This window comes from Triturus cristatus, chromosome 2_2 (genome assembly GCF_964204655.1).
Source record: "Triturus cristatus chromosome 2_2, aTriCri1.1, whole genome shotgun sequence".
Lineage (NCBI taxonomy): Eukaryota > Metazoa > Chordata > Amphibia > Caudata > Salamandridae > Triturus > Triturus cristatus.
This window is the reverse complement of record NC_140582.1, coordinates 408,576,748-408,720,926: the sequence shown is the minus strand read 5'-3', so window position 1 is coordinate 408,720,926 and position 144,179 is coordinate 408,576,748. Positions and strand designations below refer to the sequence as shown.

Genomic DNA, 144,179 nt, shown 5'->3' with positions numbered 1-144,179 from the left:
TCCCACAGCTGATGCGATTGTATTTTTTTTTTTTTTGCACGCAGTATCCCCTCTTTTACGATTCAAATAACTGATTGTCTTTTCACTGGGAATGATTGAAAAAGCATTTATTGCCTGTAAATTAATTGATAAACAGGCAATTGCTGCCCAGATATTTCTACTTTTTCATCACTATAGTAGCAGGTGCACCTAATTTTTGAGATCTATGCTACTGCCCAGCATAGGCTCTGAGATGACATTGCCTTGAGATAAGTCTTGATTCCGGTCTGCACTACCAAAAGATGAGCCAAGATTACATCAAGGAGGTGATTGGGTTAGAAGTGGCTCTACAACAGTGATATATTGTTGATGGAGTTCAGCGAAAGAATTTAAAGCACATACCCATTCTCGCAGTTCTTTTTGCAAAACGTTATTTCCCCAAAATGCTGATTTTATTTATAGATGACACAACTCTGAAATGATAAGCTTCATCTTTTTTTTATTTTGATCTTAGTACAGCAATCTTTTATTGACTTGATTGTCTACTTTTTGCACAGCCTTGTCTATAGAAATAATTCTCAGTATAGCTCAAGCTATGGCTTTGTCTAAATGCTTCTTCAGTCTTCACCAGCAGAGAGCAAGAGAGAGGTGGGACCTTATAAATGTTTAGTTATCCAGCACAATATCCTTAATGAAACAACATCAAGTGTTGCATAGGTAAACACTTATAAGGTCCCAAAGGCGAGACCTATTGGCTATGCCAATGCTTGTCTCTTCAACAGATGAGGTGGCCAACTTCAGCTTTAGCGCCCTCGCTGCTTTTGTGCCCTTGTATATGCATTGCTCCCAGCAGGGTTGGGCTCAGCCAGAAAATAGGCCCAGGCAATATAAACAAAAGCAGCCCCTATTAGTAAAGTATAAAACTAAAGAAGTGACCCATGTTTGCAACTTGGGGCAGTTTTGAACTTGCAAAGACGATCCGTATAAGTGTTTTGCAAGGTATGTAAGACTGCGAGGATTTAAGCTTGCTGGAGGTATTGTTTGTTTTAATAACAACGAATCACCTGCAAAAACTGGCCCAGCAGACCATTAAACAGGCCCACGAACAGCTAAATAAAACGCCCCCAGCCCACGAGGCAAGTCCTGATAGCCCGATAGGCCAGTCCGACCCTGGCTCACAGCCCTGAGTGGTGAGGCTGCTGTAGCAGGTTGTCTCTCACTGCCTCTTCTTGCTCCTGCATGTGCTCTGTTTCATCATTCTTCTCTGAGGTAATCTGGGCTTGCCTGACCTCCTCCCACATGTGGAATTCTTTCTCTAGACCAGCCTTCCTAACTGTTCTGCCCACCTTGAACACCCCCACCCAATCAGCAAATTGCTTTGTTCTGCATTTTTCCAAAAGAGACTGCAGTCAAACCGACTTGGATCACTGCTGTCTCTGTGACGTGACCAGAGCAGAGCAGAGCAGTGAGAAGGATCGGATATGCAGGAAGTGGTGTAACATTCTCTTTAGTCTCTCCTTATTCTCTCTTCTCCTCTTTGTATTCTAGAATACTTCTTCGTATTCTAGAATACTTCCTCTCTGTGTATTCTGGCTTGCCTTTCTTCAGAGTAACAGCTGTTTCCCTGCGGGTCCGTTATTGAATACTTCAAATAAAGAAGAATTACTCTACTTCCGATTCAGAGGTGATTTATGCGATCCTACATATTTTGGTACCAGGAGTGAAAGGGATGAAGAAACGTCCCGATTCAGAGGTGATTTATGCGATCCTACATATTTTGGTACCAGGAGTGAAAGGGATGAAGAAACGTCCAGATTCAGAGGTGATATATGCAATCCTGCAAGTGGTCAGCTAAGGTGTGGAGGAGGGGGAGGGGAACAGCCCAAGAATTGATGTATGTGTATGAACCTGCATTCGTATGGGTGTCTGTTCTTGTTTGTACATACTGTGTAGTTTGGCACATGGTGACATTTACTGGCATAAGGGGTAATACTTGTTGTTCCTGGCACTGACTGGCAGTGGATGAGGGTACCTGAGCCCACAGTGGCATTAAGTGGCATTTGATGGGGGAGTCCTCACGCAGGGTGATGTTGAATGGCCCACAGGCGATAGTTAAGGTTATCATAACATTGACTTGTATGTGATGGGGCACCTGGGCCCATTGTGGTAAATAATGGAATATGATATAGAAATTTGGGAACATGATGGTAATGACTGACATATATTTAAATACTCCAAATCGTAAGAATTGCATTGGTGAACAAAATAAGTGTCTGTAGTGAAGCTAAGACCACCTTGTAGTGGTTCACAAGTTCTTTATTCAAGAAACATACACAAGAACAGGTGAGCGCCAGGATACACCTCCACTTCCTTTCCAAGACTAACTGCTACTCCCCAGAATCCGAATGTCACTCACCTAGTGACATTCCATGCACGCACACTCTCTCTTAAAGGTACACCCAATTAAAATGACAACTCAACATTAAAGTAGGACACAACACATCCCCCCCGCTTAATAACAAAAACAACCATCTAAACCAAAATGCAAAAAAAAAAAAAAAAACAACCAACAGCTTTCCCCCACATACATAATAAAAACACCAAACACAAAACAACAGTACTACACAATATACTCCTTGAGCCAACTTGGCAAAATCCTTTTTCTTTTGCCTACCCCCATGCAACCATCACCTGAAATGACATTTCCCTGTGGAGGTACCGTGACACTTCCCTGTGGGGGTACCGTGACTGACCGACGCATCACAGACCCTTCCCCCTCTGTAACAGAAGAAGTATCCTTGGCACCCCCATGATGTAAATCATCCTCCTGAACCACCTCACAGTCCCGCACACCTTCCGCAGCTAGCTGCGACTGTAGATTACTATTCTCAAAATAATCATCCACCCAGTCAAAATCTTCCCTTTGATCCTTCACATGATTACCTCCATCCTGACTACCAATCACAGCTATGTCTTTCAAATTCCACACTTTCCCATCATTTAATCTAACAGAATTCCTCAATACATCCATTACTTGCCTGGGTGCCTCAAATTTGCTCTCTCCTTTAACAACTTTGAACGGTTTCCTGACACGTACCCAATCACCAACCTCAATATTCACCTCCTTAGCACCATGGACCCTGTCATAATAAACCTTTGTCCTTGAATGTACTTCTTCCAATCTTCCCCGTACATCGCTAGGAGACCAATGATGCACTTCACTTTGTACTAACCAACTTGGGTTGTACTTACTCCTTGGCGTTCTACCCCTCATCATGACAAAAGGAGACAAACCAGCTTGAACTTGAGAAGTAATTCTGTATGACCACACAGCTTTTTGTACTTGTATCCTCCAATCCAGATTTTTGTTCATCGATGCCTGTATGACTCCTTTAATCACCCTATTAAAACGTTCCACCGTACCATTCCCACTTGGATTGTACAGCGCAGTGGTTTTGTGTTTAATCCCACACCTTTTAAAATACTCCTTAGCCATATTTGAAAGAAATTGCACCCCATTGTCCGTAAGAATGCAACCCGGTAAACCCTCCATCACACAGATATTATCCAAAAATTTTAAAACGGACTGAGTGTCCGCCTTCTCCACAATTTCCACAACTGGCCACTTGGTAAACAAATCTATAGCCACCAACCCATACTCTTTCAATTCACCCACCGGTCCAAAAATGTCCACCGCAATAGTATCCCATGGCAACCCAGGAATCAATCCATCACTCATTGTAGGTCTTAAAGTTTTAAGAGATTTGTCCGCCGAGCAACAAACCGGACAACTCTTCACAAAACCTTCAATCTCCTTGTCAATTCCAGGCCACCAGAACATCCCCTTCACAATCAACTTTGTCCTGACAATTCCAAAATGCCCCTCATGGCACAATTGTAAAATCCTTCCACGCAACGTTTTTGGAGGAATTATTCCATCACCTCTCAACAATAAATCCCTGTCTAGAACCAATTCCATCTGTACCTCCCAATAAGATTGCAAACTTCCCGTGATACCTGCCTTCCTCGGCCACCCATTACAAATGTACTCCAAAACTCTCTCCAACACCTCATCCTTTGACTGTTCCTCCAGCCATTCACCTTTACTAATAGCAGATGCACCAGAATCATGTACCAAGGCTACACTACAATTCCCCCACGGATCATCCAGACATTCCTCCAACGGAGTGGGCAATCTTGATAGGCAATCCGCCACTACGTTTTCCTTGCCCGGAACATGAACCATCTTATCTATGAACTCCTTCATCCTCATTGAAATTCTGGCTAATCTAGCTGAAGCAACTGCTGTACCCTCACTAGATAAGATACGAACCAAAGGTCAGTGATCCGTACGAATCACCACAGGTTTCCCCCACACAAAAGCACGAAAATGTTCAAGTGCCCATGCACACGCCAATGCCTCTCTCTCTATAATCGGATATTTACTTACCACTGGTGACAATGCTCTAGAAGCAAATAAGATTATTTCTTCTTTTCCATCTTTACCTTTTTGTGACAACACAGCACCAAGCCCCTTGTCACTAGCATCCGTGGTCAACAAACACTCTAAATTCGGATCAAAACTGGCAAGAGCATTCACTGCTCGAAGGTCCACCTTGACTTCCATAAATTCTCTTTCACACTCCTTATTCCAATCAAATTTGGCATTTTTCTTTAAAAGCGATCGAATATTGTAAACTTTCGATGCAAAATTCTATATGAACTTTGAACAATACTCTGCCATACCCAAAAATGACCTTATCTCTTCCTTAGACACAGGAGCTGGTGACTTAATAATGTTTTCGACCAATGTTGGTTTTGGCCTTACCCCTTCCTCACCTATAATGTGCCCCAAATACGAGACACTCCTCTGCCCGAACTTACATTTAGTCAACTCAACTGTCAGTCCCACTGACTGTAACGTTTCTAAAACCTGAATCAATTTGTTATCATGTTCAACTTTACCTTTTTCTGCTACCAAAATGTCATCTTGGAAAAAACGCACACCATCCACATCACCAAACAATCTGTGCATTAGTCTCTGAAAGACCGCTGCAGCAGATGCAAGCCCAAAAGGCATTCGTGTGAATTGATAGCATCCAAATGGGGTGATAAAAGCTGTGAGGCTCCTTGAATGTGGTTCCAATACTACCTGATGATAGGCCGCGGATAGGTCGATGGTAGAGAACCACGTAGCCCCTCTCAATGATGATACCATCTCATTGATTTTAGGTAAAGGGAACTTTTCAATCACAATATTATTGTTTAAATGGCGCAAGTCTATGCATAACCGGATTTTTCCGTTGGACTTGCGGGCAACTACAACCGGAGAAATCCATTCCGATGTCTCCACCTCTTCAATAACCCCCTTGCTCAACAAACTCTGTATTTCACTTTTCACCTCATCCCTAATTAATATCGGAATGGGTCTTACTTTGTGAACTTTTGGTTGTGCATCCTTTTTCAGTACTATCTTGTGCTCAAACCCTCTGAGTTCCCCTAAGTCTTTCCCAAACACCTTAGGGAATTTTTTGTTCAACACTTCACCCATTTTACTGCACTCATCCATTATCAGCACTTTTTCCACACTATTAGGGTCTAGAATTATATGCAGATCCTTTTGATCGAACCACCCCAAAACTGACGGTCCCCTCTTAGCTATGTACAATTTTCCTCTTGTGGATCTCCCTTTAAATAGGAATGTCAACCATCTGAATCCTAACATGTCAATTTTTTCTCCTCCATAGCTCACGGGATTCACATCTGATTTGTTTAAATGGTTTCCGATTTTCCCTACAAATTTTTCTTTCCAAATATCTTCATTTATAATTGTGTACGGTGATCCTGAATCCGCATACACCATTACCTTAACTCCACCTAAAGATAACTCACAAGTAGGTTTCCCATCCATAGAATTATCCTCTATGTTCAACATGAAGTTTCCTCTCACACTCTTCACACATTCTTCCTCACAATCACCATCCTCCTCATCACCGTCCCATATGTACTTTACGTTGCTGCGCCTACGACACATTTTGCTAAAATGCCCTAACAACCCACAAATACCACACTTTTTCTTCAAAGCAGGGCACATTATGCTAAAAGCTAAATGCTCTTTGCTATCGCAACGATAGCATCTTCTCTCCTCAGTCTTAAAATCTCTCCCTTGGTTCCTCGTGGATTGGTTTGTCCATCTCCCTTGCGTACGTTGAAAGGTGGGTTTCGCTTTACTTTGTATTTTAAATACTCCCTCTGTCGCCTTTTCCGGATCCTTCTCAGCTGCCTTAATCACCGTCGCACATCTCCCAGACATTTCTGATTTCCTCATTATGGCCAGCACGTCCTCCAGTGGTGCATCACCATTAACCCATAAACGGTCTTGCAGGGGCAAATTGTTATTGTGCATGACCAAATGATCTCTTATTAAGTCATCGTGTAGATCACCAAACTTGCAATCTATCGCCAATTTCTTCAAGTCATCTAACCAATCATCCACAGTCTCATTTTTAGCTTGCTTCCTTTGAAAGAATCTGTGCCTAATTACTCCTATGCAAACCTTCGGGGCAAAATATTTGTCCATATCCTTTATCGCATTCTCAAAAGTATTCAAATTTGCATCTAACACTTTAGACATTCTTGAATAAGTTTTCAGCCCCATAGGTCCTAAGGAATGTAAAAGTATTCTCTTTTTCTGTTCTGGTTTCATTTTTCCCGCTTCATCAACAGCCGAGATGTAATTTATAAAGTACTCCTTCCATTCCAACCATTTAATACTTGGCTCCGCTCCTGTTGCCCAAAAGGTGTGTGGGTTACTGATAGAATAATTCTGATGTGCCATCTCCACACTTGTGGGATTTCCTTCGTTATCCCCTTCACTCATTTTTCCACTTTAATATTAAAATGCAACTTCTGGCTTAATTTTCCTCACTTTAGGTATTCCCCCGGCAGTCTCACCTGTTCCCGCTACTATTCTCTGCTCCGAACCATCTGTGCTTCCTCTTCTTTACGAACTCCTCTTCCGCGCCCGTACCTTCGTGTTGCTTGGTTAACGACGCTGAAGAATGAATTAAAAATGGCCGCCACGCAGGGTCACGTGGCGTGACCTTGCGCGATTACGTTGCAGTTTTCCTCACCACCGCACATGCTCCTGACGCGTCCAGATGCACCTCATACGTCAGGAGCTCCTCGCGCTTACGGTTCTGGAATCTCCGCTGCAACTTGTATCACGCTACCAGCGCGGACCCTCCAACCGTCCAAAATCCTCTTGGAAGGAGACGTATGTACTAAGTCACTTTCTTTTCTTCTTCCACCTCGTCTTCCGCCCGCCGTCCAAGCAATCCGATCCGAATAGCGTAACTTTGGAACAAAGATCAAAAAAAAAAAAAAAATCCACCTTCCTCAGTTCTTTTTCTCTTTTTTTTTTTTAAAGTCCTTTGCACGCTGCCGCTTCAAATCCCAATCGTCGCCAATTGTAGTGAAGCTAAGACCGCCTTGTAGTGGTTCACAAGTTCTTTATTCAAGAAACTTACACAAGAACAGGTGAGCGCCAGGATACACCTCCACTTCCTTTCCAAGACTAACTGCTACTCCCCAGAATCCGAATGTCACTCACCTAGTGACATTCCATGCACGCACACTCTCTCTTAAAGGTACACCCAATTAAAATGACAACTCGACATTAAAGTAGGACACAACAGTGCCTTTAAGTATTGCCCAAATAACGTCAGCTATGATAATGGTCACAATTACTTATGATTATTACTCTGCTAAAATGGTTTTGGAGATGATGACGTTCACATACTACACAACGAGTATCTGAAAGAACTCAGAATGTACTGAGATTGTGTTCGGCATTTCATGAAGCAAGACCTTCTGGCTTTCCCATTTGTAGATACATAGACGGTGGATTGGTGAGAAGGTATTCAGTGGGAGGCATGGTACAGATAGAGTGAGTAGCTGAGAAGTTCCTAAAATGGGAAGCAGAGCCTTCCACAGAGGCCACAGAGCTGTTTTGGTGTACAGTATGAGTACAATAATGTAAAGTGGACTTCTGCCTGTGTAACTTTGCAATGATGTTTCTGAATAACATAAATTGTGTTGGGGCAGGAGTAACTTTGTACTAGTATTTATTTATACCATCTGACCGGTGTAAATGTCAGTTTTCATTTGTATAGTTCAGTTCAGTTCAATTCTTTATTTGGATACATTTTATCCATAAAAGCACAGATCTGTCATAATAAAAGGGGAAATAGCAATCCATTAACAAGAACCAGATCAAAACAAGATCATGCATAACAATTGATTTGGCATAAAACAAATATATACAAAAAATCCCATAAATCAATCAATATTATAAGTTCATAATCTATATAAAAGCAGATTCCATCAAATTCATGTTGGGCCTAACCACAGCATCTACAGGTTGATTCAGAAAAAACAAAACATCATAAGGTGCACATTGAATTGCGAGCGCGCACTGACCATTTAAAAAAGGTACCCACACGGGCTGTTAGCTCATCATTTTCTAACTTACGAATTGTTCAGTAGCCTTCCTCTAGATGTATAGGTTTGATATTCTTAAAGCATGGAAGCAAAAACTGATGGGGGCATAGGCTATACAATTTGCAAAAGAATAAGAAATGGGGTGTTGTCTGCCTACTCCTGTCATCACATGGACAAGGTAGTTGATCCAGATTCGCAGTATACCCCAAAGGAAAGCACAGTAGAAATGTTACTGTGCCAGTCCTTAGACGAAACAACAGTCCTCTCTTCCAACGTCAAATTGGCTTTAGGAGGTAACTAAGTGGGATATTTGATTCTTTCACAATTGGCAAATAACTTTCTACAGACTTTTTCTGGATCTCCCTTTTGAATCTTAGAGTCCTGTAATGATCATATAAAACCCCCCGAATCACTTTTTTTATTCATGTCAACAGATTCATCCGGGTTTGTAAAAATCTGTGCGTAGTTGATACTACTCAGACCATCCCTTACTGCAGCGAGCTATGATATATCTTTCCCCTTATCACACTTGAGGCAGCCTCTAGTGATCTCTCTAGTCAGAGACGCTGCAGGATTCTTCCAAATTCGCAAGCCAGAAGAGAGCGGTTCGTGCCTTTACAAAATCTTCAACATCGTGTAATATTAGTTCTGCGTGGCAAATAAACTGTGAAGTAGAAATCGGGGCTCCCAGTACTTCCCTACAAAATCTATTTTCTACAAGCTGAATACTATTGCACTTTGTGTGTCCCCATATCTCTGCGCCATAAGTCGCAGTTGGAATGCACTGTGTTTTGTAAATTTTCAAAAGTGGTAGTATTATCCCTGTCTTTTTAGGCTGCGGTAGACTAATGATTGAGTTAATAACTTTTGAGAACTTGTTCCCACTATGTGCCACATGGTCAGTCCATGAACCATTGGAGGAGAAAACAAGCCCAAGGTAAGGGAAAGTGCCAGTGCAATAAATGTTTTGGTCATCTACAGTAATAGAATTTAAAAGATGCTTTTTTGGCCCACAAGACATAATAAATGATTTTTTAAAATTAGTACACAAATCTAAACTATCCATAAAATCCTTAAAACCCAGTACTAAAATTCGTAAAGCTTGGCGGTCGTCACATTAAAACAGCATCATCAGCATACAATAAAGAGGGTACTAAGTTGACATTAATTTTGGGGACATCATCAGTAAGTACAATAAGGGATTTATGCAAATTGTTAATATATAAAATAAAAAGCAGGGGGGCCAAAACACACCCCTGCCTTACACCTCTGTCAATTCTGATGTACCCTGAAACTTCCCCACTAGTGTTTATCCTTACACGAGCACATAGGTCCCTATGCAAGTATGCTAAAAAACTTAATCTAAGCCATACTCCAAAAGGATAGACCATAAACGGGACCTATTAACAAAATCAAAGGCCGAGGTGAGATCCATAAAAGCCAAATATACAGGGGTTTGCTTGGCTACAGTATATTTCCCAATGATTAATTTGAGGTTCAAACATTGTTCAATAGTTCCCACTTTGTTCGAAATCCCAGTTGGCACAATTGTAAAATCGGCCCAAGTCCTTATTCTGTTGTACAAAATCCTCCCTAAGACTTTCATTGTATTGTCTATTAGGGAAATTGTCCTGTAACAGTTGGGTTGCGATCGATCACCCTTTTTAAAAACTGGCACAATAATGCTTGTCGACCAGGTACTTGGGAGTGGGGCATTGATTAGATTATTAAAAACATTTAGTAAAAGGGGCTCCCAGAACTCAGGTTTAAGTTTAATCAGATCAATAGGCAGCCCATCAGGACCTGGAGCTTTATTACTCTGCTTCCTGCAGAGTTATTTCAATCGCAGGTGGGTCTTCAGGCTCCAAAGATGCTTCGCTCTGTGACGGCAATTAATTAATCATCAAAAAGTGGGCTTCCCACGCCTCGTCTGTCACAGTACAGCTTATGGAAGATAGTGGTTGAGCGAGGGATCTCATACTTTGGACTGCAGCCCAGAAAGCATTCCCATTATTTACGAGGGCAGCCTCTGCCAGGTCATCCCAGCGCTCATTCAAAATCTGCTCTTTCCTCTGTAGGACTGTTACCTTATACATTTTTCTTAGGGATTTAACCAGTAAAAGGTCTCTTGAGGTTTTTGATAATTCCACACGCAGCAGCCCATTAACTAGTGAGCATTCACCGTTAAACCATCTTGACCTAGGTTCCACTCTCGACATTGGTTTCGACAATATAGCCTTAATCCCCTCACATAGTTTCCCAAAATCTCCAACTACCTCCATGTTGGGATCCTGTGATGTCAAACATGAATCGATAAGACTCGAATAGTCCCTAACCATTTTGGCGAAAAGATCAATATAGTTAACTCCACGCCAAACCAATCTTAGGTTATCGGTAGAGGGTGTCAGATTCCTTGCACCACACTCATTGTTATAGTTTGGTTTGGGGGCAATTCATAGTTCTATCGTAATTGGATTATGGTCACCATGAATTGCGGGGACAACCATAGCTTTAATTAAACAATCCTCAAGAATGGGAGAAATGAAAATATAATCAAAGGTGGTGGCACTACCCCTTCCTCTAAATGTTGGTTCTGGAGTATCCCAATTGTAATTTACTTCAGCAATTTCCATCACATTTAACAAGTTATGTTTATACAAGTGGTCGCGTAATTCAATACCCCTATTGCATTGATGTACCTTGTTGCTAGTCCCTATTGGTGACATAAGATCATTGGGTATTTTAGCATTAAAATCACCCCCCCAGACAGATACCCAGAATGTTACCGAGATGTAGGGATGCAATAAAGTTAAACAATTTGATTACATTCATATTTAGTACTGAATAAAAATCATTGTTATAAAAATTGATAAAAAATATGGATTTACCCCTTTTATATATTGACGCTTGAAATTTGTCATCTATGGTATCTAACACCTTTATAGTACCTCCAGCCGCAGTGCTCACCCAGATTGAAAGGCCTCCAGATGGGCGGCCAAGCGTTGGAGTGAGGGCAAGTGTATTATGACATTCAAGCCCATCAATAAATAGATCTTTTGTGGCTCATGTCTCCTGAAACATAAGAATGTCCTGCTCTTGTACAAAATGTATACACTCTGGTAGAAGCACTTTGGACTCTAAACCTGCGACATTCCAACTTAGTACTTTTAGGTTACAATCATTAATTAGCTTAATGGGTAACACAAGGCAATTCCCATCTGCCTCCAGAAGGGGACCAGCTACATCAGACATTCCATGATTTGTATGTTCCAAAGAGCACACCTCTGTATTTGTCTGCAGGTCAACTTTATAAGACAGGACATGGCTCGTTGGCTCAGGGGGATACATATGTGCACTCATTAAGGGGTATACTTCCGTGGTTAACAAGTGCGGCGTTAGTCAATCCTGACTATCTAGGTCGGATAAAGGTGAGAACCTGTTGTGCAGGGTTGGGAGGGAGCACTACTTATCAGAGGTCCAGGAACCGGCCTATAGAAGTATCCCAATGGCAATGTGCAGATGTGTGTGGAATTAAAAATAAAATCTTCCTGTGGTGCCCTCAGCAATGATCTAACCATGGGCGGGCTGCAAAAATTAATCACTATACAGTTTCCCTCAATATTCTTTGGTGACACCCCCACCCACCCAACTGTTCTAACCATAATGATGTTATACATATCTGACACCTTAAACCTCCTGTGTCTGGATAGCCAATCCACACATTTGTTTCGCAATTGTAGCCAGGTTTCCCCCTGTTCTTTCTTGAGAGTTGGTACCCCTGCCAACACTAAAACGTATGGGCAAGCCTCTGGCGGTAATCCCAAAACCTCCACATTAGCATCATTATTACCCTTTCTCATAATATTTGAAGAGCATTACCTGGCTTAGAGTTCTCTCTAGGCAAGCTAATAGCTGAGTCAGGCAGGCTAATAAAGGGCGAGTTCTGGTAGGGCCCGGGTATATTACATGTGTTAGTAACACAAAGCTGATTTCCCTGTGCTTCGTTAGGCTTAGGTACAAAAAGATCCTTAACTTTGCTACAGGTTCAACATGTTACACAAGAATTACCAGATGGAACACCTGTAGACATTACTGGTAATGAAATCAAAGAATCGGACCCTGTGCCAACATCTGTACCAATAGGCTGCACCCCCCTACAATAGCAACATTCTGAGAGGACTCCCTTTGACCACTCGTATTATTCATCGCAGTTTCCAAATGATCTTAGCGATCCCAGAGGGAGGTGAAGTTCCTTTCTAATAATTCCTTAAACCGTGCAAAAGCAGTGACCAGGGCAGCATCTACGGTGCTATCGAGAGTAGCATCTCCAGGGAGACTCAGTGTTAATAGTGGGGGAACAGTATCAGTCTGTGTGCTGATAGAATTAGTTTGTATCTCCGGCTGCACCGCTCGTGACCCTTTTTGATATGTTTGTTTCTGGTTACCTACGCCCCTTTTTCTCTTTTCCAAAGTCGCTCTCTTCTTTTCTCCCATGTGGGGTTTAGATGTCCTGGTCCTTGTGGCTGCACTAGGACCATCTAAAGTAGCCACAATGGGTGTGTCCGAACTAGGTACGTGAGAGTGCGGTGACGAACTTTGTTGCGTGCACTCTGGGTTCGCGGTCCAGCAGGTTTGTGAAGCACCTTCCAAGGTGGAAGTACTTAGTGATAAGCGTCTATGCAGGGTAATAGGGTTTAATGACAATCGCCGTTCCGTCAGCTCAATCTCATGACTGAGCATCGATTCAGCCCTGATAATAAAGGCATCTAAAGTCCCCACTACTCCCTTACGTGCACTCATGATGAAATCCAAACTTCAGGAGCTAAAAAACCTGCAGCAGGAGTTACAATAATCAATAGGAGCTTAGAACCATTAACACACAGTACCTGCTATCTGCTGACTGTGAGGCCTCAATCCGCTATACTGCTGATCAGATGTTAGAGAGGGGGCCCAGCCCAGTCTCCTCCGCGCTCCTCTGGGTGTGGATGGTCCTGCCCTTGGCCCGGGCTTTGCCCGGGAACGCCCCGTGCTGCAGGAGTCCTGGACTGTTATTATGCACCTCTGGGTATGTCTGCTTCCTGTCTCCCGCTGGCGCCTCCTGGCACTAGGCCTTATGGCGAATGGAGTCCCCTGGACAAAGTGCGGCATGCCTGATGGGGGGACAGAGCCCCAGGAATAAAGTGCGGCGTGTGGTCAAAACAAGCTCCAACGCTGCGGGAGCCCTGGACTGTTTCTATGCGCCTACGGGCAAGTCTGCTTGCTGTCTCCCGCTGGCGCCTCCTGGCGCACGGCCTTGTGGGGAATGGAGTCCCCTGGACAAAGTGTGGCGTGCCTGATGGGGGGACAGAGCCCCAGGAATAAAGTGCAGCGTGCAGTCAAAACAAGCTCCCGCGCTGCGGGAGCCCTGGACTGTTTATATGCGCCTCCGGGCGCGTCTGCTTCCTGTCTCCCGCTGGCGCCTCCTGGTGCAAGGCCTTGTTGGGAATGGAGTCCCCTGGATAAAGTGTGGCGTGCCTGATGGGGGGACAGAGCCCCAGGAATAAAGTGCAGCGTGCGGTCAAAACGAGCTCCCGCGCTGCGGGAGCCCTGGACTGTTTTTATGCGCCTCCGGGTGAGTCTGCTTCCTGTCTCCCACTGGCACCTCCAGACGCAAGGCCTTGTGGGGAATGGAGTCTCCTGGACAAAGTGCGGCGTGCCTGATGGGGGACAGAGCCCCAGGAATGAAGTGCAGTGTGCGGACAAGACGAGCTCCCGTGCTGCAGGAGCCCTAGACTGTTTTTATGCGCCTCCGGGCGTGTCTGATTCCTGTCTCCCGCTGGCGCCTCCTGGCTCAAGGCCTTGTGGGGAATGGAGTCCCCTGGACAACGTGCGGCGTGCCTGATGGGGGACAGAGCCCCAGGAATAAAGTGCAGCGTGCGGCGTGCAGTCAAAACTAGCTCCTGCGCTCTGGGAGCCCTGGACTCTTTTTATGCGACACCGGGCACGTCTGCTTCCTGTCTCCCACTGGCACCTCCTGGCACAAGGCCTTGTGGGGAATGGAGTCCCCTAGACAAAGTGCAGAGTGCCTGATGGGGGACAGAGCCCCAGGAATAAAGTGCAGCGTGCGGTCAAAACGAGCTCCCCTATAATGGAACAAATGCCAATCCAAAGTTGACCCACTGCTGTCTATGTTTTAAGGACATCACAGGTTGCATACAATACAGCGCACTAGGAATATAATGACGTGAGGCGCACCCACAATATACTGGATATCGCAGAATGACCACAGGCGATCACTCAGCCTTTATTTATACCTTCGGTCCGTGCCCGGCCCTCGGACTGCATGCTTGTATAAAGTGACCGCGTGGCACTCTACATCACCCCCAACTTGTACTCGTATAGAGTGATAACAGGGTCAAGCACAGAACTAGAATAAGGCATACATGGTCTCTCAGTCTTTGGATGAGAGCAGGATTGGGCCAGAATCCATACCTCTGGCTCGTGGATTGTCCCCCGCTCAAATTTAGCTGGGTTGTAGATGGCTCGTTGCATGTTTTATCGGGGCCAGTCCACCTTGCTCAGGCCTCACTGGTGTTGTATCTTGGTGGGGGCGGAGCATGGTTGCCTCTGGTTCAGGTGTCTAGGACCGTGGCTGTTGTCTTGTTCATGTTCAGCTGAGCTGGTCCTCTTGAACCAAGGGATGCTTCTGGACTCCGTGGATTCTCCTCTTTGATCAGTGACCATGGTTCCTTGGATCCATGTGACATCCCATACCTCCTTTTCGAATGAGGTGTGGAACTTCCATCCCGGGTGTCAATCCTTCATGATCACCTTATCCCCTACGATGATGTCCGTCACCACTGCCCTGCATACTCGACTGGCTCGGTTATTGGTGGCTTGGTGCTTTTCCTGTGCAACTTGGATGGTGCTGACTGTTGGCTGCCAACTAGGCCCAGCCAGAAGGATATCTCGAGTGCACCTCTTCATTGATAGGTCACTTGGGGTGCACCCTGTGGTGGTGTGTGGGGTCTGCCGATAGGCCCTCAGAAACTGATGCAGACAACACTCTGCATCTTCTTCTCTCTCCGATCCTTAAGGCCCTGTTCAGAGTGCGCATGAAGAACTCAAACTCTCCACTGGCCATGGGCTACTGCAAAGTCACTTTTAGATGTTTTATGTTGAGGCTGTGGAAATATAATAGGAACTCTTGCCCCTGAATCGGGGGCCCATTGTCAGTCTTGATTTCATCCAGAATCCCTAGCTGCATGAATATTTTCCCCAGCATGGGTCTGACGTACCCAAACACCATAGAACTCACTAGTTCCTCTATGTGGTACTTTGTGTGGCTGTCCATAACGACTGCTGTGAGTCTACCAGCAGGGAAAATGCCGAAATCCATGCTGACACTTGACCATGGAGTGAGGCTTGCCTCTTCGGTAATTACTGGTGCAGCTGGTGAGTCTCTGCTTGTGATGGCGCAGGAGTGGCAGTCTCTGACCTTCTCATCTATCCACTTGTCCATGCCAGGGAACCACAATTTATCGCAGAGACTTGCTCTTGTTTTTCGCAATACCCTGGTGCCCCTGGTGGGCTAGCTTGACAACCTTTGCTCACAGGCTCATTGGCAACATGATCGGATGTCCTCGCAACAGCAGACTTTCGTCACTCGTGCTGAGCGCACCAACAGGGCCGGAGGAGGAATCGCCATCGTCCACAAAAACACCATCAAGGTCTCAACAAACACCAATGACACCCTCAGCACCGCCGAACACATGCACTTCCAGATCCACACGGACCCCAAGACCACCCTAAGAGGCACCCTCGTCTACAGACCACCAGGACCCCGAGCACAATTCTGCGACTCCATCGCCGACCTCATCAGCACGCATGCACTGACCTCCACCAACTACATCCTCCTCGGAGACCTGAACTATCACCTGGAGAAGAACAATGACAGCAACTCCTCCACCCTGATCAACAATCTTGCCCACCTCGGACTGAAACAGCTTGTCACGACGCCGACCCACATCGCCGGCCACATGCTAGATGCCATCTTCTCCTCAAGACCCCACGTCACCTTCAGCCACGCCTCCGAACTCACATGGACATACCACCACTGCATCCACTTCTCCTTCCGGAAACCGCTCACACACCACCTCACACTACAGACCCCCCGCCGCTGCTGGGGCAAAGTCTCCCAAGAACAACTACAGACAAACCTCGCACTCAATCCTCAGACGAACCCCACCAACCCCAGTGAAGGTGCACTCACCCTCGAACGCTGGATGAATGACTGTGCCAACACCGTCGCCCCGCTGAGAAACCCCACCAGCAGAGACACCAGCAGAAGAGTCAGCTGGTTCACCCCGGAACTCCTCGACTCAAAACGCACCTGCCGGAAACTGGAAAACATATGGCACAGCGACAAGACGCCAGACTGCCGCACTGCCCACAAAGACGCCATCCACAACCACCACCACCTCATCAGGACCGCCAAAAGGACCTCCTTCACAGACTGCCTTGACAACAACGCACACAACAGCAAGGAGCTCTTCACCATCGTGAAGGAACTCTCCAACCCCAGCTCCAGCGCCAACAACATCCCACCATCGCAAGCCCTGTGAGACTCCCTCGCCACCTTCTTTCACCGTAAAATCACCGGCATCCACGACAGTTTCAGACCCCGGACGACCCCTACCGACCACACCGTACCGAACCCACTGCACCCCACCGCCCACGACACCCTGACAACCTGGGCCAGCGTGAGCATCGATGACACACTCAAGACCATGGGAACCATCCACTCCGGATCCCTGTCCGACCCACTCCCGCACCACATCTTCAACAAAGCCAGCAATTCCATCGCACCCCACCTGCACAAAATCATCAACCTCTCCTTCGAGACCGCCACCTTCCCTGAGAACTGGAAGCACGCAGAGATCAACGCCCTACTGAAGAAACCCAAGGCGGATCCAAGCGACCTGAAGAACTTCTGACCCATCTCCCTGCTTCCGTTCCCAGCAAAGGTCATCGAGAAGATAGTAAACACCCAGCTCAACCGTCACCTCGAAGACAACAACATCCTGGACCCCTCCCAATCAGGATTCCGCAGCAACCACAGCACCGAGACCGCCCTCATCGCCGCCACAGACGACATCAGGATCCTCCTAGACAACGGCGAGACGGCAGCCCTCATCCTCCTGGACCTCTCCGCCGCCTTTGACAACGTCAGCCACCGCACACTACGCACGCGCCTCCACGACGCAGGGATCTGAGACCAGTCCCTGGACTGGACCACCTCCTTCCTCTCTGGCAGAACTCAGAGAGTCCACCTCCCCCCGTTCCGATCCGATGCCTCCGAGATCATCTGCGGCGTCCCTCAAGGATCTTCCCTCAGCCCGACGCTGTTCAACGTCTACATGGCACCACTAGCACGTATCGCCCGACAGCACGACCTCAACATAATCTCCTACGCCGACAACACCCAGCTGATCCTCTCCCTCACCAAGGACCCCCTCACCACCAAATCCAACCTCCACCAGGGAATGAAGGCCATCGCAGACTGGATGGAGGACAGCCGCCTCAAACTGAACACAGACAAGACGGAAGTCCTCGTCCTCGCGTCCAACCCCTCCGCTTGGGACGACTCTTGGTGGCCCACGTCACTGGGGTCCCCCCCGGCATCACCGACCATGCACGCAACCTGGGAGTTATCCTCGACTCGAAACTCTCCATGACCAAACAAGTCAATGCAGTCTCCTCCACCTGTTTCAACACCTTCTGCATGCTCCGCAAGATCTACAGATGGATCCCGACAAACACAAGGAAAACAGTCACCCAGGCCCTAGTCAGCAACAGACTCGACTACGGAAACGCCCTCTACGCCGGAGCCTCGTCCAAGCTCATCAACAGACTACAGAGAATCCAGAACACCTCTGCACACCTGATCCTCGAAGTCCCACGCCGCGACCACATCACCCCCCACCTGAGGAACCTGCACTGGCTCCCCGTCGACAAAAGAATCTCCTTCAAGCTCCTGATCCACGCACACAAGGCACTCCACAAAACTGACCCAGCCTATCTCAACAGTCGACTCTCCTTCTACGTACCCAACCGGAAACTCCGCTCCGCTGACAACGCCCTGGCCACGGTCCCACGCATCCGGAGAACTACTTCCGGAGGCAGATCCTTCTCCCATCGTGCCGCCAAGACCTGGAACACCCTCCCCCTCTACCTGCGACAAACCGAAGACCTGCTGACCTTCAGGAGACAACTCAAGACCTGGCTCTTCGACCAATAGCAGCATCTCCCCCCCCCCCCCAGCGCCTTGAATCCCTCACGGGTATGTAGTGCGCTTTACAAATTGCATGATTGATTGATTGAATACGCCAGATTTGGCTCATCGCCGCTTGCTCCGCCGCAGTGAGTGTTCTGGCACCGTCTAGGAAGTTAGGGCATCGTCTTCTCTGAAGTGCCCCTTTGGTCTTGGATATACATACAGAGCTTTCGGATGCTTTGTGGATTTTCCATCAGAAATAGAGCCCTTGGTCAGGCATTGTGTCCGGTCATCCTTACAAACTCCTTTGCCCCTTCTTCCTCTTCAGTGTTGCTTATCCCAATGAGTGTCATGGGGTGTCAGGAGAGGTAGTCCACCGGGTTGTTCACCCCTAGGCGGTACACAATTTTGAAGGTGTACCGTTGAAGTTGGACAGCCCACTGCTTGATCTGTGGTGGTCCCTTCCTGGTGGTGTTGGCAAACTGAGGAACCAACTGCTTGTAGTCCGTCACTACATGGAATATCTTCCCACAGAGATGCAGGTGGAAATGCTGGCATGCCCATTGAATTGCCAGTGCCTCGCGCTCAAATTGGGCGTACAATGTCTCTCTCGGGGCCCTGCTGGCGTAGGCAATGGGGACCCCCAACCCTTCGTGTTTCTGCTGGAGCAGGACAGCTTTAAGGACCATGGGACGTGCATCTGCCACCAGCTTAGTCTTGTGCCTGGGGCTGAAATATGCTATTGTTGGGTTATTCAGGAGCGCTTCTTTCACTATCTTGAACACATGCTTGGTTCTTCTGTCCCACTCCCAGGGACATTTACATTTTGTTAGGGCCCGGAGGGGATCTAACAAGGTGGCCACATTGGGGATACATCAACCACAGTAGTTGGCCTTCCCCAGGAAGTTCCTAACTTCAGACACATTTTGTGGGACAGCTGCCACTGGTATGGCCGCCACCTTCTTTGGATCCATCTTCAGGCCATCACTCGAGAAGTGGTACCTCAAGAACTCAATGGCACTGGTGTAGAATGAACACTTCTGTCTGTGAAGGATCAACCCACAGTCTGCTAGTCGCTTTACAGACTAACCCCGACATGGTCTCTGAAATGATTTCAATGTACACTTCAGCAGCTGAAGAAATCCCAAAGTTGAGGTGTTGATATCTGTGAGGACCCATATGGGTGGAGAAGGCTGACATTTCACTCATACAAAACCAGAGCAATTCGGCAGTTATAGTTAGCTGAGCAATGCGCTGCTTATGACCTCACATATTACATCACTCATGACATAGTTAGTGACATCACTCATGACATCTCAAATGACATCACTGATGACATAATCCACAGAATCCTTGACACACCCACTCACTCCCCAATATAACCATTAATACACCCACTCCACGTCTACACTACCATTGTCAAAACCATTGACTAGTACTTACACACCCACTCAATTATTAATAGGTCTACACACACATCCATTCGCTCACTCGTACAGCCATGCATACACCAACTTACTCACTAATACAGACACTGACATATCCACTCTCACACCCATGCAACCACTCACACACTGTCACATACTCATAGAGCTCCTCACACATCTACTCACTCACCCATACAGTCAATCACATAGCCATTTACTCACCCTTACAGATACACACACACTCACTCACTCATACAGACACTAGCACATACTCATTCACCTATACAGTCACTAACACAAGCAGACACTCACCCAAATGGCCACTCTCGCAATCACTCATTTATACATATGGTCATTCATATACCCCAACACTCACCTATACTGCCTTCCACATATGCAGTTACTCACCCATATACCACTGGCACATCCATTCACTCACGACACAGCCATACACACGCTCACTCACCCATGCAGCCACCTCACCCAGCCACATAGACATTCAGACATTCAGACATTTAGACACCGATACACATACTCAGGCAACCAATCACTCACCCATACAGAAACTCGCGTACCCACTCACACACCTATACAACCACTTAGACACCAACTGACAGATACAGACATTCACACAAGTCACTCATCCATACATTCACTGAGACACTTAATTATTCACTTATACAGTTACTCACGCAGCCACAGAATCATCCAATCAGACACTCATTCGCCGCCGATTCACCTATACACCTTGGTATATATATTTAAAACACATAAACATTTTAAAAACACTCACAGTCACCGGATGATGTCACCAGTGATGTCATCAGTGATGTTATTTGAGATGTCATGAGTAATGTCACTGACCATGTCATGAGTGATGTAATATGTGAGGTCATAATCAGTGCATTGCGGGGGAGCGTGACATACATAGCTCAGCTAACTATAACTGCTGAATTTCTCTGTTTTTTTTATCTTGTTGCAGGGATTCTGCTCATGCATAACCTCAGAACCCCTATCCGACTAACATCAGTGTCTCATTCGCTCTTCGTATCATCTCGAAGCTACCAATGATTAGACAACCCAGAACATGCGACTTAGAGTACTCTCAGGAATGGTGCGAATCAGAAATACCTATTCGTTATTATTCTCATATCAGTCCACAACAAGAGTATTCAGAGACACCGTAAAGTTTAAAATGTTTGTTTTATAAACTACGTGTCATAAGATGCAGTACTTTGGCTAACATAAGCAGACAAATGATTAAAAATAAAACCATCAGCATTGTTACAATACCATAGAAAATGAAGGGAGAAATCATATTACAAATGATAGTGGAATACAACCACCCTCCCTTCGCTAGTAAGCTAGTATTATTAAAATAACAGAAGGTCTCTAGGTTTGAATGGGGAACCCCATACCGTAAATACCAGCTTAGGTGAATCACATCACAGGATCAGCTTTGCTCTGTGTCTGGAAAGTCTTCGCCAGAATGAATGTCTCATGCATGCAAACTGCAATATTAAAGGCGCTCGAGTTTCAGATATTTGCAGCTCTGTGCCTGTTATGGCTAGAGCGTGGGCCGATCAACCTGAATTCAAAAGCATACATCGTTTGTTGGCCCTGACTGTTTCTGCGCACAATGTTCAGACCAAGGTCGTGGTGCACGTCTAGGGATGTGAACAACAGACCATTCTCATGTGAAGCAAAAGCAAGCAAGCAGATTTCATATAATAACATCTATCTACAGAGTCGTGTGCAAAAGCAGCAAAAGTGGCAAGATGGCGTTTTAATGCCTAAGACGCTTATGCTAACATAGCAATGTGTATATCTCTAGTTCCGTCTCAACTACACCCTCCCTTGATCGGACCGCGGACAAAATGGGGACACAAATCAGGAACGCAGAGTTCAAGTTTGACAGAGACAGAACCAAGTGCATGTATTGGGCATCCATATGATTGGCAGTGAAAGTTCGAAAAACCCGCTTGAAAAAGAAAAAATACCTAACAGGGGAAAAAAGGAGAAAAGAAGGGAGAGAGAAAAAAAAAACTCCTAAACTTTTGGATTGTTCCACATTATCAGAGACAATCCATTAACGTGCAAGCACAATATGTAGCAACAGCCTCCAAAAGGAAACCATTATAATGTTTTGTAAACAATTCCACCATCCAGTCTAGCAAAGTAAAGGAACATACATGTTCTTCGATAACTGAAGCCTCTAGCACAATCAGAGGACAACTTGTGTGTTCTTCCAGATAACTTCCAGCCAAGAAGTTATACGCTGCAATATAGTGTGAATCAGAGCACCGAAATGAAGGGGGAGATCAGTATTTAAAAGCGCATGCACCTCGGTGCGGGTGTTAGCTACCTGAAGGACAAACGTTTCACGGGAGGAAGTCAGAGCGACTTCTTTTTGAGACAATAGAGCCCTTATTCTGCTCATCTTGTTGAACTCTGCTTTCAAGGTCGGAATGGAAGGCCAGATGGATACATCCAGCCTCCCATGCGGGGGTGGGAAAAGGACATTTTTACAGCGGACTACTCATTGTGAGACAGTCACAATGTAGGGAATTCCCACTAGCATCCCGCAGCAAGCCTCATTATTTAAAAGCAAATAACTACCGTTAGCTAACAATGTAAAAGAGGGCGTAATAGCTGGCACTGGAATCACTTTCAGGACGCAAGCTAAATTCGGTGCCTGAATGTTGCATGCACCATGCAATTGGATGTGCCTACAGACTACTGAGTGATCAGGTGTGGAAGTGCATACCTCACCTTTCAAATAAACCTCTTTACCTTCTCTCATGCATCTGTATGTAAATGGGAGCGACCAAACTTCATGCAGAAAAGCAGTACCCAATGGTTCAGATCTGCCTAGGGCATAATGCTTCATACAGGAACTGAATTTAAACAAAGGAAATGGCAAGGTGATTAACCCGTGGATAAGCCACACAGCGGAGTTCAATTCGGCCACAGAGAAAGGCAAAGGTTCTAACTTTTCAATATGCAGTAATGAATATGTTTCATCTTTCATGGACATGAACTGTTGTTTTGCAGTCAGATTAAATGGAAGGAATAAAGACGATGTATTCATGTAGTCTCAGGGAACCTTACCAGCCTTCAATGTTTGCAAAGTCCATGCAAACTGCATTATAGAATATTATCTAATGTGTAAATTCTGGAAGAAAGGGTGCTAATGCTATTATCGATGACAGCTAGCACTTTTTCCTAATTGGCTTGATCAATGGCTCTCAATCTGGAAGCAGCTTCAATTTGCAAAAATTTCCAAACCTCGTTATAAATAGCATACACCCACCTTTTGGACCTGCCATCCACAGGACCCTTAACAAAATCATTCAAATCTATTTTGTCATGTGATTTTGATAAATGAAGCTTAACAGATGCCAATGTGGAATGTTGCAGCCAGGTCTGGCATAACTTCCCTACAGAGTAGGTAGTAACCGAATGGGAAGATTCAAAGCGGGGGTCCACTTGAACCTGGGTATATCCAGGGTATAGACCCAGAAACCGATGTTGACAGGAATCTGAGCTCTTCTGCCATATCAACCATCCTTCACGATCTAAATCGGAAATGTTGAAGGATGTATTAGTAATGTACGACTGCAACGCTTCAAGGGACAGATCTGTATGATTATCCCAATTAGGATAAGCACCCAGACCAGGAACAGAGGGGGAATTCATCTTTTTAGTAGTAGCCAATCCAAAACAGGTGGTTTGAAAAATAGTAGAATTCAAAAATAACATGTGGTTTGGGATAAGGCATGCACGATGCAGAGCTTCAGTCCCTTGCACCTGCCATTTCTTAGAACCCCAAACAGATTTAAGATCAATAGTATCTTTCCACAGCTCATACCCCCCGATAGCGAATTCATCCATAAAGGACTTGGAATATAATAATTTAGTGTGGGTCAGCCTAACCTTTGAAGCTGATTCCGCCGCCACTTTAAAATAAAAGTCTTCAGCTTTAGAAACACTGAAATCAGTAAAATATGTAAATTTGTTCACTAATGTGCTGGAGCTGCCTTCCATTGGTGCCGGACAATGTTCCCATTGCGTATAATTTAGAAAATCTTGTAGATTCTGTAATATAGCACAGTGATCATCTACGTCAAAGGGTGCGGCTGACGCCGCCATGTCTAGACCATCAAGGTCCGGGACAAACATTTTTATGCCAAAGAGCATTTCGTATGAGGTCCGCCCACCCAGAGACCTTCTAGGGAGATTATTAAGTGCATGTTGTACGTTATACAGATGCCTAAAACTCTAGCTGTCAGGGATTGCTTTAAGTCATGGTTCATTCGCTCCACAACACTATTGCCCTCAGGCCTGTATGGAGACGAAAATTTGACTTGGACCCCTAAAGACCTCATGGCTTCTTTGTATGCCTTAAAGGCGAACGCAGGGCCTTGGTCAGAATGAAGGGTACCACATGCGAAAATTTCCACAAAGATACGCAAATCCCTGATGACAGTTCGAGCATCAGCAATCCTTTGTGGCGATACCCAAAGAAAACGTGTGCACGAATCCACTGCAATTAAGATGTACTTGTACGCAGTATCAGAGGAGAAAGGACCCCAGTGATCTAGATAAACACACCCAAGTGGTTTATTAGATATGTACAACTGAGTTTGTGGTGGGCGCGCAGCAGTCGAAGTTTAATCTGCTGGCAAATGTCACAATCAAGAACATAAGCACGAGTCTGTTTATACAACCCGCGCCACCAGTAAAGTTGTTGTAAGAGAGTAACAGTCGCTGAAACGCCGGCATGGGCAGAGGCCATACCTTCCTGAGCCGCTCTTATCAAGGAAAGTCTGCAGTCCGCGTTGGGAATCAATCTGTCACCAACATCGTTAATTCTCACATAGGGAACTTTATCAGGACTTAAATGATAAGAGTACTGAGAAGGGAAACCTCTAGGGTAATTACCTCCCTTCTCTGTTGCAGCAATAGCTGCCAAGATGTCATCATCAATCTTACTTTTGGATCTTGTAACCGCTGCTACTAGATATGTTGCCACTGCTGTTTTCGCTGCTTCATCAGCTGAGCTGTTACCGACTGCGTGGACACCAACTCGCTGATGCCCAAGAGTGTGAATTACATTCACGAGAGGCAGATTCGGTTTAAGTTCTGCCACTCGAACCCAAAGCATTTTATGCTTGATTGTGCTGCCTTTGGAATCACGATATTCATTCTGAGACCAAAAGAATACATTGTCATTAAAAGACTGTACACAGTAAAACGAGTGACTCACTATAAGAGTTGTAACCCTTGGATCAGCAAACACCAGTGCAAGCACAAGAGCACGTAGCTCCGCCAATTGTGCGCTACAATCACCAAATGACTGCGTATGCACGACATCAGACTTGAATTCACCATTCACGAAAGTACTCGCTACAATTGCGCAGGCGGCTGAATAAGCATTCTTCGATCCCGTCGCCGGTTGCGCCGAACCGTCAGTATAAATGACACAATGGTAATCTTCAAGCGGGTGCAAAGACAGAGGATTTGGATGAACGAATTCATACTGCAAGTACTCCTGAGTCTGCAATGAGGCATCAAAGATGTAGGTGACATCTGGTGATGTCAACGAAGTGGCCCATTGTATCCAATGTGGATGCAAAGCTTTAGAATTTGGTACACTGGCTTTCGTCACTGCCTCAAGAGCAGGATACGGTGTGACAACCAACATGCGATTCCCCTGCGACAGTGCTCTCTCTTTAAGAATTGCCATCTGCACCACAGTCAAAACTTTTTCGACAGTGGAAAAACACATTTCAGCCGAAGTGTACAGGTGTGATTTGTAAGCAATGGGGACTGTATCGCCCTCATTGAACGTTAAGTACTTGAAACCCACAGCGCCAGGCACTATTCTTATTACCAGGTTAGTGTGGTTATCACGTGTCAGTAAGTATTTCGAAGCAAGAAGGTCAGCCTGCAAAGATTGCAAGATAGCTGAATGTTCTGGCAGTCAGCTCGATTTGGAAAAAGTAGGTTGTACCAAGGCATATAGCCGCTTGATACGCTGTGCATAATCGGGAATGTAAGTACGCCCGAAATTGAGTAAACCCAGCAGAGATTGTAGTTTTTTCAGCATTGTCGGAGCACGCAAACATGCGCACTTCTCCAGAAAGTGAGGGGCTAATCCTAGACCTTCATTGTTGAGCTCGTAGCCCAAAAACAACACTGTATACTCTGCAATGTGAGACTTCGCAAAGTTGAATTTGTAATCGAAGTCTGCAAACATAACAATTATGCGATCAACGCGACACAGATGCGGCCATAATTCATCGTCTGTGAGATAGATATCATCAACATACGAGTACGCATCAGGGTCAGTGCTCTCTAACGGAGAGACTACACGTGCGGCAAAGACACCAGGGCTGTTTTTATAGCCCATGGCGAATCTCTTAAACTGTTTTTGTTTGCCGCCAGAAGTAAAGGATGTCCACTGACTACTAATAGAGGACAGATCATGGCTGAAAAAGCCATTAGATATGTCAAGTGTGGTCTTAAACCTTTTTCTCACGAGACTATCAACGAGGGCAGAACTGTGGGTATTCTGTACAGTACAAGTCCGACAATGAGAGTTCAAATGCCGGTAATCCAAAACTAGGCGGTACGACCCATCAGGTTTAGTTACAGTGAATAGAGGATTATTCATTGGTGACACACAGGTTTCAATAACACCTTGATATTCCAATTGTTCAAGGATTTCTGCGACGTGAGATCTAGCTTTGCGGTGCATGGGATATTGGGGTTGCGGCTGGGGCATAGACCGTAAAGGAATCTCATGGCTTGGCGACAATTTATCCCACCCAACCTGAGTACGGTCCAAAGCCGGAGCAAGCACCTGGGCCCACTCTTCTGCAAATTTTTGAGCGTGATCCTTTGGCACTGTGTGCGCGAAGGACGGGAGGATTACCTCCTTCCCTCTAGGAGCAGCCAAAATGAAAGCTGGGGGCCAGTCCGCCTCTGCTAATAGAATATCATATGTAGAGGTCAGATTATCCCAAAAAATCCCTTGTATTGTACGTTGTATGTCACCTTCAATTAAAAGGACTATGTCATATAGTCTGTCAGGGGGAGCCACTCTAGTATCTGCAGTTTCTACAGTAATGAACGTGTCAGTTGTTCTCGCCTCCAGATATGGACGTAGTGCTTGCCGCACTACTGTAACCTCCGCTGCGCTGTCGAGCAGCGTTAGTGCCCCTGTCAGGTTCAGAAGCTGCGTTCTCACTATCTGTGGCATACCTCGCCGTTAGCACAGCAACTTTCTTCTTCTGAAACGGGGGACGTTGACGTGCAAACTCATCCTGCTTGCCTTTACCGTCAGGCTGGCGGGGTTGCTCACGTCCTTGTTGGGCACCCCGACCTTTGCCACGTTCTCCGCCACCGGACTGCGAGGCCGATGTTTCCTGTGAAGAACGAGGAGAACGTTGTTCAGTAACCCGAAATCTATCAGGTGACTTAATTCTAGTGCGATTGCGCAAATCATATGTGTGTTCACTAGTCGCCTGTACCGGTGACGCGGGACGAGACCCCTGTTTCTGTTGCTGCTTTCCTTGTTTCTTAGACCTCCAACTTTGTTTAGGAAAAGCCGGACGATCATCCGTGAAAGATTAACCCATCTTAGTTTGCTGTTGCACATCTGCGTTAGGAGCAGAAGGCTTAATCCCTAAACTACTGCGGCCTATGGTTCTAAAAGCTTCCGCAATAATTTTAGGTAATTCTCGGGGCTTATCGTCTTCGTTCACGAGGGCCAGACCGTTCACCACTTGAAAGTGAACCACATCTCCCTTGAGGTTGCCAATGATGAGAGTGGCAACCACGTCGAACACACCAACAAGCCTCATACCCAACTCGACTGCTGCCTCCGGACCGTGTTGATCTTGAACACGTTTGATTACGGAAGGAAGCACAGCCATAGATGGGGTGCCGAAGCACTTTGAGTAGACCGCTGCAAAAACTTTACCCCAGTTCTCACAATCGGTCACTTCTGGGACTAAGTCTTTCTGCAAACTAATGGTGGGTATCCTGTGTTTTTCCACAGGAGTAGTGTGCAGAAATACTGCTTCCAGCTGGTCAAATTTTTCAGCAAGCCAATAAGGCATGTCGTCCTTATTCTGGGGGCGCTTGCCCATTACCGAATTAACCATGACGGGACTAATAACAATCCCGGCCAGGCCAGCTGGTTGCCCCACAACAACAGGTGCCCCTACCTGTACATTGCGTGAAACGTATTGCACTAAAGCCCGATGTACTGTAATCAGGGCTGTATGGAGTACACGTAACTCATCCACTGTAGCATTTAAATAATGAAGATGAGGTGTAAATCCGGCCAATACCGGCCAAGTGGCCCCTGGATTGGACAAAGGGCCCAAACGAACCGGTGTAACCATGTGAGGGAGGGCGCCATTAAACCAAATACGATGCAGCCAAGCCGAAATAGGAATCTCCTGCGTCCTATATGGGGTATAATTCGCTGGGACCTGCTTGAGAGTATAAGAGTGAAACGTACTATCGTCCGCATTCACCGCCGGCATTGTAACCCAAAAGTAAAACATCTCATAGGGATATAATGCAACGGCACTCACCACAAAGATAACAGCCATCCCATCGTCGGGTACCCCGAAGTGCGTCAAATGACGCCGGAGAGGTGCTCGGCTATGCGCCGCAACAGGCACAGCAGCCATAAGGACACAGTAAAGAAAAACAATCTATTATAATAGTAGCACAAGGGTTCAAAAGAGAAAAAACCTTATTAATTGACAAGCTTGATTGAACCTATAGAGTAACTATTAGGTAGGTCAAAACCGTCACTCCCGCTATCCGGAAACAAGAGTGAGGGTGTTGTGGACTAATATAAGCACTACTAAAGCGTCTCAAATCGTAAGACGAAATGTTAGGTGCGCCATGTTACAGGGATTCTGCTCATGCACAGAACTATGCGCAGGAAACCAGGACCTCAGTGAATTGCGTTGTACCAAAACTCACCTCAGTACCCAGAACCCCTATCCGACTAGCATCAATGCCTCATTCGCTCGTCGTATCATCTCGAAGCTACCAATGATTAGACAACCCAGAACATGCGACTTAGAGTACTCTCAGGAATGGTGGGAATCAGAAATACCTATTCGTTATTATTCTCATATCAGTCCACAACAAGATTATTCAGAGACACCATCAAGTTTAAAATGTTTATTTTATAAGCTACGTGTCCTAAGATGCAATACTTTGGCTAACATAAGCAGACAAATGATTAAAAATAAAACCATCAGCATTGTTACAATACCATAGAAAATGAAGGGAGAAATCATATTACAAATGATAGTGGAATACAACCACCCTCCCTTCGCTAGTAAGCTTAGTATTATTAAAATACCAGAAGGTCTCTAGGTTTGAATGGGGAACACCATACCGTAAATCACAGCTTAGGTGAATCACATCACAGGATCAGCTTTGCTCTGTGTCTGGAAAGTCTTCGCCAGAATGAATGTCTCATGCATGCAAAATGCAATATTAAAGGCGCTCGAGTTTCAGATATTTGCAGTTGTGTGCGTGTTATGGCTAGAGAGTGGGCCGATCAACCTGAATTCAAAAGCATACATTGTTTGTTGGTCCTGACTGTTTCTGCACACAATGTTCAGACCAAGGTTGTGGTGCACGTCTAGGGATGTGAACAACAGACCGTTCTCATGTGAAGAAAAAGCAAGTAAGCAGATTTTATTTAATAACATCTATCTACAGTGTCGTGTGCAAAAGTGGCAAGATGGCGTTTTAATGCCTAAGACGCTTATGCTAACATAGCAATGTGTATATCTCTAGTTCCGTCTCCACTACAATCTGAACCTAAGCATAATGTCCCTGTAACCTTTGATTTTTTCAGTGACTTTCTAAGGTTTTTTTAAAATGCTAATTCCTAACTATAACGTCCTCTAACCTTTTGTTTTTTCTGTGAATTTCAAAGGTTTTATAAATGCTAATTCCTAACTAAAACGTCCCTGTAACCTTTGGTTCTTTTCAGTGAATTTCTATGTTTTTTTAAATAGTAGTCATGTTTGCAGAGTGGTGGAGAAAGGGGGCTGGGCCTCTGACCAGCTCTCTCCGGAATCCAGCTGTGTGGGAGATTTTAACCTAAGCCTTGGTTTTTAAAGAAAGAATGAACCTGCTCAATTTAAATCTATATGTGGTGAAACCCACACATCAAGGAGGTCACACACTGGACCAAGTTTGCTCTAATGTGGTAATACAGATGAGGGGTCCGCAACCACTGCCTTGGTCGGATCACCAATCAATCCATTTTTCCTGGCAATGGCTGGTAAAACAGGATCTATCCCTGAGTGGTCTGGCCCGTAAAGGGAAAGCTTTTAATAAAATAGATCTGCTTGAATTTTCGAATGTCCTAAAACAACGCATCCCAGATTTATCAGGCATACTGAATGAGGATTCATGAAATATGATAACTGGATCCTGTTCTTCTGAGCAGAGTACAAAGAAATACACCTTCCAGTCCATGATTCTCGGCTGCCCTCAAAATAGAGAAAATATGCTGCAAGGCACTAGAACGTAAATGGAGGAAGGATTCAAACTCAGCTAACAAAGAGACTTTCAAACTAGCATAAAAGATATACTATGTGTCTGTGACCAAAGCTAAACAAGCTTACTTTGAGGAGTGCATAGGAAAGGCTATAGGTAAGAGTTTTATGATCCCCGTCGGCTCGTATTTATCCCCAGGCAGCCTTGTTCGACTGTTGTGAAAAGCTGGCAAGCTCTTTTACTAATAAAATCTCAAGTTTTTAAGCCACCCTGGTAGTAGGTGGGCTACCAGAGGTCGACTCCAAGATCATACAGCATACTAAGTAGATCCCAATGGCCAGGATAAATCTGAGCATCTTTGAAACTGTCCTGTTGAACTGCTCTTTGAGGGCTCTTAAAGCTGTAAAATCGGGCTCCCCTAAAGATCCGTGCCCCCCTAAACTTTGGAGTTGGGGCGGATACTGTCAATCCGGTGGTAAACTGGATTCTTAATACCTCAATAAGGACAGCTACAGTCCGTGGTGCATGGAAGCAGGCGATGATCCTTCCACGTATAAAAGAAACCAGCTGCAGACCCTGCTATCCTGGACAATTATAGGCCTATCCCCTTGCTACCAGCCTTATCTAAAATTCTAGAGAAACAGGTGATTAAACAACCGTGAAACTTCTTACTTCACCCAAGTCAATCAGATTTTGGAGCCTACTATGGCACAGAAACCGCACTGATTGACGTATCAGAATACATTAAAGGAACCCTAGATTGGGGGGGCGGCTGTATTGGTCATGCTGGACCTATCAGCGGCCTTTGATACGGTAACTCACACGTTGCTGCTTGACCATCTCCAGGCCATTGGAGTGACAGGGCGTGCGTTGGGATGACTAATGTCATTTTTTTGCACATAGAAGCCAGCAAGTTTTGATTTCTCCCTGCTCTGCCAGTCCACAGGAAGTGGATACAGGTGTCCCCTAGGGTTCAGCTTCGAGTCCAACACTCTTCAGTTTATATCTCACTCCCCTAGCATTTCTAGCATTAGAACTGGGAGCGAAAGTGATATCCTATGCAAATGACACAAAACTGCTTTTAATGGCGGAGTGTGACATTTGAAAGTGGTGAGGCATAAAACAATTGTCGCACTGCACTGCGCCGAGCGAGCGAGCCCGACCCACCTATGTGGGGTTCGGGGGTCCTCTCCACCCGAGAAACTTTTGTAAACAGAGTGGGCAAATTGTGCATTTTCAAGCAAATTTGAGAAAGGAGGAAGGTGTCAACCACTCTGAGGTCTGATGACCCCGTCCAGTCCCCGGCCCAGCCCCTCCACACCCCGCACCCCGTGAGTCCTACTAAGACCACCCCTGTGATCTCTATTGCATTACACAAATCAAACGCGGGGACATTAAGAGACAGGTAATAACCTCTCTGATCTTGTCCCTGCAGGGTACACGTCTGCTCAGGGCGGGCTTTCACCATAAACGGAGAACCAGAACCATTTCGGCCTCACAGTGTCCTGGTTGGTTGGTGTGTATGCTTTCTGTGCTAACGATGCTTGCATTTAGGGAACTACATTTTTTTCTTTTTTTCTTTAAGCACTCTATGAGAGGGCGCATATTTTCATGCTCTCTTCCCTGTGTGCTGCTTCCCCTTTACCTTTCCAGCCCCTTGCTCTCTGTGTCACTTCCCCTTTCTTCTCAGCTAGTCCGTAGCTTCTCCCACCTCTCCCCATAACACTTGTTTTTTTAATATTCCCCCAATCCCACTCCTCCTTTGCTTCCCTCCGAGCTATGATATTCTATTGCAATAAATGCCAAATTGGTTATAATGCCTCCAATAAACTTATGGGGCACAGTTTTTTACCATAGAGAAGCATAGTGTTGCAGCAGGTACTCCAAGTCCTTCTGCAAAGGTTGTTGGGATGAGTGCTGGATGTTTTTACCTCTAGCGCACATGTTGGAGGCCTCTGAGCCTGCACAGAGGAGGAGCAGACTGTGATACATTGCAAGGGTGGCAGGCACCACACATGTGTAGTATCTGATGGAGAGGGACACCAGATATTGGCAGAAGTGGACTATGACAACCAGCCATCTTTCGTAAGGGAAGGAGAGCTGTTCCGATTGATAGGGCACCTCTAATTTGTTTGTCATCTTTGTACGCCTTCCTTATAGTTTCTTCACGCAAGGATAGTGTATGATGTGGTATCAGAACCCCAGCTGGTTAGCCATTCTTTAATGGCGCTGTGGCATGTTTGGACTTGAGCATTTGGTGGCTGTTCATTTTTATGAGAAAAGAGCAGTAAATTGCATGCCACTCGTGTTTTAGCTTCGGAAATGGCAGTGATACATGTCTTGCGTGTGTTACGGTTAACAGTTCCGCATTAGCTTTTACTGTTTTTATGCACAGCATTTACCATCCAGACCTCAGATCAGACCAAGACTTGCAGTTCCAGTAGCGGTCCATGGAGGGAGTTCCTGCGATGCAGCGCGCGCAACGAAATTCGTTTTATTTATTTAAATGTGTACTTATCTCCGTTCATCCATATTCCGGTGTTTACATTTCCCCACTCTGCCCCTCCCCCGCCCCGCATCACTGCCCCACCGAACTCCCTCCACGGACCGCTACTGTGCACTTCACTCTTTAGCCAGTGACCAGCGCTCCAAATGAAACATTGTTGAATGTAGAAGGCAAAGAATAGTGCCATGTAGCTTCATCTCCACCCAGACAAAAAAGACAACACTCAACTTTTCCTAACTTGAAACGGTGACATTTCACAACTCACACGCAATTCTTAAGCCTCACACAAGTACCAGGCAACTTAGAATTCTCCCCCCTTTATTCTACCGGCCGCCTTCACATATCAGAAAGTTCATTATTTCATCTGTATGACATCACCCCTGAACGAATGCACACGCAGGAGACGTGCCTGCTGAACAGGAAATGCCCACCTTTTAGATTTATTACTCCAAGGATAGAGCTTGGCATAACTTCACAACCTCAAAGGAGTGATACGTCACATGGAAAGATAAATGTCTCTCAAAGATAGCCAAGAATCACAGACACTATTCGTCTAGTTTCAAAAATTTTATTTTTTACTTTATTTAATGAAAAAAGTGCGCAAGTTACACCTGTCAGTCAAAGACCGAGCGAAAGACATGTGATTTTATTCTATTACATTACAGTGCGTTTTGGTGTCTTGTAATATCGTTTATGATTTTGTTTTAAAATGTACCGTATTTTTGTTACTATATGGATGGAAATGCTTTTATATCACAGAGGTTTGTAATGCATTTTATTCTGCTGTAGTTACTTTTATTGTATAGTGCTCTGGTGCAGGAGTGGATAGCATCGAAGAGGGTCCTATTAAATTGTAGAATATTGAGATGAATTGTTTTGGGTTTTGTTATATAGTCCTGCAGTTTGTACGTCATTCTTGTAAATCTGGACTCTCCGGAAAAAAAACCTCACCTCAGCGCCCTGCCAAAGCTTGTCTTTTTACGTAAAATATCCGTGGCCAGAGATATCACTATAATTTTATTCTTAAGTTTCTCAACAACTACTGAACGGATTTGCACCAAATAACAAAAAGAACAATCTGCGTAACAACACATACCTTTCTGTCAACTTTGCTGTAATTCCATTCAGTGGTTCAAGCTGTAGTCGACTAGTCATGTTGACAGGTTCCTATAGGAATTAACATTGCAAACGCACCCTTTTTTCAACCCCATTTTTCTGAAACCCCGCTTCACGAATCCCCCCCGAATCTTTACATGTGCAGCAAAACTTATCAGAACACTATTTTGTGAAGATTTTTGCATGGAACTTTAATCAATCGATGTTAAAGGCGGGCGTCCTCTGCACACTGGCAGTACTGACCTCATCGCCAGTGTAAGGACCTCGCATCTGGGGTCAGGTCCCATACAATGCAGAGCACTGGGGATATAATGCTATAAGGCGCACACACAATATACTGGGTATCGTTGAGTGACCATGAGTGATCGCCCAGCATTAATGTATACCTTCGGCCATGCTCAGCCCTCCGGCTGCATGCTTGTTACAATGTATAGTAGAGGCCTGTAGTGATCCTCCGATCAGCAGTCTAGTGTTCCAGCATGTTGTAACACACACTGAACACCCACCCACCACAGGTGTCACCAGTCAGGTGACCCTGGCAATAAAAGGGGCCGAGCGCACGTGCTCTGGGCCAGTTATCCAACCATATAACTTGTGTCTGCGTCCATCCTTTTAGCAGCATGTGGGCCTAAGGCCCAAATACTACAATGGCGACGAGCGGGTGAATCCCGCGTGTGCAGCCGCCTTTTGGAAGGTGGTGAGGGGGAGTGATTCCGTGTGAGGGGCACCCCCTGTGAATTAGTGAGAGATGGCTAATCGCCTGCGGGGCATGTGAAGAGCCGAGGCGTGAAGACGGTGACCAGGAGCCCACCCCGCACTGACACAAAATGCCACGGGGCGTGAGAAGAGCCCCGGGGGTGCAGAAAGCCGAGCGGAGCCCACCCGCGTCGGTCGCGATGTCCCGCCAGGCAGGGGAGAAGCCCGTGCATGGAAAAGATGTCGAGGGGCTCTGAGGTGTGAGGAGTGTCCCCACACAACAGGAGGTTCGCGGGAGCCCACTCCGCGCTGAAGGATCTGCGGTGTGCCCTCCGGCGCAAACTAAGCCCGTGAGGGTCGAGGAGCGAGGCCGGACTGAGCCGATGAAGGCCGCCGCCGCAGGACTGCCACCAGGGGCGTGAGGCGCGATCAGACGTCAGGTGAAGGTGAGCCAGGGCTGCTGCGGGACATCAGGGCGCGAAGACAGCCTGGTGCGGGAGGACGGAGAGTGGAGTAGCTAACCACTCCCCCATCCCCGCAGGGAGAAATAGACTGAGCCCAATGCCCCCAAAGGAGTAAGCAGCCTCCGGGTGCAGCGTGAATCTCCCCCACCCCGCGCGGTGTGTGAGGAGCGTGCCAGCGGCGGTGGGGTTTAGGAGAGATGGTCCCGGAGGGAAACTGCCCGGAGTAAGGAATCCCCGCAATCTACAGCAACATCTCCTACCCCCGCGCTGTGTGGAAATGGTGAGAGGCTACTGCTGTGGGGGAGGAAGAGACTGATCGCGGCCCGTGGCCGATCAGAATGGCACCAGCACCCCTTCTCCTCCCCCGCGCAGCCCCTAGAGTGAAAGGGCCTGCTGCGAGGGGAGAACACAAGTAAACTGTGTGCAGCCAGCGCGGCATGTAAGCAGGATAGACTGTGGCAAAAGGGACCGACACCCAAGAGTGGGGCGAGTGAGAAGCTGTTCAGAGGCTGGAGGCAGCAACCGCCACAACCGGCCCTCCAGTTCCTCCACCCTCAAGGAGCCTGCTGAGAGGGGCAGAGGGCAACAAGGAACAGTGTGTGCCCAGAACCGCCCGAAAAGCAAAAGGAACTAAAATAGAAAGGCTTACCCGGGGGAGGCATGGCAGGAACCACAGTGTCAGACGGGAAGGACCGGGAGTGAAGGAACAAGGTCCCGGAACGGAGCCTGCAGCATGTGGGAAGCTTCTGTTTGTGAAAAGGAAATCAATAAAAATGCAACGCTGCCACCAGGTGGTCGATCAGTGGTACTACACCCACTAAATGAAATGCTGTATAGCATGCAAGGGACTCCGTAGAGAGACTTCCAAGGAGCATCGAAAATGCCTAGGGTGAAGTAGATCCAGGCAGTCAACATGGAAAAGAGACAAGAAATCACTCTGGATGCCAGGAGAACTGCACAATAGCGTTGGGGCATCCTGCTAAGTTTAGAGAAAGAGTGGCCGAGACACACAGCTGATGACCCCAGAGAGGAAGATCCAGGCTGTCTAAAGGAAAGCAAAACAAAACAGAAAGCAAAGGCGCCAGATGCAATGCACTGCAGCGTGTGGAAAATTATGACACAGAAAAGCATATACGTGAAAAGTGAAACTGCTTGAGCTGGGGTGGCAAACATCTACAAGTGAGCCTGCAAAGAATCCTCCAAAGAACCGACTGCCAAGGGTGCGCAATGTGCGTCAACGCCTACTGGCCAGGGGTGTTCACCGCAGGAGTGAAAACAGCAAGGCGCAAAGCACTTGGATGGCAAAGTGTGAATAGATAGAGCCAGGCAGCAAGTCTGTAAAAGCAAACGAAGGGCGCAGTCAGAAACACGCCGAAGCAAGGTGACTGCGGAGACAAGGAGAAGAAGTGGTTGCGCAGACCACGAGAAGCACGAAGACCCAGACGATGGTCGCCAGGAGGGAGAAGCCGACCAGCCAGTTGGTCGCAAGGGAGAAGCCGACCAACCAGATGGTCGCAAGGAAGAAGCCGACCATCCAGTTGGTTGCAAGGAGGACGCCGACCAGCCAGATGGTCGCAAGGAAGACGCTGACCAGCCAGTTGGTCGCAAGGAAGAAGCCGACCAACCAGATGGTCACAAAGAAGAAGCCGACCAACCAACTGGTCGCAAGGAAGACGCCGACCAGCCAGATGGTCGCAAGGAAGAAGCCAACCAGCCAGATGGTTGCAAGGAGGATGCCGACCTACAAGAGGTCAGAGATCACACTGACCCGTCCAGAGGTCAGAGTGGGAGTGAAGAGGAAGACCGAGGGGACGTCGATGAAGAGGACCCCAGAAGAGGTCCACGAAGAGGACCAGAAAGAGACGGACGACAGGTCCAACAACATCACTTTGAAGTCAGAAGTAATCGTGAGAAAGAAGGTTGCGACGACTGGTCTAGTCACAGAGTGAAAGGAAGACAGTGTCCTAGTGCTGGGACAAGACCAGAGGCAAACGTGTAGAGTGCACGCTACACGGAGAAGCCTGGTAAGGGCGAGCAAGAAGATGAGAAGACCGGACCGCGTCGCAAAGAAAGGAAAAGAAAGACAGATCCTGAGTGGCACGACGCCGCGACGAAGGAAGAAGAGAAGGAGAGGAGAAGAGCAAAGAGGTGTGCGTGACAGATCAACACAACACACACCAGAAGGGGAACACCCGAAGAGGAAAGGAGAAGAGTGAAGAGGTGTGCATGACACATCAACACAACACACACCAGAAAGGGAACACCTGAAGAAGAAAGGAGAGGAGCAAAGAGGTGTGCGTGATATATCAACACAACCCACACCGGAAGGGGAACACCCGAAGAGGAAAGTGAGATGGTGCATGGACATCCGAACACAGTACCTGGAAAACATCAGCACCACTGGGAGTACACGTCTATGTGCAAACCCAAAGGTCACCCGGGGACGACAGAGGCGAGCAGGCTGGTCGGTTGGTAACAACCACCTCTGGGATGGAACGGTCATAGGGCCGTGGATATCCAAGGGGCAGTGGCCTCAGGGGCACCGGTGGTAGCGGGTCCCTGGGAGAACAGAGGTAGCATGCGAAGGACCAAGTGCCAACAACACCCTTTTCAGGTGGAGCTTCGGACACGGAGAGAGGACCTGTAGTGACTCCTCCAATGCGGTTGGAGCGACAAGGCGGCAGTCCACCTGTCCAGTGGAAGCCTGGCAGCAAAGGGCCTCCGGGTCGTCCAGTGAGAGGGGACATCCACGAGAGAGGGGTATCCGTGAAAGGGATATCCTGCAACTGTGAATCCTGTGAGAAGACAACCACCAGTTGGAGAAAACACCTCTACCAGGACTGTACAGCGGAAAGTAAAACACTAATGGTCCACCATCATTCCATCTACACTTTTCACTGACGGCAGTACAGGAAGAAGGAGACTGTAAAGCACACTTCCACGGTGCAAGTCCGGACGAGCACGACCATAGAGCCCCCGGACATCGTGCCAAAGAGACAGAGTGGTCCCGGCTGCAAGAATACCATCGCCGGCAGTTGACTATCAGCGAAGAGACTACGTGGAAGTCATTATCTGTGACTTATGTTTTGTTTGTAATTTGTGTTCTCTCCCACAGGTTCGGGCTTTTGTGTTTTGACCTTTATTAAAGTTTAGGAGGGATGTAGTGATCCTCCGATCAGCAGTCTAGTGTTCCAGCCTGCTGTAACACACACTGAACACCCACCCACCACAGGTGTCACCAGTCAGGTGACCCTGGCAATAAAAGGGGCCGAGCGCACGTGCTCCTGGCCAGTTATCCAACCATATAACTTGTGTCTGCGTCCATCCTTTTAGCAGCATGTGGGCCTAAGGCCCAAATACTACAAGGCCGAGTGGCACTCTCCAAATGTAATTAGCACATGCCAGTCACATGCATAAAATCCGTCGGTAACGTGGCTTCACTTTGCACATTTCACCTCCCTCAGCCCAGGCTGAGGCTCATTCAGGTTGCATCGACATGAAGTGGTATGTTACTGCTCCGAAAAGAAATGGAGAATGAAAACAAACCGAGTTTCACAATCTGACACAAAATTAAACGTATCAGTCAATCTAAATGTTCGTTTTTAATTTCTGAGCCGTTTTCCTCCTTAACTTGTTTTTCTTTCCCTAATGATGCATACCCTACTGCCGGCATAATTGAACAAACCAGCATGTGAAATTATTATGGAGAATGCTACTGTTCTCTAAAAACGTTGTTACATATTGATTCCACTCAATTACCATGGCAATGACAATGTACTATTCCTTTGAATATTCCGGGGGGATAAAATGACAGTCCAAAAGTTGTTTGCAAATTACATATTTTTTTTTTATAATCATTAGATTTAATGAAAAATGTAGCCTGCTTCGTGCCGCCCAAAGAGTGAAATGGATTGCCACGGTTAACATGGCAGAAACGTAGTCAATTATTAAAAACCGATCAAGGACAGTAAACGTTATTTATTAATCACGCTTTAAGCAGTGGCGAGGCGAGCAGCTAGGCTGCGATACAGTCTGTGGTATAAATGTGAGCGCACGCGGGGCAAATTGGTATTGGCTTTATTCTTTCAAGATGGAGTTTCCAATCCTCCTAGGACTCCTTGGCGCCTGCGCAGTTGGTTCAGCCCACAATTCAGAAAGAAGGTACGGTACACTAGAATTCTTAATATCGATTTTAATTCGCACTAGGTGAAAAAACTTCTAATTTGTCACCTTTACTCCAAAGAACAAACATTGCTCCTATATGACAGGTATAGGAGGCTTTTTTTGTAAACATGGCTGGCATGCTGCTGTTTTGCTCCAGTTTATCTCACTTTTCCTTGCCCATGAATTATTAAAAGACAACGAAAATATACACCCGTGACACCTCTCTTCACGTGGCTGTTAAAGAATTACAAAAGTTTGATCCTGAAATTGTCATGCAACGAAATCAAGCAGCAAGAAGTGAGCTCTGATATATTTAGTTCCCAAAACAAAGTATTTCTGCAAAATCAAGTAGTGATAATGCCTTTTTCGACTTGGGACTGTGAGATAACACTCATTAGAAATATGATGCATGCCTGACAGTGTTTCTGTGTCACAGTACATACATGCCCACAGACCTGATTAAGACTTCCAATTTTGTAAGCCAAAATGGCTTTATTTTAGCTGTCTCCGACCTAATATTGCTTCTGCGTCCATGCAAGTCAATGAGGAGAATCCATTCCCCAGATTTTATTTTCAAAATCTCCCACTTTCCCCTTTTAAAATGTCGCCTTCTACGGGGTGCCAAACAATGATTATTTGAGAAACTATTTCGGTGTGTGCTCTTTTCCCTTTTGTGTGGAAATCCTCGTGATTACTTAATGCAGCATCCTCCTCGTTTGTACGAAAGTAAGTCCTCCGCGATAGATAACTTTACCACACAGAATTTCTTTAGAGGCGCGGATTTAGGCCTCCTCAATACATTTTTCTGATGGTTTCTCAAAGTAAGGTCAAGTTGTGTTATGAATGTGCCACACATTGTGGTAATGGAGGAGTTCTGATACCAATGCCTCCTTTGTATAGCGCATCGATCGCATCACGTTGGTTTTCAGTAGAGTGAGCTATTTGTTTATTTATAAAACATCATTTTCTATGCTGCAAAGAGCGGTAAAATTCTTTAGGGAAAATTGTCCCCTTCAGAAGAATACGTTTAATAATTTACTGAGTGAGAAACATCTGTTTTTCTTAATTCACACACCCTCTAAAATTATGAGTCATCTATCCAACCTTGAGTTCTGAGGTCAGACTAGCAGGAGTAGAGTGAATCAGTGCTTTATTTGTAAAAAAAATATATATATATAAGAGCAGGTGACCTAAATGTTTCTTAGGAGGCTGCTGCCCACTTCCATCCCTGGCACCACCCACTCCTCATAGAGAACGTCGAAGCTAGAATGCAGTGAGCAAGAGAAGACAGCAAGACAGTCTCCCTAAAGGAGCGTTCACTGGGGGTTTCTCCCCCCCACCAGAAGTTTTTTTTTTCCTAAGCACTTTTATGTATCAAAAGCTCTGTAATTATTTTCTCACGCATTCCCAGAGACACAAAATGAAAACATTTAAATTGGCAGATATTTGCCCATCACTGTGTGCTCTGCAGAAAGGCCACGGATTGGATGAGCAGGTAGAACCTTTATGGCACAGAGACTGGCACTACCAGAAAGCCTCACAGCCTTCAGACTCTAAATTCAAGAATTCAAGGAAGAGACCTGGATTGGCGCAGCCAGGAAGGTGTGGACCTGGGAGACTTGGCAGGGCTGTGGGGAATGCAGGCAGATGCCAATGGCTGCTCTTCCTGATGTCTCCTGCCTGCATAAGCAGGGAATAAGTTCATAACTTTTGATAGCTTACACCTCGAGAAAGGTTAGTGTGGACCCTTGGTAGGTGCTAGACATTCCACGTACTGTGACTGCAAACAACGGTCACAAAGCATTGGTGGATTCCCTTGTGAACATCTAAGGGGAGCAGTGCAATTTGGCCCTGTGCTTTCCCTTGCAGTTTCCAAGTTATCGCAATGCTTGCATCGTGGTTTATGATGGCTATAGTGAATTGCAGTACACTGATGAAAAGCCCAAATTCAGTTCCAACTGTATATTTGCAAAGTAAGCCGTCTGTGCATCACGCACAACATTTCGAAGTGGCAGTGCGAGTCGCAAATGCGTTTGCGACTCAAAATATCAACATTGTGATTCATTGTGAATCACAAGAATAAGGAGGAGACAAAGAGCTGTTGCTCCTTAGCTTGCGATTTGCTGAGAGGCTTTTTGCGACTACTGTACATCTAAAAAGTACACTTAATGATGTCACATTTAGTTCTTTATGAGGATTGCAGTAGTAGTTACTGCTAATACATGCAATTACACGCATGTACAAATGTGCCCTTCTCCACGCCTGTGTTTGCTCGTGATACAACATTAAAGCTAGACGTGCTGGCTTTGTCAGCTCTTATTTTGTCTTGCAACGTTATTCCCTTTATAGTGCAGAGATCGAGGTCTCCATCTCTGCAATACCCGTCATCATTGAGATCTGTGTTGATAGTCTCAGCGGAGAGGCTGCCGATTGAATGGACACAGATCTGACCTAGGCCTTCGATACCAGTTGTGTGTAAATCCTGATTTGGACTCTAATTGGAGTTACTGAACAAATCAGGATTACAACTTGCAAAAAGGCCAGCACGTCCTGGATCTTTCCTAGAAATAGTTTGCCAGTGAAAAGCAGGCAGAATGGATCCAGTGAAAAATGCTTAAAATGAGAGAAAAATCTGCAAAAAAGTGGTGCACCAACGTTGATTTTTGTGCTTATTCTGTATTCGAAGGGTGGGAATTTGAAATGGGATGGCAATAATGCGCCAATAACGACCAAGCTGAACAGTCAGGGCAATTCCAGGTGCAATAAGATCACACCAGCTTAACACAGGCCTGGCCATTATCCTCTTTGCTTTATCACCTGAGCAGACATAAAGTAGGTTGGCTGAGGTGTAATTTGGGAATGTTTACAGGAAAGTTCTCCAACCATCAACATATCATGTTAAGGAGGCTTTCTAATTAACTTCACAGAGGAGGACGGTGAGGATCTATGCCTATGATTAAATCTATAACTTCCAGGTGGGAAACTGCCCTTTATTGACACCTGCTTCTTCTACAAATGTACTGTACATTTACCTTCCTCATGAGCAGCCCCTTATATGCTGATTGTTAGACCTGGCATCATTGGCATGGGTTTCCCCTGTATTTTTGCCTTTACCCCTTGTATTTTTGCTGTGTGTTGGACTCCGTTTTGCTGGTCTAGATGCTTTGGGCACTTTGCCACTGCTGTTCAGTGCCAAAGTGCAAGTGCTCCCTTTGTAAATTATCATTAGGGATTGGTGTTTCCATGATTGGCTGATTTGATTTACTAGTCAGTCCCTAGTACAGTTCACTGTGTGTGCCCGGGGCCTGTAAATCAAATGCTGCTAGTGGGTTTGCAGCACTGATTGTGCCACCCACAGAAGCAGCCTGTAAATGTAACTCTGGCCTGCCATTGCAGAGCCTGTGTGCAGTCTGGTACTACCATGCCAACCTGGCAATTGCACCAACTTGCCAGGCCCTAACCTTCCCTTTTCTTACATGTCAGTCACCCCTAAGGTAAGCTCAAGGCACCCCTGTGGGCAGGGTGCAGTGTATGTGAAAGATAGGACACGCCCTGGTGTGTGTGGCATGTCCTGATAGTGAATTACTGCCAATTTAGTTTTTCACTATTGCAAGGCTACCTGTTCCCATAGGATAGAATGGGGAGTTTGTTTATAACATCTTATACACATAACTGCCCCTGGGAACAAGGTAGGAAAATAAAGTTTAGTATGCCTGAACTCAGAATGTTGAAATGCATCTTTTAGTGAGGGTGATTTTTACATTCTGTGTTTGAAAATACCACTTTTAGAAAGTAGGTATTTTCTTGCTTAGCCATCTAGTGTGCCTCTGCCAGGTTTTTGTATTGCATGTCTGGCTTTTGGATGACAGGGACTGGGGAGGAACAGCAGCTCCAGAGAGCCTGATGAGTCAGTGCTGGGCTGAATAGACCTGGGTTGTTTTTAGAGTAGGGGGCGGAGATTTCCTTTCACCTGAATGGGCTTGGTCTGCCAAGGACAATGAGGTCTCCACCTCCTGCCAGGAAGCTGCACCAGAGAGGACAGGACCGGTTTGGACTGAGCACAGGGCTTCTCTGCCACCAGAGAACAAAGGATTTTGTGATATAAATATTGGGGCCCAGACCCCAGAACTTAAGATCATTTCTGGGAATCAAGAGGAACCTTTCCAAGGAGAAGAGCTGGAGAAGCTGTGGAGGAATACTGCCCCTGTGCTGTTTGCTGTCTGGGGTTGGCCTGCAGTGGCTACTTGCTGCCAAGGAAAGGAGAAAAGGACTTTGCTGTTTGCTGTGTCCCCTGCTTGAAGAAGATCTCTAAAGGCTTGAAACTGAGCTTGCCTCCTGTCCTGAAGTCTCAGGGACACAAAGACTTCACCATCAGCTCCCCTGAACTGCCTTGCTGGGAGTTCTGACCTGCATAGAGGTGCGTGCTGTTGTTTTGGACCTCTAGAGACTGTTTTCTGCTGGGAGCTGGAAAATCAACGCAACACCGAGAAGCGTGACGCATCCGTACCTAATTCCGATGCATCGCCGAAGACACCATCGCAGCGCCTGCCGTGGCTCGAGAAATCACCACATCTAGTGCAACGATATGCAAGATCACCGCACCGATTCCGACGCAAGCCCTGCTGTGCGGCTGCAAGAATCCACGCATCGTCCCGAATTGTCGCATCGCATGGAGGCGCCAAGTCTGTTGCATCGTTGGGGGACGCAGTAAGAAAGCAATGCATCACCTCTCCACGCTGTAAGAAACCGACGCATCACCTCCTCTCCAGGAAAGAACCGATGCATCATCTCCCCAGCGCTGCAGTAAGGAACCGAAGCATCACGTCCCCCGGAGCAAAGAACCGACACATCACCTTCCCTGAGTGTAAGGAACTGATGCATCATCTTCCCAGTGGCCCGTTTTGTTTGTTTGTGTGACGCATCCCAGGTACTTTGAGAGAAAAGTGTTGCATCTGCAATTTGCTTTGAACCAAACAATTTCTACCATCTGAAAGTCATATTTGTATTACTGTATTGTGGATTTTTGTCGTTTGGACTTGTTTTGGTTTAGATAAAGATCACTTATTTTTCTAAAATGGTCTGGTGTCCATTTGTAGGGTTTTCACTGTATTACTGTATGTGTTCACAAATGCTTTACACACTGCCTCTGAGATAAGCCTGTCTGCTTGTGCCAAGCCACCAAGGGGGTGAGCAGGGGTTATTTTAGAAGTGTATCCTCCTTACCCTGACTAGAAGCAAGGGTCCCTTTTTGGACAAAGGTACCTACCTCTGCCAACTAGAGACCCCCATTTCTAACACTGATCATATGGATCATCTGAGTAGAGTGATTGGATTATTGGGAGCTATGCACAACACGTACTTTCTCACATTCTTCCACCTTTTTCAGCCACCTTTCCCAATTATTTTTTTTTTTAAACCAGATAGTAGGTGTTGTGTCACCTTGCTGCACCTCCCTCGAACATGCCTGCTTCTGGTAATAATTTTCAGTTTGAGCCTACCAGACAGCACAACCTGTTTAGATGCAAAAAACCTTTTGCGGGCTTATCTAGGGCCTCATTACGATGTCGGTCGGAAAGCAATCCGACCGACTCCTTGTCGTAATCGGTTCCGACCGACTCGCAGTCCACGAGTCTGACCGACTGGTTACGATACTTCCTAACACCATTCAGAAAGTTTTCCACTGACTTCAATGGGAGTTTGTATTACGACCAACAACACAGGCTCGCATTGAAAAAAGGGGTGGTTGCAGAAAACCTTGCACCCTATCGCAGGCACCCCATGGTGCCTGCCACAATGTGCATGGTTTTAAAGGGGGGTCCCATGGGTACCCACACGGGCCCCAACCGGAGGCCTCAGGGTGAAGGGGGGGCCTGCTATGGGCCCCCAAAGTCAGTTTCCGACAGCAGTCCTGTGTCGTACAGACTGATTCGGAAAGGCTGTCCGAATACAACATCGTAATACGGCGGTCGGAAATGCGGTCCGTAGAGCTGTACGATACGACTCCAACTGACTCGGAGTCTCCAAATGTCGTTTGGAACTGATTCGAAATGACTGAACGGTTACCTTTCCATCATAATCACTCGGTCGGAAATGATTCTGAGTCAGTCGGAAGCATAGGTTTCGACACGGTTTAGGAGATTTCAACTGCTGTTCGGAGCCTTCCCGACTGACATTGTAATGAGGCCCCTAGAACGCACAGGGGCTTCCAGTTCCACCTTTTGTGTACCATTCATGGGATTTATTGCCACTCTCATTTGTTTACTTATTTGATGACTTTCCTTTTCCATCTTAAGTTTGTCCCTCCCCTGGAGCAAAGCATCTTTACCATCTCTCTGATTGTCTTGCTTCTATCCTTCCACTGTTCACTTTTAGGGAACTACCGTTTTCTTTCTGCTTAAGTACTTCATGAAAGTGGAAGTGCTTTTCATCTCTTTCCCTCATGTGGTTCTCCCCCACCAAATGCCCAGTCCCGCGCTCTATGCTTCTGCCTCCCCTGTGTTGTGAGCTCTTTCGTGAGTTTCTCACACTGCAAAACTCCCTTCCACCGCTCTTCATGTTGGGTTCTCGTTGATTTGCTTACTTCCTTGTGTTGTTCTCCCTTGAGTGCTGATTTTCACCTCCACCTGCCCGCTCCCTGTTGCTTCCCTCACCAGCTCCTCCACTAATCCCCATGTCTACATTTTGCACATTGTTTTTTTTTGTAGATGACCAGGTAGCAAATTTCTGCCGACCCCTCTGCTTTACAAGAAGCACATTCATACTGATTTTGAAAAAATATATATACCAATCCATCTTGAACTAGTCAATAAGTTAAAAAAATGGCGCCCACGTCATTTAGTAGGAGCGATGCGAAATAACGAACTCACGTACCTGCAAAAATGATATGCCTGCTGCAGTCACATCCTTCCGCCTTTTTTCTATGTACTTTTGGCCATGCTGTACAGCATGGCCAAAAGTCATCGGCAAAAAGCAATGGGTTCCTGTCACAATCACGGGACCTAGTTGCTTCACCAATGGTGTTTTAAAAGCTGAATACGTGATATCTTCCAATGCGAGATTGTGTTTCATGAACCGAAAGAAAACAGCAGCTTAGTGATGCCATCTAGTTGTGCCACTTAATTACTAGAAATGGCCCAATAAATGGCTTTTTTTCACTGATTAAACAACGAACACTTCAGCAGACAAAATCATATCTTGCATGGAATACTGACGCTCCTTGCTTGCACCATTCCTGCCTGCCATAGTATCCCACCAACCTCAGCAGGCCTCATTTCCAAAAAAGAGAAACAACTGACATCCTATCACCCGTCGCAACTTCCTTTGGGCCTCTGCCTCTCTATCCAAGGGAAATGATTTCCAATAAGAGGGTGGAGAGAAGGGGACATACTAGTTGCATTTCTGTCAGAACCTCTGCTACCATGGCATTTTCTTTCTTCGTCTGCCTGGTTCTGCTCTGACCAATAGGAGGCAAGGGAGATGGTGGTTGGCAGCAATAGAGATGGGTGCCTGCCACACGGTACAGGGATCAACAAGGGGGAACACCTTGGCCCCCAAATGGAAGCCGCAAACAGAAGGGGCCCCTGCAAGGGGCCCCCAAACTCGCTTTCTGACAGGCTTTCCATGTCGTAAAGCATGGCATTGAAAGCCTACCAGAAACCAAGCATCGTAATCCGGACGGTGTAAAGCGCCGTCCATATGGAATATGGGCAGGTCTCCGACTGGCCGACGGGCTCCTTGAGCCCGTCGGGATCCAGCCGGAATGACCGGCCAGTTTCACTTCCAACCGCCTAATTGTAATTAGGTGGTCGGAAGTGAAACCGACAATCTCGGTCGGAAAGTCTCCGTCCTAAGGTTTGAGGCTTTCCGACTGAAATCGTAATCGGCCCCTTAGTGTTGTTTGGGTAGGAAGGGCCTGTAGAACCTTAAGGAGAGTGTAATATTTAATGGTGGGGGATGAGTTAGAGTTTATTGTTAGAATATCGCTTAAGGATACCTAGCATGTGTGGCTAAGCCAAGAGATTCTTACCAATTGGGAGGCCTTTTTCATAAACGTGTGCTTCAGGAGAGGCCCATCTCTCCAGGAAGGGCATGTGAGAACCGCAATGCTGCATCTGCACTGTGGCGCATATTCAGGCTTAAGTTCTAGCACAATGTAGACTAGTGGGGATAGTGACTGTTTTCAGTACACACCGCCGGTTGTTCCTTGGCTATTCACACTCGTCTTCTACAGAAAGAAAGGAGAAGAGGTATGTAATGCTGTTTGCATTAAATTGCTTATATAGAGCTCAGTGATGCAAGAAAGGGCAATGGCACAACGCAAAATGATGGGGCCCCCTGCAGAATGTAAGGAGGGGCCCCTGAGTCTCTCCGACGTTCATTCGCCTTTGGATAAATAGGGGCCCCTGAAGATTTGGGCCCCCTAAAGGGCTTGGGCCTCCTGCACAGCAGGGGGGGATGTTTTTTTAGACCCCTGTGGGAATCTACTGTCGAAATACCCATAATTTTAAATAGGCAATTTAAATGCAACTAGCAATGAAAGCAAGCTGTCCCTGTTGTGTGTTGTAAATGTACAGGAGCGATTAAAGCCTTGTTTTACATAGGGTCAAATGACTGCACTAAAATATTGCACAGTTGTTAGTTTAGTACCGGACCATAACTCACTAATTGCCAGGCCATGTTGGGAGGGCAAATGAGAGCACTTCCTTGTCGGAACATTGAACACATGGTAATAACAACACGACTACTAGTCATCACACTCCTACAAGTGTGACAATTCGGACTATTTCAGGCCTCCAAAGCTATAAGAATGACTTAATAATTACCTGTTGTTGTGGTCATCTCTAAATTAGTCCGACGTCGCCACCTTGTTGCAGACTGTCACATGCATTGGTGTTGACAATTAAGTGCTGGTGCCGAGCACCAGAAGCCGTCTGCTCAAATGAAGCACTTTACCTGCACTTTATTCTGTCTGATTAGGCTTAAATGGCTTGGTTTCTTTGTTGGACTAACACTCACTCGAAGGATTAGATGAGCAGAAACATGGCTTCAGAGGGCACATTTTTAAAATATGAAATGTTAAAAGATATTTGTACAGTACTTTATAGTCATGCGTGTAGCCTGGCAGTGTTTTGAGGTTTGGATACCTTCAGACCCATGTATTTAAGATGTGTGTACATTGACAAGAGCCCATTTTCTATTTGAGTAGGATTACCAGTAGTATTAGCACAATTAATATTTCATGCATATGTCTGCATTCAAGCGAGTGAATGCTTTTTGATGTGTGTAGTTGCCGATCTTGTCAATTTGAATATTTGGTAGCTGAAGGACAGGTATGTGCATTGCTCTGCTTGAGGTACGTGCTTGAGGTCATTGAGATTATGGTGTTCATCTTTTGTCCGCATTATCTCTTTAAATCCGTCTTATTGTGTGTTGCTGGTGAGTGTTGGTTTGCTGTGTTATGTCTTCCCTTGTATATTTATGATGGTATGCGAAGGGTGGAGTGATGTTGTGAGCATTGTCAGGTCCAAGTACATTGTACCTCTGACCTGAGTTAGATGTGTGTACATTTTTCTAGCTATTGTATTCTGGTGGAAGTTGTAAGCCTTGTTATATTATGGTTGGGATTGGTATAGGGTCAGTGGTGCCCAGGTATACGGAGTATCTGGTCTGTGTTGAGCATGTGTGCTCAGTGTTGTGCCGCGTGTGCCATGTTGGATGTTATCACTTACCTAGTGAAACAGATTGTTGTGCAACTTCGGTATTTGCATTTTTTCAACTTTGCAATTCAAGTGAAGCTCTGGGAATTTGTGCAAATGTGTGAGTGTTAGTCATTATTAAGTAAGCTATCGTGACCTTCATCACACCCTTCTATATGTAACACCAGAGCTGAGCGGAGACTGTTTCGAATGCCTAATGTGTTATGCTGAGTTTTGATTTTTGGGGGCTGGAAGTTGTGTTGCTGTGAACGTGCTGATACACACCTGTACGTCGTATATGCAGTGTGTTAGATGTGTGGTAGGTGTCCTGTCGAAGGTTTCAGGTTAGATGCAGCTAGATGTGTAAAGATACACTTCTTACTGGGAAGAACTCATTTCAGACCTGCTACTCTCCCACTAAGTGGCTGTTGCAGAATCCACGGGCAGTTCATGTTCCTTTAGTGAAATTATTATTTCTAGATAGCCTTTCTTTGCTTTTCGCATTATTCTATTTAAAACCAGATTACACACTAGCTGGTGGGCCTTCCAGGAAGGGTGAAATGTAAATCCTAATTCTGACAGTGCTGCTAAACGGTTAAGTAGCAGTAAGGTATGCAGGAGAAGGATAACCTAATGGTACAAAATACATAAACATACATGTATACATGTTCAAACAGGCCCTGGGCCCTGATGTTGACATTTTCGCGATCCTGCAGTTCCTTGGAACAGATTGCATGGGCGAAAATGAGCTTTTATCCTTAATTTGTCAGGACTGACTTCTTTCACGCGTGAGGGCGCTTATGAAAAATGGATTCCTCTCTTTCATACCCTTCACGAATGAAATATGGTACTGCCGGCTCACCTGCGTGCAATGACAGTAGAAGTGCTGGAGATATATTCGATGAAACAGTAACATATGATAGACCTTGCTTATTTCTACTATTTGCCGCTAGATGGCGCAAGGAGATCTTGAAAAGCATAGAATTGTTTCCATTTCATGTGCTCTCACACCCCAACCGCTTGAAGTATATTTCATTTCCCGATTCTGTTTAACTGTACTTTCAAGTGGATTTTCTGTATGGACAATTCTTTTTTTGAAATTAATGGAGATGTTTTTATTTCTTTTATCCCAATGCCGATGTAAAGTTTTAAATATGACGTCTCTGATACCAATACTGACAGACGAGAAGATGGAGCCGCAGAGGTACGTGATCATAAAAGAAATATCACAAAACTGTCACAGTCATCATAGTTTGGTTGCCATATTTCTGCGCCTGTTTTTCATGGAAGCATGTTTTGCTGTGTCTCAATAAATGCAGCCATTGATCCAGTAGTTGTGCTTTTGTGCTAGAAAAGACAAAAAAACACAATTAATAGAACCAAACGTATGGCTTTTGTAAACTGGAACCACACTGGTCATGAAACATACGCATACACAACAGAACATAGACAAAGTATAACACATTTAAAGACAACCATTTTTATCGAAATCCAACAAGCAACCAAGCACCAATACACACACACCAATAACCATGATGTCATCAATGCACAAAGTTCAACATTCATGCAAAACACCGTGCAGTAGAGCAGTGAATGATGTGGAATGGAGGCACATATATGATATATCGGGGGATCTAGTGAAGCCTAAGGCGCTGCACACTTGGGGCTGTATTAGATACAGCGCCCCGGGACGCAACAAACATGTGTGCCCATTTTCTGTACCCCTGACAGTATGTAGTATTCAGCCGTGGCCCATGCAGGTAAGAGCGGTGGTGCCGGGTGGGGGTGGATTTCGACAGAAGTCCACATAGAAAAATTAAATAAATAATTAATTTTCTCTCATCGTCGTCTGGTAGTATTACAGACATGGCTGCAGACGCTTGTGCAGCCCCTTCTGTAGTACAGATAGTGTGGATGCAGAATGCTAGTGTTTGGGTTGGTGTAATTGCAAGTGACATGGGAGAGATCCCTACACAAACACTGTGGCAGTTTTTGAATGGACTCCATTTGACCAGACAGTTTGTTAACAGTGAATAGGTGAGGCAGCAACCGACATAGACAGAGGGTACATAGAAGTGCAATAATACATAACTTATTATTGAACATTTCAGGTCTTGGATACGGATCCCGGGAGGTGTCTGTGGTCCTCTGGTGATTCGGGGTTTCATGCTTCACAGTTCACTCAAAAAAGTTTGCAGTGCAGTTTGTAATTTGGATTCGCACACTTTAGATCCGCGTTGAGGTGTTGACGTGGCAGCTGAAAGGTGGTGCACTTGGAGGTTCGATTGTAGACCTGTTAGATAAGAGCCTGTTCATTTGGTTACTTCAGAAAACACTGCATGTTCCTTCGTCAATGATTTTCTTCAGGGTTCCTGTGCTTCTCTTTGGAGGTGTGTTCCCCACACTCCCTTTTACCCAATTAATTGTGGGGCACTGGAAAGTGGCTCCGGTCGCGGTATCTTCTTGGTAGTTAAAACTAAACTTACAGGTAGCTTATTGATAGTTTAATTTCTCTGTTTTAGGACCTAACTGGGTTAAGAGTTTGTGGAGTTGTCTTGTGATCATAGGTATGGATCGTATCAGTTTTTATCTAGGGTTTTATGGAAGCCGCCAGATTTCCTGAGACCCTGTCTCGCCTCTGTTGTATGCATGGGAGCGCCATTGGTGCATGCTGCTTTCAACCTACATGTGCATGGGACTGTGCACAGAGGGGGTGTGTCACTAGTGAGTGCTGTTGGTGGCTGCAAGGTGCTCTGAGATCATGTGTGTGTATTCTTCCCCGTTCTCAGCATGGGAAGTGCAATGTTCCCCTCCCCTGTGGTGCGAGATATCTTGAATCCAACCTTTCTCTAGAGAATCCTTTTTGGGCTAACGTTGGCTCCTTTTGTTGGGATTTGGGCACTTCCCTAGATCTCGTGTAATCTGCTTATCTCACTGATCATGAGAAAGAGGGGGTCAGAAAGTTATTCCATGGCCCCCTTTATTACTTGATCATGTCATCTTGTGGTATTCAAGGTCGGGGCTTACTGCTTATTCTGGATGGTGGATGTAAGGCCTGGTGAGGGCCATTAATTGTTAGGCCTGATACGGAGGTAAGTGCATTCAGCGTTCTTCTCTCGCCTGGAGCTGTGATGGACTTTGTGGACTCTCCTCTCCCAGGCATCCCCCTCTACCTCTGACCATGTCTTTTCAGTGCATACGGATCTGTGGTTCCCTGGCATGTGGATAGGGACTTCTAACTAGCAGATATGCTCATGTTGCTATTTTGGAGAGGCATGGCATAGCGACCAGACTTTGGAGATGTAATAAACCTGAAGGAAAGAAAAAGGAAACACCGCAGAGACAATAAGAACGTGGGGAGCCCAGGACCAAGTCCAAGAGAACTCCCCAAACTTTGCCTAGGGATGATGACTGGACCAGGACTACCTCACGATTCTGGGATGTCTGGTAACCCTGTCAAAACTCCGACTGACTTGACGCCATGCGGGTGTTTCTCAACTTATTGGTTCATGAGCGTGTGCAGTGGAGGTTTTGGGATCTTCACTATCCCAACCTGGTTCCCGACACTTGAGGACAGCATAATTTTTTAACTGGAAGGAGGCCTCCATTTGGCCGGAGGCTGCTAGTTTTTGGGGGCACTGTTAGAACTTCACGCAATGAGGGAAACATGGGTCCCAGGCCAGATGCCCAAGAATTGGGACCTTTTGATCTGGTCATTGGAACCTGTCCCATTTGACATTGGACACTGGGTCCTGTGTTCCTGTTTTTTAGTACTTGGCCTGGGAGCTGCCCTGCCCCCTCGTCAGACTGCCCTCCCCCTGGGGTGTGGTCAGCCAACCCCGTCCTGGGGATCAGCAGCCAAGTAGGGCCTGGTCTCCCGCAGGGGCTCTTCATGGCGAATTTTGGTGAGGATACCCAGTTGACAGAACATATACAGCAGTTCTGAATCCCCTACTGCAAGTAAAAGCTTGTATTCCCAACATTGTCTCGTGGCTCCTTCTGTCGGTTTTGGTGAAGTTAATTTTTGGGATATGGGTGGTATTCAATCTGGGGGGGTATCTTACTGTACATTTGGACTCTGTGTTTGTGTGAAGGCATTACCTCCCCAGACAGTTGCCCCTCCCTGCTGAGGCTGGAGGCTGTGGCCCTGGTCCCTTTGGGGCTGAGTTCTCTGTCTATGGTTGCTGTTGCCGTGTGTTTGTCCAACTACCCAATCTCTGTTGTGGTGGTTCATTGGCTGACTGACCTTCCTGCGGGTGAGTGTAGAGTGCATTCTCGTTTCCCAGGGCTAGGTTTTGTGGATGAGGGTATGGTGGTGCCTGTCCCAGGCCCATCGATCTCTGTTCGTGGTATGCTTTTAACCTGCATCTGTCTGCCAGGTGGTCCATTCTGTGACAATAGTAACATTCTCTAGGGTCTGTTGGCTGCCAACCTCCCAGGATTCTGCCTCAATAGCTAGGTTTAAACCATCTGCGTCTTTGCGGTGGAGCTCCTTTTAAGATTGGTGTCATTTGCATGCTCACGGCCAATGCGGCCCCCTCAAGGGCGGTTTTTTCAATTTGTGTTAGACAAATTTAGCAGTGTCTCTCTGGGCTTGCCCGCATTGGGGGATTGTTCTTGTGGGTCGCAGAGTGGGATATGTGTGTCTGCCTACTCATCCCATGGTCAGCCTTTCTTTCCCTGCAGTCAGTGGGGACATTTCCTTGTGGTGTGTTTCTGTCTCTCTTACATGCAGAATTATTTAAAATAGCTAAGTGTTCAGGTATCGTATTTGACAGCAGGAAGGGGGCCTTAGGCAGGGCGGACACAACCCATCGTGCCAAGCAGCCTCGTCTATGTCCCTCCCAGACGCACGGTGGTGTTGGCACGAAGGCATTGCCTGAGCCTGGTGATTCAAAAGGTGCATGGGCTCTAGCCGTTAAGGCCATTGCTTCCACATGCCTTGCCCCTGTTACTTGCCTTGTCCCAGGGAACCCAATGGATATGTGTGTTGCGTAATTGCAACTCTATATCTATTAGCTATAAAAGGTTTTGTCCTTTTAGCTGTCTCCACTAGGACGAGGTGCATGCGACGTGCCCCCATGCTGGACAAGATCTCTGATACCCCAGAGTCCTCCCATGTATGTCAAGACCGCCTCAGTGAAGGTGGTCTGGTTGGTAGGTGTTGCCTTTGCTGGTACATTTGTGATGAGGGTGCGTTTCAAGGTTATGGATCCTACGGTGGGAGCTCCTGGGAAGGAGCAAGCCATGGTCCCATCGTCGGTCAACTGCATGGTAATTTTTAGTTTGGCTAGAGAATTTTGTCCTAATAAATTAGTCAGGAAGGGGTGGGAATATAATAACTGTCCTCTCATGTGGTTTCCTCCTACCTTTAGTTTGAGGGGTTGCATGATGGGGTCCTTGATACCGTACTCGAGAACTCTTGTATAAATGTAGTGTCTTTAGATAATTTGACTATCCCTTCCCTTAGGAATTACCTCAACACCCCTGTGTCTATTACACACTTTTATGGTGTATTGTTCAAGAGCAGCATGACTACTGGTTCTTTCACTGGTTGTGTCATCATTGACAGCACTAGGTGTGTGTGATTGTGAGCCTCTTCTGCCTCAACCATCGGCTCCTGTCTTTCTCCCTTGCTTGAGTGGGCAAGCCCTGTAGTTTCACCCTCACCAATGGTTCCCTGGGGACAGGGGTCCCTTCCTCACTCCCACTAACAGTATCACTGTCTCCCTGACACTTGTGTGTGTTCGCCTGAACCTGTGGGAGTGCATGTTCTCCTCTATGTGTCGTGCGTGATAGATGGGGGGTCGAAATTATGGGAGCCCTTGCATCGAACTGGGGTTGCACTGTGACTGTTTGGGCCTGCTGGCCTGTTAGTCGCTCATGCCGGGCCTAACCGCTCGTTGCTCAGTGGAGGACTGAATTCTTCAACTGGCCTAATGGAATATCCTAATGCGGGGAGAGCGGACAAGGGCACCTCCATACCTTCATGTGGTGGGGGAGATGCTAATGCCTTGCTTGTTATCTGTGATGGAGGGCTGTAGATCTGGCCTTCCTCAGAGATGGCCCATAGTTCTAATAATGTCTCTCTCCTGTCTTTCTTTTGACCTTTGTATTTGGTTTGTACGTATAATATCATGTATTCAAGTATGTTAGTGTCAAAAGTTCCTTCCTGTGGCCAGGGAAATGCGTGTGCCTTTGTGAGTTCGTGCCATTCTTGGCAAACCTTATGAAGTTTTTTAGCCTGTAAACGGAACCTGGTTTGCATATTCGTTAATGGTGACTCCATGATAAGGTTGGTAGTTTTAATGGAAAAGATACACTTTAGCTTCTTTGGTTTAGGAGATCTTTGTTTTACCTAATTGCTTGGTGGATATGCACAGGGGTTACTGCTTATAAATATGTTACTACAAGCTCAGCTCAATTTACAGATGAATCAGCAATTCAACATAAACATTTCATAAACACAAAAAACAATCCATATGAAGAGTTGCAACATAGAAAAAGTGCAATTGTCAATAAAAACAGTTTCTGAACCATATTGACTTTTGGCATTATATATCATTTATGGGAAATAGTAGCACCCTCATATGAAACATTAGGTCATTGACAAAAACACAATACTTAAGACAAAAAACAGTTTGCAGTAATTAACAGCACCACAACATTGCATACATCTTACATCAATTTCAACAAAAAAACTGACAGAGAAAAAATTATGGCTTTGTGAAGAATCCCTTAACCCGCTCCTAGCGTGTGCTATCATGTGACCAGGGGAAGCTCTGCGCGGTACACAGGACTGAGTGAGCCTGATATTCTGTCAATTTCAGCTCCGGGACAAAGATAATAACAATAGTTTGGCGAATAACTCAAGAATCACAGGCCCCTCTTGGCCAAAACAAAAGTTACACCTAATCTCACAGGTCCAAATCTTTTTCCCTAAATGTCAGAATCACATTCAGAGGCCAATCGTACTATCTGTATGACACCCAGCAGTCCAAGTGACCAACACCTCTCACTTCTTTCAGATACTACTGGTGTTAAGAAACCAGTGGCACTAAGAAGACCCTTTTAGACTTAAAAATAAGATTGAGATGCCAACTCTGCCCAATCAGGAGAGCTTTACCACAAAAATAGCGTCCTGGAAGCCATAAAGGTCTATATAAATAAACAAATATTCACCTTTCCTAATGTGCTGACTATCGAAAAAAGGTGACTTCCACTGGATCGCCTCTGAGGCCACATGCTACTACTTAGCTAGGACATATAAATTAGATAATATGCCAGATCTCTGTCAGTGGCGGGCGCTCAGGTAATCTTTGTACACTTCTCCCTAGTTTGCCATACGCCAAATGCTTTACTAAGGTTCTGAGGTAGTCTCTTACCCTCTGTGATGAATGCTTCAGAATGCGCCTCTGCCCGCAGATTCAGCAGAACTTCCAATCAATTGCAGTGTCTGCTCACCTTCTTTTTTTTTTTTTTTTTGAAACCGTTTATTGCAATCTCAAGAATATACAAGTATGGGCCTACAACCTTCCGGCCGGCCGCTAGAATGACAGGAGCATATGACATACGTTCAAAAACACTTGGCGTTGCAGAGAAGCAAAATCAGGAGGTATCAACGTCGTGGGCCACATCACTCTGACCCCACAATACGGTTTCATTTTATACAAACAACACGAAAACCACACCCGCAAGGCAACCCGCAATCGAAAGTAACAGCACGTGCTCCCCGAATGGGGGACCCCAGCCATCCACAGGAGTCTAAAGAGGGGAAGGGGAACAGATCGAGGACTGGGGGACCTCTGTGCCCGGGGCTAAGGAGAGGAGTCAACTAAGGGGACGGGGCTGGTGAGGAAGCAGGCAGCAGTGGTGGCGCGCAGATACCCCCGCGGTAGGCGTTCCAGGGGCCCCATACTTTCACCCATGCCCCAGGCTTACCCCTCGCCACATACACCACCTTTTCTCGGAACATGCACCAATCCATGTGTTCTTTCCAAGCCGACACCGCCGGGGGCCTCTGGGATCCCCACAGTTCGGCAATGTCACGCTTAGCTATCATATATCCCAGAGTCACCCATCGCGTCTGCGGAACCGAGTAGTCAGTTGGTTCCCACACATTCAGCAGGCATCTCCTCGCTTCAGGCAGCAGCGCGACATGTGTAACCACTCGCAGGACCTCATGCACACCACGCCAGAATCGCTCCACCTTCGGGCATTCCCACAAAATATGCAAAAAAGTCGCCAAGGCACCACATCCACGCTTACACAACCCATCCTCAGCATAGCCCATACGCAGAAGCCTTGGCCCCGTCAGGTAAACCCGGTGGAGTATCTTAAGCTGGACGAAGCGAAGGCGAGCCGGTATGGCCACCTCCTTCGGAGAGGCCACCGCGGAAATCCAGTCCTCGTCGTCCAACTCCAGCCCATCGGCAACCCAAGCCTCGCGGAGGCCAGTCAGCAAGCCCAAGCAGTCATTAATCAATTTTTTGTAAATAAGGGAGATCGTGCTGTCCGGAACGTGGCCATCCAGCACTCTATCCTCCAGGGGGGAAGACTCCGGGATGGAGGCGACGTCTGGGAAGACGGAGCCCAGTGCGTGACGGACCTGCAAGTACCGAAAGTATTCACTGCCCTGCAGCTGAAACTCCGTCTGCAGCGTCTCGAATGTTTTAAAGCCCCCCCTCGTCCAGAGATCCCCCACTTTACTGATGCCTATCGTGTCCCACTTCTCGAAGCCCTTCGAGGTCCACAGGGAGCCCAATCTCTCTGACGCGTACAACGGTGATGCCCGGGTCAAACGGTCCTTCCACCCCATAGCTGCATTAGCCGCGTGCCATACTCGCACCATGACACGCGTAGGTCCCGTCAGGCGGGGGTCGGGCGCGCCAGAGTAGAGCGCTCGATTATAGTCGCCACCAGGCAGGAGCATCTTGTCCATTTCAAATGCCGGGTTTAAGGCGGGCCCGTAAAGGCCATGATTAATTGCAGCTAGCTGGGAGGCCCAGTAATACCGTTTAATATCCGGGAGGGCAATCCCCCCGTCGTACCATGGGAGCGTCAACTTCGCCAGGGCAATACGCGGCCTCCCGTCCCAGAACAGGCGGCGCTGTAGACTCTCCACCTCACGGAAGTAGCGCGCCGGGACTAAATCCATAGTGTTCTGGAGAGCGTACAGGAAGTGTGGCAACGACATCATCTTAAACAATGCCGCCCGGCCGAGCGGCGAAAGCGGCAGGCGCCGCCAGCGCGCGACGTCCTCCTTCAAGCGCTGGAGGGGGGGAAGCAAATTCCGCTCGTAGCGGGCCTCCGGGTCCAGAGTAATATAAACACCCAGGTACCGAAACCCCTGAGAGGCAATCTGGATCGGGCAGTCCCGCGGGAGGACGGGAGCCTCCCCGGAAAGCACATACACACATGATTTAGCCCAATTGATGACAAGGCCTGAGTTGCGGCCGAATGAGCGCAAAACATCAACCAGGACAATCAGTGATTTACGCGGGGAGGCTAGGTACAAAAGGATATCGTCAGCGTATAGGGACACGCGGTCCTCATACTCGGGGGTCCAACGGAGACCACGGATGGAAGGGTGCCACCGCAGCCACTCCGCCAGGGGTTCCAAGGCCAGCGCGAACAGGAGCGGCGACAAGGGGCAGCCCTGTCGCGTGCCCCGTCCCAGCTCGAATGGGACCGATACTCTTCCATTCACCACCACCTGCGCCAATGGGCCCGAATACAACAATTTGACCCAGCTGATGAACCCCGGGCCAAATCCAAACTTCGCCAGCATCGCCCAGATGTATGGCCACTCGAGCGTGTCAAACGCCATGGTGGCGTCTAAGGACGCCAATATGGCCGGCTCCCGCACAAACGGGACACGCGCGAGCACCCCGTGCAAGCGCCGCAGATTAAGGGCCGTGTTGCGATGGGGAATAAAGCCGGACTGGTCTTGGTGGACCAGATCGCCCACCACGCCGACCAGCCGGTTGGCCAGCACCTTGGCGAGGATTTTGGGCTCCGCATTCAAGAGCGAGATAGGCCGATAGGATGTAACCCGGTCTCGGGGTCTCCCTTCCTTGTGGATCACCACGATTGTAGCCAGACGCTGGTCCTGCGGGAGGGAGCCCAGCGAGTGGGCCGCCAGAAACATCGCGCGAAGGTGGGGTGCCAGTACGTCCGGTCGCAGCTTACACAACTCGATAGGGATGCCGTTCGGGCCCATGGCCTTGCCGGATGCGACCGAGCGTATGGCGAGGGCAATTTCGTCGGAGGTAGGAGCGGCATCTAACGACACCCTGTCCTCCACCGAAAGGGAAGGCAGCGCGATATCCCTAAGCAGGGCATGGGAATCCTCCTCCGAGCAAGGAGAAACCGGGGAATACACCTCGCGGAAATAATCCGCGAAACAAGAGACAATGTCTTCTGGCTCGGTGACACGCACACCATCCATCCTCTCAATCAGCGGGACCACACGACTCGCTCTCTCCTTTTTATCCAACCACGCAAGCAGTTTACCAGCCTTGTCACCCACATCATACAGTCGCCCCTGTTGCTCTCTACAGAGGCCCCTGGCCGCCTCCGTGACGAGGGCCCTATAGGCCGCCTGCTTAAGTTGTAGGACATGTAGTGCAGCATCCGTCACCCCACCCTCTAGATCACCCTCCAATTCAGCAATTTCGGCCTCCACCCGGGTCACCTCCTCCTGCTCGCGCCTCCGGGCATGGGAGATAAAGGAGAGGGCCACCCCTCTAAGAACTGTCTTGAAGGCTTCCCACAGGGAGATAGCTGAAGGGACGGACCCCACATTCTCATCGAAATACCGCTGCAAGGATTTAATCAAATCAGCGCGAATGGTGGGGTCACGCAGGTACCAGGCATTGATTGGAGCTACCCTGCCCTCCCCCCTCGGGAAGACATCAACGTGCAACAGGAGCGGGGAGTGATCTGAAATACCCCGCGCCAGATGGCGCACCTCTCCTACCCTCCCAACATAGGCCGCAGGGACAAGGACATAATCAAGCCGTGAGAGGCTACCATGGGCACCCGAGTGGAAAGTGTACTGCAGCTGCGTGGGATGTTTTAAGCGCCAGCAGTCCACCAATCCCAGTGTATCTAAGAAGCCGGACAGCCACGCCTGCGCCCGGGGGAGGTCCCTAGGGGGGTGACGATCCACGGTCCCAGAAACCACCGCATTGAAGTCCCCCCCAACCACCAGAAGCCCCCCCGGGAGGTCAAGGAGGAGGCGCCCCAGGTCTGCAAAAGTGGTAGACTGTAACCCCGGTGGGACGTACACTGATACAAAGACCACTACTTTGCCCTCTATTCTCCCCACTAAGACAGTGTAGCGTCCCCTCTCATCATGGCGCACCTCGTCTATTTCCAACGGGAGCGAGTTCTTCACCATGATGCCCACCCCCCGTGAGCCAGACGTGAAGCCCGAGTGGGCCACCAAGCGATAGCCACGCCGATTCATGGCACAAAAGGAATTACCAATAAGGTGTGTCTCCTGCAGAAAAACCACATCTGGCGAAAGTCGTTTCAAATACTGCAGGACCACACCTCGCTTGATCCTATCCCCCAGTCCATTAACGTTCCAGGACAATAAAGTCAGGTCCCTACCCCCCATCACATCCAGAAGCCATCATTCGTCCCCCCGAGAGCACCTTAAAAACACCAATACAATAAAGGGTTTGCCTTGCGGTAAAAACGAACAACACCCCACCCCAACCCACCCATCCCAACAGAACTCCCCCCTCCCTGCACCCCTGCATGAGCCCAAACAGCCCCCCCAAAGTGCAGTGTGCCTGTCGCCCCATGAATGATGAAACTAACTAGTCCCCCAGAGGAGGAGGGAGAGCCCCCAAGAGACCCCGTATTACCTCCACAGGAGGGGAACTTACACGAACAGTCAAAAAGTGACGATAATGTTGCCCAGAGCGAGGCCTACTATTAGTCCCTCAGTCCTGATCCGGCGAGCCCTCCCCTCCAACCGCGCCCCCCCCACCCCCCCGGCCCCGATCCCCGGGCAAAGAGTCCAACCAGTCCCCGGCCGCTTCGGGACGATCAAAAAAGTGCGTGCGGCCATCCACCTCCACTCGCAACTTAGCTGGAAAAAGCATCGCATACTTGAGGTTCAGGTCCCGTAGACGACGTTTGACTCCGAGAAAGCTCAGTCTCTGCTTCTGGACCGCTGGGGTGAAGTCAGGATAGAAGTTTACGTCCATATTGTCAAGTCTGACCGGTCCTTGTAGCCTAGAAGTCTGCAGGATAGCGTCTCTGTCCCGAAAGTTGAAAATCCGGGCAATGAGAGGCCTCGGAGGGGCTCCGGCCTTAGGTCTTCCTCCGGGAACCCTGTGGGCACGTTCCACCGCAAAGAATTTACTCAGCCCCCGGGGCTGGAGATGGGTGAGAATCAGGTCCTCCACAAACAGGTCCGCCGCCGCCTCCTCACGTCCCTCCGGCACCCCGACAATGCGGACATTGTTCCTCCGGGCCCGACCCTCGGAATCCTCAAGTCGACGATCCATCAGGGCGCTCGCCTGGCCAAGCCGGCGCACCTCCTTTTGGAGGGCCGCCACGTCCGTTGCGAGGCCCGAGGTGGTGTGGGCCAAAGAATCGACCCGGTCATTGGTCTTGGATAAGTCGGCCCTCACCAGGCCAACATCCACGTGGACCGAGTCAATCTTCTGCGCCAGTGTGTCAAAGCGCTGGTCCACCGAGGCCTTCATCTCGGCGATAGCGCCCATGACATCCTGCAGGGTCAGATCCGCGGGCAGAGCAGGAGCATCAGTCGGGCCCTCAGGGGACCTACGCGGCACCTCGGGAGACCCCTTCTGGAGGGTGTAGCGGTCCATGCTGTTGGACTGATGGGCTGCGCCACGGCGGGTCGATTTCACCTTTGCCCGGTCGCCATCTTGCTTTGTGGACATGGTTTCAGTCCCCAAATCGTGCCAATCACCTCGGAAAAGGCCAACAAACCAGTTCACGGGCTCCGGGGGGGGGGCAACCACAGGTCCGCAGGACGGATCACAGCCGGCGGGCCAGCAGGGCACCCCAACGAGGCCCCACCACCGCACACCGCCCCGCAACCCAACCTCGCCTACGCAGCAAGGAGGGTGCAAAAGCGAAAGTGAAAGTGCGGGGTACGCGAGTCGCCCAGCCCCGCCCGCCGCTGTTGATCACTTTGTCTCCGGATCGCCCCGCAACTCCAATCCGGGGGGCCGGCGTGGAGAAGGCCGCAAACCTCAATCGGTGCTCCCGCCGGTGTCCGAGGTCCAATTTGGAAGCGGAAAACGGGTGACACCTCAGCTCGGGCTCACCAACACAGTCCCCTCATCTAGGACAGGATATTGTCAGGATTTATGTAGGAGGTCACGGAGGTCCTCGGGAGCCTCGCACCTACGCGGCCATCTTGGTTGCGCGCTAGGCTCCTCCTCTGCTCACCTTCTTTGTTACACAAATGTGATAATTTGTCTGGGCAGGGTCCCCCTCCTAAGGCTACAGTCAGACTTGAGGTACCAATCACATCCAATGGTGGCTTGGGCAAAACAGGAACAGTTTGTTTAATTAAACAGTGTAGCCTGGAGAACAGTTACAGACATAGGGTCTGAGGACTGTCCCAATTTACAATCAATCGGCCATGGATTTTATACAGTTTGTTGCATGCCATAAAACAGTTCAGGTGATCTTTTTTTGGTAAGGAATGTGAGCCGTTTTCTGTGGAGCCATAAATGAAGGTGTTTGATGAGGAATCCAGGTGGGCCTCGACCCTATGTGGACGCAATGAGGCCAGTGAGTAATGTGTCCAGATGTCCGGCATGGGGAGCGTGTGATCACTGCGTGTACTGTGTATGCTGTGTCCTGATTAGATAAGTGTTCCTAACTTCAAGGTGTTTTGAGAATGCGTATACCCCTCCGGCCATGTGTGCTTTATTGAGGTCAATTTCCCTGGATCATTGTGGTGTCGCTACACCTATCTGTGGGGTAGATCTGCGATTTACTGCGTACATGTTTGCCGGCTACGTGCTGCCCCACATGTGATCTGCAAATCAGTGACCTCAGGCCTGTACCTCTGAGCCTGCCTGATCACGTATTTCTGAGTCGGGTTTAACATGTAGTTCATAACAGGCGAATTCGTCAAAAGAAATGCGATTTCATTTTTATACATGATTTTCTCATTATTCATACTGACATCAACTTTCTAAATATTAACAATCCTTTTGTTAATATTGAAGTGCCTTTTACTTACATTGAACACTTAACATTGTTTCAGAGGAAATGCCACATGTATTGCTAAAAGTACATTTAAGTCCTCTCACAATGCCCGGACAGACTTGGGAGGTTCTAGTTATGTACACACCACATCCAGAAAGAGATTACCTTCTCATAGCAGAAACCAGGGAAACACTCACTGAAGTTAGAAATATATATATAGACAATAAAAACACAGGTAAGGCCAATTATTCTAGAGACAATAAATACTATAATGAGGCATTGCCCAGCTAAGCAAAATGAAATACTGTTTTGGTTAGCTAGGAAAACCTATCTATTAGAAGTGATGTTACCTGATTCTACCCCTTGGGATAAACACAGAGTTTTAATATGTGCCTAGCAATGAAGATGGTACCAAATATACCACAGTGTTAGTAATTGGGAAGAGTATTCAGTACCATGTATATGAGTACACACAGCATAATATCAATTATGGTGTTGACGGAAGCATTGAAACAGATACAGGAAGAACACGGAGCTTCACCTGTAATAGATTTAGAAATACATGCAAAAGATACAAACCCATATTATATCTAGCAAATGGGATTTTTACACAAAGACTAGCACCAGAATCATATTATTTTTCACCCTTCTGACTAGGTTGAATCCAATTTGGATTTACACAATACCCAAGGCAATTCTCTGCAAGAATAATTTAACTGGTACAGTGCCTTTTGAGTGTAGTTTCATATGTTGATCAAATATACGTAACAGATGATGACTTAAATTAACATTTAAAAATTATGGACAGAATAATCACAGTGCTTTCGGCAGCAGGCGACAAGCTCAATTTAAAAAAATCTAAAATGCGCTTTTGTCTAAAGTACTGTTTTTGAGATATGAATGGGATTCCTGAATTTTAGCAAGATATATTTAGCACAATATGCTAAAATGGTGAATCTCCATTATCAATTGGTATTTACCAGAAAAGGATTAAAAAATGAAGATACAAAGACCATTGGAGGGTTAAAAAGAGATACACACTCACAATGGCACATTTACAAACACGAGACAATGCACTTGATTTAATATCACAATAGGGACCAATCAGTTGGGGTACACTTATATCTTATTCAACGAAGGACAGTCTGTGCTGATTTCCTGGAAATCACATGTGTATACATTCAACTATAACTAGAGCACCCAGGTACCTTTTCAGACTTTCCCTGCCCATTCATATTACTTTCATAACCTGTTGCATCATCTACCAGACAGCAGCCGCGGTCGGTAGTAGGAGTAACTGCAGGGCGGTGACGTGGGGAGGGGAAGGGAGAGGGTGGGGGGTAGTAAACTATGGATCACGGAGGTTTACAGGTAAGTTAACATATAAATTAATAAAACGAATTTTGTTGCGTGCACTGCATCCCCAAATGCGATGCTGTGCACGCAACAAAATTCATTTTATTAATGTATATGTTAACTTATCTGTAAACCTCCGTAATCCATAGTTTACTACCCCCCACCCTGCCCCTCCCCATGTCACCGCCCTGCAGTTACTCCTACTACCGACCGCGGCTGCCAGACAGTGAATGATGGAACCTCACAATAACTGTGCCTTTGTTCTGTTCAAGATGTGGCATTGGCCTTGGCAATTGTAATGAATTGTGTTCATATTCAAGTAATGCCAATTTTTTTTAGATTTTGGTTGTTCACTTACCCTTAAAGATGTTAATTACGTGGCCTGCATAGCCAGATCTTCATTTTGATTATTAGGAATATTACTAATTAAGTACCGATATTTGTTTCTTCCCTTTAGCTTGTGTACAGGATAACTACCACCTGGAACAGCTTGCCAGTATTGCATTCACCAGTCACCATCACATTTAAGCCAGGTGACAATGGTTTGCTGATGGAAGTGAGTGCTCCCTTTTTTGATGATCCCCAAGCTCCCCCCGGAGAATCCGGAAAGCCTTTCAATGGGCTCTGGGACTATGAGGGTGAGTTCACGTTCATCGTACCCTAGACTGTACGTTGTCAGTCAGTGGAGAACCCTTCCCTGTTGTGCCTTACTTTAACCTCAGCTAGCAATATGACCTATTTAATCGTGTTAGAGCTTTACACCTGAATTATTACTGATAGGCTAACAATAGTATTGAGAAATGCATGTTTTACCATGCTGGGTTGCAAAAGTTTGTTGAGTTTAAAATGTTACGTTGTTACGGAACACTTCACCCACTTCACCTAAAACTTAGTGGCAGTCACTACTAGGTAGTTATAGTTAGGTCTGCTTTTCCATTGACGGAGCATTTTTTGGTTTGCTAATAACTTTGGCCCAGTTTGACAAATCATTACACAACTTTCCCCAAAACTTTTCATCCACCTCAGCTTCTTCCTGAAAAAAGTTATTGAGGCGATCTGTCAAGTAGGGGCTGAGAAAAATAGAGGATCCCAAAACGTAAAATCCCCATGCATTTTTCATTGAGGCAAAAACTGTTGAACGGAATTACATCATGTTCGGCAAGAAGCTAGATGTTGGCCCAGAGATTGTGCATTTTGCGCTTTGGTGTAACTCCGTTCAGTAGTTTTAGAAAAATGAAGGGTAAAAAATAATTGTATATTTTGGCAGTTGGGCTCGCAAGAGTCTCCATGACTCTTGTGGGAGCTCCAATTTAAAAAATAGAGCATTCTAATTGCCCCGGGGAGCTTTATTTCCCTTGGGCCATCTTGCTCCTGCCAGAGTCAGAGCACTCTGATTGGCTGCCAGCAACATGAGAAAAATGTTGCTGGCAGCCATTACGGGATGTGGGGACTTAGTCCCCTGTCCTGACTTTGTAAAAAAAGAGAAAGGATACATGGAGCATGGTAAGGATATCCTGGCCCCCTAGGCCCTGGGGCCAAAAAGAAAATCAAAACATCAAAAGATACCGCAGGATTGGGAAGAAAATGGCAGCCGGGCTGCATATAATTATATTATGGCCCTGGGGAGCCTACCACTTGTCCAAACAACACTTTTATGGGGATGGATGATGAGCGCCCCCCTCCTCAAGCCATTAGAGGCCCCAGGGAGCCTACTCCTGGGCCGGATATTAATATTTAAGGGGAGGGGGGGCATGAGGCTCCCCACCCGTGTCTTGAGAGGCCCTGGGGAGCCCACCCCAGGGCTGTCTTTCATTTTTATGGGGAGGAGGAGCCGCGTGGCCTCCCCTTACTCGAGAGGCCACGGGGAACCCACCCAGGGAGCTCACATAGATTTCCATGGGAAGGGGGGATGTTCAGCCCCCCTCCCAGAGCCTGAAGAGGCCCCAGGGAGCCCACCCTGAGGCCAAAAATGCAGAAAATGGGAAGAGGGCTGCGCGGTCCCTCTACCTAAGCCATCATTTGCCCCGGGGTTGACTCAGCAGCTATGTCCTGGCTGTGGTGACCACCCCGAGATATAGCAGTTTCCCTGCCCACAATGATGCAAGGAGGGAAACCATTGTTGACTCTCACTTGGCGGGAGCATTTTTTAATCTCCCGCCAAGCGGGAGCAAACATCATGTCCACTCTCAGCTGGCGCAAAGGCAAACAGATCCAAATATTACTCTCACCTACAGGGAGCAGCATTATTAGCTGCTCCCTGTAGGTGAGAGCAATGCCAGCTCCTTGTGGATGTGGAGAGCCGGCTGGATCTGCAGAAGAAATGGTGGATGCGCAGGGTGGGCACCATGGCACCCACCTTCAAGGTGCCGGGCCCTGGGGTATGGGGTCTCTGGGGCCGAAATTGAACTGGAGAGGCGTGCTCGTGCCATTTTGCCCTTTAAGTTGGTGCCGGGCCATGGGAGATGGTGTTCCCGGGGAAGAAATCGGGCCGGGTAGAGCAGCCACATGTCCCCTCCCCATTTAAGTTGGTGGGAGCCCCCAGAGGATGGGGTCCTCAGAGCATAAATCGGCCTGGGTAGGAGGGCCACATGCCCCCTCCCCTAATAATAACACCAAGCCGCAGGGGATGGGGTCACCATGGCCAAAACTGGCCCAGGAATGGCGGCCATGTGCCCCCCTGTTGTAAGGTTCATTAGGGCCCGCGCACAGTCTCCATTTTTAGCTTCACATTTTAACTTTTTCTAATGGTGACGTTTTACATGCTTTGCACTTACACAACATTGTACTTAGAAATTATTTTGCCTGCAGCACATTTATTAGTAAGCATATTATCATGTTGCCAGAACACTCTGTCCAAGGCTAAGAACATTGAACGCTATACCTTTGCATTTAGTTGTCCAGTTGGAGATAGATCTAAGACTCCAGACCAGCATCAGCTCAGCACCTTTGACACAGTAAGATTAGAACAGTGCTTTTATTATATAAACTGCATTTGAGCCAAATTTGGCAGTGGTGTACTTCTGCTGGGATTATCCTGGAATACTGTACACTATGATGGAAATGCAGCTCTGCTGACGCAAACCTTCATCCTGCAAAGGATGATTGCCTGCTTTACACCAGATCGGCTTTCGGACTCATCATAAACAGGTATGGGGGGCTGGGCTGTTCCAAGATATCTGGCAGTCGGTAATCCTACTATGCTCTCAAATTCAAGTTTCAAGTTTACTTTTTATTTGCATAGTTACTTAAAACCCTTGCAACAACAGCAATAAAACATTAAGAACATACAAAATACTATGTTACACTTTTGGTAAGATTAAATCAATCTCATGTATTAGAATAAAACTTTTCTCATTTACTGTGTCCAATAGGAGTTACTTAAAAAGAAATTATTGTTATTATGCTGAGATAAACCATAAATGGCAGTGTTTTACAGAGGAAAGTGCTGTGTACAAAGGCCAATACTGAAAGTCAGGGTGGATCTGGTTATCCCCTTCGCTGCCATGCCTCGCCCTGCCCCGTGTCACTGCCTTTTTTAGCTTCTTGGGGTACTTTGCACTTATGCCCCCATAACATTTTATCCACATAAGGCATCCACACCAAATTTGCGTAATTTTCTTCCAACATTCTGCAAATTCATTCTAAAGGGACACTGGGTTTGCAGATTCCCCTGGAGAGGACCGAGAAATTAGGAAAAATACAGCAATATTTAGGGTTTTTGGGGAAAAATGGGAAAAAAGTGCTGCAGAAGAAAATGTCTGTTTTTTCCCCTGCAAACAGTATCAATTAAAGTTTTATGGTGCTAAAATCACCATCCCCCAGCTTTCAGAAACAGGAAAACCTTTGTAGAAATCCACAATTTCTACACGGTTTTGGCATTTTACTGGGGCATAGCGATTTTTCCTATTTTTGTGCTTTAAACCTCCTTCCAGTTAGTGGTTGAAATGGGTGTGAAACCAATAATGGATCCTTGAAAGCTATACATTTCTGAAGAGTAGACAATTGTATGAATTCAGCAAGAGGTCATTTGTGTAGATCCTTCAAGCTTTTCTTATAGAAAGGAACAGTTAAAATAAAAGAAAATTGAAATTTAGTTGAAAAAACAGCCATTTGTGCATTCACTTGTAACTTCTAACTATGGCAGATTTTTTAAAGCTATATATCGTTACGTCTGTGGGACCCTTCTGGTTGCAGGGAAGTATGAGGCTTGTAGGTTCACCAAGTACCCGAGGTACCAAGAGCCAATAACTGAATTGCACCTTGCAATGGTTTTCATTGTGTACCGGGTATACAGTAATTAATTTGGAAGGCAGAAATGCATAGAAAGAAAAGGTTAATAACACTTGTTTGTCTATTCTGCGTACCCCTAAATCTCCCAATAAAAATTGTACCTCACTTGTGTGGATAAACCTAGTGTCTGTGGCATGAAATGGCCCAAAATGCAACGTGGACACATCACATTTTTCCTCTGAAAACTGGCCATTTTTCACAATGTGCCTAGCTGTTGATTTTGAGCCCTAGCTCGGCCAGTACATAGGGAAACATAGCAAGCCTGTACATTTTTAAAATTAGATACCCAGGGGAACTTAGGATGGGGTGACTTGCGTTGTTCTCACCATGTTCTGTTACCGAGAGTCCCTTGCAAACCTCAAACTTTGTAAAAAACCTACTCAACATTCCCCAAGCCTGCCGATAGAAATGGTACCAAACTTGTGTGGGTAGGCCTAGGGCCTGCAACAGGAAATTGCCTAAAACACAACGTGGACACATCACATTTTTCCAGCGAAAACTGACCCTTTTTTGCAAAGTGCCTAGCTGAGGATTTTGGGCCCCAGCTCAGCCGGCACCTAGGGAAACAAGACACCCAGAGGAATCTAGAATGGGGTAACTTGTGTGGCTCTTACCAGGTTATGTTACCCAGAATCTCTTGCAAATCTCAAACTTTCTCAAACAAAACAAATTTTTCTCATATTTCTGTGATGGAAAGTTCTGGAATCTACGGGGAGCCACAAACTTCCACCTACCAAGCAATCCCACAAGTCTGCCGATAAAAATGATACCTCACTTGTGTGTGTAGGCCTAGTGCCTGCATCAGGAAATGACCCAAAACGCAACATGGACACATCCCATTTTTCCAGTGAAAACTGGCCCTTTTTTTGCAATGTGCCTAGCTGTGGATTTTGGGCCTAGCTCAGCCAGCACCTAGGGAAACCTAGCAAACCTGTACATTTTTGAAAACTAGACACCAAGGGAAATCCAGGATGGGGTGACTTGTGTGGCTTTCACCAGGTTCTGTTACCCAGAATCCCTTGCAAATCTCAAACTTTGTCATAAAAACCCACATTTTCCTTACATTTCTGTAATGGAAAGTTCTAGAATCTGTGGGGCGCCACAAACTTCCACACACCAAGCATTTCCCCAAGTCTGCCTATAAAAGTGGTAACTCACTAGTGTGGGTAGGCCTTTTGCCTGCAACAGGAAATGGCCCAAAACCTATTGTGGAGACAAAAATATTTTTCATGAAACAACCTGGTTTTGCAATCGAGTCACCTGCGTTTTTGGTCCCAGGCTCGACGGCGATCTAGGTCAACCTACCAAATCCAGACATTTCTGAAAACTAGAGACCTGGGGAGTCCATGGCGGTGTAGCTTGCACGGATCTGCCAAGGTTTTCTTACCCAGAATCCCCTGCAAACCTCAAATTCGCTTAAAAAATCACATTTCCCTCGTATTTCTGCGTGGGAAAGTTGTGGGATCACCAGTTCATCACAACTTTCCTACCACCCACCATTTCCACAGGTCTCCTGTTAAAATGGTACCTCCTTTGTGTGGGTGGGCAAAGTACCAGTGACCGCAAAGGGCCAAAAACAAATTTCCTACCACCCAGCGTTCCCCTTGGACTCCCGATAAAAATGACACCTAACTTGTTTGAGTGTCCAATGCAGAATCACCTAAAAATGTATATAAAAAATATATATATCGCTTAGAGCTCGCTGTGCTATCCCTTCAAACTCTATGTCTTTGGCCTTTCCCAGTCACAGGCCCTGGGCTCACATGCACAAGTGAGGTATCATTTTACTTTGGAGACTGAGGGGAACGCTGGGTGGTAGGAAACTTGTGCTGACGCGGTGATCCCTCTTTTATTTAAAAACCCTTTCCCGTCTTGGGTCCAGGACCCATGTGCAAGAAGTACGGGAGGTTATAGAAGAGATATGTGCAAAAAACCAAAAATTGGGAATTGGGTAGGTCTTAGTCGGGGGCTGCTTTGCCTGGGGAGGGCTTGAGTTGAATACCCATGCGCAAGCGGTACGGGGATCAAGAGGTGCAAAAAAACTGGTCTTAGACTTAGTAAGGCTGCTTTATCTGGAGTGAAGGCTGGCGACCCTCGCCTAATGTCCCAGGTCCAAGCAGAAGAGCTCTCGATAGTGTAGTAGTATTAGACAGGAGTACAAGTATCATCATAATAACACAGTAATGTTAAAACGGTTGAACTGTTTATCTTTTTCACTATTCTTGTAATGCTGGTTACAATGCTTTGTTTCATCCCCCTAATATTTGCAGTTCACGCTTTCTATACAAGAATATGATTGCCTCATAAATGTTTGAAAACCAATTTGCATCTTTCTTGTGTTTACCTTGGGCATACGAAAGTAAACAACGAAAGGGTAGATCTTTTTCCCAATTTCCTTGGGGAATTAGAGTGGTCATGTTCTGAGTTTGCAGATACCATCTGGTACACTGGTAAGGTTAGGGGTTCAGATGGGGCACTGTTAGCTAGCTAGGAATTGGGCCAACATACTCTGATATGTGTAGACTGAGTTCCCATATTCTGACAGTTATGTTTTCCGGTTATGCAGTCCTACTTAATTTGTACGAACCGTATGACACCACTCCAACTTTAAAATGGTTCCGGGCCCTGGGGGATGGGGTTGCTAGGGCCGAAATTGGCCTGGGGTTGTAGACCGCGTGTCCCCTCTCTGTCTAAATGGTGCAGGGCCATGGGGTCCCCGGAGCCACAATTGGCCCAATGAGGGAGGCCATACACAACCCCCATAAAAATGCTGCCAGGCCTTGCGGACAGGTCCCTGTGGGCAACATTGGCTGGGGAGGGGAGCTGCGTGTCCCCCTCCCTCTGAAAAGCGTGCAAGGCCCCAGGACATGGCCTCCTCAGGGCTAAAATCAGCCCGGCAATGGGGGCAGCTTGATGCCCTCCCCATAAAAATTACGTTAAACCTTGGGAGATGGGGTCCTCAGGACCAAAATTGTCCCAGTGAGGGAGCCACAAGCACCCCCTCCCCTTTATTTAAAAAGAGTGGCCCTGATGGATGGGGTCCCCAGGGCCTAACAATGCTTTGGGAGGGAGGCCACATGTCCCCCTCCACTTTATTTAAAGAAGTGGCTCAGGGGATGAGGTCCCGCGGCCGATAATGGCTCAAGAAAGAGGGCACATGGCCCACCTTGACTTAAAATTAAAATTAAAATGGCTCTGGCGGAAGGAGTTCCCAGGGCTAGGCCCTATGGCCAACCTCCTACTGCACACAGCCAATGGCTGTGTGAAGCATGGTGTTGGCTGTATGGGGCTGTTGACTGGCCCTGTAGCCAACACTCCACCATGCATGGCCGAAGGACGTGTGCGCCAGGAGGTTGCTTTTACGTATGGTAATTAAGTATTACTTTACATTTAAAAAAACTTGAAATTCACTGGAAAAAACAAATATTAAAGTACCGTTATAGGTAGGTGTGATAAAAGGATCTGTTTTTCGTTTTAGTTATGTGAATTTGTCTGTGACAACATTAACGTTTTAAACACAAAAAACACAGAAATTCAGGATTACTTCAGTAGTGATAGTTAGCAGTGCTAACTATAACTTGCGCCGCCACCATGCACTGCTTGATGCATGGCAGGGGTGCTTGATGTAATCAATGATGTCATTTGAGATGTCATCAGTGATGTCATAAACAATGTCATAGAACATGTCATGAGTGATATCATATGTGAGGTCATTGGCAGTGCATGGCAGGGGTGCAAGTTATAGTTAGCGTTCCATTAATTGGTGAATTTCTGTGTTTTTTTTGTTAAAAACGTTAATGTTGTTAGTGACAAATTCACCTAACTCTAACGTTTCTTTAACTCTTTATTTTTTAGTGAATATTATCAACTGGCGGTCGCCAGTAGATAGTTATAGTTAGGACCGAGTTCCCATAGGAAATCTGAAAATTCTATTTTGAATAACTTTGGCGCCGGTTGACTTATGTTCGTGAAATTTTCAAAACTAATGGGGCGCTCCGCTCAGCTCCTACCCTGAAAGTCTCGGGGTGATGCGTCAGGCGGGGGCTGAGAAAAAAGGGGGGTCCCAAAACACGTTTTCCCCATGCATTTTTCCATAGGACCTTTAGACACAGCTACAGCCAGAACGGCTGAACAGAATTACTTGAAATTTGGCAAAGAGGTATTCCTCAGGTCAGGCATGTGCCTTTTGCATATATGGTGTAAATCCGTTCAGTAGTTCCTGAGAAAATCAAAAGTAAAATCATATACATATCTGGGCGGAGCCTAACCACACATCTCATTGTGAGATTTGATTGGCTGTCAACACTTCATCCAAGAAGTGTTGGCAGCCATCTTGGGACCAATATACATGATAGCACCTCATTAAAAAGCATTGCAGTTAATAGAAGGTTTCAAGACTTTAGTTACATTATAAATCATTTGTTGATGGTACCATACTCATTTTAGGAATTGTAGTATGTTCTAAGGTGATTTTACCATGTGAAAAAGCCTTCTGCTGGGATATCATGAATCATCTTTGAGAGAAAACTTTTTTCACATGCTTTTCCCACAGAGGTTTGGAAGGTGATCTATAAGCTAAACTGAGAGCATATTTTCTGTAAATTCACATTTTCTTTCTCAGTCATGTGATAATGAAGTCTGACATTCTCAGTAAAACATGTACATCCAACAAGGGCAGAGACTGTCAGTTGATTCCTTTGTGTTCTACTGCAGCTTCCCAGAGTGTTCCAAAGAACAGCTAGTGCGCTAACAGTCTTACTTATGACAAAGGTATGGCACACCTGAAGCCATCTTGATTGGAATAAAGTGGTAACATTTAAAACATTTAATTTAAAAAGGAACAAAATGAGAGGGTTTATTTTGCCATAGAATGTATGATTAGTGCTGCAGAAAGAAAAATTAGGGCACATTTTGAGTGACTTCTCAAATCCTCTTCTATTTCATTAAAGAATTCTGACATGCAGACTGAAACATGCACTTTCAATACCAGCAGCAGACTTCCCTGGTGAGCAGTAGCTTTACTACAGTGATCTAATGAGCAACTAGAGTGCTAACATTCTGAATTTATGGCAAATGTGTGACACACATGAATGCCTTCTTCATTTAATCAAAGTAAAAAATTGACAGTATGCCTACTGAGGAGACTGCAGTAAATGAGGAAATTAGGAAACTTCATAACAAGTCTCCCAAGATGGCCACCAGAGACAAAAGAGCCCAAATGTAGCACAAATATCACCGAGATGTAGCCCAAGTATAGCCCAATGACAGAAATCCCAGAGTGTTTTAAAGAACAACTAGAGCGCTAACAGTCTTACTTATGACAAAGATATGGCACACCTGAAGCCATCTTGATTGGAATAAAGTGGTAACATTTAAAACATTTAATTTGCAAAGGAACAAAATGAGGGGGTTCATTTTGCCATAGAAATTATGATTAGTGCTGCAGAAAGAAAACTTAGGGCACATTTTGACTTCTCAAATCCTCTTCTATTTCATTAAAAAGTTCTGACATGCAGACTGAAACATGCACTTTGAATACCAGCAGCAGACTTCCCTGGTGAGCAGTAGCTTTGCTACAGTGATCTAATGAGGAACTAGAGTGCTACCATTCAGAATTTATGGCAAATGTGTCTCATCTGAATGCCTTCTTGATGGAACCAAAGTAAACAAGCATTGAAAATGCAATAGGTCTCGCCCTCGTTTAAGTTAAAGCAATTCTGTTTGTAATTAGGTGGCTTTTTAGCTTTGCTTTTATTAGTGTTTTTCAAAATTTCATGTACATAACATGCATATATGTATATGTATGCATGCATTTATATTTGTATTTATATAGATTTGCAGATTATATATATGTTTATATATGTATGTGTATATATATATACACATTCATATATATAAATGCATATGCATATATGTGCATATGTGTGCGTGTAGAGAGAGGTAGAGAGAGGTAGAGAGGTAGAGGTGTAGAGGTAGAGACGTAGAGGTAGAGAGGTAGAGGTAGAGAGGTAGAGAGTAGTAGAGAGAGAGGTAGAGAAAGGTAGAGAGGTGGAGAGTAGAGGATGAGTAATAGAGAGTAGAGAGAGAGTAGTAGAGAGTAGTAGAGAGAGTAGCAGAGAGTGAGTAGGAGAGAGTAGTAGAGTGAGTAGTAGAGAGTGAGTAGTAGAGAGTAGTAGAGAGTGAGAAGTAGAGAGTAGTAGAGAGTGAGTAGTAGAGGGAGTAGTAGAGAGTAGTAGAGAGTGAGTAGTAGAGAGTAGTAGAGAGTGAGTTTTAGAGAGTGAGTAGTAGAGAGTAGTAGAGAGTGAGTAGTGGAGACTGAGTAGCAGAGAGAGAGTAGTAGAGAATGTGTAGTAGAGAATGAGTAGTAGAGTGAGTAGTAGAGAGTAGTAGGGAGAGTAGTAGAGAGTGAGTAATAGAGAGTAGTAGAGAGAGAGTAGTAGAGAGTGAGTAGTAGAGAGTGAGTAGTAGAGAGTGAGTAGTAGAGAGTAGTGGAGTAGTAGAGAGTGAGTAGTAGAGAGTAGTAGAGAGTGAGTAGTAGAGAGTAGTAGAGAGTGAGTAGTAGAGAGTAGTACAGAGTGAGTAGTAGAGAGTGATTAGTAGAGAGTAGTGGAGTAGTAGAGAGTGAGTAGTAGAGAGTAGTAGAGAGTGAGTATTAGAGTGAGTAGTAGGGAGTAGTAGAGAGTGAGTAGTAGAGTGAGTAGTATAGTGAGTAGTAGAGAGCAAGTAGTAGAGAGTGTGTAGTAGAGAGAGTAGTAGAGAGTGAGTAGTAGAGAGTGAGTAGTAGAGAGAGTAGTAGAGAGTAGTAGAGAGTGAGTAGTAGAGAGTAGTAGAGAGTGAGTAGCAGAGAGAGTAGTAGAGAGTAGTAGAGAGTAGTAGAGAGTGAGTAGTAGAGAGAGAGAGAGTAGTAGAGAGTGAGTGGTAGAGAGTAGTAGAGTGAGTAGTGGAGAGTAGTAGAGAGTGAGTAGTAGAGAGAGTATTAGAGAGTGAGTAGTTGAGAGTGAGTAGTAGAGAGTGAGTAGTAGAGAGTAGTAGAGAGTAGTAGAGAGTGAGTAGTAGAGAGTGAGTAGTAGAGAGTAGTAGAGTGAGTAGTAGAGAGGGAGTAGTAGAGAGAGAGTGGTAGAGAGTAGTAGAGAGTGAGTAGTAGAGTAGTAGAGAGTGAGTGGTAGAGAGTAGTAGAGAGTAGTAGAGAGTAAGTAGTAGAGAGTGAGTAGTAGAGAGTAGTAGTAGAGAGTAGTAGAGTACTAGAGAGTAGTAGAAAGTGAGTAGTAGAGAGTGAGTAGTAGAAAGTAGTAGCGAGTGAGTAGTAGAGAGTGAGTAGTTTAATTTAAAAGGAACACAATGAGGAGGTTCATTTTGCCATAGAAATTATGATTAGTGGGGAAAAAGGAAAAATTAGGGAACATTTTGAGTGACTTCTCAAATTCTCTTCTATTTCATTAAAAAATTCTGCCATGCAGAGTGGAACATGCACTTTCAATACCAGCAGCAGACTTCCCTGGTTAGCAGTAGCTTTACTACAGTGATCTAATGAGCAACTAGAGTGCTACCATTCAGAATTTATGGAAAATGTGTGACACATCTGAATGCCTTCTTGATGGAATCAAAGTAAACAAGCATTGAAAATGCAATAGGTCTCGCCCTCGTTTAAGTTAAAGCAATTCTGTTTGTAATTAGGTGGCTTTTTAGCTTTGCTTGTATTAGAGTTTTTCAAACTTTCATATACATACCATGCATATGTATGCATATATGTATATGTTTGCATGAATTTATATTTATATAGATATGCAGATTATATTTATATGTTTATATATGTGTATATATATATATACACATACATATATATAAATGCATACGCATATATATGCATATATATATGTGCATATGTGTGCATGTACAGAGAGGTAGAGAGGTAGAGGTGTATAGGTAGAGGTGTAGAGGTAGAGAGGTAGAGGTAGAGAGTAGTAGAGAGAGAGGTAGAGAGGTAGAGAGTAGAGAGCGAGTAATAGAGAGTAGAGAGTGAGTAGTAGAGAGTAGTAGAGAGTAGTAGAGAACGTATTAGAGAGTGAGTAGTAGAGAGTAGTAGAGAGTGAGTAGTAGGGAGTGAGTAGTAGAGAGTGAGTAGTTGAGAGTAGTAGAGAGTGAGTAGTAGAGTGAGTAGTAGAAAGTAGTAGAGAGTAGTAGAGTGAGTAGTAGAGAGTAGTAGAGAGTGAGTAGTAGAGAGTGAGTAGTAGAGAGTAGTAGAGAGTGAGTAATAGAGAGTGGTAGAGAGAGTATTAGAGAGTGAGTAGTAGAGAGTGAGTAGTAGAGAGTGAGTAGTAGAGAGTAGTGGAGTAGTAGAGAGTGAGTAGTAGAGAGTAGTAGAGAGTGAGTATTAGAGTGAGTACTAGAGAGTAGTAGAGAGCGAGTAGCAGAGAGCAAGTAGTAGAGAGTGTGTAGTAGGGAGTGAGTAGTAGAGAGAGTAGTAGAGAGTGAGAAGTAGAGAGAGTAGTAGAGTAGTAGAGAGTGAGTAGTAGAGTGAGTAGTAGAGAGCAGTTGAGAGCGAGTAGTAGAGAATCAGTAGTGGAGAGTGAGCAGTAGAGAGTAGTAGAGAGTGAGTAGTAGAGAGTGAGTAGTAGAGAGTGAGTAGTAGAGAGTAGTACAGAGTGAGTAGTATAGAGTAGTAGCATGAGTAGTAGAGAGAGAGTAGTAGAGAGTGAGTAGTAGAGTAGTAGAGAGTGAGTGGTAGAGAGTAGGAGAGAGTAGTAGAGTGAGTAGTAGGGAATAGTAGAGAGTGAGTAGTAGAGCGAGTAGTAGAAAGTAGTAGAGTAGTAGAGAGTGAGTAGTAGAGAGTGAGTAGCAGAGAGAGTAGTAGAGAGTAGTAGAGAGTGAGTAGTGGAGAGTGAGTAGTAGAGAGTAGTAGAGAGCGAGTAGTAGAGAGTGAGTAGTGGAGAGTAAGTAGTAGAGAGTGAGTAGTAGAGAGTGAATAGTAGAGAGTGAGTAGTAGAGAGAGAGTAGTAGAGAGTGAGTAGTAGAGAGTAGTAGAGTGAGTAGTAGAGAGTGAGTATTAGGGAGTAGTAGAGAGAGAGTAGTAGAGAGTGAGTAGTAGAGAGAGAGTAGTAGAGAGTGAGTGCTAGAGAGCAGCAGAGAGTAGTAGAGTGAGTAGAAGAGAGTAGTAGAGAGTGAGTAGTAGAGAGTGAATAGTAGAGAGTGAGTAGTAGAGAGAGAGTAGTAGAGAGTGTAGTAGAGAGTGAGTAGTAGAGAGTAGTAGCGAGTGAGTAGTAGAGAGTAGTAGAGAGTGAGTAGTAGAGTAGTAGAGAGTGAGTGGTAGAGAGTAGTAGAAAGTAGTAGAGTGAGTAGTAGAGTGAGTAGTAGAGAGTGAGTAGTAGAGAGTAGTAGAGCGTGAGTAGTAGAGAGTGAGTAGTAGAGAGTTAATAGTAGAGAGTAGTAGCGAGTGAGTAGTAGAGAGTGAGTAGTAGAGTAGTAGAGAGTGAGTAGTTTAGAGTGAGTAGTAGAGAGTGCGAAGTAGAAAGTAGTAGAGTAGTAGAGAGTGAGTAGTAGAGAGTAGTAGAGAGTGAGTAGTAGAGAGTGAGTATTAGAGAGAGAGTAGTAGAGTAGTAGAGAGTCAGTAGTAGAGTAGTAGAGAGTAGTCAGTCAGTGTCAGTCAATGTCAGTCAGTCAGTGCCAGTCAGTCTGTCAGTGTCAGTCAATCAGTGTCAGTCAGTGTCAGTCAATCAGTGTCAGTCAGTCAGTGTCAGTCAATCAGTGTCAGTCAGTCAGTGTCAGTCAATCAGTGTCAGTCAGTCAGTGTTAGTCAGTGTCAATCAGTGTCAGTCAGTGTCAGTCAATCAGTGTCAGTCAGTCAGTGTCAGTCAGTCAGTGTGAGTCAGTCAGTGTCAGCTAGAGCAGCTCTGCTGACCTGGTTCTCTGGCTCTAAAGCAGCTCTGCTGACCTGGTTCTCTCTCTCTAAAGCAGCTCTGCTGACCTGGTTTCTCTGGCTCTACAGCAGGTCTGCTGACCTGGTTCTCTGGCTCTAGAGCAGCTCTGCTGACCTTGTTCTTATGCTACAGAGCAGCTCTGCTGATCTAGTTCTCTGGCTCTACAACAGCTCTGCAGACCTGGTTCTCTGGCTCTAAAGCAGCGCAGTTGACCCAGTTCTATGGCTCTGAAGCAGTTCTGCTGACATGGTTCACTGGCTCTATAGAAGCTCTGCTGACCTGGTTCTCTCCCTCTAAAGCAGCTCTACTGACCTGGTTTCTCTGGCTCTGCAGCAGCTCTGCTGACCTGGTTCTCTGGCTCTAGAGCAGCACTGTTGACCTGGTTCTTAGGCTCTAGACCAGCTCTACTGACCTGGTTCTCTGGCTCTAAAGCAGCTCTGCTGACCTGGTTCTATGGCTCTAAAGCAGCTCTGCTGATTTAGTTCTCTGGCTCTAAAGCAGCTCTGCTGGCCTGGTTCTCTGGCTCTAAAGCAGCTCTGCTGACCTGGTTCTCTCCCTCTAAAGCAGCTCTGCTGACCTGGTTTCTCTGGCTCTACAGCAGCTCTGCTGACCTGGTTCTCTGACTCTAGAGCAGCTCTGCTGACCTAGTTCTTAGGCTCTAGAGCAGCTCTGCTGACCTGGTTCTCTGGCTCTACAGCAGCTCTGCTGACCTGGTTTTCTGCACTCACGACGCACGCACCCGACTTCGCGAAAATATATTTAAAAATAATATAAGTACAAATATATTATTTTGATGAATATCTTACATAATCTCTTGCCTTAATATGTATATTAAAGACACATACATATCATTTTGGAACATAATTTTTTTTTGCGGGAGTCGCGCACCCAGCGCGCCCCAGCACGTATATGATGTCACGCGGGACCCGCAAGCGTGGAAACATCTCGTACCGTAATGCGCGTGTGTCGCGAATGCGCGGGAGCAGGAGTCGCAGACTGGTCGCATACCAATCGCGCATATCACGTGATATTAAATGTATATGATGTAACTGAAAAACACGCAGCCATCGCACACCATACACGGATCCTTCATGACTTTTCTAAAATGGCGGCTAGAATGCGCGCACCCACCGTGATGTTTACACTGATTGCGCGACTGCGAAAAAAATTAAAAATTTTTTTTTAAAGAAAATGATATAAATATATTAAAATAAAAAATGAAAACAAGAAAATTAATCAATATTTCAGTTTTAATTAAAAAATGTTTTTTGCAATTTTCAGAAAAATATATAATGTTATTTAATGAATAAAATATTTATAAATAAACAGTTAAAAAACTGTAGAAAATCAGTACAAAAAATAGATATAACTACTATCACACTTAAAAGTTAGCATTTAAAAAACCTTAGAAATTCACAGAAAAAACCATAGGTTTCAGGGGTGTTATAGTTAGCTGCCCATTTCACTCTTACAAAACCATAGAAATTCCTCCGTTGTGACATCATCAGCAGTGCATTGCGGGCGCGTGAGTTATAGTTAGCAGAACTAGCTATAACGGAGGAATTTCTATGGTTTTGTAAGAGTGAAATGGGCAGCTAACTATAATACCCCTGAAACCTATGGTTTTTTCTGTGAATTTCTAAGGTTTTTTAAATGCTAATTTCTAACTATAACGTCTCTGAAACCTATGTTTATTTTCAGTGAATATATATTATCTACTGGCGGTCGCCAGTAGATAGTTATAGTTAGGACCGTGTTTCCATAGGAAATCCGCAACATTCTATTTGGAATAACTTTGGCGCCGATTGACAAATCCTCGCGAAATTCTCAAAATAGGTGGGGCGCTCCGCTCCGCTCCTACCCTGAAAGTCTCGGGGGGATTCGTCAAGCGGGGGCTGAGAAAAAGGGGGGTCCCAAAACGCGTTTTCCCCATGCATTTTTCCATAGGACCTTTAGTCCGAGCTACAGCCCGAACGGCTGAACAGAATTACTTGAAATTTGGCAGAGAGGTAGCCCTCAGGTCAGGGATGTGCCTTTTGAAGGTCTCGTGTAAATCTGTTCAGAAAATAGCATTTGAATCAATATATATATCTATGGGCGCGCTCGGAGCGCGTACCGTAAGCTTACCGTACGCGCACGCCGCTGTGCACGAGCGTGATTCTGATTGGTTGTTAGATCTCAGTAAACATTGGAATCGGACGAAACCAGGAAGTGTCGGCCGCCATTTTGTCTCTCGCAGTCTGAGGGGGTGAAAAACAAATGTGGAGAACGTGAAAAGGGGGCAGGGTGGACAGTTCCTGACCCCCTAGCCTTGGTCAGGGGGTCCCAGAAGGACCCCCAAGGGCAAAAATTAATTTTAATTTTTTTTCGAAAAATCGCCGAATGCGCGTAGCGTACGCGCACGGCGTAAACGGAGAAATTCCACGAGGGAAAATTCCGCGAACTTCGCGTAACTATTACGCGTACCGTAAGCGCACGGCAAAAAATTTTTTTCAAAAAGGAAAGCTTAAAAAAAAATTAAAAAAATTGTGAGGTAAGGTTGGCTCTTAAAAGAGCCGTTGGGTTAATACAGGGATGGAGGAAAGAAAGAATGGGAATATTATGAGTGTCTACAAACGTGCTGGTCTATCTTATTGTTAATAAGGGAAACACTGGTCTCCCCAAAAACAATAAGACCACAACACGTTGTACACCTCATTGAAACCCTCCGAAATCGAGGGTTAATGTCCAGAGGAGCAGAAGAAGGTGATGCTCCCACCTCAGAGGAAGGGCTCAGCTGAGCTGCCGATGATGTACTCGGCTGAGCTTCTGAGGTTGGGCTCCGGTGACTTACTGAAGAGTTTTCTCCAGTATGTCGAACAAAGGTCCTGGGATGTTTATCCCTAAGGTGTCTCATCATAGAGTGATTTCCAAAGGAATACATCTTCCTTGGATCTCCTCTAGATAAAACACGGTCACAAAGTGTGCAAGTGACCAATGGAGCATTGACCTTTTTCTGCCCCTCTGGAAAAGTAAAATACTCCCACACAAAAGAATCCTTTTGTTTCCTCCTTCTCTGTCTGATGATGGTGCTGCTAGGCTCACTCTCAGAAGAGGTCTGCTGCTCTGCCATTGTATCTCAATGTCAATTCAGCTCCTTCTCCTAGGGGATCTCAAGCAGTAATGAGGGGAATGGGTGTGGTGTGGGAAGTTTCTGGAGCTGAAAGTAGTTTCAACCAATGAAAAGTGTTCTTTGTGGATCACATGACCTACCGTGCGCGCTCAGTAAGCTTACGGTACGCGCTCGTAAACAAGTACGCATGCGCAAAGGTGACGCTTACGGAGCGCTTAGACGCACTCGGGCATGCGCATTACACGCCCCTGCGTAACCGCGACGTTGCTTCCGCGCAACGCGCATGCGTGTACGCGTACGTCACGTATTACGTAAGCGCACCGTACTTATGACGTACGGAGCGCGTAGCGTCAGCTTACCGTATGCGCACGGAAAAAAATGCACAAAAAAAAATTAACCATTCCATAATGCAGGATATAGTACATATATTATTTTATACATAGGTTTACCAAAAATCTCCAAAAAAAAATTCTACTACTCTCTACCACTCACTCTCTACTACTCTCTCTCTCTACTACTCACTCTACTACTCTCTACTACTCACTCTACTACTCTCTACTACTCTCTACTACTCTCTCTGCTACTCACTTTCTACTACTCTCTACTACTCACTCTCTACTACTCACTCTCTACTACTCTACTACTCTCTACTACTCTCTCTACTACTCACTCTCTACTACTCACCCTCTACTACTCTCTACTACTCTCTCTCTACTACACACTCTCTACTACTTGCTCTCTACTACTCACTCTACTACTCACTCTACTACTCACTCTCTACTGCTCCCTACTACTCCCTAGTACTCACTCTACTACTCACTCTCTACTACTCTCTACTACTCACTCTCTACTTCTCCACTACTCTCTACTAATCACTCTCTACTACTCAGTCAGTACTACTCTCTACTACTCTCTCTACTACTCTCTACTACTCACTCTCTCTACTACTCTCTCTCTCTACTACTCACTCTCTACTGCTCACTCTCTACTACTCACTCTCTACTACTCTCTCTCTACTACTCTCTACTACTCTCTACTACTCACTCTCTACTACTCTCTACTACTCACTCTCTACTACTTTCTACTACTCACTCTACTACTCATTCTCTACTACTCATTCTCTACTACTCTGTCTCTGCTACTCAGTCTCCACTACTCACTCTCTACTACTCTCTACTACTCACTCTCTAATACTCACTCTCTAATACTCCCTCTACTACTCACTCTCTACTACTCTCTACTACACCCTCTACTACTCACTCTCTACTACTCTCTACTTTTCACTCGCTACTACTCTCTACTACTCACTCTCTACTACTCACTACTACTCTTTCCTACTTACTCTCTGCTACTCTCTCTACTACTCTCTACTACTCTCTCTACTACTCTCTCTCTACTCTCTACTCTCTATTACTCATCCTCTACTCTCTACCTCTCTACCTTTCTACCTCTCTCTCTACTACTCTCTACCTCTCTACCTCTACCTACCTCTACCTCTCTACCTCTACCTCTCTACCTCTACCTCTACGTCTCTACCTCTACATCTCTACCTCTCTACCTCTCTCTACCTCTCTCTACACGCACACATATGCACATATATGCATTTACAGATATGTATGTGTATATATATGTATATACATACATATATAAACATATATAATCTGCGTATCTATATAAATACAAATATAAATGCATGCATACATATACAGATATGCATGTTATTTACATGAAATTTTGAAAAACACTAATAAAAGCAAAGCTAAAAAGCCACCTAATTACAAACAGAATTGCTTTAACTTAAACGAGGGCGAGACCTATTGCATTTTCAATGCTTGTTTACTTTGGTTCCATCAAGAAGGCATTCAGATGTGACACATTTGCCATAAATTCTGAATGGTAGCACTCTAGTTCCTCATTAGATCACTGTAGTAAAGCTACTGCTCACCAGGGAAGTCTGCTGCTGGTATTCAAAGTGCATGTTTCAGTCTGCATGTCAGAACTTTTTAATGAAATAGAAGAGGATTTGAGAAGTCAAAATGTGCCCTAAGTTTGCTTTCTGCAGCACTAGTCATAATTTCTATGGCAAAATGAACCCCCTCATTTTGTTCCTTTGCAAATTAAATGTTTTAAATGTTACCACTTTATTCCAATCAAGATGGCTTCAGGTGTGCCATACCTTTGTCATAAGTAAGACTGTTAGCGCTCTAGTTGTTCTTTGGAACACTCTGGGAAGCTGCAGTAGAACACAAAGGAATCAACTGACAGTCTCTGCCCTTGTTGGATGTACATGTTTTACTGAGAATGTCAGACTTCATTCTCACATGACTGAGGAAGATAATGTGAATTTACAGAAAATATGCTCTCAGTTTAGCTTATAGATCACCTTCCAAACCTCTGTGGGAAAAGCATGTGAAAATAGTTTTCTCTCAAACATGATTCATGATATCCCAGCAGAAGGCTTTTTCACATGGTAAAATCACCTTAGAACATACTACAATTCCTAAAATGAGTATGGTACCATCAACAAATGATTTATAATGTAACTAAAGTCTTGAAACCTTCTATTAACTGCAATGCTTTTTAATGAGGTGCTATCATGTATATTGGTCCCAAGATGGCTGCCAACACTTCTTGGATGAAGTGTTGACAGCCAATCAAATCTCACAATGAGATGTGTGGTTAGGCTCCGCCCAGATATGTATATGATTTTACTTTTGATTTTCTCAGGAACTACTGAACGGATTTACACCATATATGCAAAAGGCACATGCCTGACCTGAGGAATACCTCTTTGCCAAATTTCAAGTAATTCTGTTCAGCCGTTCTGGCTGTAGCTGTGTCTAAAGGTCCTATGGAAAAATGCATGGGGAAAATGCGTTTTGGGACCCCCCTTTTTCTCGGCCCCCGCTTGACGAATCACCCCGAGACTTTCAGGGTAGGAGCTGAACGGAGCGCCCCATTAGTTTTGAAAATTTCGCGAGGATTTGTCAACCGGCGCCAAAGTTATTCAAAATAGAATTTTGAGATTTCCTATGGAAACTAGGTTGTAACTATAACTATCTACTGGCGACCGCCAGTAGATAATATATAATATATATATATATACATTATGTAGAACAGTCAGTGTACTATCAAATGTTATTTTACTTTATATTCTTTGCTGTTCATTTAAAAGAATTTAAAAAATATTTCGGTAGGTGACTCTCAATTTCAGCAGTGGTCATGTTAACTTTGCAATCAATTAATGAGCATCGATTCACATTTATACTTTTCATGTGCCCTTGCCATTTGATGTTTGATGTGTGCCCCTTGTCCACGTGACTCGCACAAAATGCCACCATTTTTAAAGGAATTTCCTTCTAAACATTGTGTTCAACAATTTACTAGTCCTATTCCCTGGGACTTCTTCCTCTTCATAAAACCTACCATGCCCCTTTCTCTTCATTTCCTGCATCTATTATTACACTTGAGATTTGTAGTTTATTCTGTGCAGTCTTTCTTGTAACTAGAATTAATGATTTAGAAGCAATACCTATAATTACAATTTATGTGCCCATAATTACACTCTTTCAGCATTTTGATGTCATTTATCAGTGCCCCATTGCAACTATTCTAATGTAGGTTTATTTTTGTTTTCAGTTGTGGAATCATTTTTTCTCAATAGTAAGACCACCGAGTACCTGGAAGTAGAACTTTGCCCGTAAGTATTCTCCATGTATTCGCATTGATTGCTGAGCTCTCCACTTCGTGGAAATAGCTAATGCAGGGATGGAGCGATACGCCTGTGACAATATTCTGTTTTTGCACCAGAGAGAAGCAATTTTGCATCACTGCATGAACTGATTATTGCACCAATCAACAAGGTTAAAAACAACATATTTCCAAAACTGACCACGTGAAAAATACACGTTGCACGCTGTAATCATTGGTAAATTGGTAAATGTTATTGTATGCTTACTTAATAAAAACGATTGCATAAAATACACCGAAAAAATATGAGAATGTGGATGATTCAATTTTATCGTTTCTCGAATTTTAATACTTTTTTCAGTGTATTTTATGCAATGGTTTTTATTAACTAAGCATACAATAACATTTACCAGGTGTAATCAGTGTAAATGTAAACACAAACAAGAAATGTAGCGGCCATTTCAGTTTTTAGAAACGACCTAATTACTTGGAAAATGAAGGCTAGGCGCCAGAAGTTTTCGAGTTACTAAATTAAGAAAGGTTGGAGTGCAGAAATCTAGAAAGATTAGGTTGCCAACACCACATGGGAGCATCATGTGGGATAGCGGTATAGCAATTTACTAGTCTCACCAATTTTTCATTGGTGTACTTTGCAGGCAGTATGCAAGGGGACCGGGATTACAGACATAGAAATATATATGGAGGGACCCTTCTTATATAGTGTCATTTAGCCCTCTTGCTTGATCCTATTGCTGTCTCTTCCCCACAAGTGATTGGCGGTGTTGCAGCCTTATACTCAATCCTTATTTCAGGGGACCCTGAAACATTAACAAATATACATCACTTCAATTATTTAGCTGATGTTCAGTGTTTTCCTTTCAATTTGAATAGGGTGGCTGGCAGAGCCACTCACTAGGTGCACACTGTATTTTATGAACTTTGCATACCTTGTTGATTATGTTTATTTGAGTTTAACTGAGTGCATTCGAGCTGAATTCATATCATTGTACTTTTAGAAAGTAGACATTTTCTTATTTAACCATTCTGTGTGCCTCTGCCTGATTGTGGATCGACTGTCTGGTTTTGAGGTGACAGGGGTTGGGGTGTGTATTCACTGTAGACAGCCACTAAGGGGGGGGGGGGTTGAGGTGTGCCTGGCCCTTCCTGGATGCCTCAGATCTGAGCTGAATAGACCTTGGCTACAGTTAGAGTAGTGGGAGGAGTTTTTCTTGCGCCTGAATAGGGCCGGTCTCTCTTGCACAGTGCTGTCTCTACCCCCTTTGGTCATATTGCACTAGTGAGGACAGAACTGGTTTGAACTGGGATCAGAGACCCTTGCACAAAGAAGAAGAAAGACAAAATGGGGTATAAGTAGTGGCCCTTAAACCCCAGAACTTTAGATCACTTCTGGACTCAAGAGCAACCTTTGTCACGGAGAAGAGTAGGAGAGCCTTGAGGAGGAGTACTGCCCCTTTGCTGTGTGTTGTGTGGGGGTGGTGTGCGGTTGCTGCTTCTGCCAAGGAAAGGACAAAAACTGTAACTTTGCTGAGAAACCTACTTGAACAAGTATCTCCAAGGGCCTTGTGTGCTTACCTCCTTTTCTAAAGTCTCAGGGACACAAAGACTTCACCCCCTGCTTCTCTGAACTCTATTGTTGAGAGTTCTGACTTGCTAGAAGGTGCCTATTTCAGTTTTGGGCCTCTAGAGGTTGTTCCTGCTTTTGGGAGCTGGAAGAAACTTAAAATAAGCAGGAAAACCTGTCTCCAACACAGTCAGCGATGCCGCTGCAACCTGCACCGAGGCCAGGGGCACCACCCGTGAAGTGCACAATGCACTGCTCAGCCTACACAGCAGCTCCAACGCCTATCGACGCCTGCAGTTATCGGCAATGCCCGACACCAGCACTCACACTGTCTCTGCCAGCGCCTTCATCCTGTTATTGTGGCGTCGATAACTGCCGAGGGTGACTCCAAGAACTGACCGAATTCACACCGTCACCGGAACCGATGCCCCAACGCAACCGACTTCCCCTGTCCTGGATTCGACACATCGCATCCTCCCGGACACGATGCCTCGCCTCCCCCATGGCAGCCAGGGAGCAGGCACCGACACCTGACCTCCATGACGCCGTGCATCGTTATAGACTTTGTTTCCAAAGGTACTGTTTGTTTGGGGGTCCGTGTGACTCTGTGCCCGACGCTGCGCACCTCGCGGTTGGTGCCATACTTTGGATTTATTGCTGACACAACATTGCCATAGCCCCTGGTGGAGCTAATTGTTTTCTACAAGCTTTATTTTGGAAGTAACTGTTTTTAAGTGCTATTTTACTACCTGTATGTTGGATTTTTGTTGTTTTTGTCTTGTTGAGTTTAGATAAAGATACTTTATATTTCTAAACTGGTGTGGTGTCCATTTGTGGTGTTATCACTGTATTACTGTTCTGCTTGTGCCAAGCTACCAAGAGGTGAGCAGGGGTTATCTAAAGTGTGTATCCCCCTTACCCTGACTAGACAAAGGTACCTACCTCTGCCAATTAGAGACCCCCCATTTCTAACATGCCATTTTTAGAAAGTTGAACGTTTCTTGTCGTAACCATATGATTCCTGCAGCCTGATCCTGGGTCACATGACTAGGTGTAGCTGGCAGTTGGTTTTGTGTTTTGTTTCCAGACAGTCAGACAAAGAGAAGATAGCTGTTGGCAGGATGAGTTAACGAGGTAGGCGATCTGTCATCTACCACACTTGCACATCACAAAGGCTCTGCCTGAGCACTCTCAAAAAGGGTTTTACACTGTTCTACTGTGAAACCAGACATGCTAGGACCAGGACAGGGAGGAAAGGGATGCTTGACACCTCAGTGGGGTGGAAACCACTGGAAGCTTGGCCAACTTCAAAGTGGGCACCAGGAATAAATATTGGACCTCATACGCTTTAGTACATTAAGTATAGTACTAAGTAGGACCTCAGACTCCAACTCCTCAGTACATTTCAGGGCCTGTGGATACTCTGCCAGGAAGAAGGGCTGCTGTGCTGCTGAAAGGACTGCCACTCTGCTGGACGGCTGCCCTGAAGGACTACTGCCCTTCTATGCTTACCTGCTTCTCTGGTACTCTTCTGCCTGGGTGAAAAGGACTGGACCTACATATCTAAACCCAGGGCCCCAGAGTGATTCCAAGGACTAGTGGGCTGGCATTCTGATCAGATGCCTTAGGGAGAGAACATGCTTCCAACCACCTTGAACCCAGCACCATGACTCTGCCATCTCTGAGCCCTGCCCTCTCAAGTGGTCTCACCCCAGTCCTGGACCCTTGGAGCTGGGCCTGAAGGTTCTCTGCCAGCCCATCTGTGGACTCTGCAGAACTGACGCATCTCCTCCGTGGCACGATGCATCTCCCACAAAACCGGGACATTGCATCTGCTGCTCGACACATCACCCTCGAACCGATGCATTGCCTCTGCTGCGTTGACTTCCCTGATGCAAGGACTCACATCGCCCATCGCAGCCCATTGAAACTGCCACAGTGCAACACATCTTCACGCAAGGAGTTCACATCGCACTTTGCACATTCCTACGTGACCTATCCTCCATGTGGGATTCCGCATCTCTCCGCAACTGGGATTAAGGTACTGTGCACAGCAGGCCTAAGTGTGTTACTGTAGCAGGCCTGCGCTTCTGACTTTGTCCTGGTGCAGCACGACCAGATAACCACAGCTGGCACTTGGTGCTTTTTGGCACTATTTTCACTGAAATCTTTAAATTTACATGTCTCAGATTCTACTAATTGGATTTTTGTTGTTTTGCTCTTGATTGTTTTCATTATTTACATTTACTCTGTTTTTCTAATTTGGTGTGGGATTCTTCTTGTGTTGTGTTTTTACGTTATTAGTGTTTGAAGTGCTACAGCAATACTTTACACATTATCTCTAAGTTCAGCCTGAGTGCTCTGTGCCAAGTTACTAGAGGGCTGACCACAGGTTAATTTGGGGTTTGCTTGTGGCTTCACCTTGACAAGGATTATGGTTGCTGCTTGAGTAGCCTTTCATCCCCTTCCACCAGTTACCACATTTCTTTCACTCTGTCTTTCCAACCCTGTCCTTCATCCTTACCTATTTTACTAACTCACTCATTTCCCACTACCTCTCTTTCTCTACCTCTACCCCTTTTCAATTTATCATTGCCCATTTTACTTCTCTTTCTCTACCTGTCTCTCTCTGTACCTCCTCTTTTTCAACTCCCCCTTTCAACCTCACCCCTATCTTTAGCTCTCTGTTTACAGATCTATCTCATCTCGCTGTCTCTACCTCACACTTTCTACCCATCAAACTTTTTTCTTTCTCATTTCTGTACTTCACCTCTTTTCTCTCCGCAGCTCATTTCTGCTACTTTATCCCCCTCACTTGGTCTTTCTCTATGCCTCACTAATCTCTTTAGCAAGCCTATTTCTCTATACCTCACATCTCATGCTGCCCCTCTCCATTTCACCGCACTATCTTGCCTCCCTCTGGGCTTCTCTGACTAGCTCACATCTGCACATGTTTACCTCGACTACCTCTAGCCTTCTCTAATTAAGCTCTCTTTACCCAACCCCTGTCTCTACATTTCCTTTTTCATATATCTTGCTATATCTCTACCTCCCCATCTCGCCCCAAAACATTACCTATCTTGCCCCCTCTCTCTCCTTTTCTCTCTCTCTACCTACTTCTTCCTCTTTCTATGTTTCTATTTAATTCTATATGGCTAGCTCATCTTTCTTTCTTTATCTTATATCTCTTCCTGCCTTAACTGTCTTTCTACATGACCTTTAGCTCCTCCTTCCTTCTTCAACTTCACCTCTCACATTGTGACGTTTTCATTACCTCTGGCCCCCTGTTTCGCTTACTTGGCAGACATAGAGGTCACTGTGTATCCAGTGACGTATACACAGAGAAAGAGGAGAGGAAGGAGAAGGCAAGAGAAAAGAAAGAATTAAGGAGAAAATTAACAGATTTCGCCTGATGGTATGGTAAAAATCCTCAGAGCAGGGATTTAATTTTCACTGTTGCATTAAAACAATACCAGTTGTGAAGGAAGATGTGTTTTTGATGAAGAATATTCAGCAATTAGTTGCAATTTCAAGTGCTATATGCTTATATTCTGCTCTAATGTACTATTTACTTAAACATCTACCAAGTCTCCCTTATTGTGTTTTTCCGACAGTGGGAGGAGCGGCTTATTAGATGCAGAATTCTACATAAAAAGTTGATGCAAGAGAAGAAAATTTTGATTTAAGCACAAAAAGAAATTACTTTATAAAAGTTTGTTCAAGCTTTCTTTTGACAGTATTTGGCTGTCAGACACTGGACACCTTGAGCTCTCTGCTGTTCTGGCATGCCCACATTCGTGAAAGGTTAACTTACAAATCAGCATCATAAGAGCTTGAATTAGCTAAAATGCATTATAAATTCAAACAGGTGGTTCCAAAATATATCTTGTTCCAAAATCCTGAAGTCAGCACTGCCTTTAGGTGACAATCAGTTGCCCCACCGTATTTCAGACTTTCTCATATTCAGGAAAGCTTCAAAACACATTTATTTTGCTCAATTTTCATCTAGGGCGGCTGCTTTATAATATGGACCTAAACTAAAAGAAAACTTTAGAACTGTGCGTTGCATAAGAATTAAAGTCACATCAAATCAAAACAAGATTGCCTGAAATGCATTCTTTAATTATAGACATTGACTTGGTTACCTACCAGTAATGTTCATTACTCTAAGTCATAGTCTTCCACGACACATTCCTTACCAAATGAGCTAATGTGGCTTGTGTCCATTTTTCACCCATCTTAAAGAAATAATAAAAAAACATATGCCCCACCATCAGGGCTGCACAGGAAGTGGATAGGGATAACATCATAGAGGTGGGGCCTTAGCAGGTATGCTTCCTGAAACTACAGAGCAAAAACAAAATCTTATTTACAAATTTCTCCCTCCTTCCTTGAATTAGTAGGGGTTGGGAGGGAATGCAAGACTTTGAAAGGAAAGACTTTGACTAACTTGTCCCTGTTACCAAATGAGCATACACCAAAGTTAATTGAGAAAAGGAAATTGATCCATATTCAAAAATTGATTGCAACCCCTAGTGAATTTATTACCAACAGATATGGAAGAAATAATTCAGCATATGCATTACTGTACTATAGAGGAACATCAGAACCCAAAGAAGTAGAAAATATTTCCCCCATTCTCTGTGTATAATGAGTAACAAAAGTGTGTAGGTTAGACCATGTTGCTGCATCACAAATGTCTGAGTGAAACTCTTTGAAAGCTGCCCAAGTAGAGGAGACTTCCCTCATTGAGCGACCCTGCTTTACCCGAAGGAGTAAAATGCTCTGATATGCTACAGAAATCATAGTCCTAATTCAACAACTTGGTGTGAAAACTGATGAGCATTGGCCCCTTTTGCCCATGCCAAAAGAAACAAATAAAAAGTCTATCTTCCTAAAAGAAGCAGTTCTTTCCAGTTATATGGTCCTGATTAAATCAAAGGGATGCCACAAAATGTTCCGCTCTGAGGAAGAGGAGGGAAAGAAGTAAGAAAGGATCAAATCATGGGAAACAATAAAGGAAGAGGAGCCTTTGGGAAAGAATTCCGTGTCCTGATGTAGATCCACTGTGTCTTTGAACAAGTTGAGATATGGGTCATTAAAAAGGAGTGCCCCAATCGCTCCAAACCTCAGTTCTGAAAAGATGTGTACTAGGAAAAAACCTTCAGGGCTAGATACTTAAAGGAAACAGAGAACAGAGGCTAACAAGGAGAATCCTGAAGGTACAATATAACCAGAGGAAGGTGCCAAACAGGGACAAGGGAATGGACCACTGGTCATTTTAGTGAAAGCTTCATAATAGACAAGAAGCCAACAGGTCAAATTGTGCCAGTAAAGTACGTCTAATAGCCTTAATTGCAATCCATTAGCTATTGAGGGTTGCAGCTGAAAGGGCCAAGAGAAACACATCTCTAAGGAATTCTAGTAAACTGCCCCATTCACAGGAAACTGGATGAAGACCTCTGGAGGTACACCATCAAGAAAAATTCCCCCAGTGTCTCTTGCAGACCTTAAGGGTGATGCCTTTCCTAGAGTTATTGAATAGACACTGAAAATTCAGAAGTACAACGTAAGGATTGCAGCCTCTGACTTTCAGTCTCCAAACCCCCAGGTAGAGATGATGAAGAGTGCTCTCCGGCAACCTAGGGGACTGGAGAGGAGATGGAACTAGGGGAAAGATCCGAGGGGGTTGGACCAAGGGAACCAAGGTTGTCTCTTTCAATATCGGACTACTAAGAGAACCTCAGCACCATCTCTCAGAATGTTTATTAGAACTCTGCTGATCAATGGAAATGGAGGAAATGTGTATAAAAGGCTGTGGGGGGGGGCAGGAAAAACTCATTGTATTTACTCCCTATGCCACCTGACTTAGAGGAAGATAGCAAAAACTGGGGAGGAGATCATTCCTGGAAGACACAAACAGGTCGAGCCACGGGGTGCCAAAATGGTCCAATATCTCCTGAAATGTCTGGGAAGAAAGAAACAGGGAGTCCAAGGAAGAGAACGTCCGACTCAAGAGGTCTGCATGCCCATTCTACCACCCTGAAAGATAAATAGCTGTCAGAGAAAGCTAGTTCTCCTCTACCAAAATCCCTAACCGCTCTGCAAGGAATACTAAGAGAGGAGAACAAATGTTTCCTCCCAAATGTTTCACATAAGCTCTTGTAAGCTGACTGTCCATTCTAATCTGTACAGGGCTGTTAAGTATTTGAGGAGCCAAGGGTAGTAGAGCCTTGTGAACTGCTGATATTTCGTTCCAATGTTATGAAATATTGGATTCTGATATGGTACATAGCCCCTGGGGTGAGAAAGTAGTCCCCCAGCCCAGACTGTTGGCATCCGCCGTGATTGTTAATGGTGGGGGGGGGGGGGGGGAGAGGAGGGGAGAACACCCTTGTTTATTTTTTGACAGTCAGCCACAATTATCATTTCTGCACTTTTGGCCGAGTCACTGGGACCTGGGTATCATAGGATGGAGAGGTGGGATCCCAGAGAGACAGGTGATGAGCCACTAGATGAAATAGGTGGAGGCGAGCCCTCGGAACCAGAGATGTAGCAGCTGCCATGTACCCTCGAAATCTCATCCATTCCCTTAATAGGGCTTGTGGAAGACCTAATACATTCCTGAGTTGAGAGGTGTGCTTTTGTTGGGGGGCTGGTGGCAAGGAGACTTTCCCCAGGCAGAGGCGTAGCTAGAGCTTGTGGCGCCCGGGGCTATCCTTCAGATTGCCGCCTCCCCTGGGGGGGGTGCTGGGGAAAAAGGACGACGAGCACCTGAAAGAGGTCCGAGAGACATGTAGTATCGCCGCTAATAGCTACCTCGATCATGCAAGTTACATGCACATACATGACACGGTCCGGGGCTAGGCAGCCCCCGTCACCAAAATAGTGCCGCCTGGGGCGGACCGCCCCCACTTAGCTGCGCCGCTAAAGGAAAAGCAGAAGGAAACCCAAAACATACATCAGTTCTGCCTACTCTGTTTGTGACATCTTACTCATAACATCACAGCTTGTGCAGGACCCTTGTCCCCTATCTGCCCCGTCCACGACGTCAGCAATGTCTGCAGACCGGTCCACCACACTGGGTTTGACCACGATTCCCCTGGCAGCACCTTCAGGATATTACAGATGAGTCCAATGCACCTGATCACTAGACTAACTTGAGTTCTGCAGTTGGGGCAGTACCAGGCCAGGTGAGGGGGGAAGAGGGTTGGGAGGGGCAGTAAGTTAAAAACAAAGCTGGAAGGACAAAATATGTTTATTCTTCCCAAGTTTCGATTGTCTTCACCTCCAGGTAACATCATATAAAATAAAGGCACACTGTATGTTTAAAGATAAATCCAAGTTAAAGTACTCGGTAGGAAATGCATTTGTTTGCATTATGATATTTTATTGATTAATTCAGTCACTACAGATGAGTGTAACAAGACAGTAAAGGAATAGATTCCTGGTGGAGGTGGGTAAGGAGTGGTGGTTAACGGCTTCTGTATTTAAAGTGCTACGATGTCTCAGCTATGACTTAAAGCACAATGAATATGCAACTCAATATTTTAACACACTGTATAAAATGTTTTTGATGTGTCACATTTCGCTGTGGAATGTCTTTCATAAGTCCCTGCATCGATGGAAATGTCACATTAGCAATGCGAATACTTGGCAGCTATGATATTAACCACCTGCGTTACCTCACACAAATGAAACCTGCCACTAGATGAAACTCCCGTCTCTCTCCAGCAGGTAAATTAATCACCAGAGTTTACTTGACACTGTGTGTTGCCCGAAAACTGCTCAATATACAAGGAACATTGTAGTACTTTCAGTTTTAACACCTCTGTACTGCTACAAAACTGCGAAACAAAAGTTCCATTACTGAAGAGAAGAGTATTTTGAAGTGCAGGCCCATTTAAAACACTGACCCTGTTACTGTGCTGGTTTGTCCCTGTGTCCAAGGCCAAGGCAAGAGCCTGCAACCCACTCCCTCTACACATAACAGAGAAAGCACCATAGCTGCCAAGGTTACAGACTGCTATGTGTGACCTTTCATAATTTCAGTGAAATTATGAGTGACATTTCAATGACAACGAGTGACACCTTCACGAGAGTAACATCTAAGCAATGAAGACGAGTGAAACACACTGGGGTTGAATAAAAAAATGCAACATAAATGAGTAGAAATGTTTTTTTCCAAAAGCTAACTAGATTCCAACCGTAATAAAAATCATTAACCCTGAGAGGTCCACGCCCACCCCTCCCCCGGTTGGGGAACCTCTATCTGCCCAAGGCACAGATCACACCATGACTCCCACATGCTGTCAGAGCTACACTAGGCTCTATTGACTTAAGTGACACAGTGTGGCTCAGAAACGTCGAGCGGCCTAACACGATTTTAGTGCGGCTGTATGTGGAGTGGCGCGTCTCGTGAAAGCGAGTGATTCAACATGCACAGGCTGTGAGTGACTGCAAAACTACATCTTGTAACAGAGCAGGCAGCTGAAGATAATCATGACTGGGCACTAGGCGCTACTAGTTTAAAAGGCAGCAAGCACATCTTTAATTTTATGAGAAACTAGTAGAGTGAGAGATACCATTACATCACTCTATTTTTTTTTTGGTTTGGAAAGGGTAAGGTTTACTGTGAGTTCAACAAATGACAGAAGAGAAGACTTGAACTGCAAGAGCTCTCTGTTTTAAAGATGATTAATGAACATATGCTTCTTCTGAAATAGTATAAATAGAATATATTTGAAATGTAATCGATGTGCTGAACAAAAAAATAACAATTTCAAGCATGCATAGGCCGTACAATTGGACACAACAATGAAAAATAATATAATGCTTCATAAGGTTAGTAGAAGAGCAGAGCTAGATTACGCGAAGAGCAAGATGCGTGTACTTGCGAGATCCAGCAATGGACCACACAAACCCAAACTAATGGTACAAAGTGGATTCATTTTAACATATATAACTGATAAATAATTTAATGGGTCCAATTATAAAGTGCATTGACGACATTTCGACCCGTGTTTATTTAAGACATCATCATCACCAGGGCATTAGGTTATTTAGCTTAAACAGAGCTCTGTGAAAAACGTAAGAGTAAAAATTTATTTCAGTTTTTTTTCGAAACTCAGTTAGCAGGCTGGAATCTATGGCAGTGTAAAAAGATTATTATTTACTTACTTCAAGGGACAGAAAGGCCCTGTCAGTTGGAAAAATCCAAAAGTATAAACTATGAAAGGATTTGGCAAAGAAAGGAAAGAGTGTGCCAAGGATCGAAAAAATGAACTCAGAAGGGTCATAAAGTCTCGGTGTAATGAACTGGCAGAATCCATCACCTGGCTGTGAATCTAAAGTATGAGTAATAGGTCAGTGTGAGGCACTCTCTCAAAAGCTTTATGATGAAACTAAGGGACCAAGAATGGGTACTTTTCTATGGAACCATTACTTCACTCTATGCACTGTCTGACTCAAGACCTGTGGCAATTTGATACGGCACGGCTGCCTCGTAGTAGCCGCAATGACTCTCAGGCAAACCATGCCGCCCGGGCATTATTCAAACATAGCTAAGCAGCAAAGCTGCACAACCGAGAGCTCTGGGCTCCACAGCCGCTGCAGTCCAAAGGGCGGGATCGGGAGGGTCATAGGTGGCAGGGCTCACTTGATGTTTTAAATAATTTAAAGGCACATTCTTAATTTTATTAAAAACTAGCAGAGTGAGAGCTATAATTACCTCACTCCAGGCGAGCTGCAATTCGGTACGGCCCGGCCTCCTCGTGGCCCCACTGACTCCTGGGGCAAACCATGATTCAGGTTCAGAAGCAAAAGCTGCACAAGAGCGTGCCCTGCGCTGCGGAGGCCGCGGTGATCCTTCAGGTTGGGTCGGGTGGGTCCGGTCGCAGCCTCGCAGGGACACATTTTTGAAAATAATTCCTGCATGTGAGGCGCGCTCATTGCCCCTGGAGCCTCCCACAACTTCATTCGCAGGCACATAGGCCCTGCAGACACCCACTGACGCCGCATCGAGCAGGAAGGAAGTCACGTGCAGTGCTGCTGCGCAGCTCTTGCACTTCAAACGGCGGCCACGCAGCACTGGCCCGTTGTGGCGGCCTTTATAATTTATTTGGGTCCCCAAATAAACTATAAATGTCGCCGCAACGTGCCAGTGCTGCGCGGCCACCGCCCCCTAAATAGTGCCGCCTGGGGCGGTCCGCCCCCACCGCCCCCCCCTAGCTACGCCACTGTCCCCAGAACCATGTCAAACAAAGCTCCGATCAATAGAATCTTCAGAGAAGGAAGCAGCTTTGACTTCTTGGAGTTTAGCAGAAATCCATATTTCTTTTGGACCCTCGAGGACAGTATAGTCAGCAAGCAAACCCTTAGAAAAAGAATGAGCACAGATTAGACTGCCACCAAAAGCCTGTGGCAGCACTTTGAAAACCCTTACACTAAATGTCTCGGCCAGACCAGCGCATGCGCTATATCAGGCGAGACCTAAAAAACAGTAAGCATACCCGTTAAAGCCCTGCCTTTATGGTCATATCCCTATCCACTTCCTGGGCAGCCATGTTGGTGGGGGCATACGTTTTTTCTTTTGTCTTTAGGATAGGTGGATAATGTGGTCATTTGGGAAGGACTCTGGCGAGAAAGACGGACGAGATAGGTAATGACTGGGGTCAATAAATGTTGGAGCTTTCCGACATACTGTATTGTGAGGAAATATGGAAGAGCCCTGCTCTGAGATTGGATCAGAATGTCTGAAACACATTCGAGCATCCTCTGGAACGGTTATACTGCATCATCCAACTTTTTTTTTAATACAATGCTTAAATGTGTGCATGTTGTTGCAGGTTTAGGGCACAATCACTCATTTATTGGGACTGGGATTTTGTTTCACCACAGCAAGAGAGAAAAAAGGCAGAGCGGGTTAAAAAGAGGAAGAAGAAAAATGTAGGAAGCAAAAAGAGAGAAGGCAGAAACGAAAAACATATCTGCAAAAGGAGCGATAGAGATAAAGGAAGTGTAGGTTGGTGGAAGAAGGTGACAGGGGATGCAATTAACACTAGGACGCCTTGGTGTTCAGATAAACCGGCATTTGGCAGAGGCAGGCTCCTAGGAAAAACTGTGTTCCCTGACACTTTTCAAAACAATTTAAGCACTGAGTAAATCACATGTAAAACCTATATCATACACGTAACAACTCAGAGTTGGTATGAAAGGAAATCACATCATTTGATAGGGCCCATGAACTGTATCTTTTCGTTTTACTTAATTTATGGAAGGTACGTTTTATGTGAGAAAACGCACTTACATTTAAACGTAAATTAGCTTACTCGACTAGTAGATTGACACCTTTTATCATAGCATGTCTAAATCTGCGAATTTCACCCACCAGATTTCGATTCGGTAGAGGTTATACATATTCTGAAAGCAGGTGAGATGTTCCCACGTAATAATGCCTGCTGCCTTTTTTGAGTGTGGAGTTGCACAGGCTTCCTTTTTTCATTATAAAATGGATTTAGGGGGATTAGTCGAGATGTCTGGAATTCAAAGGAAGCCTCTTCTCCCAGGGCCAGGTGCGGATTAAATGGGAAATCCATTTCTTAGACAGTTTAAAAACGTGACAGGTTGGGAAAATGACCCTGGATTTTAAGCATTCTAATTCTGCAATTCTGCTTTGTCGCTTTTTACTTTTGCAGGCATGGACAACACTTGGTTTTGCTGCTGTCTGGAGTGGGGAATGCCTTTAAAGTGAGTATTGTTCTTTTGGGTGAGCTTTTACAAATCTGCACCTCAATTGTAGAGAATGCAAACCTGGCAGGCAAATTAATGTTCTTCATGCCAACACAATCAGCAAATAATCACAAAAAAACATACCCAAACAAAAGGTTGCTGATGAGCCCTTTCAAAGGATTTCGTTGGAGGAAGGCTGGCTGAAATTTGACACACATGTAGTGTCCTGCTGGACACGTTCTAGTATTCCGCCTGTGTTTGCACCCACACTATACACCCACCCATCACAGGCGTCACCAGTCAGGTGACCCTGCAAATATAAGGGGCCGGGCGCACGTGCCCTGGGCCAGTTCCAGTCCTCAACTACTGCGTGTCAGCGTGGTCATTGGTACAGCATGTGGGCCTAGGGCCCAAGACACTACAACACACTCTCTCACGAAGACCTTCATTTAACATAGACAGAATCTTCTGGGCTTTGAGCAACAAGCAAGGTGTTATTTTATGTTGGTATTTTAGCTTCGTAGCAGAAGCAGAACCAAGATGTTGACTATGGATTTGGTTCTGAGAGGTATTTGTCTGAGGAGTTGAACAAGTTTTAAACATTTCTGGAAACTCGAGCTTTTTATGGGGGTAAGGGAAATCGCCAGCTTTTATCCAAGGTTAGTTTATCTTCTCCCAGCCGTCGTTGCCTCTATGAAGTAGGGGTGGGGCTTGTAGCTGTAAGTTTTACCTGCTGCCAACAGGGCCGGACTGGCTGTAGCGGGCACCGGGCATTTCCCCAGTCGGCTGCCAGGGTGGGGACTGGTTTTGGGCCCCTGGTGGCCACTTTTGTTACAGGGGGTCAGCAATATCGGCCCCCTGTAACAACATTGTCCAAAATCGGCCCAAGCAAACAGCTCAGCCGCACCCCCGGGGCCAGCCGAGGGGTTTGCCAGGGCCGGTTTCGGTTCCCAGTCGGGCCATGGCTGCCACACAGGAATGACCTTAACGCCGAGAGACCTTGAGCAAACAGGCCCGACCCCCTGGGGTCTAACCACTCAAGACCCTGAAGGCCAGGAGGAGTGTTTACTTTTCATGGAGTTTCTTTTTCTAACTTGTTTTGATTCACACTAAGCCAACTTGTTTTTTCTCAAAGCTGGCGAAGTCTGAAATAAAATGGTAGAAACAGGAATGCTGTGAATGGGTACTGATAAACGAAATTTGCCAGAAAAACATTTCCACCTGAGGGTTTCTATTCTTTCCAAAAACGTATTAAAACCACCCATTCGAAACACAATTGCACAACAGTTATTATTATGGTTAATTCCTTGGGAGGAGTGCTGGACGGTCCAACCTCCCTTTCCCCGGCCCTCTTTGAATATAATTGAAATTTCGATGTGGTCATATCTGCTGTGAGGGGCAGGTTTGTGGGTGTTTTTGGGTGGCTCTGCCTGTAAAAAATGGTAGTTACTCAGAATCTTGCCAACGTGTGAAAATGTCCCAATATTTTATCAGTCTTTCCAGTCCCTGAAAACCGACAGAGATTTACTCGCATCAGGAACATAAGTAAAGTAATTTGCAGCGTGGAAATGGAAAGTGAACACCTCTTTAGTTATTGGCAGTGTAAAGGAAAGGGTTTATCCATGAAATAATTTTTTTATGGTTAGGCAACAGCGTATTTTTCACTTTGGAGATGGCATGCCACATATTGTGGCCATTTTGAGACATTGCGTAGCCGCAGCCCTTTTGCTTTGCCAACTGTGCTGACATTTGCACTGGCTGAGCACAGTACTGGTAATCTTTAATCCATTACCAGCCTCCCTACTCCTTTTTCCAGGGTTGGATTGGGATCAAAATTAGGCCCGGACAAGCTAAAAAAAAAGTGGCCCATATTTGCGGGTTGCTCCTTTACGCAAAACACTGCTTCAGTCTTTTAAGTATTATGGAAAAAAAGAAGGGGGTGTTCTCTAAATGTTTTCTCAATTTCACTGAAATGAAACAAATGCGAATGTTGCCAGGACTCTTTGTGCACGGATTAGTTCACACTGTTGAACCACACTGGAATATGAGTGAGACCACTTCAGCTCAGGCCCCCTGCCCCTGCTGAATCTGCATACATTAATGGTCCGGCCAAGCAAGAGACTCAGAATGACACGTCACCCGTTGGTAAAAGGGAGGTAATAGAGGCCCATCTGCCTCCAGAAAGTCCACTCAGGCCCCACTGGGCCGCTTGCGGTATCTGAACAGCACTGACACAGCCCAAATTGGCGCTCACGCTGCCCAAAAAAGCGACCCACAGATGCACCTCAGATATTGGCACATCGCCCATTGCCTGAGTGCCCGCCTTACAAATCTGACCCTGACAGGGAGACTACTGGTTTTTATGTAGTGGATCTCAGGGTATTGGCAGCATTCTGAGAATTGAAAGCTGTACTGCATAGTTCATAAATGAGATCAGGGGTGTAACCAATCGTGGCTGCTCTGGCGAAGCAGCAGTGGGGCGGAGAGGGGGCAAGGGGGAAAGTTGGAGAGAAAGAATAAATAAAAAAAGGATTACTTACCTGCCGGCCGGCTGTCTGGCTGGCAGCCTCCGTCCTCTCAGTCCTCTTCCCGGATTCTTCACTGCAAGCAGGAAGCACCTGGGCTCTGAGGCTCCCCATAGCCAATCACAACGCTACAATGAAGCGGTGTGATTGGTCTGAGCGCCGTGGTTCGCGCTCAGCCAGGGAATGGGAGCCTGGGATGTTCTCCACCCAGGCTGTAATGCAGCCTGGGTGGAGAACATGCAAAGTGTGCATGAATGTTTGGCCGGCCCCAGAGGGCTGGTCAAACATTTGTGCGCACTTAGGAGGGTGCTACCACTCCTCGCCAATGCGCTGCCAAGCCCCGCCCCACAAAACTGCTGCAGCTTGGAAAAACAAAAGGATAATAACCGCGTTAATATCATTTTATTTTTCCTTTTTTGCTGTGCTGAAAGGCAGTGGGGTGACACTCCTCCGCCTTAGGGGAGGAGCCGCTCCTGGGTGTAACTGATGCCACTGTAGTTTGGGGGGGGGGCTGCACCTTAGAGGCCCAGGGGGGCCCCCACATCTCCAGCAGTCCAGCTGCCGAGAATGTATATAATTTAAAACAATCCATTCCTGCTTAAAAAAAATGGCATCGACAGCAGCAGGTAGAGGCCGATCATCAGTGAAAGAGGAGAGTGAAAAAAAATCACGATTTGGAAAGCGAGGGCCTCTTTTAGGTTTAAAAATGGTTTCACTTTTTTCCAGCTGCACTTCCTGTTTGCATATACAGGGCATCACACCCCAACACTGGAGAGGAAACTGGAAAGCAATTTCCAGTGCCGTCTTTAAGACAGGTCGGACAACAGGGGAGACACAAGCAGCCTGCAGAAATCTGTGTGCTCCGAATTTTTCAGGGCACAATAATTAACAACCGGGATATAACTCATGTACCTCAGCAGCCACACTTTCTTATTTAAGTATTTGAGGTCAATTGAGAGGGGACCAAATTGTGATCCAGGTCGCGCCACCTGTAGGCGCCTACAATTCTGAACTACCATAAAAGCTAATTTACTACCAACACGTCCTATGGTGGACTCGTCCTCTATAGAACATATATTCTCAAGGACATAACTTTTGATACTTTGTAACACATCAGCCGCTGTATAGCGCCGCGAGTCCCGGAGCGCTGTGCGCAGACCGTACGATGCTAATAACAGTTTTCTAAAACGATTCCCACGCGCAAGGCATTTGCTGGGCTTCGATGGATGATACTAGGGCCGTATTTATTCCATAAAAGATCGCCTGAAAACGCGTGCCCTAAAAGACTTTCAAACGTCAACTGAATGGTTAAGCATTAACTGATACAAAATAAAGGTGGCGTAGGAATAAAATTAATTTTTTCAACATTTGATAACAAGGAATAATGAATTTATTCTATTAGTTTGCTTTCACTTATTGCCACATCTTTCACGGTTGCTAAATGGCAAAGTGTGGCTTCGTTCTTGATTATTCATGGCGGTAATTAAGGACTGCAAACTTCACTTCATCATTTATGTTAGTGCCGGTAACATAAATCATTCTAATAGCACACGCTTTATTTGAGTAACGCCAGCATGCCTGCAAATCACTTATAAATTGGTTCCATGGATTCAGCTCCGTGAAATTAATCAAAAGGCCACCTGCACTGGAAGCCTGTTTTTTTCTTTGTCTTATTTTTTTTTTCAATTAGATTCCATTCCATTGTGGGCAGCCATTTTGGAAGTGAAATGTTTAAATTCGCAGAAACATGTCCATCGATCGTCTACGTTCGAGGTTCCATTTGTGAGACACTTTGGCAGTCAAAGTAGACAATAACTATCAACTATTATACAGTGTTCTATTTCAAAGTTTTCCTAGAATCCACCCAGCCTACTGTAGTGATCTTTTCTTTTGTTGAATCTGTTTAAACAGTGTGTGGGATGTTTTCGACTGTGACCACGATTTTCTACACAATAATGAATAGCTTCATTGATAACCTCAGTTTCCCGAGTGATTGTGAGTCACTTAGAAGAACCTTAACACTTTGATGCGATCCTGGAATGGTTGGTTGGTCACATCTTTTTTTGGGCCATTCATATAAACTTGTACTGTGGACGCCTAAACTTGGTAACTGTAGTGTCAAATCCTTCCCAGAAATGAGGTGCTGACACTCGGGGTTGGGGATACGTATTTCTTTATTGTGGAGAGGGAGCGCGTGAGCTCCGAAGCTAACAGTCCCCGATCGTAATGCCGCGCGCCTATCCCACAAGGCGTAGCAGTATCACGTGGTGATCAGAAGACTAGAATACAACACCACCCATCTTCCCCCTTAACAACAACCAAAGGAATAAACTAAACAGTACATGTACACATTGCATACACAATGGGTTGACTGAACAATGCCTCCACAAATTGCATAGGCGAGAAGGCGGCTCAATGGTGGAGCCATGGACGAACAACACTGTAATGGCTACTTGTCACAGAGTATGAAGAAGGACGGGAGAGATGAGAGAGAGAGAGAGAGAGAGAGAGAGAGAGAGAGAGAGAGCGTCACTGTGCAGTGATTTCCAGGTGGTAAAGAGGGATAGAGGAAGGAGGGAGTGGTTACATATCAAACTCGCTGTACCTCTTGGGTAACACCACTGCCCTGCCCATGCGGGTGCGCGTGAGGGGAACCCGTGGCTTGTGTATTTCCCCTGTGTGGGAACTGGCCTCCCTGGTACTCCCCTCCGGGCCGCTGTCGTTTGAGGTGGAAGTCCCTTGCGTAATGTCTGGGTTGTGAGGGTTGTTGGTTTCTTGGGGTGGAGTGTGCTGTGTGGAATCGGAATTATTATTCTCTCCTGTGGTACCAGCATCACCCACTGTCTCCCACATCGCGCCATTCCTCTGTGTGCCTGTGACCAACCCATCTACAACATTGGCAGGCTCCCACCCAGTATATCCGGTGCTTGTGGCTGGAAAAGTCCTTGTTCATTCCGATGACTTTGTTGCACTTGGCCATTCTACTTTGCGACCACATCTTGACGTCGCTCAACAAGGCAGAGCGGGAATAAAGTTCTCTGACTTGTAGAGGCTTGCTGAACTTGCTGCAAAATTCATCCTGACCCAATCCCCCGTTGCTTGGGAAACCTCTCGCACTCCGTGCCTCCTATCATAGTTGTCTTTGTAAATTTTCTGTGCCTTCTCCAAGTTGCTTCTGACTACTGCTGGGGACCATTTGCTCTGCAGTTTCAGGTTCATCCAAACGTTGTTGTCTCGTGTGAACGGTTCCCTTCCTCATAGGATCTTGAACGGGCTGTATCCAGTTAGGGTGGGTGTGATGCGGTATGCCCATACCGTGTTTCTGATTTCTGTTTCCCAGCTCTTACCCACACTGATGGCTGCTTAGACGGAACCCATGATCACCCGGTTGAACCGTTCAGCGAAGCTATTACCTGCGGGGTGATACACTGGAGTGTGTTTAGCCGTGACTCCATTCCTCCTGATGAATGCATTCCACTTCTCCGAAGTAAATTGGGGACCACTGTCACACGTAATGATTTTCGGAATTCCTTCCCTCAGGAATGCATTGGTGAGAAAGGAAATGACCGCATCCGTGTCCACATTCTCGCACACTTCTACCTCCGGCCACTTGGTGTACCTGTCGACAAGGAAAATCACATATTTGGGTATCCCCCAAGAGTCTAGAATAGGGCCCAAAATGTCAATCGACAATTCCTCCCAGGGTTTGTTGGGAGTGGTGAACTCTCCCATAGGAGGCCTTAGCAAGGTCACTGACTTGTCTGCATTGGCTCAGTGCTCGCATGCTCTTACGTACTTCTCCACATGGTTGTCAATGGCTGGCCACCAGTACAACTGTATTATTTTCCTCTTTCACTTCACAATTCCCAGGTGTCCTTCATGCATGATGCTGAGGATGCGATCCCTCAACTGTCTAGGGGGGATGACTTTGTCTCCTCCTTAGTAAAAATATGGTGTAGTCGCTGATGGACAATTCATCACGCACCTTCCAATATTTCGTGAGGTCGTCTCTCATGTGCCTCTTCTCAGGCCATCCCTGGGTAACAAACGTCTTTAATAGTGGGAGTTGAGGATCCTCGTCGTAGGCTGTCTCCCAATCCTGTGCACTGATAATGTTCTCTTGGTCCGTCGTAAATGCTACAGTGTACTCTTCCTGTTCAGTGTGTGTTAGTGCCCTTTCCATGGCAGCAGAATTTCTGAGGTAATCCGCCACCTTGTTCTTTGTCCCTGGTAGGTACTCAACGTCATAGACAAAATCCAATAGTCTGAGGGTCATCTTGGCGATGCGAGGCGTAGCACTGGCATGGCCACTGGACGTGAGGACTTTAATCAACGGTTTATGGTCCCTTCTGAGGATAAACCGGGAGCCCCAGAAGTACTGGCGAAATTTCTCTATGGCACAAATGGACGCCAGCATTTCCTTCTCGATGACGCTGAACTTCTCCTTGTAGGGGCGAGGGAACGGGATGCAAAGCTTATGGTGGTTTCTTTGCCATCAGTGGACAATTGGTACAGGACAGCCCCTAATCCCTTCTCACTGGCGTCCGTTGTCAATATGCTGGGAGCAGAGCTGTCGAATCCGTGCAGGGGAATAGCATCGCAAATGTCCTTCTTGATGTTCTCGAATTCCTCGTTTGACTCCGGCGTCCAGCTGAAGGTGTTCTTCTCCTTTAAGATTTGGCGCAAATGGTGTGTTTTAGCAGCAAAATTCCTGATGAATTTGATGTAGAGTTCTGCTAATCCCAGAAATGAGCGGACCTCGTCCTTGCTTCGTGGCCTGGGTGCAGACAAGATGGCCTCCACGTTGGCTTTCTTCGGAGAAATCCGTCTGTCACTAATCTCGTGCCTCAAATATGTGATGGTGCGTAAACCAAATCTGCATTTCTCTAGTTCTGCCGTGAGGCCGTTCACAGACAGTTTCCGTAACACTCCTTTCAGTTTCTCGTCGTGCTCCGCTTAGTGTTTCCCCATGACGAGTATGTCGTCTTGGAAATATAAAACGCCGCTGATATCCTTGAATAACTTGTGCATTCGTTTTTGGAAAACCGCGGCTGCTGAGGCCAGCCAAATGGCATTCGACGAAATCTGTAGCAGCTGAAGGGAGTGATGAAGGACGCCAACTTCCTGCATGAGGGATGGAGCGATTTTTGATGATACACCGCTGTGAGGTCTATCGAGGAGAACCAATTGATTACTTTGGTTTGAGCCAACAATTTATTGATTCAGGGCAACGGAAATTTGTCCACGATTATGTTCTTATACAGTTCTCTAAGGTATATGCAGAGACGCACCTTCCCGCTTGGTTTCCGTGCCACGACCAAGGGCCCCAACCATTCAGCGCTTTTGATAGGTACTATTATGCCGTTTTCCTCCAAAAGTTTCAATTCAAGTTGCACAGCTTCTCTGCAGTTAAAGAGAATATTCCGGACTTTATGGCTGACTGGTACAGCGCCTTCCTTGAGTAGTATCTTGTGCGTGAACTTGGAAAACTTCCCAATGGTCCCGCCAAATACTAAGGGAAACTCTTCCTTCAGTTTTTCCTCTTCAGACACAGGTGGGTTATCAGTCATGAGTACTTGCGTTTCTCCGCTGGGGTTGAGCTGGATGCCTAACGCACCTTGGTCAGCCCACCCCAGGACAGAAGGCCCCTTTTCTGCAACATACAGTTTGCCTAAGGAGTCCCTCCCTTTCAACTCAAATTTAGGCTGCCGTAACCCAACCATGGGGATTTTCTCTCCTGTGAAGGTGACAGGATGTACATCGGTGGGATGTAGATGTCTCCCTATAGTGTCAAGTCCCTTTCCCATACATTTCTTTGGATTATAGTGTATGGAGAACCAGAGTCCGCTACCATGGATACCTGCACACCCCCAATGGTCAACATACAGGAGGGCTTTTTACTGCTGTTGCAATCAATACGCATGACATGGTCATCAATGCATAAAATACCATCATCATCAACATCTCCCACCCTCAGCATCTGATTCATACATGACGCATTTGACCGTGGAATTGCTGGGATTCCTTCTGCAGACTTTACCAAAGTGTCCCACAACACCACAAAAGGAGCATTTTACATGGAATGCAGGGCATCTTCATTGGCCATGTGAGACTGACTCCAACATCTGTAGCAACTACCTCGTTGCTCACTAGGGCTTTTGTTGGGTCCTGCAAATTTCTTCATAGGCCTCCTACTATTTCTGTTCCCCGCACTGGGACCAGGTTTGTCATTTGAAACTTTTTTGTCGCTCACTTTGCACACGTTGGGTTTAGTCTCACTTTCCCTCTTAGCCGCTACCGCACATCTTTTAGACAGTTCTGCCTTCTTCACAATCGCAATGATTTCATTGAGGGGGGCCTCCCCACTAACCCACAATTTCTCCTGTACATTAGTGTTGACTGTGTGCATTATGATTTGATCGTCATGAAGGTGGCCAAATTTGCAATTCACTGCCAGTTTTTTAAGCGCCGCCACATAGTCGTCTACTGTTTCCGTGTCATTTTGTTTCCTCTGAAATTTTTTTTACCTGTCTATGGCAATGCACACGACTGATTGGTAATGACTGTCCAAGTCTTTCAATGCGTGCTGGAATACATCTGTATCATCCGGGCCTCTAGGTTTTTTACCATGCCCTTGTACACCCTCAAGCCTTCCGGCCCCAGATTGAGCAGCAGAATTTTCTTCCTGCGTTTACTTGAGAACTCCTCCTCCCCCTTCGTCCTCCAGGGCAGACAGGTAATTGAGGAAGTACCCCTTCCAATCAGCCCATTTCATGGCAGGCTCTCCTGGCTTCGGCAGGAACGGAACTGGGTTTGTCAGGGAGAAGGTTTGTGTGCACATCATGGCTGACTGGTAGGCGCAGGAGTGGAAGACTCCAGAAGTGAGGAGGCACGGTGATCCACCGTCCGCAACTGTAGGAGGTGGTGGTGCTCAATTAATGGAGAAAGTCCCAGTACCCCCAGGAAGGCTTGTCACAGGGGGTGGGCACACATGCATGCCACGAAAGTCACTCAAAACCCTGACGGGCCGACATGGCCTCTTATGGTATCCTGATTGAAGGCAGTGTGCGTGTCACTTGGAGAACATTCGTGCAAGACACGCTGCAGGCTGGCCAGCGCGGGGTCAGCAGCTTGAAGCAGCAAAGCGTGAGCGCCTGCAGGCGTTAAATGCCAGTGCTGTGCTGTGGCGGGGACGGCAAGTAGCCTGGGTACTCAGAAGGCAAAATGCGTGTAGCGGCACAACATATGCATCAAAGAGGGCCGCCGACACGTTGCGTGCCGCCGTGGGACTGGAGAATTGGGTGCACACAGTCAATTAAGCCGTAAGCGGTCCTCGAGAGCTGAGGACAGTTGAAGCTGGTGTATGCTCGCTGAAGGGAACAAGGAGAATTTCCACGCAGCCGGTTGCTTCGCTGCCGCGCTCCCTGTCCTACTGACCTGGGTAGTGGCTTGTGACGTACTTCGGCGCTCTGCTCGGTATGGCAAGCGGTGCTCAGGCAGCTGCAAGTCGAGGTTCTTCTGCCTCATCGCCAGTTTGTAGTGTCAAATCCTTCCCAAGAAATGAGGCGCTGACACTCGGGGTTGGTGATACGTATTTCTTTATTGCGGAGAGGGAGCACGTGAGCTCCGAAGCTAACAGTACCCGATTGCAATGCCGTGCGCCTCTCCCACAAGGCGTAGCGGTATCATGTGTTGATCAGAAGACTAGAATGCGACACCACGGTAACCTCATCGAGCAAGTTAACCTCGTACTCTCTGGCTGCTTTACGCGATGGCGGCAGTGTAGTTAAAGTTAGGTCTGAGTTTCAATTGAAACGTATTTTTATTCTGGTTATAACTTTATTGCCTTCTACACAAAATGTTCCAATCAAAGAGTGAGAGTGATGGGGGCTGTATTTCTGTATTGAACAGAATTACTCCAAACTCCATATGACACTAGAACTTTACTCAAAAGTGCGCTTTTGCTAGGTTTGGTGTAAATATGATAAGTAGCTTTTAAAAAATGAGCTTTTGGGAGAAGATGTTGTCTAACGGCTAGAGCGGCCAACCTCAAAGCTGGGGAACCGGGTTCGAGTCTCGGAAGGAATGCTCAACATCCTTCGATGCTAGGCAAATCACTTAATCTCCTTGTGCCTAACAAAATTAATGTGTCTGTCTGTAACGCAACCGGTGCTCATGTAAAGCGCTCTGAAACCTTCGGGTCGAGTTCGTACTATATAAAAATAAAAAGCGATTTAGGGGGCCTCTAAAGAGTTAAATCATAGAGATCTCTTGACTGTTATTTTGTGGATTCGCCACAGATTTGCACATCCTTGTAATATCCATAAATTCATATAAGAACGATAAAGAAACACATTTTGGTGTTATGTTTCTTGTAAATTTGCAGACCCGGCTGCGGAACAGCTAATTGGGGTGTTCTGATTGGTAGGCCATCAGTGGGATTTTTTTGTCATGGCCACCAATATCCTCAAGGTGCAGCAAGTCGCCCATTGAAAAATATATGAACAAATAAGGCATAATGGGGCTGAGTGAGCATGCACTGAACTCCAGGCATATGATGGGAGGGCCTAAAGGGACCCCCAGTTTTACACCCAGCTGTTTCTGGCTGGCTGTGATGCATCATAGCCAGTCAGAAACTACTATTCCAAATAGGATGAGTACGATACACTTGTCCGATAACTTGTGCTCCCCATCTGGTAGCTTGGTATCGAGCAGTCAGATTTATCCTCAGGGATTGAGTGTAAAGTATTGGCACAGCACCCACCTCACAACACACTATGCTCGCCCCAAAAAGACTCCACAGTATGTATAAAAACACTTGTCTTTATATCACACACACACCTGAAATCAAAACGAGATTCACATTGTATATACACTCTACAGTTATATGCAATTGTCAAACTTCTCTATTGAAATCAAAATGAAACACACATTCTATATACACTTTACAGTTAAATGCAATTGTCGGACTTTCCCATTGCAGAAAGGTCAAACAGCCACCAGTCTCTGACTATGGCTCGTGACCAAGCCCCTCAGTCCCTCAACTCCATCAACCAATGAGACATGCTGACTCGGCTGGGCTCTATTGACCAGACAGTCGGAACCACCTGACACGGAATGAAACAGTTACTTAGTTTTGTTCATCCGGATTACACTATCAGGCGCCCAACGGCACCCACATGAGTGCGGGATCGCTATCCATCCATAGACAAAAGGTTATGATAGAGGAAGCTGGTGCATTTCCACATCTGGAAAATGTTTTCCTCTCAAGAGGGGTGTTACCTGTCATAGACCCCCGACAGTCAGCTGCAGAGGCCCACAAGGCATATGAAACCCCTTGAGCCTCATCACGGTGTTTACCGCAACAAAGCACCCAGTGGTGTGGCTTCAGGGAGAGGGAGACAATGATCTCGGACAGAAGCTGTAATGTCTGTCACTGGAGGCCGAAGACAGTCTCAGCTCCTGGTTCAGGTTCCCCTAACTCCCCTTGGACACCACTCGCTCTGAAGCGCAAGTGAGCACAGTTCCCCTGGGTGCAAGCATAGGTCCCTCAGACTATGCAAGCTTCCTCTGCACTTTCCTGCACTCCTCACTTCCCAGCAACTCAAATGGCTGCTAATCTTTGCACACACACTCCTCTTGCACAGCTAGATGATGGTGTATGTCAGGACGGTCCTTGTCCCAACCACGATCACTTCCACCCAGCCGCGACCTGTGTAGGTAAGAGCGTGGGGCGGGGTAGCAGGGGATTTCGACAGATGACTACAAGAGAAAGTGAATTATTTATTTGATTTTCCCTCGTGGTTGTCTGTCGAATCCCCCCAACCTGGCCCCACCACTCTTACCTGCACGGGCCGCTATTGCTTCCACCTGTATCCGCCACAACCAGTGCGGTCCTTATGATCTTGTGGAGAGAGATACTTTGTATCCCTTGGATCATGTGGACAGGAGGCCAGCTCACTAGCCCTTGGAGAGTACTTTGGGACCCAGGCCACAGCAGATGGCATTTAGCCACAGGCTAGCAACGTTCAGGAAAAATCCACCAAATGATAGTATCCTTCCTAGAGAACAACAACCTCCAAGCCACTGCAAGTCTGCGGCTAGTAGAGTTGCAGTCCCTCCTGCCCTAATGAGTCCTCTCGTCAATGTCCAAGTATCAGACCAGCATAGTATAGTCCTGTTACAAATGGGGGTCTCTAGTTGGCGGAGTTAGGTACCTTTATCCAAGTAGGGACCCTTCATCCTAGTTAGGGTAAGGGAGTTACACTCCTAACATAACCCCTGCCCACCCGCTTGGTAGCTTGGCATGAGCTGTCAGGCTTATCTCAGAGGCAGCGTGTAAAGTATTTGCACATAACCAACAGTAATACAGTGAAAACACTACAAAAGGACACCACACCAGTTTAGAAAAATATCCAATATTTTTATATATCCAAAACAAGACCAATATGATAAGAATCCAACATACAGTACTTAAAAATATATACTTTGCAAGATGTTTTTTAAAATTTCAGAAATATCTCAAAAACACAGTTCTTCCGAGTCGGTAGCTCTGTCCGGAGCTACCGCAAAACTGAAAATAGCAGAATCCAACAGTTCCGTCTGACCGCGTCGGTCAGGGGTGTCGACCGACTCATAAACAGTACCTTGTTCGTTGCAGCCGACACGTTGGTGCGAGCCGGTTGTGGCAACCGTCACGGTTGCGATGTGAAGTGAAGGGGTGCTGCGTGCGGTGCCCTCAAGGCGCGGTGCAGGCAGCGACTCGGTGATGGTTGTTGAGCGGCATCAGTGAGACCCGGGCTATGATGCTGAGTGATACAACAAACAAATGATGGACGGAATGCTGACAATGCAGACATTCTCCCCCAGTCAAGAGATCTGGGTTAAATCCATCGTTCTTTTGCCCACTACGCCACCCCAGTTCAGACATGGCCATATGCAAATCAGCATTGACCCCGTGCCTCATGGGAACAGTCCAGCCCGAACTGCCAAGCCATGTCTTCCCTGTACCGGAATCAAGCATCCTAGGACCGGTTTCTGGCTATCAGCCGTCATCAGCCAGGATAGCTTGACTCCAGTGGCGTAGTGAGCACGGGTCCCACGTCTGGGAATACCCATCCCACTTAGGGCGAAAAGCGTTACAACAAACAAATGATGGACGGAATGATGCTGAGTGAGGCGGTGCTCGTTGCGGTGCTGGCAGGTCATGGTGCAAGCGACAGAGCCGGTTAGCAGGAGCTAGCGTCAGTCAGCCCAGACTGCTGTGTGGGACAAGGCGGTGCATCATGAAACTTACCAGTGGTGCCCCCAGCCAAGATGTGGTCACAGATGTCGAAGTCAGCAGGTAGCAACCGAGTCGGTGAGACCAGGGTAGTGAAGTGAATTGAGGCGGTGCGGAGTGGGGTGCCCACAGGTCACGGGGCAAGCAGCGGCTCGGTGGTGGTGGTGGCGGTCGTCATCGTTGATGAGACCTGGGTTACGGTGTGAGATACGATGGTGCCTTCTGCAGTGCCTTGATGACACAGAGCCAGCGACGGAATTGGTGATGGAGGCGGTTGCTTTTCCCCTTCTCTATGGCAACTGACACAATGGTTCCAGAAGCGGTACCCAGTGGTTGGTGAAGTCTTTGCAGTCCCTGAGACTTCAGAACAGGAGGCAAGCTGTATTTCAAGGCCTTGGAGATACTCAGCACAAGTAAAGAAAGTTCAGTCCAGTCCTTTCACTGCCCAAGTCAGAAGCAGCAACTGCAGGCCAATCAAACAAAGCAACAACACAGCAAAGGGGAAGTACTCCTCCTGGCAGCTCTTACAGCTCTTCTTTTTGGCAGGTTCCTTGATCCCAGCGAGTTCTAAAATTCTGGGGTCTGTGCCCCTATATTTATACTCAAAATTACTCCTTTGTTCTTTCAGGCATAGAGTGTCTGTGCTTGGTCCAAACCAGTCCTCTCTGGCCCAGCTTCCTAGCAGTAGGTGGAGACAGCATCGTCTAAAGTAGATCAGGCCCATTCAGGTGCAACCAAAACTTGTCCCACTACTCTCAATGGAGCCCAGGTCTATTCAGCCCAGCACTGACTCATCCAGGAAAGGCAGGACACACCTCGAACCCCCTGGTGGCTGTCCGAAGAGAATGCACATCCCCAGCCCCTGTCACTCCAAAGCCAGACAGTCAATCCACAAACCCAGGAGAGGAACACAGGATGGCTAGGCAAGAAAATACCTACTTTCTAAAAGGGGTATTTTCAAATACAAAACATAAAAATCATCTTTACTAAAAGATGCATTTTTACATTCTGAGTCCAGGCATACTAAACTCCATTTTCCCATCTCGTCCCAATGGGAAGTTATGCTTTTAAGATGTTATATGTAAACCTCCGATTTTATCCTATGGGACAGATAGCCTTTCCATAGTGAAAAACGAAATGCACTGTTATTCACTACCAGGACATGCCACACACACCAGTACTTGTCTTACCTTTAAAATACACAGCACTCTGCCCACAGGTGTACCCCGGGCCTACTTTAGGGGTGACTTATGTGTAAGAAAAGGGAAGACTAGGGCCTGGCAAGTGGGTGCACTTGCCAGGTCGACATGGCAATTTCAAACTGCGCACAGACCCTGCAGTGTCAGGTCTGACATACCTTTTCAGGGCTACGCATGTAGGTGGCACACTCAGTGCTGCAAGCCCACTAGTAGCATTTGATTTACAGACCCTGGTACAATCCGTACACTTTACTAGGGGCTTACCAGTAAATCAAATATGCCAATCAAGGAAACACCAATCCATGATCACAATTTACAACAGAAGCACTTGCACTTTAACATTGAACAGCAGTGAAAAGTGCGCAGAGACACTAAACCAGCAAAAACAGAGTCAAAACCGGGAGGTCAGAAAGCAAAAAGACAGTGGAAACAAGCCAATAGATGCCAAGTCTAACAGGTTCTCTACTTTCAGAGGCTTGAGCTCCATTAGTTATACCTACCATAGCCTTTGAAGCTAGGGTCAGTTCAAAAGGCCACCTTTGAAATGCACAGGCCCTCTCAAAATTTTGTTCTGCCTTCCATCCTACCCCGGGAGTTTTGATCACAATCTTTTTTTTTTTTTTAAAACCTTTCTTTACACATCAAATATTCACAGTCATGGGCCTACAACCGCCCGGGCCGGCCGCTAACGTAGAAAAAGGAGGACAACAATAATACAGCAATCATGAGAGCAGGAGCGAACCGCACACGTAGCGGCTGCAGCCGCCCACAACTGAACCCAGCACTACAGAAAGGTTTCTTATTAACTGTTTTGTAAATGAAAACAACAAAAGGAAACTTAGACCAGGCAGAAGAACTCCATTAGCAGGGACTTGCTCTCTCATGAGCGGGGGACAACAGCGACAATGCAGCCCATTACACAGTAACTCGCATTAAGAAGGGCGGGGGGGGGCAGGGAAAGGATCAGTCATCAATCCTGCAAGGCGAAGGGGAAAAAGACCAGGAACATCAAAGTCAAGGGGACATCGTTGCGTCTGGTGTGACCACCAAGGGGGGGGGGTGCATATATCCCCACGGTAGGAATTCCAGGGACCCCACATCTTACTCCATTTCTTAGGTTTGCCTCTGGCCACGTAAACAGTTTTCCCTCGGAACATGCACCAATCCATATTCTCTTTCCACTTCGTAACTGTGGGAGGCCTACCGGAGCCCCAGAGCTGTGCAATGTCTCTTTTAGCGATCATGTTGCCCAAAGTCACCCAGCGTTCTTGTGCCACATCGCAGTCAGTCGGTTCCCACACATTCAACACACATCGCCGAGCCTCAGGGAGCAGAGCCACACCCGTAACCTCCTCCATCACTGCATGCACACCAGTCCAGAAACGTAGCACCTTCGGACACTCCCACAGAATATGAAGAAAAGTACCAAGCAGGCCACAAGCACGCCGACATAAACCATCACTTGTGTAACCCATGTGAAGCAAGCGGGGACCGGTGACATAGACCCTATGTAATATCTTTAACTGCACAAATCGAAGGCGAGCCGGTATGGCAACCTCCCTCGGTGAGGCTACTGCCGCGACCCAGTCCTCATCATCCAATTCTAGGCCATCGGTGACCCAGACCTCTCGCAAATGTGTGAGGAGGTCCGCTCGAGTATTGATCAGTTTTTTGTAGATCAGGGAAATAGTACTATCCGGCAGGTAACCATCAAGTAAACGATCTTCCAGCGGGGAGGCTTCAGGGATATCTGCAGGATTCGGGAAATCGGAAAGTAGCGCATGGTGCATCTGCGCATAGCGAAAGAACTCCCTATCGATCCAGAGATCCCCCACACGACTAATTCCAATCAAATCCCATTTTTCAAAGCCCTTAGTACGCCATAAACCACCCAACGCATCAGACGCATACAGTGGAGTCGCACGAGACAGACGACCCGTCCATCCCGTAGCAGCGGTGGCGCAGTGCCAGGCATGTACTGCATTTTTCGTAGGACCTGTCAATGTAGTGCTTCCCTTCGTAGAATAAAGCGCTCTATTGAAATCTCTGCCCGGCAACAGTAGCTTATCCATCTCGTACGCGGGGTTCACCGCCAGGCCATATGTCCCATGGTTCACCGCCACCAACTGGGACGCCCAATAATACCTTCTAATATCAGGAAGAGCTATGCCACCGTCATACCACGGAAGGGCCAATTTAGCGAGAGCAATTTGCGGTCTCCCATCCCAAACTAGTTGCCTCTGTAGGCTCTCTACCTCACTAAAATATCGGGCGGGCACCACGTCCAATGTATTCTGCAATGCATACAAAAAGCGTGGAAGAGACATCATTTTGAATAAGGCTGCCCGGCCAAGCGGCGATAGCGGGAGCTTCCGCCAACGAGCAATATCGGCCCGCAGCCGCTGGAGCGGGGGCAGCAGATTCAGAGCATAGCGGACCGCCGGATCCAGGGACACGTGGATACCTAAATATTTAAAGCCAGAATGTGAAATTGGAATCGGACAGCCGCGAGGGAGAAGGGGGGGGGGTCGCCAACCAGCACATAAACACAGGATTTCACCCAATTAATGACAAGCCCTGAATTGCGACCGAAGGAGTTTAATACATCAAATAACACTATCAACGATTTCCGCGGGGAGGTGAGATAGAGCAAAATATCATCTGCGTAGAGTGACACGCGATCCTCAAACGTCGGTGTCCACCGAATACCCGTCATGGAGGGTTCCCACCGGAGCCACGCCGCCAGGGGCTCCAACGCAAGAGCAAAAAGAAGCAGGGACAGGGGGCAACCCTGCCGTGTGCCCCTCCCAAGCCCGAAGGGGGTAGAAACTCTACCATTCACCACCACCTGCACCAGCGGTTCCACGTATAACAACTTCACCCATCCAATGAATCCAGGTCCAAAACCAAACTTAGCCAGCGCCGCCCAGAGATACGACCACTCCAACGTGTCAAACGCCATCGTGGCGTCTAAGGACGCCAAAATGGTGGGCTCCTGAATAGAGTCAACTCTCGCGAGGACTCCGTGGAGGCGCCGCAGGTTCAGCGCGGTGTTGCGGTGCGGCATAAAACCAGACTGGTCCGGATGTACCAGGTCACCAATGACTTTGATCAGACGATTAGCGAGCACTTTAGCGAGAATCTTAGGTTCAGCATTTAGGAGTGAGATAGGCCTATAAGACGCACAGCAATCACGCGGCTTGCCCTCTTTATGGATCACCACAATCGTTGCTAGACGTTGATCACGCGGAAGGGAGCCGGCCTCTCGGGATGCAATAAACATCTCACGGAGATAAGGTGCCAACCTATCTGGACGAAGCTTGTAAAGCTCGATCGGAAGGCCGTTAGGGCCGAGAGCCTTTCCTGAACGGACCAAGCGAATCGCCGATGCTATCTCATCGTTCGTCAACGCCTCATCCAGCAATTCTTTATCATCGACAGAGAGGCACGGCAATGCAATATCTCGTAGCAGTTGACGAGAGTCGTCTTCTGGCCTCTCCGAGACCGGAGAGTAGACGTCACGCAAATGGTCCGCAAAACAGCTCACAATCTCCCCCGGGTCCGTAACACTCACACCATCAGCACGCACAATCACCGGGACCACACGACTCGCTCGCTCTCTCCTCTCCAGCCATGCAATCAACTTTCCAGCCTTGTCACCAACATCATACAAGCTCCCCTGTTGTTCCCGACTAGCGAGCTTGGCCGCACCCGTAACCAACGCCCTATAATCCGACTGTTTAAGGCAAAGGGCATGGAGTTTATCCCGTGTGACCTCCCGCCCGATATCCTCTTCCAAGTCAGTTATGTCAGACTCCAGGCGTACCACCTCCTCATTTTTACGTCTCTTAGCTAGGGAGATCAAGGATAGGGCCTGCCCACGGATGACCACCTTGAAAGCCTCCCACAATGTTACGGCCGATGAGACTGAACCCTGATTTTCTACAAAATAACGGTCAAGAGACTTAACCAAACGGGCACGAGTTGTGGGTTCATGTAAATACCAGGGATTAATCGGTGCCACCCTCCCCCCCGCCCCCAAGACCACATCCAAGTGTAGCAGCACCGGGGAATGATCAGAGATGCCACGTGCCAGATGCCTGACCTCCCCGATCATTTGAGCTTGGGCGGCCGGCATCAGCACATAGTCCAATCTAGATAAGGAGCCGTGGGCGCCAGAGTGAAATGTAAATTGGGCGAGCCCCGGATGCTTCGATCTCCAACAGTCCACAAGCCCCATAGTGTCGATAAAGCCACCCAGCCAAGAGTGCGCCCCGGGGAGGTCTCTGGGAGGGTGCCGATCCTTTCTACCCGATACCACAGAATTGAAGTCGCCACCTACCAGCAGGAGGCCCTCCGGGAGCCTAAGCAGCAACCCTCCCAAATCCGCAAAGGTGGTGGTTTGCAACCGAGGGGGAACATAAACTGAAACCAAACACAAAGTCTGTCCTTCCCACCGGCCAACCAACACCACGTAACGCCCCCGAATCACAATCTTTAGTGTGGCCAAGAACCTGCCCCTTAGAATGCAGGTGGCAATTCCACCTCCATGTAACCATCCCAGAAAGGCCACTCAAAGTCAGAGGTCCACAGTTCCCCATTAACCCCTAGTTTATGGCAGTCTCTCAGGAATGCACAGATGTGGTTTTCCCCCAGTACCTAGTTGTGAATTAGGAGACAGGCTGCCAGGCACACAAAACCACACACCTCGAAAGGGCCACTTTCCTAAAGTGACATTCACATCACCATAAAATCCAACCCCCTCCCACTACCGCAGAGGGTTCACCATTACAAACTCATTGATACCAAACACTATACTGTTACTAATCTGCCAGTAGGAAATAATGTTCAACAGCCTTTCCCATTACCCCTTCATGCTAATCCAATATGAGAAGCAGGCCCCATTGTACAGAAGATACCATTCGGTGTCATTCATGACTCTTGCAGGTAATGCATCCATGCACCTGCCCAACCTCTTCCCAGTACGGCACCCTATCACCAGGTACAACTGGGTTATAGCAGGAGACATGCAGAACCTTGGCACGTAGCTTTCTAAATTCCAATCTGAGTAACAGTAACCTGTGCACACAGACCCCACAAGGGAACACCTGTGACGCAATCATTGAGTTACCTCCGTGGATGGCACAACCAGTGCAGCAGGCCCACAGAGGCGCATTTGAGATATATGCCCCTTGTATGGGTCTTACCCCATGACAAAGGACTTAAACCTAACTCCAATCAGCCAATCATATATACACCGCACCACGGTATGCATATGATGAGCAGTACCAAATGCACTCCAGTACTAAGGCTAGCATCCAGATCAGTGGAAAACTAGAAAGGAGAAAAGCAAAAAGACGAGGGAAAGCACCCTAGAAAGGGACATTTTCAACTTCTAGCATCAAAATTAATTTACAAAAAGTGGGTTTTGCCATTAGACTTGCAGATTATGTGTTGTATTTATAGATCTTGGAACCTCCTCGTCCTCAGCAGACCCTTCTGAAGTCTGACGCTCTGTGAAAACAGTTCAGGATCTGCTAATCCTGATCGAAATTAAAAACAATTGTGACAACTCAACTGTGCATGACCAACAGTCATGCACAGTGTGTTGAGGACAGTGAGTGGGGGTTGGCTGCATGTGGTAGTTGGTCATTTTGTCTTGCTAGGCTGTGTGGCCAACCATTACTGCACATGGCCGAAAGCAGCCTGTTATGAGGGTGGGCTGTCCTTGGAAGGCTGGTTGCAGGGCCTAGCAAAAGGCCAGACCCTGCTGTCAACCCCACAGTGCATGACCTTCTGGCATGTGCAGCAATGGCTGTTGGGCAAAGAGCATGGCCAAAGGTCAGTTCATGTACGAAATACTCCTGTGCATGGTCTTTGCTTGTGCACATGAGGGATTGGCTATAGTACACATTTAAAAATCCCAGATATTCACTGGGAAAAAAACAGAATTTTTGGCTTGGTTTAATCATACAGTAATGTAGATTAACTTAATAAAATCACAGATAAAATGCAGTTCTGGTTACGAAATAGGAACAAATAAAAACCTGAAATTCCCCAGTTATGGTTAGCTCAGCAAGTCATAGCTTGCACACTTGCCATGTAAAACATAACCTGCATGTATTGTGTGTGCACCAGTTACCATGCTGAAAAATTGATGCAAAATGTTTATGCCTCCTTTTTTATCATAGCCAAACATGTACTTAATATGGCTGCGTGCTGACCTAAATTTAAACTCGTAGGGGCATATTTACAAGGGGATTGCGCCACCGGAACATCACTTTTACCAACGTGCCGGTGGTGCAATGCCCTGCATCATATTTACAAAGTGGCATTAAGCCACCTTTTGTGGCTAAACGCCTCTTTGTATATGAGGTACCCTTTTACGCAGGTATCTGCTTGAAAGGAACATGCAATGGGTGTTGCTGTGGGCGTTCTACCACAACACCCATTGCTTTTTGACACTACCCCAGATTTATAAGGATCTGTAAATCTGAGGCAGCGCCAAAAACTAAAGCCATACAACAGCAGGCGTTAGAATGGCGCAATGTGGAGAAATAGCTTTATTTCTCTTCATTTTTGCTTTTTCTATGTGTATTGCATTCTGTAGCATGCAAAGCAAGAGCAAAATGCCATTAATGATTGTTTATGTGCAGGAAGATGTCTCTTCCTTCACATAAACAATCATTAAATAATGACGATTTGCTACTTCTATGGGTGCTACAGAATACAGCACCCATAGAAGTAGAAAATTGCCATTATTGATTGTTTATGTGCAGGAAGGTACAATCATTCTCTTTAACACTTTGGTGCAAGGGTGTCTTTGTTGGCGCTAGGCAGCTATTTCTGGCGCCAGCGCTAGGGAAATCACAGGGGGGCCCCATTTGGTTGTAAATATGGCATATCCCTGCGGTTTTTAAATGGCAGAGTGTAAATATTGTAAATATGCTCCATAGCTGAGCCGGCATAAAACTGTACATATGCCCTATCTACTCGATAGAAAAAGCATCAAATCTTTCTTGATTTTGGTCTTTATTGGAAGATTAGCCAAACATTCCTACCATCCAAGATTTCACTTCGATATAGAAGAAAAAACAGATATACTTTGAAAGTAAATTGGCTTCACCCTTCCAGAGGAAAGGTGCATAGTGCAGCGGGAATTGATTGCAGAGCTATAGAATTTCATAAGGGGGATTTGATTTTCCTACTGGCAATTACACAATGCCCAATGACCATTTGTTCTTACTGCTTGAAAAGAAATAGTCAGTGCTTTGCAAAAGATTCATCAGTGCACTGGCAGAAGCCTGGAAGTCTTGTCAAAGAACTTGTGAGATTAAAACCTGCAGCCTATCAAACACCATGTGTGTAATGTAACTGGTGCTCATGTAAAGCGCTCCATGCAATACCTTCGGGTCGAGTTGGAGCTATATAAAACTGAAAAAAGAAAAAAAAATTAGACGTTTATGAAATTGTGTTTAACGGTAATGCACAAGAAACCCATACCGAACCGCTAATTGGGGTGCAAATACATAGGCTACATCTATGCACAGTAAGGCTGTTAATTGGAATCTGCTATGTACAGCTGACAGCAGCTTTGCATAAATACATATTTTGTAGATGCCAGGGGCTCTGTTAGCCTATTAGCTGTTTGCACGTTTTAATTCCCGTTTGTGTTTGTGCTTCCCGGCAGCTTGGAGTCGTAAAAAAGAGGAGTTGTGTTAAATTGCATAGATATAAAGGCGACATACTCATTTTGAAATCAGAGCTAAAACGTATTTTGATATTCATGGAAAGTTGAGGTAAGCTGCCTTGATTGGAACTCGTGTTTTGGAATTCAGAACAGTTTGCTTGCCTCAGAAATCGAAAGGCACAAGGGGCGCGTGGAACATTCTGACCAACCAGCGGAGGGCAGCATTGCTCAACAGATGTCGCCCTCCTAAGATTGTTAATATTTTCCTCAGGGACCAGTTTATTCATCCGAACCTTCTTGTCTCACAGAGAGTTGAATAAGAAGCCACTCAATGCTAATCATTTTTCTCCACTGAGTGCATTTGGATTTTCCCCTCTGAGTGCATTCGGACAAGAGTGAATTTATTGCGAGTCACTTCCTATGATTTTCTAAGTGCACGAAACGTTATAATCAGACATATGTTCAGCGATTTTGAACTGCACCGCCGAGTTCATGCTCGTGTTTGCAGAATATTTTTTTGTAATCTGAAACTGACTTTTAAGACCGTAATATTAGCATGGATGACTGGCTGGTTCGACAGTTTATCGCCAGGTAGCGAACACCGGGACGTGTGTTACTGTAATGTTCACTCACCTCTTCTGCAGGTTGATGTTTAGCCAATCGTAGCTTGGAATGTTGTATCACAAAGAGAAAGGGGTCCCCTGGTGACCCCTTCCTGTTTGCGACTGCCTTACCACCAATTTGAAATTGTTGGTAAATGCGATTGGTTTACAGCCGAAAATGTTCGCAAAACAATCTTACATCCCCATGTGAGACACTCTTGGCATGCCCCTCCCTAATAGCGACTTGTAAGCCTGTTTTGCGTGTCGGTAACAGGTTACCGACTAGCAAAATAGGTTTGGTATATGCTACAACCTTTTTAGCCGTAGCAAAAGGGCCGATTTTCCGCTTGCGACCGCTTAAAACGGGCGTACATTGGGCTCCTAGTGTCTGTGCTTAGAGGCGCCCCTCACACCTTAGGCGCACAATTGAAATTCTTTATCTTTGGACTCTGACCTGCATTGTATTTGTCGGAGTGCGTTTACAGTGAGGGTTAGGCCAAGTGCTTTAACCCCTCGAGTGCCCCGCCCTTTCCCCCTCCTGTGCCGGCCCTTTCATTAGCGGGCGGGGTCCATGACGAGATAGTCTCGTCATGGGCACAGCGCAACCGCGCTCCATGACGAGACTATCTCGTCATGGGCACAGAAGGGATTAAAACAGCAGCCCATCCATGATTGTAAAACTCAGGTCCCGCAGCCCCATTCGTCAGCGACCCCTACGCCTTTGTATATGAGGAGATAAGAGACATTTTAGGTGCCCTCTAACTACAATTTGCTTGGTCAGACGGGATGAGGTATGGTAATTTCCTTTATTAAGTCATTACAATAGACTGCAGCTGGGTGTGTTTTTCTTCCAAACGCTCGGTCCATCTGTGATAGCTGTTTGCGACCAGTAAAATGCATTTTGGCTTGTACAGAAGGCAAAATGCGACTCAGTAGCTTGTTACCAAATCACATTTTGCTTTTGCAATTTGGTATTAAGAAGGGGCATGTTTAGGGCGGCCCTTCCTAATACTGAATAGCACAACTATGTATGAATGTTTTGCGACCGGGGATGCAGTCACAAAACATTTGCAGTTTCCACCAGAAGTTGGTGGTAACCCATTTGCAAACGGAAAGGGGTCCCCAAGGGACTCCTTCCCCTTTGTGAATGTGGGCACCTACATTTTTTAAGAGCAGGCAATGGTCCCACAGACCACTGCTTACTCTTAAAAAATGAAAATGTGGCTTTTGATTTTTCCTTTAAGGAAAACGGGCAGCAATACAAAAAAATATTGCTTTATTTAAAAAGCAATCACAGACATGGTGGTCTGCTGACCCCAGCAGGCCACCATCCCTGTGACTGTAGCCATTCACAATGGTTCGCAAATTGCGACCTGCCTCATGACTATTGATGAGGCAGGTCCTTTTGTGACCCACTGCGAATCGCTAACAGTGTCAAACAGAGGCGTGGCCTGTGCAGGTAAGAGTGGTGGGCGGGAGTCGACAATCAACAACGAGTTTCCCTCCTCGCTGTATGTCGACTCCCCCCACCCCACCGCTCTTACCTGCATAGGCGCACCTGGTCAAACACCCTGTTGTACATCACAGTTGTCGATTTCTAAAATTCGCTATTAGGAAATTGTAAGCGCGTGATTACGTACATCTGGTCCAATGAGAGATCGTTAATGAGCATCTGCAGGGCCCATTGGAAGCTTCTCTGTATAACCAGTGCTTTAATTGGGCTGGGTGTGTGACCTGGTAGCATTTTAGAACGGACATTGAAACGGGTCCCTATTGGGCCCTATATTCATGACCTTAACTTTACTGGGAAAACACTGACGATTTCTAAACAATGAATGGGTACAATTAAGAAGGAGAGATGGGGTCAGTGTGCCTACTATGCAAAATGTGGAAATAACATACACCACTATAGTTCCAATGGCGATTGCTGTATAAGTGGCTAGAGCATTCTATTAGCTAGGATTGAATGAATGACTGAATGAACATTGGTTCTGCACTGTGTTGGATTCAATCTTTCTTAAAGATTTGTGTTGAAGGTGAAAATTGTGGTGTTGGCGTCAAGGAGGATCTTGACCCGTATATTTCACATCACTGCAGAAGAAACAGATTTTATGTGACCCATGTTGCTTATTTATTGTTCAAGAATTTCTTGTTTGAGCCTGGAAATGGCGGCGGTGAGTAATATGAGAAAGGAAGACATGTAACACCCAATTCTGTTAAAAAATGCTAACTGTGCTGCATTACCTTTTCCTGGACACGGTTATGATAATTCTGTTCTGGTTCCTGTTTGTACAAGAAAGAGCTTGACTTGAGTTTTGAAGCAGACACTACCTCTGACTGGGGCAACTGGATTGGCCGGGCGCTGATTCCTTGGAGCTACTTCCCTCCTGATGTAGACATGATGAACTCCTACGCAATTCATGGATCCGGGATAGGAAGAACATACGAGTCGCTTTATCCCATTCCCTCAGATGAGATCCAGGAAGGGCAAGGCCCAAACTTGTAAGTACTCAGACATCCCAGGACAACTTTCCGCCACTACACACAAGCTAGGATGCTGATAAATGAATGTAATAAATGTTCAGGTGACCCATGTCAGTGATTTAGGTCCAGTTAAAATGCCACACTTTTTAGTGACTCTTGCACTCCATTAGAGTGTTTGTTAACTATTCCCACGATGTTGTGGTGGTGTATTTTGTTTTTGTTCAGCATATTACTCTAGCCTTAAATGTTTCCTTCCGGTCAGATATGTGTTCGTTTTAAACACTTTCCACCTTGACGCAAACATTTGGAATTGGAGAAAGACCCTCAAACCCTGATTGACAATATCAGGATTTGAGTTATTTGCTGAAAACTGAATCCCACCAAATGACTGTGGGTAGTTCTCTCCCAATGCATGTTTTCTCACATTAAGGGTTAGTTGTGGACCACAGCTATTCTTGGTGGAGACAGAGAGGGGCAGGGAAAGGCCTGGCCATTGTGAATATGTTGAACAATACATTACCAACCAACATTAATCCAGGCTGATTCCTGGAAAAGTACTATGACGTGTAATCCTCAAAAAATGCCGTGGCGTTGAAATGTGCTTTCTGAGTGTCATTTAATTCCTCTGTTTTTCAGAGGGTACACATTACTACAGCTTTTTGGGGATATATATATATGATGCCACCCTTCTCTAAATATGTGTCAACTGTGCAAACTGGGAGTGGAAAAACCTCAAACACTATTGAATTCTTTAGAAAGAAGTAAAGAAAAAAAAGGAAAGGTGCATTTACAACTTAACCCTTAACTCAATGTAGTGTATTGTTATCCTTATATATTCCTACTCTCTGGGATTAGCAAACATGCAGAAAGTTATGAGTTAATAAATCAACGATAATGGTTTCCATAGACCTCTTTGCTTATCATAAGGTAGCATGCCAAAAAAAGGGAGTAATGCTCCATCTAGATAAAAAATGGTGGCAGATTTATATCTAAGCATAATCAAGAATATTGCCAAAAAAACGCAGGCTCCAACGCCTGCACACAAAAGGTGCATTTGAGTCCAAACTGCTAAAAAAATTGGTGGGGATAGATATTTTACGAAAGAAGGCTCTTCGAAGTCCGTTAGAGGATTCAAGTAACTTGTAAAAGCTCCTCTGAAAACATACGCCTCCCCAGGGGAGGCGTATGGGAGGCACAACGAGGAGAAATATCTTTATTTCTCCTCGTTTTTCATTTTTCTATGTGTGCTGCATTCTGCAGCTCACATAGAAAAAGGAAAACGCCTCTTGTGATTGTTTTTGTACAGGAAGGTTTCCCTTCCCTCACAAAAACAATCATCCCCCAATGCAGGCACCCTTGCAACATGGTGCAAAGGTGCCTGCGTCTGGCGCACAACAGCCTATAGCGCGCCGGCGCAGGGGAAAGAACAGGAATGCGCCATATCTCATAGATATGGCGCATTCCTGCCCTTTTCTTTTGCCGTAGGGCAGCACAGCAGAGAGGCCTGTGGTGCTGCCATGCAGCAAACCTCATAAATGAGACCCCCTTTACATCCACCAATCTTGCAAATTGTTCCAGTTCTATGTGCCATTGCAGTCAGAAAAATGCACATTCTGATTTTGTAAATGAAGGTTTGGTATTTGGGCAAGTATGAAACAATTAGGTGTGCACACATTTTGGTGACTCAAGCCCATTCACTCTATCTGTAAATCAAGCCATTGAGACAGAAAATCAGTTAACTTCACTTGCTCCAACTACCGTTGACTCTTAAGTCGTTCATTCTGCATCAAACACGTTTTTTTGTTAAAAAAAAAACAATTGAAAAAATGTGAGTTATACAATTTCTATACATTTATGGAGGAGAGCTAAAGTCTAAATCTCTGTAGAAAGTCACATGAAGAATGCAGAAAGAAAGGAAAAGCAACTTATTCTATACCATTTAAAAAAAATAATTGTCTAGGGTTCTGTTGGAAAACAGACTTATGCGCGAACAAAGTCTGTGCCTGAAATGTGATTCGAAGATGTATGGCAATTACAGCAAGGGGATAGACCACAACATGCTGAATGTTTTCACATTGGAACAGAGGAAACACATGGAGACAGATTTATCATGGTATTGAGTTGCCCTTGCGTCACGCATGGTGTCACAAGCACAACACAATACTGAAGTCAGATTTACCAAGCAACGCAAGGGCATTGCGTGGCCCAACCTTACTTGGTAAACCTAAAGTAACGCATGACAGTGCAAGTCGCTGCCTTGCGTTACTCTGCCATGGGAAGGCATTCCATGGGTGGAGCGTGGGTGTTCCCACACATCCACCTGTGGTTTTTTGACACATTCCCAGATTTACCAAGACTGGTAAACCTGTGAATGTCTCAAAATGCAATGCCTTCCCAGGGGAGGCCCAACGAGGAGAAAGTCATTTCCACTTTTTTAGTGCGCCACATTCTGCAGCACACTTAGAAAGAGGAACAAGCCTCTAAGGATTGTTTTTGTGCAGGAAGCTGTCCCTTCTCACAAAAAAAATTCCTGTCTGCGATGCAGGGTGCCTGCATTGGCACTAGGCAGCATATAGTGCACCAGCGTAGGCAGAGAAGAGGAATGCACCATAGATTGGTAAATATGGAGCATTCCTGCCCTCTTGTTTTCGGGCAGCGCAGTGCAGCAAGTTGTCTCGTGGCGTTGCGTGAAAGATTGATAAATCTGGCCCATGGTATTTTTATGTCACCTCCCCCACCCCCCATTGTGAGGTGTAGAATTAATTCAGATGTGTTAAATAATGAACTATAAAACACCACACCCGCTGATCCGGGTGTAGTATTACAGCACCAAAAACACACCATACTCGTAGTGAGTGAATGTATTGGAAAAGAGAAGTCACGCTCAGACAAAATGGCCACATCATCTTTCTATTTTATTAACGCCATTACTTAAATTTTAGCAGCCAGGTTTGCAGATGAACAGAAGTAGCTGCTATTCTAACAGATTTTTTTTTATATATGAATATGCATGTTATTGCTTATATTATTATCGGTGCTTCAGTGTCGTTTTAACTATTTGCATAGCTTCCTCTTCGACTGTATCCTTGTACAGGCTAGTTTTTGAACCAATTTCAAACAAATTGTCATTGTGTTACTTCGTTTTACTTTATTTATAGGTTTTATATAGCATGAACCTCACTAGAAGGTACTGTAATGCTGAACAGTAATTACAAAACAATTTGTGTGATTAAAGGCACACACAGGATTGTCACATTGTGTAAATATTCCCAAGAGTGAATGCTATACAAGTGCAACACACGGTTCAACCCTGATGAAGGCAACGGAGGGGGTTCGAAAACAGACTGGATGAGAGGGAGCAGAGGTGTCGAGAAGGATGACTTTATTTTTTAGATGTCCAATATTTATCAGTCGGTCAGGTGAATGGCATTTAGCAGAGGACGCCATCCTCACATTTCCTGAAGAGAGCTGTATGACCCAAGGAAATATAAATGTTAATTACTAAACTGTTTCTTTTTCTATCCAACAGTCATCGTCTGGATTATTTTAAAGAATTCAGCCTGAAGTGGGTTATGGGAGAAGATTGGACTCAACCAGCATCAGACTTATGGAGACCAACTCCTTAAACATATTACCCAATTCACCTATTGTATGTGGAATAAAAAGCACCACCCAAAAGCAGCTACCTTGAATTTTGCTTCTTTGTTTCCCTTCCATATTCTTTTCCTATCTTTTACATATTATTGATAGGAAAATCATATGTTGTGATGACAGTAATAAAGCAACCTCTTCCCAATGTTTGCGAAGAACATTCCCTAATCATTTTAGAAAAATAGTGAGTTAATTGCCTAAATAACTTTGCTGCCCCATACTTATTTGGATAACCATATTCAGGACAACAATTAATTTAGATACAGAATGGGGATAACATCTGGAGTTGCTGCTCGGTGGTTCTAATTATCAGTTTTGTTCTAATTTTTTTTGTTTGAATTTTTTTATTAGGGTTTTGCATACAACATTCAGTAATGTACATCAGATATATCATTGACGAACCACTTTTTACATCATTGTGAAGTATCATTTCTGTTTACAAAGGGTGATTGTATTAGTTGCCTAGTCCCTGGAACCTCTTGACACTGCTACAATCGTACGTCTACTACTGGTTTGTTCCACTAGGCTGTAGTGTGCCCTATTGCGACTGTACCGGTGTGTCACGTATTAGCTGGGGTTAGCTCGTTCTCCCCGTTTCTATCTGTGTAGCTCTTCCCTTATGACATATGTAATCATCTATTCCGTTTAACCAGTGCATCGGTTTTTGAACTGCCGATGTAATTAACTATGAACTGTGGGGAGGAGAGGAAAAGCAGTGAAAAAGGAAGGAAAAACTAAAAAGGGGGGAGAGAAATTAATAAGCGAAACATGAGGGGCGGAGAAGATGTAGGGTGGGCAAGGTTAAGCTGTCCTGGTGGGCGGTGTATCGACTGATCAGTATTGTTCTAAATGGTCAACAGGTATTACATTAATTTTTAGCATTGGAAAATATGAAACGTCAAATGAGGGAAGTCACTTAAATATTGTTGACCCGTTGTGAGGATGGAAATTGTTTCTCAGCAATATGGCCTATGACTATGCAAATAAAATAACGTGAAGGTTCTCATTATGAGGTTCCAGAAGTGATGTCTGTAGGGGGTATACTCCTCAGTTGTGCCCTCCCTCATACTTAAGCTGGGAGAACAGCTACAGTAATCTTTCAGACCACCTCCCACAGATAAAAAAAAGCCACTGCAACATTTAGCACCTGCTCCAAATTGTCAAATACCGACTTTTTCATGTGTCCACTATTGTGTTTAATCTGTTTGCACCACATGAAAATGGTATGCTTGGCTACCACATTGATACTCATAGCACATGTATAAAATTGGGCAGCTATTGTTCATGAATCACTCATAGCTCTGACACCTTACCAACTCTGATCTTCTATGAAAAAAAGTACAAAGTGGCGCTTGCTACTGTGTAGTTATAGTTAGGACTTAGTTGCCATGGAAAGAGTGTTTTTTGGTTGGCTAAGTTGGCCTTTTGGCATTGTTTAAGTTATATTCACCAAACCTTTTTAAAAAAACAGTTCATCCTCCTCAATTCCATTCTAGGACGTTTCAGGGTGATCCATCAACCAGCGACTGAGAAAAAAGGGTGGGGGGGAGTCTCAAAATGCAATGAAAATTGAACAGCGATACCGAAAATGGTTGAACGGAACTACACCAACTATGGCAGAAAGATACGTGTTTTTAAACCTTTGTATATTTTGATAGTTGGGTTCATGGGAGGCTTGTGAGATCCCTGCGATAACGCAACTTTGATCTGTTTGCCTACGGGGCTTTTTTCCCTGTCGGCTGCCTCACTCCAGCGGGAGTGAAAGTCTACCATGAACTCCTGCTGGAGCTCATGCTGTGATTGACTGGCAGCAAAATGAAGAGAAATGGGGAGGGGGCTTTTCAGGATACAGGTACTTTGACAGGTACCCTGACCCCCTGGACCTTGTGGGGGAGTCCCAGATAGACTACTCTGGGTTTGTGCAATCCAGAAGATGTCTGCGGAACCCAGCAAGTCTCCTTGGACTCCCACAAATTTCCATAGGGGAGCAGGGAGGTGCACTGGCTTCTGCAAGAGATTTGGAGAATTGGAAAAAATAAAATAAAAAGGGGGGTGGGGCCAGAGTGTCTCTGGTGGGTTGCTGCAAACAGACACGCAAAGCAGGGGGGGAGGGTTGGTTGCCCGTGATGGTTAGGGATTTGGCCTTATGCATGGTAATAAAATATTACTTTACATTAAAAACTCCTTGGAATCCATTGAAAAAAACAAAGGTTACAGTGAGGTTAAAGTTAGGTATGGTGATAATATCTTACTTTGCACTAAAGAAATTAACTAAAAAAACAAATGTTAAAGTGACGTTATAGTTAGATGAAAATGTCAGTTCAATTGTAACGTTTTAAATTGAAAAAAAGACCACTGAAATTCAACAGTTATAGGTATTTCAGGTAACTATAACTCGCACCATTACCATGCACTGCTTATGATCTCACATATTACAACACTCATAGGGGGATATTCTCAAGACTGTGTGATAATCATCGCAAAATTAGCTGAACACAACTTTGCACATCGCAGTCTATCGCGGGAAAATAACACTGTTAATGTGGTATTCTCAACCTGGCGGTACCATGCGATAGGCTCACGATAACACGTCAAATGTCTGCAATAAAGTCAATGCTACTCCGCAAAAATGCGAAAAACGAACTAAAAAAAAGCTGCGATGAGGCCAATCGTGATACAAAAATCAGCGCAAACCAGCGACAGGCCTGCAATTCCCACGCGTCTTGTGGGATAATGCACTCAGAAAGCAACAAAAAAAGGGAGAAAAAAAGAAACTGCGTAGCACCATGGATGCACCCGGACCGAGTGCAGAGGCCAACACGGACCCCACAAGCTCCACAGACCACCAGCAAGGAACCTCGTGATCGGGGAAGGCCAAGGAGAAGAGGAAGAGGCAGACGGGGTGCAGTCCGCAGGAAAACCAGATCAGCGTCACGGAGGTGACAGAACTGCCATCCACTGAACGTCAATATTACAAAAGTGAATGCAGTCGGAATGTCGAGGAGGTCTATGGAGGAGGACAAGAGGCGCTGGCAAGATGTGAAAAGCAAAACCAAGCACAAACCCACTGCCAACAGGAAGGCCGCAACGGCGACTGGAGGTGGGAGTCGTGCCCCACAGGAGGAGCAGGAGCAAATGGAGGCCACATTCACCAGGGAGGAGACGGCGCAAGGAGTTGGGAGTCCGGACACAGCTCAATAGGGCCTGACACAACATCAACAGGGTGAGTAACGACCCGGGACTGGGGGGACGGGGGCGACGGGCACAATGGCACGCATGCCCAACAACGTGTAGCACACCGCACACCCACAATGACCCTGGATCATGTCCCTGATACCCGTGGCACACTGCAGCACACACACAGCAATCACAGCACATCTCACGACAATATGGTACAAAGTGCAACACCGACACTGCAGAACAGAGGACACAACTGGGTCCGCCCATGCGCAGAAACAGGCCAATCACATCTAACATAGCAGGAAAATGTGAGATTGAAATGTATGTGTACAAGCTCACATCCGTCATGTAGTCCAAATGTCCACTGTCCCGCCTCAAATTTCAGCACCATTCAAACAGTCACAATGTACATTGTCATACAGTCTGCATGTAAACAAGAACAATGCGCCAACATAAATGTCAAACACAATGTCAACATTCATCTCCCCTTCACATTGCAGAGGGACAAACAACACCTCCAGCAGAGCAGACCAGACAACTCATCAATGATGCTGGAGAGGACCACCACACCTCCGACACCGACGCTCTACAACAGCTCATGGACATCTTAGGTAAACCCCCCCCCCAGGAGCAGGGCATTCAATCTACATAGAGGAGACCCCAGCCCCTGCACAGACCACACGGCAGGAAGCACCCGCCACCACGGCTGGCTCCCAACACTCCACCGAGGCACACATTGCATTCCAATGCCAGGTGTCAGAATGCCAAAAGGAGGTGGCCGAACGGGTGCGGGTGGGGTCAGAGGTCATGGATGCCGAACTGGACCACATACGTAGGTGTCTAAGTCCCATCAGGGACCACCTACACCCCACAATGGAGACCCACACTGCGACAGAGACACATGCATTTGCACATCCTGAAATGAACCACGCCCAGAGCCCCGGAATTATCATTCACACACCCACACCAGACCTCCGTACGATGGCCCAGTCCACTCCTCTTACATATTGAGTGGGTGATGACAAAGTTACATGTCCAAGGTCTTACCCGCTGCCACCGGGGACATGGTTGCGTTCGCTGTACACAGCACAATGTAATGTTGTAGGGCCCGGGGCCCTCATGCATACATCATGACCACACGGACACACGCAGATAGTTTGTGGGACTGGCTACGTTCACGTGCGCCCGGCCCCTTTATTGCCAGGGTCACATCTACAGTGACGCCTATGCTGTATGTGTGTGGGGTGAGTGTAAGCCAACCCGCAAGGAGTGGTTGGTGCTGGCAACAACTACAACAGTGAACACCATTAAAACTGAAACAGAAAACACCAGCATTACAGAGACAACTGCCGAGCATCATGGTGGTAGCCGGAACAAGTACAGAGGTCACCCAATGAGCAAACAGAAGTGTCCATGAGCTGTGGTGCACTGAGTGAGTGGCACCTGTAGTGCTGAGCAGGGTATCAGGCAGATGATGGCATCCATGACAGGTGTGAGCAACTCTGATAGTCTGGCAGTAAGACACTTTCGACTCTGGCAGTTGGTGTTTGGAGGTGGTGCTGGCGGTGGTGGCGTGTGCCTCCTGCAGTGATGCGACGGCTGGGCCGCTGAGGACTCGATTTGATGTGTGAGCCCTGGTGAACCGCAGTTGAGGCTGGAGGCAGCAGACAGCAAGGGGCCACATACACATGGCATTGATGACCCAAGGCCATCGTCTCAGAGGCCATTCAAGATCTGAGCAGACAGGGTCCCTGACTTGAGCTGCACAGAGTCAGTAACCCCGGATGCACTGCAGCTGGCACAGGCACACCACCACGGGATGGTGACTTGCGGTGCAGTGAGATAGGGCCATGTGAGCTGAGCGGGTCCTCATTGATGTCCAAGGTGAATGTGGCGGAGGGTTGCGGGGGACTGTTGAAGGTGTCCTCCAGGGCATGATGCAGAGGGTAGAAGCAGTCCGGAAGCGGCAAATGGAGGAGTGGAATGCTGCTGCGTCGTTTTTGCCACCAAGTCAGTATCACCGACATGATGAAGACGACAACCCCCAGTCCATAGACTCAGCTGCCACCAAAGTTCAACCAGAAAGTGTCCATGGATGTCGGGGAATAGAATTAGTGGCATCGGAGCTGAAAGGGAATGCCGTCTGCGATGAGGCCTGTACAATGATATCAAATCTGCCATTAATGAATCAAAACTGAGTTCTGAAAGTGTGACCTAGTCCATCAAGGGGGGGGGGGTCTGTCGAAGAGCCAGGTTTTGAGGTTTCTTGCGAAGATTGGGAGCGATGTTGTCTGTCTGAGGTTGATCGGTAGGGCATTCCAGGCTCGGGACGCGAGGAAGGAGAAGGAGCAGCCTCCCGATCTGGTTTTTCTGGTGCAGGGGACCACAGCTTCGGAGAGCTGGGCAGATTGTAGCGTCCTCTGGGGTGCGTGGAATTTGAGTCGGCTGTTCAGGTATGCTAGTCCAGTGTCGTGGAGGTCCTTGTGGGCGTGGGTGAGCATCTTGAAGGTGACTCTAGCTTTGATGGGGAGCCAGTGGAGTGTGCACAGGTTCTGGGAGATGTGTAAGTGTCTTGGCAGGTCGAGGACCAGTCTTGCGGCGGCGTTCTGATGTTCTGTAGCTTGCGGGTCACGTTTTTGTTTATTATGGCATAGAGTGCGTTGCCGTAGTCGAGTCTGCTGGTGACCAGGGCGTGAGGGACAGTCTTTCTGTGTTCGAGGGGGATCCATTTGAAGGTCTTACGTAGGAGGCAGAGGGTGTGGAAGCAGGAGGACGAGACAGAGTTGATCTGGCAGTCCATTTTGAGCTCGGAGTCCAGGATAATTCCCAGGTTGCATGCATGGTCGGTGGGGGTGGGTGGGCTTTCGAGGGCGGGGGGCCACCAGGTGGTGTTCAATGCATCGGGGTTTGGGCCAATGATGAGTACTTATGTTTTGTTGGTGTTTAGTTGTGGGCAGCTATTTTTCACCCATTTGGCGACGGCTTCTATGCCTTTCCGAAAATTGTGTCTGGCGGTATTGGGTTCGTTGGATAGGGAGAGGATGAGTTTGGTGTCGTCTGCGTATGACACAATGTTGAGTCCGTAGGTTGTGACGATGGGGGTGAGCGGAGCCATGTAGACTTTGAAGAGTGTAGGGCTGAGGGAGGACCCCTGGGGGACTCCGCAGGTGCTGGGTGTAGGGTCGGAAAGGAAAGGGGGGAGTCTGACCTGCTGCGTTCTGCCGGAGAGGAAGGAGCAGATCCAGTTGAGGGCTTTGTCTTGGATCCCTGCATCGTGGAGTCTGCATATTAGGGTGTGGTGAGAGATTGTGTTGAACGCTGCTGAGAGGTCGAGGAGGATGAGGACTGCTGTTTCTCCTTTGTCCAGTAGGGTGCGGATTTCGTCTGTTGCAGCAAGGAGGGCAGTTTCCGTACTGTGGTTTTTCTGAAGACGGATTGGGAGGAGTCGAGGATGTTGTGCTCTTCGATGAATGTGGCGAGTTGGCTGTTGATGGCTTTCTTGATTACTTTTGCTGTGAACGGGAGCAGGGAGATGGGTCTGTAGTTTTTGAGGTCAGTGGGGTCCGCCGAGGGTTTCTTCAGGAGGGGGTTGACCTCGGCGTGTTTGCAGTTGTCGGGGAACGTGGAGGTTGCCAGGAAGCGGTTAATGGTGTGGCAGAGCATGGGTGCGATGGTGTTGGCGGCTCTGTTGAAAATGTGGTGGGGGCAGGGGTCCGTGGGGGCCCGGAGTGGATTGACTTCATCGTCTTCAGTGTGTCTTCGGAGGTGAGGGCTGTCCAGTTGTCGATCGCTGGCTTCAGGGTGTCGGGGTTGGTTGGTGAGGGTTCAGTGTGTTGGTTGTCTTTGTCGAAGTTGTCGTAGATGCTCTTGATTTTGTGGTGGAAAAAGGTGCTGAGTGTGTCGCAGAGGTCTTGTGAGGGAGGAATGTTGAAGAGTTCTTTGCTGTTGTGTGCGTGAGTGGAGATTCTGTCTTCAATCGCTTTTTTCCTCGTTTTTCTGATGAGGTGGTGGTTGAAGTTGAAGTTGTTGTAGGCTTCTGTGGATTTGGTGTTCCTCCAGGCCTTTTCGAGGTGGCAGCAAGTGCGTCTGGACTCTCGAAGTTTGGTGTTAAACCATCTGGCTTTCTTGGCGTGGATGTTGTTGTTTTTCTTGAGGGGGGCTATGGTGTTGGCGCTGTCGGAGATCCATCTGTGCAGGGTTCGGGCTGCGGTGTTGGGGTCGTCGTTTTCTGCAATGGTTGGGGTGGAGTTGCTGAGTGATGAGGTTAGCTGGTCGTCGGTGATTCTGGTCCAGTTTCTTCGTGGGAGCAGGTGCAGGTGTCTGTGAATGGTGGGTGTTCTGAGGGTGAAGTGGACGCATCGATGGTCAGTCCATGGGAGTTCGGTGTTGTGGCTGAAGGTGATGGAGTTACCTGTTGTGAAGAGGGGGTCGAGGGTGTGTCCTGCTGAGTGTGTGGGTTCGGTCACGATCTTAGTCAAATGTTGTGGAGGTTGTCCAGGAGGGATGTGGTGCTGGGGTCCAGTTGGTTGTTGAGGTGGAAGTTGAGGTCTCCCAGTAGGGTGTAGTTGGTGGACGCGATGGCATGCAGGGAGATGATGTCCGTGATGGAGTTGGCAAAAAGTCCGCAGGGTCCAGGGGGTCGGTAGCTGAGGGTTCCTCAGAGGGTGGTGCTAGGGCTGGCCAGTATCTTGAAGTGAAGGTGTTCCATCAGGTCTGTGGGCTCGTCAGGGAGTGTGCTCAGGCGGAGGTTGGATTTGTGGATGATGGTGATTCCTCCTCCCGGGCGGGTGGGGCGGTCCGTCCTGGAGATCTTGTATCCTTGGGGAATGGCGATCGCGATGTCCAGTCCCGAGGTGGTGTTGGTCCATGTTTCAGTGAAGAAAGCTACATCCGGGGTGGTGCTGTCGAGGTGGTCCCAGATTTCGGTAGCGTGTTTGTGGAGGGATTGGACGTTGAGGAGGATGCATTGCAGGAACTTCGGTTGGGTTGTGGTCTTGTGGGCGGGTTGCGCCGGGTCCATGGTCTAGGCGGTGCTGCAGGTGTGCCGGCAGCGGTGACAGCTGAAGGGTCAGTGGGGGTCGGCTGGTGATGCTAGCTTGCAGTTGTTGTTGTGTCTTGGGTTGAGAGCGTGGAGTGCAGCTGGGTTGTAGCGTTGGCATTGAGGAGGTCCAGGGTTCCTGGCGCTGGTCGGGTCTCGGACAGGCGCAGACGGGCTTGCATTTGGCATGCCTTCGGCACGCCAGCAGTGCACCCACTGCCCCGACTCCTATTAAGTAGGGGTCGGGGAGGGCTGGACATCTGGGAGGCGGGAGCGGGGAGGGGAACTGAATTGGGCCAGTCGCGTTGGTCATGCTGGGGGGGAGGGGCCGCGGGGGCAGCAGCGGCAGAGAAAAATGGTCAGAAAAGGCAAAAAGAGAGGAAAGAGTGGAATTGAGGCAGTGAAAGGTGCAAGAAAAGTGGGGGAAAGACACAGAAGGAGAGTTAGAGGGGAAGATTGAATCAGTGAAAAACTAGTGAACATGGAGGAAAGACACAGAGGGGGAGTGAAAGGGGGAGATTGAAATCAGTAAAAAACAAGTAAAAACGGAGGAAAGACAGAGAGGGGGAGTGAAAGGGGGAGATTCAAATCAGTGAAAAACAAGTGAAAATGTAGGAGAGACACAGAAGGAGAGTAAAAGGGGGAGATTGAAATCAGTGAAAAACAAGTGAAAATGGAGAGAAAGACTGGAGCGAGAGAAAGGAGACAGAGGTCCACTGGACCACCAGGGATGAGGCGCAGGTAAAACCTTCAGGTGGAGGAGGGCCTTGAAAACAGCACTCGAGAGTGCAGGGGCTCGGGGGAAGGCCTCACTTGATGGTCGAGCTGCGAGGGGGGAGAGCAATTTCACTGACAATGAGTCAGTGGTCTTGCATGAGGCAGCAGTCAGCGCGTGCCAACATTGTCCAGTGAGCTCCACCTGGAACTCTAACACACAACGTTGAAATGGCATGTGGGGGTGATTTATGGTTGATGGAGGTAGAAGCACCAGAACTGAGAGGGTGTTCAGTCAGCGACAATGCCATGTCCTGCCTGATACGGACTGGATTGGATTGGTGTGAGGCCTGCTGGACCGCAGTGTAGGCCGAAGGCATAGTCATCAAGGGCCCACAGACACGTGTGGTTGGGATGCTATGCACAGACTTGGTGGCACCACATCAAAGGGAGTATAGGGATTTAAATTCTGCATTAATGTGTGAACTCGGACATTGTATAATCAAGACTCAGTCCCAAATGTGTGACCTACTTGACCGCAGTGTAGGCCGGAGGCAGTGGTCAGCAGGGGCCCACAAGCATGTGTCGTCGGCTTGCAATGCACAGAGTTAGTGACACCAGGGCAGTTGTTAGAGCTCGGTCACCTCCGTTGAGATGATCCTTTTTTCCCCCAGACTGAAATGTGTCTTCCTCTTACACCTCTCCTGGCATGCAATGATATGAACTCTGCCATGATGAAATCAAGACTCAGTTCCAAATGTGTGACCTACTCGAGCGCAGTGTGGGCCGAGGGCAGTAGTCTGCGAGGGCCCACAGACACTTGTGGTTGGAATGCTATACACAGACTTGGTGGCACCACATCGAAGGGAGCATAGTGACATAAAATCAGCCATAAATATGTACTCTGCCACTGTGTAATCAAGACTCAGTTCCAAATGTGTGACCTACTTGTCTGCTGTGTCTGACAGTGGAGTACATCAATGAGAAAGGAAGACTGACGGCCTTGCGCGTGGAGGCCGTGATGGTCTGAGCAGGCTGCCAAGGACCCAGGCCTCGGGCTTGGACGTTGCATCGGCACGTGGTGGGCCCTCCTTGACACACGCAGTGAGGCCTGGCTGTGTGGGGGCGGGCAAGATGGGTTCAGGGACCAGTGACCCGGGGTACAGCAGGCACACAGGATCACAGGCAACACCGCTCACGACGATGGCGTCGGCCTCGTGGCGGGATGAGAGGCGCCGCCCTGGCAGAGACGTTGGGCATTCCGGAAGAGAACTACGCCGAGGGTTACGTACTTTTTATTCACACCCCTACGCTGGCCTGGAATACGCTGGGCCAGCCCACTCCGCTCACGCTTACAGGGGGGACGCAACAAGCTACTTTCCTGCGATCTTCCCCACTGGCTGGGGTGACATGGTTGCGTCCACTGCCCACTACACTCCATACACCAGCGGTGTATGTCAACATGGATATGGGTGTGGTCTGCATATTGCAGTCTGGCCATCATATCCATGCCACACTTGGCATTGTGTACATTCTTATTCAAGGGTCACTTGCCTCCTTCGCACATGCCTGGTTCCCACCTCTCCCCACAATCTGCTATTGTGTGGCTGATGTGCCATGCCGTTGAAGGCTCATGTACATGGCTAGCACAGGTTGCCACAGTGAGTTGTGCTGTCGTGTCTGGTGGGTGGGCATGTTGTTGGACATGTTGTATGTGAGTTTATAACGTGTGCATTCCCAGTGTTGTGAGCTGCATGGTTGTGGAGTTGAGGTGTGTGGTGTGTTCATTTGGTACATTCCAATGAGCAGTGCATTTCCATGGGTGCCATCCTGGTAGCGCTGGTTGATGATGGACTGTCGGTAGAAGTGGAATCATGAACACTGCCTGGGTAGTTGGCAACGACGGTGGCGATTCCCCCGTGGTCAACTGTTGCCTGCACATTGATAGAATGTGGGGGCTTTCCGTTGAGGTGATTGTGTGCAGTGTCACCAGGGGGCACAAGTAGGACATGTGTGCTGTCGATTGCCCTCAAAACGTGCATGAATCCAGCTCTGGCATATAGTCCTTGCTTGGTCTCCAGCTGTTCCTGCGCATTGTGGGGGGCGTATAAGTACTAGGGCACTAGGCTGATGATGGCATCCAGGACAGGTGTGAGGGACTTGGATGGGGCTGGCTGTGAGACTCATCCGACTCTGGCGGTTGTTGGTTGGGAGGTACCTGGGGCCAACAGGTGCAGCACAGCCAGCAGCTTTGTCTGAGGTGGGATGTTGGTTGTCCGCTGTGTTGGTGCTGTCAGCCTGTTGGGATTCGTAGGATGGTTGTCCTTTTGAGCCTGTAGTAGGCAATGACATTGTCTGGTGTTAGGTCTGTGAGGCTGGTGCGTTTCCTAAGGGTCTGCTGTCTTTGTCCGCGCTGCCTCTGTGGTGGTCTGGGGGAGTCCGGGGGGGGGGGGTTGTCCTGGGGTGGTGGTAGTGGGTGTTGTGGCCCTGTTGGGGCTCCGAGCTGCATGATCAGTGGCTCCATGGCATCTGTTTGTCTTAGGTGTGGCCGTGGTCTGGTCTCCCTTGTCTGGTGCCGTTTGTCGTCCGACTTTGCGCCAGGTCAGAGCAGGTGTTAATTTCCTGCTACTAACGAGCCTTATCGCATGTTTTGTGATCCTATCACCGATTTCGCTGGTCGTTGAGAAAGTTGCGGAGTGGTGGTGTTGCGGCTTTTTCCTCGGGAATGCCTACTCTGCATCTCATTAGCGATAGTTGCCAGGGTCCTCTGTGGCGATGTTTTTTGAGGATGCTATCGCTGGAAAACTGGTAATATTGGCTGTTTGCACCAGCTTGTGAATGGTACGATAAATATATTGCGACTTTGGCTGCGACAAAGTGTTGATAACTTGGCGATAGGTCCTTGAGAATATGCCCCAGGATGTTCTGTGACAGCATTGATAACATCTATATATATATATATATATATTACCACGTGATTCCATCGATATATTCAATGAAGCGGTCTTAAATGAAATAAAAAAATTCAATCACAAAACCCGGGTTACTTCCAAACACCAAAAAGCACGCCAGCATCAGTACCACCAACTGATCAAAAAATTACAAAAAGATGATTCCCTCATTATAAGAAACTCGGATAAAGGGGGAAATGTAGGGCTTTGGCCTAAAAACTTGTATTTGGAAGAGGCATTCCTACAAATAAAAAACCGGTCGTGCTACAAACTAAGCAACAATTTAACAATACTAGCGGCACAGAATGAGCTATTCGAACGACTATTAGCTTGGAAAAGTGCAGGACTTATAAACATGGAAGAATATAAGTTCTTAAAAAAAGAATACCCTGTCACGCCCGTGATCTATTTCATCCCTAAGATTCACAAAGACATTAACAAACCTCTGGGAAGACCCATCATTTCGGCAAAGCAAAGTCTGTTGGGGAACATATCTATCTACATTGACTCATTCTTACAGGAGCACGTTAGAGCCCTACCATCTTTTATACAAGACACTACAGATTTTTTAAGGAAAATCCATGAATGTATTGGTGTAATAATTATCTACTAATAACTATAGATGTTTCAAATGTATATACAAGTATACACCACAAAGACGGTATACGAGCTCTAAAACATTTCTTGGATAGGCGACCGATTCAGTTTTTCAATCATAACAAAATGTAAATCACCTTAACTGAATTTTGCCTGAAAACTAACTATTTCCTCTTCCAGAACCAAATCTACCACCAAGTACGAGGTGTGGCTATGGGGGGGCAAGCTTTCCGCCTAGTTACGCTTGCCTCCATATGGGGTGGTGGGAGGAGGAAATAGTAAATGCCCTGTATGATGATATTCTTAAAAAGCATGTAATCAAATGGGTCAGATACATAGATGACCTATTTTTGATTTGGCAAGGTAACATTGAAAGTGCAGAAGCCTTTATTACCAATCTTAATAACAATGACATACATTTACATCTCACATATACCATTAGTAAGCAATCAATTTGCTTTTTAGATGTTGAGGTTTTTGTGAATAACAACAAACTGGAAACAAGATTATATCGAAAGCCAACAGCGGGTAACACCATCCTACACGCATCTAGCTTTCATCCAAAGAATACCATACACAGCATTCCATATGGGGAAATGCTGCGGATACGCAGAATATGTAGCAGAGACCAAGATCTTGTCCTCGCCCAAGATGAGTGCAGGAATCGTTTCTTAGCGAGGGGCTATTCCAACCACTCAATTTCTGTGGCAATAAGGAAAACCAATCAACTGTGTAGAGATGACTTGTTGTTGCCAAAACCCATAAATGAACTCTCTCTCAACCCTAGTATACAAGGTATGGAGTTCTCTAATCTAAGATTAATCATGACATACAACAAACAAAGAGATTAAATCAGTCGGGTCATAAGAAAAACTGGCATATTGTGCGAAATGACCCGATAATTGGAGAACAGTTGTCGACTAATCCTGTTATTACATACAGAAGAGCCCCGTCCTCTAGTGATTTTCTAGTAAAAAGTAGTCCAGAAATCTCTTTGAACAAAAATTGGCCAACTGGCTCTAGAGGTTTTAAGAATTGTTCCACATGCAAAGCGTGTAAATTGGGTTTAAATAAAAGCACTTTCACAACTCCTTTCAAAACAGCACCTACCACAATATCCAAATCTTTGACATGCAAATCAGAATATGCAATTTACGTGTTAGAATGTACTTGTGGACTAAAATACATTGGTAGCACGAAGCTGCAAGTCCACAAGCGAATTCTCCAACATACACGAGCTATCGCCAACTCAGATCCAAGCTATCCGGTGGCCCGCCATATCAAAGAAGTCCACACTAGCCATTTGCAGGATCTTAAATATTATGTGGTGGACTCTATACCACCATCGAGGAGAGGGGGAAATAGAGAGGCTCACCTGAGAAAATTGGAGACCAAATACATTTTAGAGTTCGATAGCAAAAATCCGAATGGTCTAAATACAACGGAAGACTTGCACACCTGGCTCTAAATATGTAATCAACAAAAATAGGGGACTACCAACTATAAGTTCTCATTAGCGACAAACATAGAGGGTCTCAAAACTCTAATCTAATCTCCAATTATGTGAATTCTGCATCCTAGCTGACTCCTTGCAATCTATTTTTCCTTTCCTTTTTTAAAAAAGGGAATATGTTTTAATCATCACACTAATTTTTAACTGTTTTTAAAATTTTAAAAACAGTTCCAAGCACTTATGCACTTTATTGATTCAGGTGATGCATTTTTTTTAACACTTCATAAAATAGAATGACCTACAAATAATACCATTGTCTTATTTGTATGGGGTTATTATAATATACTAGAGAAGAGAGGGAAATCAAAAACTAGGGTATACATAACTGGCTCAAAACCAGTGTGTTTTATTTATAATACCTTTTACATATCCACCTCTCTTTCTCTCTCTCTTTTTTCGTCCTAAAATGAGAAATTATAACCCATCTAATGCATTATGCGTTCACATCTTATCAATGTACAATAAGGTTTTACTAACTATTGTTATATTTGATTTTAAAATGAAATTTACACGGTGACAAAATAATCTCATTCTATTTTTATATCTGCCTTATGTGATTAAATGGTATATAAGAAGACAGGCGGATAGTCTGTCTTCATGGTCGTTTACTTGCACTGGCACTTTAAAAAGGGAAAAATGGAGAATGGCATGTCATGTGATCAAGGGTGATTGAGCCCGAAACGCGTCATGGCGACATTTTGCACTAAATAAACAGCAACAGCACTAATGAATGGGTGTCCGTTTCCTGCTTGAAAGCTTCATTTTACTTCGAGACTTTCACAAGTTGGAGATTGCTTTTCTATATATATATATTCACAGAAAAAACCATAGGTTTCAGGCACGTTATAGTTAGGAATTAGCATTTAAAAAACCTCAGAAATTCACTGAAAAAACCATAGGTTTCAGGGGTGTTATAGTTAGCTGGACTTTTCACTTGTACAAAACCATTGAAATTCCCCCGTTATAGTTAGTTCAGCTAACTATAACTCTGATGACGTCACATATTACATCACTCATGACATGGTCAGTGACATCACTCATGACATGATCCATGCCCTTTATGGTCTGTTATGCTGCAGCTTTCTCTCCTGTCTGTCCATTATGGTCCTGCCTCTTGCCCCTCTGTTCTCTGTTGTCCATGTGCATGGTCCTGTCCCCTCCCTCTTGCTTTCTATGGATTGTTGTGCTGCACTCCCGTCCCGCATGCCCTGTGTGGTGTATTGTGCTGCTGCAAACCCTGATGCCTGCCCTGCAGGGTCAGTTTGGTGCACCTCTCCATGTCCCTCCTGTCCTCTGTTATCCAAGTCCATGTTCCTACCCCATTTCCTTCCATGATCCAATGTACCATACTTGCGAACATTTTGAACTTGGTAAGAGGGAGATTTTGAAAAAAAACTGGGGTATTGATTTTCCCCTTTGAGTTACATTGAAAAAGAGGAGATTGTAGACAGGAGACAGATCAAATAAAGCCCATTTGAGCTTAAAAACATTGGACGTTTCCTGGCTGA

At 46.3% G+C, this 144,179-nt stretch overlaps 1 protein-coding gene across 1 annotated transcript; it reads left to right on the top strand.

The window, feature by feature from the left end:
• The first annotated feature begins 39,526 nt into the window (after window positions 1-39,526).
• Window positions 39,527-128,708, top strand: LOC146862300 (UPF0462 protein C4orf33 homolog). Its single transcript, XM_085641487.1, has 7 exons — window positions 39,527-39,660; window positions 50,505-50,562; window positions 65,386-65,566; window positions 85,884-85,944; window positions 99,213-99,264; window positions 124,840-125,045; window positions 128,557-128,708. The coding sequence occupies exons 1-7, from the start codon at window positions 39,590-39,592 to the stop codon at window positions 128,651-128,653; spliced, it is 726 nt and encodes a 241-aa protein (XP_085497613.1). The 5' UTR covers window positions 39,527-39,589; the 3' UTR covers window positions 128,654-128,708.
• The last annotated feature ends 15,471 nt before the right edge of the window (window positions 128,709-144,179 follow it).

Bases quoted from the DNA above. Each gene is read 5' to 3' on its own strand.
- LOC146862300 (XM_085641487.1), top strand. From the start codon at position 39,590: ATGGAGTTTCCAATCCTCCTAGGACTCCTTGGCGCCTGCGCAGTTGGT. The intron at 65,567-85,883 runs GTGAGTTCACGT...TTTTGTTTTCAG, and splicing joins TGGGCTCTGGGACTATGAGG to TTGTGGAATCATTTTTTCTC. The intron at 85,945-99,212 runs GTAAGTATTCTC...TTACTTTTGCAG, and splicing joins CTGGAAGTAGAACTTTGCCC to GCATGGACAACACTTGGTTT.